We start from the raw sequence: 144,179 nt of genomic DNA on the forward strand, positions 1-144,179 counted from the left end.
CAAAACATTTTTTCACTAAATACTGATACAAACATGTAACAAAGAGTATAAAAAGTTATTCATTTAAATATATACAAACTCTTTGAAACTCAAATACTGTTTTCATACTTATCGAGGAGGATATACACGACCAGGTGGAGAAGGTACACTGGAAGAGAATATATTGCAACAGCCTAGACAGTACTGTTAACTCTATTATACTGCAAACTTTTTGTAACAAAAATGTCTCTTTTATTCCAATGTGGACAGGGATTCTCCTCACAGGAAGGTCTGTGGCTATTTCTCGGCCGAACTCACTCTTTTGGATTTAATGAAGGCCATGCCGTGTGTCCGCATGTGGGCGTTTAAGGCAGCTTCAGTCTCGAACGTCTTTGCGCACACCTTGCACTTCCGGTCTGACACCGCGCCGTCGGGCGCCTCGTCCTCGCGGCTGGGCTTGTTCTCCTGCTGGTTCTCCTCCCCGGCCCCGTTCTGCTTGGACACCGGCTGCGGTTCCTTCAGCTTGTGCACGATGAACAGGTGCCTGGACAGCGACACGTGCGACGTGTAGCAGAGGCCGCACTCGCGGCACTGGTAGGAGGAGCCGTCTGACTTGTGCTGAGGGATGTGTTCGTGGAACTGCAGCAGGTTTTCGGTGGTGAAGCCGCACACGGCACACTTGTGAACCTTGAACACGTTGATCTTCAGCTTCTTCAGCGGCTGGGTGATCGCCCCTCTGGGCGGTCTGAACTCCAGCACGGGTTCTTCCAACTTGCGCTTGGGACTGGGAACCTTGGAGGGAAGAGAACAACGTGGACGACACGCGTGAAAATCGCTCTGCCCCGCGGGTGACAAACCACCAGTTCTCCCAGGCCCCGAGAGCTGCTGGGACAAGTGGTGTGAGCTTTGGGATTCAGGGGCTCCCACAGCGGCCCCAGGAAAGCAAAGCGGGGCATGGAATGGGGGGTGGGAAGCAGAAGGGGCGGGGTTGTTAGGCTGCAAGGCACAGTCAGAGATGGCCTCGGTGTGGGTGACGTTTGCACAGCGGCTCGCTGTGGTGAGGACAGGCGTCCAGGCGGGCGGGGGAGCTGAGGCGGGAGGCAGCCTGGGGGACAGAAGGGAGGCCAGGGGGCTGCAGCCGTGACCAGGTGGTGTGGACAGGAGGCAGGGGGAGGGGCAGAGAAAAGGTCAGGACTTTGCCTTTCCTGAGGCTGGGATGGAGAGCTGCTAGAAGCCCAGCTGGTCTGGGAGCCGAGCTTTCCCGCACACTCACCTTCGTCACACGGCTGACCCGCAGGCCATGCTCTTCCCCTCCCGCTCCCATCTGCCTAAATCTGAGCCACATTAAATCCCCTCGTTTCCAGCTGGCCAGAAGTCCAAGCCAGAGGGACACCCCCTCCTGCCCGCTCTGCGGCCCACCTCTTCTCTGTCCTGTTGACAGGGCACCACTCATACATGGCCTTGACCTGGAGCTGCCCCTGCACGTACATCCTTTAATTCCATCCCCACCCCCACCCCCACCCCCACCACTGGAGGGGAAAAGATTACAAACTAACGAGACACTAGTCGGACTCGTATTCTGATTAGGCTTTACTCAGTGATCAGTTCCCCCATCGCGCACACTCGGGCTGTAACCCAGGCACACTCCAGACACAGCCCAGTGCCAAAGCCAGCAGAGAGATCTCCTAAATGTCTGCCGAACTGCTTGCTGCCTCTCCGATCGCGCTTGCCACACACACGCCTAACACACACGTTAACGGTCATACTGCTGGTTCAAGTTCGCTAGCTACTGACCTAAGAAATAAGGCAGAGATGTATGGTTTTATCTTTCACCATCGTGAAGCGAAACTAAGGAGAACCCCTTCATTTTTACTTGGTACCTTTCACAACCGACATACTGCCAACCAGAAAAGCCATCTAGCTTTCTACATTATGGCTAAGAGCCAACTGATGAGCGTCCACAGAAAATTTTATCATTTCTGTACACAAGTAGATCCCTCAAGCTGCTTCTGGGAAGATGTAGAAGAAACTTAATACCTTTTAGGGGCAAGATGAAAGATAAGAATGGGTGTACGGGGAGCTGACCTATTGTTTTATAAGCTTTGCGCACAGTCCTGGGTAACTGCGGCGAAACGTAAACGAAGAGAGTGAATGGGAAAAAGCAAGTCAACACAATTTCACTGTAAAGAGAACATTTGCCATGTTTGACCTTGGCATCTTCTTTTATTTCTGTTTCCTCCTCGTTGGTGGCTTCTGTCATTTCTTTCAAGTCAGGATCCTTGATTCCGTGCATGAGTTGGATATGTTTCTCCAGCATCAACCGTTTCGTAAAGGTGCGCCTAGAGTCTGGGCAGTGCCTGTGGGGCAAAGACAAGGAGGTAACCTGCCTGCTGAAAAGTACCCCGCGCTGAAGAACACCCTCTCTACCGAAGGGGCCTTCGCCAGCCAACACTACGCTCAGCGGGGTCAAGATGATCTGTGTGAGGGGCGCCTGGGTACCTCGGTCGGTTAAGCGTCCCACTTCGGGTCAGGTCACGATCTCACGGTTCGTGAGTTTGAGCCCCACGTGGGGCTCGGTGTTGACGGCCAGCGCAGAGCCTGCTTGGGACCCTCTCTCCACCCCCCTCCGCCCCTCCCCCACTCTTTCTCTCAAAAGGAAAGAAATGAACTTAAACGAACAAACAAAAAAAGATCTTTGTGAATACCGATGGCCCAAAATGAAACAGTAGTTCTGCCATGAACTGCAGTTTCCAGTGTGTGAGAAAAATTTTTGCGGTTTCTGTAGAAAGCTTTCTGTCGGTTTTGGCGTCTCGGTAGGATCAGCCTAATTCAGTTTGGCTGGGGTGTTTACTTATTCTCTAGATCTGGTTCAAGTATTACTTCATTTAGAATTCTAGGTGACTTTCATTTTTAAATTGAGGGTATCGAATTTCAGAAGTTTTCTTTACAATGACTCCGTGTTCCCTCAAAATTTACGGCATAAGAGATACTTTAATATGGAAAAAGTCCCTCCCGGATTCCTTCATGTGGATGTTAATTATTCCTGTCCACTCCGCCGTAACAAAGAGAAGACAGGGTGTGTGGCCCTGTTAAATTCCTCACCAGGGCACACACTCGGTATCACAGCACTGAAATTCATGTGTTCGTTCAGTTGACTGAAATGTAGAAAACTCAACAGATAGCCAATATAGGTCAATCTTTTAAGTTTTCATTTCATCTCTGTGGGGGGGGGGGACCCAAACCTGTCGATTATGAATAGTTTTTCTTTAGAAGATATGAATTCGCCATTTTCTTAATGCAATGGACCAAAAACAGGTTTAGGGAAAAAAAAGAAAGAGACGTGAATGACTGTGGTGACTATAGGTGCCATAAGGCAGACATCAAGAATCCACTGCAGTGAAGGAGGGTGAAAATACCTCATGGTCTTACGCAGAATCAAATTTACTGCCTTCAAAAAGCCTTCTGGAGATGTTGTAATGATTGGCCCTACACCCTGATGGTTTCGTGTTAGAGACCCCCCCCCCCCCCGGCAGGGGCAGCCTTGGGAGCCCGTGCCAACCCCGCACCACAAAGGAAATCGGCCAGACGATCCGAGCATCTTACTGCCTTGCGGTGTCTCCGGGGAGAAATACACAAAACCCGTCCGAGGAGGAAGGACTAAGCCACGCCAGACTCCCTTCCTACCTTCTTCTCAGCCAGGGCCTCCTTCTAAGTCCTCCCATCCTTCCGGCGCAGTCTCAAACATGCAGGCCTGATTCACAGAATGTTCTCACCTCACCGAAATCACTCCCGGCTTTAATTTCACTGCAGGAGTTGTCTACGTCCCGGTTTTCCTACCCGAGCAACTTTCCCTAACTAATCAAGAATAGTGAAGCCTTGAGGAACACACAGCCAACCATCACGCGTGTCCTGAGACACACGGTCCTCTGTGCCCTGCTCTGATCGTGTCACACGCTACGTGCTGGCTACACGGCTTCTGTGTCTGTTAGTTCTCTCCCTGTTACGAGAAGTGTCTTAAAGTAAGTAAGCCTGTTAGCAGCTCACTTGAGGCATGTTCTGGTTGAGTGGGTGATAAAGCTTTTTCACTAACGATATAACAAGTTCCGATTTTCATATCCAAAGAGGTAGCTCGGGACTGTCCAGAGCGGCATCACCACCCACTCGATGTGTTGGCCTACTCCATTCCTTGAATTTGACCGCTGAGCCAAATGTGTGAGCTGGGAAAAGGCTGCCCCTGCATTAGGGAAAACAGTCCGGCCTAGGACAGAGTCCCCGACGGGCCCCATCAGGGTCTGCTCTGAACCAGTCAACTGGACAGTCAACCTGCCAATCAAAGCTGGCAAATCCCTGCGCTTATAGAGACCAAAAAGCATCTCATTCACCTGTGCACCTGCAAAGCAACCACTTCTCCAAAACGCTCAGGTATATAAAATCTATCCCTCTGGACAACAGGTAAGGACCCAGGCACGTACACAGGGTATGCCAGAAACTCCTGTTTATTTTACTACTGTTAAGTGTTATGGCCCAGTCAAGAAACGGTTATGCCGCAACAATGGAACAGCACTAAAAAGTGAAATCTATAACCTGCAGCACAGAAATGGAGCGTTAATGGCAAAATATGAAAAGCCGTAGAAAAGTCCCAGCATTATCCTTTTACCGTGCTTCGCACGTTAGAAATGAGGACTTACGAGCAGGTGTAAACTTTCCTGATGCCTTTGTGCTTGATCCGATTGTGACGGCACAGGCTGTGTGAGGAGCTGAAAGATTTGTCACACTGGCGGCAAGGGTGTTTTTTCATTTGCTTTGTTAGGAGAAAAGAGATAGAAAGTCACTTAAGAGAACAAACACAGAACTGCTTTAAAAATTAAGAACTCTTTCGTAACAGTTGGCGTTACATAATCCTCACTGCTTCGCAATACAAAGACAAAACTAACAGATTCTTCTTGATACATAATAAAAAGGAAGGGCAGGGGTGGGGTAACCGTGAAGGGACTAATTTCTGGAGAATCGGAGAAACGTGATGGGAGTAAAATATTAAATATTTTTCTCAAAACACTTATGGTTTTGACTCAACACAAACCCCCAGATATCTGAAAACATAAAATTTCTTTGCAAAAGAGATACAGCTGTTATTTTTAAATAGCAGATACAAGGGGCGCCTGGGTGTGTTAGCTGGTTGAGCGTCAGACTCTTAATTCTGGCTCGGATCATGTCAGTTGTGAGCTTGGGCCCCGCGTGCTGGGCATGGAGACTGCCAGAGACTCTCTCTCCCTCTGCCCCTCCCCTGGCTGTGATATAAACAAACAAACAGCTAGCAGATACTATAAAAAAACATAATTCTTCAGTAAACACCAAATAAAACCATTACTTACTTTGGTACATCCAGAGAGAATGTTAACTTGTCCAAGATGCCCTTTTAAATGAAATCTCGAGCTAATTTTAAGCATTTTGACTGTCCCCCCAATGATTAACTGTTCCTTACATAAGGGAAGAGTTTTCCAAAAGGCCCTTTGAATACTACCATTTGGTTATTTCAAGAACGCACAAGTTGGAAACCACTTTATGTAGTCTGCCATTAGAATACACGGCGCGTGTGTATGAGGGTCGGGGGACAGTGACAGAGCAGGAGAAAGCTATGAAGAGATGAAAACCAAAGTTAAAAGTTTCCTAACTTGGCTACGACATGATTATGTGAATTCAACACATTCTCATGTGGACCCTTGGAAGTAAGATGAGTGGCTTAACCTAAAAGCACGTTCTTTGGGTACAAGATGCACTGAAGTCTCGAATGAAACGGTGTCGTATCACAAGGAAATCCGATCAAGAAATAACTGCCAGCCTCATGAATAGAACAAAATTTGGCAAAATTAAAAATAGGGCTGAAGTAAAAACAAGTTCTCATGTGAAATAACATTACTATTTATGGCAAGAAGAAGAGATAAGCAAAGCAATTGTGGGCTAAGTGGTTAAAAAAAGGATACAATTTTTTTTTTTTTTGGAAGTTTTATTTACTTATTTCTGAGAGAGAGACAGAGACAGCATGAGCGGGAGAGGGGCGGAGAGAGAGATTCCCAGGCAGGCTCCGTGCTGGAGCCCGATGCAGGATGCGAACCCACGAAACCGTGAGATCATGACCTGAGCTGAAACCAAGAGTCGGACGCTTAACTAACTGAGCCACCCAGGAGCCCGGAAAGAATAAATATTTTAAATAATTGTTTTTATATTAATCACTTGACAAATATGCCCCTTGTTCAAACTGGTAAGCAAATCTATTTAAGTGATTGGGTTTGGCTCTGGAGAACCAGAAATGGGTTGGCACCTTGTCTCTACCGCTCATGCATCGAACCGTATGACCCTGGGAAAGTGTCTCCATAAACATCCAGTCCCCAAACTGTAGGGTGGGGATCACAACAGTGCCTTCCTCAGAGAGTGCTGGGGGAAGAAAGGGCCGGTGGTGAATTAGTCAGCACAGTGCTTGGGACACAGAGAAATCCTCAATAAATATTCTTTTCTGAATAACAATAAAATATCCAAATTCATTTTAAGAGAGTCGAAAATACTATCTTTTAAATAAAACACATCAGTCTGTTAAGTGTTTAAAAACCTAGGCAGAAGCAAAGGAGGACATTTCTTCTCCGTGCCAAAGCATTGCTTTTATCATTTTCCTGAGCATATAATCTGGGATATTATGAGAATAATGTCTGTGAGGGAGTGAGGGAGGGAGGGAGGGAGGGAAGGAAGGAGAGAGAGAGAGAGAGAACAGAGCAAATAACCAACTAATGCCTCTGAGCCACACTCTTTTCCCAAAGGTATTCCTTCATAAACATCTTGATCACATAACATAGACAATTCCCTAGAGTCTTGGATTAGCATTTATGAAACCAGAGAATAAGAGCTTTCTTTTTTGTTTGTTTTTGAGAGAGAGAGAGAGAGAGAGAGAGCATGATAGGAGGAGGGGCAGAGAGAGAGGGAGACACAGAATCTGAAGCAGGCTCCAGGCTCCGAGATGTCAGCACAGAGCCCAGCCTGGGGCTCGAACTTACAAACCACGAGATCAAGACCTGAGCCGAAGTCGGACGCTTAACCGACTGAGCCACCCAGGTACCCCAAGAGGCTTCTTTAGAATAAAAAGCTTTAAGAACACTCACGGAAGTCCTACATACGTAAGTCTAATGTCCAATTCCTACTGAGTTTTATACGTAGAAGATGGACAATGTTAAGATCACCCCGAAGAGTCAAAACACAAGGCATTTTTCTAAAAGCGAGAAGGTTGTAGCAAATCATCATAACACATGTAGAGAACGGACATATATCTTTCTAACTATATAACAAAGGCAAGAGGCTTCAGAGGAATGCAAACTGGGTTTTCCATTAAGATGAAGAATTTAAAATTCCATTTCTTGTTATGGTATCATTATGTTAATGTTAAATTAAAAAAATCTTTTTTTTTTTTTAAATTTTTTTTTTCAACGTTTATTTATTTTTTGGGACAGAGAGAGACAGAGCATGAACGGGGAAGGGGCAGAGAGAGAGGGAGACACAGAATTGGAAACAGGCTCCAGGCTCTGAGCCATCAGCCCAGAGCCTGACGCGGGGCTCGAACTCACAGACCGCGAGATCGTGACCTGGCTGAAGTCGGACGTTTAACCGACTGCGCCACCCAGGCGCCCCTAAAAAAATCTTTTTAAGATTTTATTTGTTTAAGTAATCTCTATACCCATTGTGGGGCTCAAACTCACAACCCCGAGATCAAGAGTCCCCATGCTCCACTGACTGGGCCAGCCAGATGCCCCCAAATCAAAATTTTAATAGAGAAATATCAATAAAGAAATCCTCAGTGGGTAATAAATTAAATGAGCAGCTCAGCTGAATCAATAATTACTGTTTTCAAAAAGAACTGACAACGGGTGAGATATTCTTTTCCAGCGTCTTTATGAAAAAATGCAGAAATGAGCGGTGAAATCCCCAAACAATGGAGCAGGGTTTCAAAATCACTGGTGACAGGAAAATTACAGGTTTAAACACCAGCTTCCTGATCAAACCTGCCGTGTTCCCATTACCTAAGAAAACAAGTGACTCCCTTCTTTGTTCAGTTTTAAATACTAACTTATTTAAAGGGGCTTTACCTAATTTATTTTCGTAACTTTTATCTTCAGTGTCGTAATAGCTCACACGGCCACTTTCTGACACAGAAAGCAATTTTTACCAACCAAACAAAAATGGAAAAAACGGTATCGAAAAAGCGTCAAGTGCCTTTGTCCTTCTGTTTGTCAAGGTCATTTACTTCCTCCTGGCCCCAGTGTAGCGCAAGCTGATATTGAAGGAGCTTGGGCCTTGCGTGGACTTTTTGTAGTTAGGTTTTCCCGCTCAGTGAGGAGTTATTTTGTTTTTAAATAGAGCTCTTTAAAAAAAAGTGGTGGACGAATAAGCTGGCAGGGTCTGAGTATTTTTGAAAACTTTAAATGTCCATGAAACAAATACCTGGGTGCATTTCCTAAACTTTCTCCCTAATTTCCCATTTTTGCCTCTCTCACCTTCACATTCTTTAGGTAAGCAGTGGTTTCTCTTAGCAAATTCCTTTGCTCTGCGCGCCCTAGCCTTGGGCTCAAGGTCTGAGCTCTGGGATTTCCAAGACCCCTGAAGGCCATTCTTTCTGGATGGCACTCGGTGAATGTGCTTTGGATCGCCATGGGCTCTCACAACCAGACACTGCCCATTCTGGTAACTAGTCCCTTCTTGTCTCTTGGCTTGAAGCCCTCTTTCTGTTTCAGGTGACTCTGAAGAAGTCAGAGGGAGAAAAGTCCCCACCTCAGACATTCCTGCCTCCATGAGGTTCTCTGCCTCCCACCAACATGTGAAGAGCTTCCTTAATTACCATCACACATCCAGAATCACCCACACATTTAGGATGAACAGGAGTGGTATTATTCCCAAGTCGTGCTGACACATACCCTTCAGCTCGATCGTAAACACTTTCTGTGAAAAAGGAAAAACCAACCACCTGTATAGACTTCAACCTGTCCCAACAGTGATCCCACAGGATATAACTCTTAAAACTCTGGACCTTTCCACTTGGCAATCTATTCTACAGATACACCCGCACACGGTATGGTCAGTCCTGTACCATGTGATAAACATGTATCATGGGTCACAAATCACTACAATAAGCAAAATCATGCAACAAAGAACCACAGGGCTTCCAGCAAAAACACAGTTAAGGGCCTAACACCCGAAAACTATTGGTGACGCACTTAACAGCAGAATCCTGTGCAACTGGGTGGGGGAGGGCTGTGGCTTGTTGAGATTCTGTGAAGTGGAGGAAGGAGGGTTACCTGAAATCTGAGGGTCGGAGGGAAGGTGTAACACCAGGGGTAGGCAGCGTGACTCAAGAAGTCGCTGACGACAGTCTGACGTGAGTGTGTGTGTTTTGTGGATTCCGACACAGGTCCATTCCACGATTTTCTGTGCTCACCGAGTGTCTCTCTCAGGGATGGGGTCACACGTGAGCGAGCTCAGAACCCACATCAAGCTCCGACCGTTCCCTGACAGATCAACTGCGTTAGAACAAATCTGTTTCCAACACGAGCGTTCTAGCAGAACTGACTTATGTATAAGGTTATTCCGTGCAGCACTGCATATAATGAAAAAGATGGGAAGAATCCGGCCCCGTGAAGGGAGAATTGGCTAAATAAATTATATGTGCTCATAACGGAAGACCTTGAAACACTGATACTAAAGGAACTATTTACTACCTACTACGGGAAGGGACCAGTGCAGAAAATTATGATATCCACAAGCTGTGTTCTGCATTCGAAGGAAGTAAAAAGAGAACATATATGCATGTACGATGATCCTGGCATAAGAGAGACTTCAAGATCCATAATAACAAACTTAGTGGTGCTGGGTGGGCCAGGGTAGGAATGAGGCTTTTTGCCGTCTTCCTTCATGCTATCTAGACTGTTGAACAATGTGAATATAGCCCACACCAACAACAACAAAACATTTTCTTCTGTTGCCTCAAAAAAATTCCACAGCAGGTTTGCGGAGGTGTAATTTACAAAATGGGAACTTCACTCGTTTGCATGTATAGTTCTAGGAGTTTTGACAAATAGACACAGAGCGGTGCCATCACCTCTAAAATTCCCCCGTGCCCCTTTACAGCCAAGTTTTCCTCCTACATCCAGCTCTTGGCAACCACTGATCTGCTTTCTAGCCTCTGGTTTTGTGTTTTCCATTTGTCGCATAAATGGAACCACATAGCGCAGCATGTAGTTTCTGGAGTCTGACTTCTTTCACTGGCACAGCACATGTGCCATTCATCCACGCCGTTGAGCGCATCGGCAACCCGTTCCTTTCCATTGCGGGACAGCATTCCACAGATTCTACGGATCGGCTCCGCTCCGTGAATCTGCGTCCCAGGTGAAGGACCTCTAGGCTGTTTCCAGCTTTTGGGAATTAGGAATTAAAGCCCCTACAAACACACACGTACAGATTCTGGCTGAACATACAATCTTATTTCTCTTGGGTGAAGGTTTAGGAATGAGATTACGGAGTCCTATCAACCCGCTTCCCAGAATGGCTGTGCTCTGCGTTTCCACCAGCAACGGAGCAGAGCTCCAGCTCTGTCCTGCCACCTTCCAGCAGTTGGGACTGTGATTTTATTGTAGCCATTCTACAGGGTGGTTCGTAGTATTTCATTGTGGTTTCAATTTGCAGTTCCCTAATGACTCATGGTGTTAAGGTAAAAGATTTTCAGTGGACAAAACACCTACATACACAGTAGACCTCTGCCTCCAAAGAAAAACCCGCACCTCTGTAAGTTTCTAGTTTTTAATTTCTATTTCAGGAGGAATTTTGGTGCCCCGTAAGCGCCCTGAAATCAGAAGCTATAAATCACTCATCTCTATATCCCTGGCATTCGGCATACAGAAAATATTCAGTAAATATTTACTGTGTGGAGGAATAAAGGAAATAACCACATACACAATTACCTACTGGAAAAATATGAGCAGGTACTACAGAGTAATCACAGAGTAGCAAATGTAGGATAACGTGCTGGACACAGGGCAAGCACTGCTTGCTTTTGGAAGATGGGCCAGACAGGAGCATGTTTAAATACTGATAAGAGTATCTGAAAAAACGCACCTATTGAGGACAGAGGCAAGACAGGAGTCAATGAGCGGGGAGAATTCAGACAGGAGGGGGTTTGCAGACAGGAGGAAGAGCACGTCTTCCTGTGTGACTGCAGATAAGGCGCCACCTTCGGGCAGGTGCCGTGCTTATTACGGTCAGGGGGGCGGGTGACGAAGAGACAGGGGAAATTGAGTCCCTGCCCAGCAGCTGCCATTTCAAAGTGAAGTATATACAGTGCATCTCGGTACCACAGCCTTCATTTTCCTTCTCTTACTGTTTCCAATTCTAAAAAAATAACAAACACTTGGTACAAAATAAAAGAGAGAAAAGACTGCCTCTAATCTCACCAACTGCAATAACCAGTGTCAATTTCTAAGCTATACATAGCCTTCCCATTTCTCTTCTGGATGCACGTTCACGTGTACTTGTAAGAATGAGTCTATATTATACATCTTGATTTGCAACTTGATTTATTTTCATATACAGCTACACATGTTTTGATCTCTCTACAGTCTTCTTAACACAACATAGTATTCTATTGTATAAATGGGCCATAATGTATTTAACTCTCTCTCATTAATGATTTAGGTTGTTTCAAATCACCAGCAACTGCAGAAAAAAATTTCTGTAGTCAGGGGTGCCTGGGTGGCTCAGTCAGTTAAGCATCCAACTTCAGCTCGGGTCATGATCTCACGGCCCATGAGTTCAAGCCCTGCGTCGGGCTCTGTGCTCACAGCTCCGAACCTGGAATCTGCTTCGGATTCTGTGTCTCCCCTTCTCTGCCCCTTCCCCACTCGCACTCTGTCTCAAAATAAACATTTAAAAAAAATGTTTTTTAAGTGTCTGTAGTCAACCAATTATTTCGGTGGTATGAACTTCCGAAAGTCTTTCTAGTTTAGAAGTTGTGAAAAATGTCAAGGCCCTTTGACACTTCTTGCCAAACTGTCCTCAAAAAGGACCCCCATCGATGTCAGTCAGGGCTCACTCACCAAAAAGCCTTACAGATCACCATTCAACTTTGCTAAAGTGGTAGGTAGAATATTATAACCGCACTTTATTTTTCCTCAATGCCTAGGGATGCTGGACATCTATCCATATGTTCCTGAGCCATTTACAGTGAACTGCCCCATCATATCCTTTCTACGGTTTTCTATGGAGTGAAGTCAGGAGAAGAATGGCAGGTGAGGAGGTCAGATCAAGACCACAGCCCTTGTGGACCACCACGGGGACTTTGTGTCATGCATGACACGTGACTAGAAGACACCAATGGGTCATCCATGATGCCTGATGGGAAGACACTAATGGGTTCGAGCAGAGGAATAATATGATCAAGGTCACTCTGGCTGCCAAGTGTAGAAGCAAAGAACCAGTGTGGAGGCGACAGACTTAAGTGTCATGGGTTTGGAAAGTAAAGGTGATGACAAATGACTGGATTTGGCATGTATCTCAAAGGTGGATCTGTGGATGGGCTGAATGTGGGTGGCAAAGGAGAGAAAAGAAGGGGTTCATATCACTCGAAATTCGTTGGCAGGGCACTTGGTAGAACAGTTTTACCAGTTTCTGAATGGGAAAGTAGGAGAGAAGCAGGTTTGAGGAGAGGACTCAAGAATTATATTTTGAATACGTTACATTCGAGAAGCCCATTGGAGATCTAAGTAGAGATACTAACTAAGTGGTTAGATTCAAGTGTGCAACTCAGAGGAGAGGTCCAGGCCAAAGATACAATTTTGCGAGTCGGTAGGTTCAGATGGCATTTAAAGTCCCAGGCCTTAGGGGCACCTGGGTGGCTCAGTTGGTTAAGTGTCCAACTTCGGCCCAGGTCATGATCTCATGGTTCGTGAGTCTGAGCTCCACATCGGGCTCTGTACTGATGGCTCGGAGCCCGGAGCCTGCTTCGGATTCTGTGTCTCCCTCTCTCTCTCTGAACCTCCCCCATTCATGCTCTGTCTCTCTCTGTCTCAAAACTAAATAAATGTTTAAAAAAATTTTTTTAATAAATAAATAAATAAAGTCCCAGGCCTGGATGAGAAGTTTCTGAGAATAAAGGGCACATCAACATTTCTAGTCTGGAAGGAGAAGAAAAGACCGAGAAGAGCTATCAATGAAGCAGGAAGGAGGAGAACCAAGAGGCCTAGTAAAGAAAGCATTTCCAGGAGAACCTAGCAGACAACCGCTTCAGACAGGTCAAGTGACATCACTGATAAAGCCAAGACCCCGGGTGCGGGTCCCTCACCACGCGGTTTCTGTGGAGTGGGAACATGGAGTGGCATGGAGAACACAGCGATGGAAAGTGACCTCAGGGACGTTTGCCATAAAGGGAAACGGAGGAAAAAAGGCAGTAGGCAAGTGGGTCAGGAAGGCTGTTCTGTCAGGACAAGAGGCCCCATGGCAAGCTTTAGGATTCTGAGAACGATCCGGGAAAAGCTGAAGACCCAGGTAGGAGCAGACACGTGTGCTTGTGACGTCCTCCAGTGGCCAGAAAGGGGGCTGGATGGAGCGCACAGACAGAGGGATGGGCCTTCCAGGGACACAAGTCACCTTCTGTAACAGGAGAGGGCACGGTATGCACGTTCAGAGGCAAAGGGGTTTTCACTGCCTGTCTCTCCTTACGTGTAACACAAAACCCAAACTTCTTCGCCTTTAAGACGGTCCATCCACAATCCAATCCTCAGCCCACCATTCTGACCACGTCTCCTAGGACATCATAAATGTTGCAAAGCCACCCAAATTCACATCTTCTGAAGACAGTGACACATTCCCCGCCATGCCCCTTGCCCTTCAGAAATAGCCTTCCCTCTCCCGGAGGCCCATTCAAGCTCTTTGGCCCCCTCAGCCGGCTCACCTCTCGGCCCTTTGGTGGACTTCTGACCTCTCCAGCCACAAGCCTCTCCTTCCCTCGCCCACATCCCACACAGCTACCAGGGCAAACCACTGGAGACACATGCTTCCACATGTCGCTTCCCTGCCTAAAACCCATCTGGGGTTCTCGACACCTTCAAGGGCTAAGGTCTTTGGACTTGCCTACCTCACCAACCCCCTCCCTCCACTACTAGCTGGCGGTCACTTAGAAGGTCACGCTGCTTTGTGCACACCCGCACTCTGCTTTGCTGCTCGTACACTGGGTGAATTCCCCCCGTGCATCCTCCAAAAACCTACTTAGGTAGTATTTCTGCCGTGAAGCCTTCCCTGGCATTCTCAAACCCTGCCATTCCCCCCAAGCCACAGTGATGCTCACATCGCCGCTTCCTTGGGCCTTAGGTGCTCCTCCTTCTTCTCTTCCACGTATCACATGCAACTTTAATTTTTAACTTCACTCTGTCCTCCTCTGACCTCTTTCAAGGCTGGGCCGTACTTTCTCTCTCTTCCCCTATTCACAGAGCCTGGACCCAAGCACTGCGCCGAAATCGGAACTGGAAGCACCCTTCACTTAGTTTTAATTACATACCACCTTATGATTCCTCTAAGACCCATCCTAGCTGCAGCGTTTAAAATATTTATGCATTTGGGGCGCCTGGGTGGCTCCGTCGGCTAAGCGTCCAACTTGAGCTCAGGTCATGATCCCATGGGCTGTGGGTTCGAGCCCCGTGTTGGGCTCTGTGCGGACAGCTCAGAGCCTGGAGCCTGCTTCGGATTCTGTGTCTCCCTCTCTGCCCTTCCCCTGCTCATGCTCTCAAAAATAAACATTAAAAAATTAAAATATTTTTTGCTTTCTTTTTCTAGCCAACTGGAAGCATCTCCAGGGCAAGAATTATATCATTTGTTCTCGACCATAGCAAATGTTGTGCAACTTGGTAAATGTTTGTAGAATTAAAAAGTGGTATACACAGAAGAACACATATGATTAAAAGTTAAACATCCTCAAAGTATGAATGAATGACCTGTTCTAAACAGTTTCAGAATTGACATTACTCCTGTAATGTGCCAAGTGCCCAGACAAACCAAAGACTTGAAAATGAGAAATAAACAGGAAAGACTGGTAACCTGAACAGGTTAAAAAAAAATCTATAGTCGAATAGGTCTCCTATAAAATAAGTTAGCTGTTCTACAGAATAGAAAGGTACTAAGATTACTTATTATAAGTTATAACCCAATAAAGTTGCCCTTTTTTTTTCTTTTTTTGTAAAGTAGGCTCCACACTCGGCGCAGAGCCCAAAGCGGGGCTCAAATTCATGATCATGAGATCGAGACCCGAGCTGAGATCAAGAGTCAGACGCTTAACTGACTGAGCCACCCAGGTGCCCCTACAGTTGCTTTTAAAAAAAAGAAATCCACTGAAGAAATATGTAACATCATCAGCATATGTATTAAATAAATAAAGGTATAATCTTCACTCAGAGAAGTCTTAAAACGTTTCATGAGGATGTATTAAAAAAAGTAAATAATCGTGTTTCGTATGTATTTTATCTTCTTCATCTGTTCATGTTAGCTCCGGATATCGTATGTACCCACAAAACTGGGCACTCCCATTCTGTTTGCATGAATATCACCCACAGTTATAGAGGGTAAGTCATAAGAAGTAAACCCGCTTACCCAAGCCACCCCCACGCTCTCCTAGAAAATGGTCTTTTACACAGGCAAGTAGCCTTCCCCCGAAGTGTGGAATACTGTGGGTCATAAATTCTGTAAGTCCTTACTGAGAATTTCATATCTAGGACACAAGGGAGATCCTCTGGTCTCACTACATGGAAGAAAATACAAATAAATGGGTAGTTAGATGAGCACAGCGTAGGAAACTCAGACTATGTATGTCTGAAAATATCAAGAAAAACAATTTCTGACTACTAAACCATCCAAGTTTCTACAAATTGGAATGGAGTGGCTTTGGGGAAATATTTAAACACAGAGTACAAATTTAGACCAGAGGTTGGCAGACTTTCTGTAAAGGGCCAGACAGTAAATATTTTAAGCTTCGCAGGCCGTAAAGTCTGTCGCAGCTACTGAACTGTGCTTTGGAGTTCAAAAGCAGCCACGAGGGTACATTAACGAGTGGGTGTGGCTGTGTTTCAATAAATTATTTACAAAAACAGGTGGCCAGCCTGTGAACCCCAGTTTGCCAACCCTGATTTAGCCCCCTGTCTCACACGCTTAAAGAAAACAGAGCCAAGTCAATAACTGAGAACCAAACCTATTTAACACAGCAGGTAATCAATCTGGAAAAAAAACAAGCCGTAACTACAAAGTAAGGAGAAGGGTTTGTTTTTCACAGGACATGCTGGGAACACGTCCCGAGAGCCACCAGTATCACGGAACCGCGTCTCGATGATTGAGGTTACAGCTTTGAAATGAGCGGTGTTTCCCAAGGACAAGTACGTGCTAGTTGCCATGTTTGCTTAAAACGACAACAAACAAAGCCGGTCTTCTAACTTTCTCGTCCTGAGACGAACCGGTTCGCTGAGGACAGTTGTACAACTGAAAAAGTAAGACACAGAACTGTAATCGAGGCCGATGAAGGAAAGGCCAAACCCGGAGCAGACGAGGAACGTGTCCCCACCGCTGTTTCTGTGCCCGGAGCCATGTCACGTGCTCAGGCAGCGGGAAAGGGAGCGCTGAACAAAAGGCCGATCCTGCGACAAGGCCGCCACCGTCGTGGCAACTGCTGGGGTGTCGCGGGGTGACCACGGGCACGCGTCAGCCTGGGACGTCCGTATCTGCCTCTGCTGGCTGGTGGCGACACCCCGCAGAGCTCTGCTTACAGACCCGAAATGGACCCCGTGCCTCTTCCCTTTCACTAGACTCGGGCTCCCATCCTCCTACACCCACGTCCTTAAAGGTCCTCACGCAAGAAATCCTTACTCTCTGTCACACTGAGAAAAACAGCACTGACAGGTGCTGTCAGCTGTTCACTGCCACATTTCACCGACCCCCGAAGACGTTCGGGGATCAAAGACCCGAGTATGGAAAAAAAAAAAATCTTTGCGGCCACTTTCTCCGGGGTCTGGTCCAGCTTCGCTCCCCTTCTTCTACTTAAAAGGGTCTTTTGTCCCATCTTCTAAGCCTCTTCGGGTCCTAAAATGCATGCTTATGGATGGGTGACACATTATCCCTCTGTTATTTCTCTTCTCAGAGAATCCAGTCCTCAAGAGGGGATCACGGGAAAGAATATGTAGAATGTAATTTTTAGCACAGCCTTTTTGTCCTTTTTAATTAGAGAGCCATCTAGGGGCGCCTGGGTGGCCCAGACGGTTAAGCATCCGACTCTTGATTTCGGTTCAGGTCATGACTCACAGTTTATGAGATCGAGCCCCACGTCAGGCTCTCGCTGACAGCGTGGAGCCTGTTCGGGATTCTTTCTCTTTCTCTCTCTGCCTCTCCTTTGCACTCAAAATACATAAACATTTTTCTTAGAGCAATCTAAATAGATGAAAGGTCACTGTGAAAAATCTTTTCCCCCCACAATCACTATGTTATGACACTACGGATATTACTACAGCATAAAGAATGTAAATTATACTGTCTGAAGACTTCTGTAAAATCCTTCTAGGATTATTTATTTCCACAAATCAAAAGGCAAAAGGAACCAGGCATTCCTTTTCAAGATAACCGCTGTTTTTTATCAGATGATCCGTCAGAAATCTGGAAACAAGTTGAAACAGTAAGCAAGTGAGCACAGAGATCAACAAAGCTACCATTAAAACTGCCTGATGACAGGTTATTTTCTCCCTGGTTCCAGTCCTACATCATATATTGATCTTCCCAGATGTCTGATTAAACTGTATTGATGAGGCCCCACCCGTAGGGACAATCTGCTGCGAAGCCTCAAGGTGTGAGAACGTGAGACACCACAGAGCCCCAGGAGGCCGCCCTGAGCCACGGGGGGAGGACAGACCATCAGGCAGCTGCTGGAAATCTCTTCTGTGTGTCCCAGTGCTGCGGGTCCCAGCTTTGCAACTGCTAGGCTCCGAGTGGCTATGAAGGTAAAAGGACCCTGGGCTCCCTCTCTCTTCCCTGACGGCCCTCCCCAGTACTTATTTGCAGTAGTGTGGGCCACGCACACTGGGCGGTAACGTGGATTTGCTGAATTCGTGAATGAAAGAATTAGACAGTCTCTTCCCCTTCGCTCCAGTCCTGCCCTGAGCTCCGGTGCTCCTGCCAAACAAAAGCCGGTTCTCACTTGTAACCTGGAAACCCCACACCCTGACCTCGAGGTGCAGGGGCCGGACTCCTAGATCCCAGCCCCTTGGCACAAGGGTTAAAGTCTGAAAAATGTCCCGCGATCCTTTCGGGTCTGAAGTTTTGCCTACAAACTGAAATGAGTGGGAATTCGTGAGCTCTCAGTTACCTTCCAGGGCTATTGTACGGTTCCTCATCAAGTCAATTATGGCTGGAACGGCTTTTTGTTTCCCCTGCCACCCCCACTGATGGCACGTGAAATTATTTCCTGGTGGCTCCAGGATCCGAGGTGGTATCGGCTTATAGACAGAATCATATGCTTAATCCTTTAAAAAAAAAAATCCAAAAACCTGGTCTGCCAGTTGGATTTAGGGATGTATTTTCCTGAAGAAAATTACAAAAAGATGTTGCCTTTCTGGACAGGTACATCAAAGTCTCCCCACATAATTTAGCAGAACCACAATACTGTACCAATATTCTAGAGCCTAACGGCCATGGTCAGCACTGATCCGATAAAGAGACCTAACCCCAGGGCAGATCTGGGCACCTCAAGTCATGAAAGAAGCGACTCTCCTTCCCCAAGAAGGGACTGAGCTCTGACAGATAACAGGAAGAGGGGTTTGGGGGGCACATCAGTTTGGGGCAGTAGAAGCAGACAGAATGAAAACTGCTCCTCTGTGGCAGACAAGGGAAGTGAAGTCCCTGGCTGCAGGCGATGTTCCTCAGAAGAAACGTTCTTGAGCCAGCAAGGCCTGGTAACATTCACCCAGGGAAGACGGGCCCAAGCCTCATTACGTCTCCCGTCTGGTAACAGCACCAGCCCAACACCAAGGGAGCCTGTACCTCCCGCGCCTCGAGAGATAAACAGGAAAAGCCCGAGGAGGAAGTGTCTTCTTCAGACTCTAAAATAACAGCAGCCCTGGTGGGCAATGCACCACAAACGCCCGAGTGTCCGTAAACATCTGAGTCACCGTGGTGCCGGCCAGCACCCAGCTTTGACCGGTCGCCGTTCGCACGCCTTGCCGGGACTTTTAGGAGAGCACCGCACGGGCCGCACTTGAGATGCAAAGACGCAGTTTGGTACCTGCAGGAAAACCTGTAGGTTTTTCCAACACCTGTTTAGTGAGCCCATGCCCACCCATTCCCTTTGGGCCGGTCATTCCGGCCAGAGGCTTCCATCCGCCAGGCGGCACCGTAAAACGAAAGGTGCAATCTCTGGTCGTCAAACGGAGTGAGGGTAACCGGCCATGCTGAAGGCCGAAACGACCGGCACGCCACGGGAGGCTGCGGCGCACTTTCAGTCTCTCCGCGACACCGACCGGGCTCCTACTTTCACTCGCCGGGATTCTCCCTGCCCTTGAGGACACTGCCGTGTGTTGAAGGCGGAAAAAATAGAGGAATCCCCGAAGGTATTATGCCCGGGGCGGTCCCAGGTGCCTGGAACACAGGGGAAGGAGGGACGGCGGGCGCAGGCCACTTCTGCTGCATCCGAACAGGAGCTAACCAGGCAATGAGGCAAGGAGAGGTTTCCCGGCAGCGAGAACCAGGAGGCAGAGGCGAGAAGGGAAACGGTGTGTGTGAGGAACCACGGGCAGCTGCGTGTGGCCAGAACCACACGAGGGGTGGGTATGGAGCAGGCCAAGGCGAGGTGGCCAAGGGCTTCACGGACTCCACCTTCCACACAGAGGGTGGCCCACCAAGGACAGACTCGTACTCCCCCGAGATCACCGCGGCGGCTGCGTGGGCATCTGTCCTAAAGCTCTGTCATCTGCTGGTGGGTCTCATCTCCTGGGCTCTGATCACAGGGCAACTGGTCCTGTCAGGGACGCCCCGCCAGGACCCCCAGCAGCTCCGGCTCTGGGGGAGCTCTAAATCCTAACAGACTTTCAGAGGCAAGCCCAGTGGTCTAGTTACTGGGACTTAAGACATTTACACATCTGCCTCCTACTGTGTGCTACTAATTTTATTGTACACCCCTCGATTTGGGGTCTTACACTTAATATCCAACGGAATGTATAACAACATGCCCTGTCACACAGTGTAATCAGAAAACATGCACACCGTGACAATACAAGAAATTAACACAGGGGCGCCTGGGGGGCTCAGTCGGTTAAGCCTCGGGCTCTTGATTTTGGCTCAGGTCAGGATCTCACAGGTTCGTGAGTTCAAGCCTCACATCGGCTCTGTGCTCACGGTGCAGAGCCTGCTTGGGATTCTGTCGCCCCCTCTCTCTGCCCGTCATCCACTTGCGCGCGCTTGCTCGCTCCCAAAATAAATAAAAATAAAAAATAGAAAAAAGAAGTTAATAGAGAAGGCCAGGTTTTTCTTTAGACTATATAACTAGGCATATACCAATAAAGTATTTGCAGCCTTCAACCCTGTCTGAAGAAACACCTCCAGTGAGTTTACAGAAAATGCCTTCCAAAATGGCTGCAACAGACATCGACCAGATAGAAACATTTCACACCTAAAAGCAAATCTTCCCAAGAATCTGAAAAAAAAATAAAATAAAAATCTCTTCTGGCCAAAAACAAAATTTGGAATATTTTTATTTGAGTCACATTTTGCAAATAACATTAATCTTTCTTAAACACGTTTTATTTTTCTTCATTTCCTGTCCCTTATGGAACAGCTAGTAAGTTTCACACGTCGAAATTAGTTGCCCACTTGTCATTCATCTTCGAAATCAGAGTGCCAAATCTCCTAGTTCCTTCTCTGCATTTTTGATTTGACTTCCATTCGGTGAACCAAGGTCAATACCCACGTTAAGTGGGTGCGATGAACACACCCCAGGACACCACCTCGTTCATCAGACACTGTACAGGTGTGATGAACATCACTGGGTCATTCCCTCCCCTCCAGGGCACACAGGAGAACACACTCCTCAGCCTGCTACAACTGGGTCTGGTCACGCGACTCATCATGGCCAATGATGTGATGTGCGTCACACCCAGAATAAGGGTGTGTAAAGACCAGATGAGATACTCCAGCCTTCCCCCTCAACTCCTTGCAGTGACACCTATGCTGAAAGAAACTCCCTCGATCACGGAGTCATCGGTGGAAGGACAGCTGCCCCACAGAAGTGCCTGAACCCACAGCAAGCTCTGCGTGTGCAAAAAATACATTTCTATTGTATAAATCAATGGGCTTTATGGGATTTCACTGCCACACAGGGTAAACCAGGGGTTCTCAAAGGGCAGACTTGTAAGAAATACAAATTATCGGGTTCCATCCCAAACCTACTGAGTCAGAAACTTGCTGGGGGTGCAGCCCAGCAATCAGCCTTTGACCAAGCCCTCCAGGTGACTGTGAGGCACACTCAAGTGTTGAGAACGACTAACTAGAATCTGGTGCCAAATCAAAGGGCATTCGCTGCCTTGAGATGAATGCTTTATCTCTGCAGCTGCAAAGAGGGGTGGACTGTACTAAGACAGTCAAAGCCAGAATGACTGCTCATCTATGGCAGTTAAAACCTCCCTCCTGTGCCACATAGTATTTGGATTGTTTAAACCTAAATAAACATTTATTTGTTAAGATGCACCTTGTGGGGCTCCTAGGTGACTCAGTCGGTTAAGTGTCTGACTCTTGGTCTGATCTCTTCGGCTCAGGTCATATTCCCGTGGCTTCGTGGGTTCAAGCCCCACGTCAGGCTCTGTGCTAGCTGTGCAGAGCCTGCTTGGGAGTCTCTGTCTCTCTGCCCTTCCCCCACGTGCGTTGCCTCTCTTTTTACTTATTTATCTATAAATAAATAAAACTTCAAAAAAAAAAAAAAAAAGATTTACCTGGCAAAATCCCTCCCAGATTCTTGCCCTACAGTCAAAGTCACTGATCGGAATGCCGGGTAAAATCTGATCCGAAAATGGAGCTTTCTCCCAACACAGCAGTGAGCCTAGAGTCAGCTATAAATTCAATAGTTCATCCAGGCCCTTTTGTGCTATTTTACACAAAACAGTAGTAAGCGAGAGACTCTCAAAAGCTGCACTGAGACCCAGTTAGCCTCTCTCTGGCATTAGTTTACCTACCACCAAGTACCCTGGGAACAAAAGGAAATAAGATTTACCTGGAATCACCTGTCCTTAGTCTTTGTCAAATTCTTTTTCCTGGTGCTCCGAACCCAGCTACTCGACAATGTGGTCTCTGAAATGCTGGGGTTCGGTAAGGCAGAATGAACTTACCTACCTGCAATTTTTCAGAATCAGCCCAACTTGCTCCTTTTACACAAGCACACCCCATTTTCCATGATTAAAATGTATATATCTATATTACCGCCTGCAAGTTCCTTCAGCTCCACGTAAAGGGGGAAAAGAGCATTCATTTACACTAGCGAGGGCCTTGCTCTCTCTCCCGGGCATCCACTTCTCCCTCAATGACACTAGTTCCATTTTCCCTAAAGAAGCAAAATAGGAACGAAGTATTTTTGCCTTCTCTTGGTCAACTGTAAACAGAATCTTCCAGAAAACAATGGGCTGGTCTGTACTGCCCTTTTCCTTCATGTTCTAGAAAATGTCTTAAATATTCCCTCCAACAACTGGATATATTTTACAAGCTGTGGCTTGCTGTAATTCCAAGAGCATCTGATAAGAATCCATGAACTGCCAAATACATTATTAGCTCACACTCAGTAAGTGAGAAGTCACTCTGAAGGTTCCTGCTTTTTTCCATCTATACCGTTTTCCCAATTATAGTTTCCCATGCTAAGTGATCAAATACATATAGGCAGTCTCTTGAAAATCTATGCTTCTCATTCTCAACGAAAGAAACCAGTCTTCTTGGAGAAATAAATGGTTGGCTGCAGGGCTGGAGTGGGGAAATCACAAGATGGTTCACAAATACATGGACGGAAGAAAGTAAGGAAGCCTCAAAAATGGGGGGTGTGTAGAAACGACACAGGAGCCAACTCTTGAACTAGAATCTGGTGCCAAATCAAAGGGCATTCGCTGCCTTGAGATGAATGCTTTATCTCTGCAGCTGCAAAGAGGGGTGGACTGTACTAAGACAGTCAAAGCCAGAATGACTGCTCATCTATGACAGTAACTTAGCTCCTCCTCCCAATTCTAGACACAGAACTGAAACTGGACCACATCTACACCTTCAAAGAATCTCAAAGAGTCTTGGAAGGTAAATTTCAATGGCATCCGAGTTCCATCATTCAGTAAATGCTCCTCTGTTTATGCTCTATTTAAAAAGTTCCATAATGATTCCTCAACATACAGGGGTACCTGGCAGCAAATGAGAAAATGGCTATGATTATCACATATCACTTGGTAGTTTTCAAGATTTGAACACGTACAGACACCTTTTACTTTTTTATTTACTGTCAGGTTACGTAAGTGCAGAATGCATGGTCTGTGAGAATGTTGCTGGCTGTTACCTCATTGAGGGGATCCTAATTTGAGGTTCCTAGAAGCCCCCTAAAAGTGACCAAGAAAGAATGTAAGTAGCTGAGCCTCTACAGTTGTACATAAAATTCTGTGTATTTGTACATTTATCTGGGAAAGGGCTCAATGCTGAGATGAGATCATCAGATTAATAATACGTCTCATTTTCCTGTTTTTGTATTTGAGAGTACGGACATAGGAAAGATGAAGGGATTTCTGTGGTCAAAAACTATTTAAAGCTCAAGCCTAGACTTGACTAACACAAAAGCCCTTTCCAAATGGGCGGGCGATGATCTGAGAACTTCTCTAATCGGTAACTCCAAAGACAACACTCAAGGCACAGCATCACAAACCACAGAATCTACAATAATAAACCGATTTAGAACTTGTCCTCAAAGAGCTTATGATTTAAAAGGACAGCTAAAACCTGCCCATAGCAAGACACTAACATCAACTTTAGAAAGTGATTAATTTTATACCAGTCCCTCTGTATGGAATTTCTGTTAACAGTCGTTTCTAAATGTGGCTGCTTTAACTATTCGTTTTTAAATAACTAAAATAAAGATCTGGCAAATTGTTTTTAAATTCTTACATCTGAGTTTTTAATGGACTCTCTGCCCCAAGTTTTTTTTTTAATTATTTGACTTCATATCAGATTATAACAACTTACTAAAAAATACATTTAAAAAAGCACAAAACGTGGATACTGGGTTAATATTAGTAAAATATGTGTGTGTGTGTGTGTGTGTGTGTATATATATATATATATATATATATATATATATATATGTGTGTATATGCATTAAAGAAATAAACTAGCTACTAACTAAGCAGTACAGCTGGAAACATGTTTTTGAATCTTGAAGACAAAGCTACTGAATTTCTTTGTTTTGGCATGGAACTCCGTACAAAATATTTTTTAGTAAAAATTTTTTGGATGGGAATTGAGAAGAGGAGAAAAAAAAAAAAGGAAACAATTATTGAAACCAAAAAAGGCCATCTTAAAAGAGGAAGCCGTGAATTATCTTGACATAAATTTTTAATCTCTGCCACACGGGCTTACTCCTAACTCAAAATCTTCTCTCCAAAATAATCATCGTACTAATAGCAATAAAATTCCAGCAAATTCCTGTATTGTGGTTGGCAGAATGTGTTTATGTTATTCTCAAAAGGACTCTATCCACGCATATATTTATTTTTAAAGGCATGATTACAGTATTAACGTCAAGTATTCCTTCACGGTTCACTGGTTCAGAACATGTACCTGGTGTCATAACGTGATATTTCACTGGGGAATCCAGTAAAATCAGATCTTTCCAATAACTTCTCACCTGATTGAAGTAAAATAGTATGCTCTCCTGGGACAGTTGGCCAGACACAATTGTCAAATGCCTTATAACTTCATGTTTATGTCTCACCTTAAGTCCAGAAGGATTGGAGGCTGCTTTTCGCCTCACGTGCAGTTCTCACTAGATAGCTATAAAACAGGACCCTCTGAGGTCACTAAAGTATGCAATACTCCCATTTTTTTTTTTAATTTTTTTTTCAACGTTTATTTATTTTTGGGACAGAGAGAGACAGAGCATGAACGGGGGAGGGGCACAGAGAGAGGGAGACACAGAATCGGAAACAGGCTCCAGGCTCTGAGCCATCAGCCCAGAGCCCGACGCGGGGCTCGAACTCACGGACCGCGAGATCGTGACCTGGCTGAAGTCGGACGCTTAACCGACTGCGCCACCCAGGCGCCCCACAATACTCCCATTTTAAAGAAGGGGAAGTTAAGTCTTAAGAGGTTAGGTGTCCTTCAAGTCAGTTACTCGTACTTGATCCATTTATTCGAGAAGTATTTATTGGCTGCCTATGAGCTAGGAACAGAAGCCCCAAAGGCTTTTTGGACGGGAACTGAAGAGAGGAAGAAGCATAAAGCATCTACTGTGAGCAGACGTAAGAGGCAGCCTTCGCAGAGTGGTAAGAGATACGGTAAGGGAAACTCAGGCTGCCACGGAAACCTGCAGGAAGAAGGGAGCAAGGAAGGCTTTCCAGACGGGGTGAGGTCTGAAGCTGAGACCCGAAGGACTAAGAGAAGTTTGCCACTAGAAGGGTGCACTCCTTCAATTAAGACCACCACCAAAAAGCCCCAGAGACGAATGGGCAAACAGTGTTTAAAGCCAAGGGGGCAGCCACGCTTGTCTAACGTGCCCCATGTGAGACGCAGCCGGAGGAAGGGGCATCAGAGGACACGAGGGAGCCGCCGGACGACTGAGGGCAGTGGGGACGCGACACTGCACGATCGGAAAGCCCTCTCTGGCTACAGTGAGAATAATCATCAGGCAACAATGACGGTGGCCTGAACAAAGATAAAACGGGTAGACCGGAAGGGATGAAACGCATGGATGGATGAGGGAGGCGGCCGGGGAGAAGGAAGGAACCACCAAGTCAGGTCAGACAACAAGCTTCTGGTGGTAAAGGCTGGGGGGGTTGGGGGGGTGGCTGTTGGAAGCAGCTTGGGTTCCAAGCTGGACAGGCTAAGAGTTGCTGGGAATTATCCAAGAGGCTGAAACATTCGATAAGCGGCTGGATTTGGGGACTGGAATGCAGCAAGGAACCACGGCTGGAGATGGAGATTTGGAAGCTATGTACACATACACGTATATGAGAAGTGAAGCCACGAGACTAACTGAAATCTCCCAGAGACAGTGGAATGTTTCCAGGACAGAAACCCGATGGGTGTTCTAGCAACCGGGAGAAAACCCAGGAGGGAGAGCAGTGTTCAACACTTAGGGTAGAAAATGCTTTTAAAAAGCCCTGCCCATTGTGTGAATTATGGGCGGGGGGGGGGGGGCCTGCCAACTGAGGAAAAGACTGACAAATGTCGAACTGCCTGGACAGTTAAGGAGGTGGGTTTTGTGACAAGGTGGAGCTGAACCTCAAAGGTGGCCGAGGAGGAGGAACCAGGAGTGGAAAAGGGCAGCCAGAAAGGAGCCTGCTTGACCATCAGAAGGGAAGAGACAGAAAAGACAGAGGGCAGGGGATCGGAGGCTTGCAGTTTAAATGGAGAGAGGTGACGCAAGGGTTCGGACAGGAGGCAAGAAGAACGGGAACAGAGACTTGAGAAGCCTGTAGGCGGGCTGTCGGGAGGTGCAGGGATCTGGTCTGGTTCAGAACGGCAGAAGGCATGCACAGATTGCTGACACACGGTCCGCACTCTGTACATTTCACCGGTTTGTGAAGACATGTCGTTCCTTTCCCTTCCCCACCTCCTCGCAGGTCTCTCCAGGCGCGTGAGCGGCACTGAAAATGGGACCTGATCTCAAGTGCCGCATCCCAAGAGGCAGGCTCTCAACTTCCTCAAAGCTAATCCTAAAACCTACTAAGCCCAACGCTTCCCCGGGACGAACGGCTGCCTCTAACGGAAGGTACCCACGCCGTGCCCGGCACATCGGCACACACAGCCAGCTCAGGGCGGTGTCTTATGCTACTGTCCTAGGGCAAACAGCTCGAGTTAGTGTTGAATTTCATCATCCCACCACATCTTTCTCGGAGCTGTCTCCTCATCTTTTATTCTAGACCCAATGACTGTCGGATGTGCAAAATAAAGGTAGTTTAAAAAAAAAAAAAGAAAAAAGAAGAAGGAAGTTGGAAATGTTCCAAGATGGTTACAAAAATCTCAGATGTGTAAGAAATGAAAGCTCTGGGCTCCTTAGGTCGAGGTCTGCTCCTGTTTTGGCATTTGTAAAGTCCGGTTTGGATGCCAAGAAAAAAAGACGTTTCCTAGAATCACCACAACGGGCGTGGAAATGTAACTACAGGTAGTGTATTTATACAGTAGATTAACCAAGTACTGCCCCTTAAGAACTACTCAGTATTTGCAATGAATATTGTTATGACCCTCAAGTTGAGATGACTATATAAGCAACGTGTTAGTAAAGCCATATATATTCTGTAAGTACTTTTTCCATGAAGAGACGCCGAATCAAGTGTAGTCAGACCAAATAAAAACATCTTTTTGCAGTGTGATCAATGCTCAGAGACAAGTTCGTACCATTTGGAGACGGCAGTGAGGTAAAACACGTCAACCACATGTGCTGCTCAAATAAAACAGTATAAATGAGACGACAAAGTCATTGTCAAAACACTTAATTTAACAAACTTTTCAAGGATCTAGTATATACTAATTACCAACCAACTCCTATGTACTTTTTACACAGGCTCCCCAAGGAGAACTATTTGGTTTTATTGCCTTAAGTTAAAGCAATGGAGATGGTTTTTTTTAAAAGTATACTGTATCTGAACCCAATGGTGGATCATAGTGTCACGAAGAGAAACCAGCCCCCATTAGGTGCCTTGGGATTTGATACAAAAAGAATACAGCACCTATTCTTATCTAAAAATTCAACCGGGGTCTAATCAAATTTCTAAGAATTATGGGATAAAGAGAAGCAAATTAAGCAACGTCAAAAGGAAGCAATTACCCAAATCCAGAAACGGGGGTGACATATAAAGGATGTCCAATTTTTTAAACAAATCAATAGCACATTAAAAAAATAAAATTGAGGGAGAACTACTACAGAGTAAGAGATTTAAGTTACACAAAAACCAAGTGCAATGCACACTCTTTCTAGAACAATCCAACTTAGAAACCACCAGAAAAACATTACAAAATAATCTTGCTAGATTTATTAGGTCTAACAACGGGCATTTAAAAAATGCTTAGTAGTTGGAGACGTGTACTTACTATTTTAAACAGAATATAAATATTGCAACTCAGGGGCGCCTGGGTGGCTCAGTCGGTTAAGCGACCGACTTCGGCTCAGGTCATGATCTCGTGGTCCGTGAGTTCGAGCCCTGCGTCGGGCTCTGTGCTGACAGCTCAGAGCCTGGAGCCTGCTTCACACCCTGTGTCTCCCTCTCTGACCCTCCCCCGTTCATGCTCTGTCTCTGTCTCAAAAATAAATAAACGTTTAAAAAAATAAATAAATATTGCAACTCAGATTTTTCATTGATTTTGAGGTATAAAGCCTCTCCTGTAGAATTTAAGGAAGGATGAGGTACCTCTTTCTCACTACCAATTCTGCAAAGAATCACATTACGTCATACAAACACTCCTAACGAGGACATCTGGGTCACTTCCGTTGATTAACCGACTCTTGGTCTCGGCTCCCGTTCATGATCTCATGGTTCGTGAGTTCCAGCCCCACATCAGGCTCTGCGTTAAAAGCACGGAGCCTGCTTGGGATTTCTCTCCCCACCCCGCCCCCCCCCGCCCCTCCTTGGCTTGCTCTCTCTCTCTCAAAAAATAAACATTAAAAAACAAAACAAAACAAAGAACTCCTAACAGTTTTCAAAACATCGCTTTCTTTCTCTCCTCCTTTCTTCCTGGTTCGTTAATTCCTGGCAGAGCCGAGCTCCCAGGTGATGCCAGGCCCGTGCCCTTCCTCGCACTAACGGGGTGACCTCCGCTCTTACCTTCCCGTGCTCCTTTCTCACGTGGGAAATGTAAACATCTCTCTGCGTGAACAAGCGGCCACACTCCCAACACGTCCACCCGGGACTGGCCACCTTCTTGGGTTCCATGGATTTTTTCACAGGTGATGGAGACTTCTTTTCCAATTTCTCTTTCCCGTTCGTGGCTCTGGTATCCTCTTTGTTTTGATTTGCTGAATTTTGAGTTGCAGGCTTAATGCTCAAAGGCAAGTTTATACCCAAGTTTGGAGGCCCTTCAATACTTTTCAATGTTCCATGCATAGACTATGTTACAAAAAGAAAAGAAATATCTATCACAAATCGTTACCACTGAGAGAAAGCACGTGTGGACTATCTTAACACATTATAGATATTCCAATATGATGTTATATTCATTCAGAAACATTTCTTAATACAGGAAGAAGAAAACCGAAGTGAAATACACACTTGAAAAGAGACAAAGGGGAATTAACTTTTATGGCTGCTCTAAGCGATGCATTTTTAGTTTCAAATAACTTCTGAAAGCCTGTGCCATTTTTAAATTCTTAAAAAAAAAAAAAAAAAAGCCTTCTGTATTGAGTCCAAATTATTCCTGGCTGCCTATCCTCCCCCAGGGAACCCGTGAGTCCTGTGCAACACACTCTATCTGGGGAAGAACATCTTACTTTCACATCTATCCAGAAACGCGTGAAAAGGCTGACACCGGGGCAGGTATTCAAGACCCCCAGCCGATCACCTTTAACAAGACCCTGAGACCAGAACAAAGCCTTCTCCCTCCCTTTCGTACCTTCTGCATTCTTGGAACACTTGGGAGAGTTTGGGTTTTTGTTGGGGAGTTTCGGGGCTCATTTCAATCTCCCTACAGCCTACTCCGGTCTCTCTCTTCTTACCGATACCACCCAGGCTTGTGGACTGTCTGCAGCAGATGCCGATACTCAAAAAGCCTCTTACAGTTGCTTAGAGTGTTTATTATCGTTCACGTAACAGCCACGACAGCTATCTGAACTTACACTCGCAGGATTCCAATTTCTAATGGGGTAAAATTAGTGCCATCTGGGTCTAAAGATCTGCTTGCTTTGGTTTTTGTTTTGTGTTCTAGAAGCAGAGTTCCCCCTCACCAAACCCTCCCTGCCCCCCCCCCCAAAAAAGGAGGGAAATCAGTCCGTGCCTCAATGATGTAGGTAGGATTTATCTTTTGAACAGGGCCTTCTCACGTAGCCAGCATTCAGGCTTGTAGCTACTAGCCTCAGAGTCCTGAACCTGTAGAACCTACAGAAGGACACAACGTGACACACGTTTCCAAATGAGCCCGGGGTCTCCTACGTCCCACAGACTCACACTGAATAGATCTCGGCTCCACAGTCTTTCTTGAGTGTTCAAGAAGGTGTTGCCTCAGCGTGCTCTCCATCATAATTTCTCAGGAAAGCCTGCCTCTAAGCAGTGCCAAGAATTCACCAACCTTCGTCAGTACTGTCTTACCCCAGAAGGAAAAAGAGGGTCTGTCATCATGTCATGAGCAGGGGCCACACCGGTCTACCCAGAGGACACTTAAACTGGTCTCTCAAAAGGGCCTGGGAGGAATGTCTGATGTCCTTTGGCAAGAGACAATCTGGGGCGAGACGTGATCTCTTGGTGGCCAAAAGGCTGTGCACTGGCCTTTTTCAAAACAGAAGCCAGGTTTTTCATTTTTAACCATTTAAACCCCAAAGGAAGCAAACCTCAAAATTTTCTAGCAAATTTTTCATACGTTTCTAGGCAAATACATTTTTGACAAATGCAAGTTGAGGAGAGGGTGATGTATTAAAATATTCTTCTGAAAAAAATAAACAAAAAATAAAATAAAATAAAATAAAATAAAATAAAATAAAATAAAATAAAATAAAACAAAACATTCTTCTGTAAGCTGACCTTGCAGGGCTACAGAAATTACAGAAAAGCAGCCAAAAGTTCAGCTGTGCAATGAAATGTGTGCTAAAATGGAAATTTCTAATTCACTCATTTCATTTTCACATCACAAGTAAAAATAACATTGTTTGGTAAAAACAAGTATCTTTTTTTCATAAAAGAAATACAACTTAATTCTTAAAACTGACCTTTCCTTAGGTCCTGTAACCACAAATAACTTGAATGATTGTAACTTAGAATTTGCTTTAAATGTAAATGCCAACATGTCTATGCATGGGATCCTATGCGGTGAATAAATCTATGCTTTGGCAGAAGAAATGATACAAATTGGGGGTGCCTGGGTGGCTCAGTCGATTGGGCGTCCAACTCTGGCTCAGGTCATGATCTTGCGGTTCATGAGTTCAAGCCCCACATCGGGCTCTGTGCTGACAGCTTGGAGCCTGGAGCCTGCTTCAAGTTCTGTGTCTCCTTCCCTCCCCTGCCACCTCTGTTTCTCCCTTGCTGGTACTCTGTCTCTCTGTCTCTCTCTCTCTCAAAAATAAAGATTAAAAAAAAAATTAAAAAAAAAAAAGAAATGATACGAGTTGGATTAAATTAGGCAAATAAGGATCTACCTTTACATGAACATGTATGTGGGGAAACACTGTTCCTCTCCTTTCTCTTAATTCTTTTCCTTGTGAAAAACTGAACAGCACAGCTAGTGATATAAATAAAGTCACAAGAACTGGTGTAGATCTTAAAAATAAAACGCAAAAATAGGGGGCCCCTAAAACTTTATCTTTATTCTCACCCATCCCCAAACACATAAAGAAAGGCAGGGTATTTTAAACGTATGGAACATACTTGAAATGAGAACATAAGCGAGTATTCCCACTGTTTTCGTATCATGTAGTCTTATAAAGGTTCAGGTGAATAAAAACAATTCTTTCGTCCTTGTGGCCATGGGATTTGCCACTCCTCTTCAGTCTCTATTTCTTGGAACCTTGTATTCCTCCAAATTCACTATTAACACAAGGAAGACCCTAACCGCAAAGTCGATGACCCCACTTTCCAGATGTTGTGGGGGTTTTTTTTCCTGGTCATTCACTAAATAAATATTTGTTGTCAAGACGGTTTTGTAATTTTAGTGAAAACCTTTGAAGTAACTGAAGAGGATTTTACTGCACTTCAAGTGATGATCAGGAAACCTATCTCCCATGCATTGATTCACCCTAGGAATGCCCCAGTGCCACCCCCTTCTCCCGGCTGCCAACCAGCAGACCCTCTGAGACGTTAGGTTCTTTGCAGTAGGCAGTTACACTATGTGAGCGCACATAGGCTCAACACGGGAAATTTCAAGGATTAACGGTCCATTCATTTAACTAAGATGAGACTAGACTAATTCACAGACCTTCATCTGCTCTTGAAACTGACCTTTCTCGTATAATATATTAAAAAAGAGAAGAACTAAGAGAAAGAGAGATGGAGTTAATGATGCTGGGCCTGTTATTTTCTCTTTTTAAAGAGTCAAGTCCCTTTAAGCTCTGAGGACTGCTGGATATTATCTCCTAATCACATGGGAATAAAACTGCTTACCCCATCACAGTGGGCAGTTAAGAGACTAGGACTCAAGCTCTGTCCATCATGAGCTTAAAAGGCTGTGAAGAGATTTAGGCGCCCCTTTTGGGTGTCGGGGGTGGGTTATCCAAACTGGACATTTATTTCGTTAACTGAACACTCACCGGGGACCAGACACTGTGCTGTACCCAGCACATTTCACTATCAATTTACATGCAACCTTGATAGAAAAAAAAAAAAAAAAAAAGAAGAAAAGATCCAGGGGCATCCATTATCATGCAAATTTAACTGCTTAAATAATCTCAAGGGAAGACCTCGTTTTTCCTAAATACACCGGTATCTGTAACGAATTAACACAATTCGCCAGAGTCCTTGTCTATTTCTAAAGCCTGTACAAGACGGACTTCTCAAAGAAAAGTAAACTGCATCGTCATCGTTTTCACATGTAGGACAAAAAAAAAAGAATCCTAATACTTTATTTTTCTTTTAGAATCCCAGGGCATTCATCTGTTACTCTGTGTTGATCTTTCATGGTGACCCAGATCAGGACTCAGGAATAAGCGGCGTCAGTCAAGCGAACGTCTGACGGCCGCATTCTGTAAACTGCTCAGTACCAACATCAGTACCCTTCCCTTCCCTCAACAGCATGCAGCTTCCTCGGCATCTACAGCTCAGCCTTGACTCGTGATCAATGAATGTGGGTCTGCAATGCACTTAACGGACACGAGAGATGCGCACACACCTTGATATGGTCCATCATGAGTTGCTTCTGTGCATATAAAAGGGAACAGTCGGGACACTTGAAAACAGACACCTTCTGGTTTTCGATGTGTTGGTCAAAGTGGCGATACAGCAGGGTTTGCAGGGTAAACACAGTGTCGCACATGGAACACTTATAAATTATTCTAAAACAGAAGAAGTGTGTGGACAGGTCAGTCAGCCCTCAACTCCGAAGCCGAGGGAACTGTTACTTTACATCTCAAGGGGGCAGAGGCAGTGAGAACACGTAAACACGGTAAAAATAACAAAAACAGTTTAGCTTTGAAACAAACTTCTGAAGGCAACTGGCATCACTCAAGCGCAGACCAATCTTCACAGCTTGAGTAAAGGTGCATTCAACCGCCTTTGCAGTGAAGTCTCAATTAATGACCATTTTGTTACTTACACATCTACATCTGACACTTGTTTTGTTTTGTTTTTTACAAGATCTTCGTTTGTTCGTTATTTTAACACAGAGCAAAAGAACCTTTGATTTTTTTTTTTCAGGTATTCTTTAAGATAGGACCAGGAACACAGCTGGATGGCGGTCCCCTAACTTGATAAAGAATTTTGTTAATGAACTTAAGTCGGGCTGTTCAGCTCTGATGCTTGCATAAGCTGTTACTTGCCCCGAGTTTTCTTTTCGAGTTCGTAACAATTTTACACTGAAATCGCAGTATTTCTCTACGTGTTCTTCATAAGGAAAGCCCTATGCCAGTAAACAATTATACACCAAAAAAAAAAAAAAGAAAGGAAAGAAACAGAAAAGAAAATCCATACCACAGTTGCTTCAACACTTGAATGTCTGCTGTGTTTAAAATGGTTTAGAACACAGTCTACTACGAACCATTTCTGTACCTTACTGCCAAGCAACCTCCTTAAAAACTAATTCGTTATACCCGAACCTTCTGAACATAATCCCCTCTATCCATCAACACCTTCCACTGAAGCTCAGGCAGGAGGGAAAGCACTAGACTCCCCCGCTACCAAACCTCTGCCTCCAGGGGCTCTCCTGGTGGTTCATGAACATATTCCAGGATGGGTCACCTTTCTTCAGTGACTGTTCCAGGTCTCCTGGTCCTCAGGGGAGGCCACAGGGACCCCTGTACTGCCTTGGAAGGAGAATGGCGAGAAGAACAAAGAATCCTCGGAGCTTAGGAAAATGGCAGAGAAACACTGACAGAAGGGACAAGTCAGAGAGGAAAAAAGCCACGTTGTGCTTCTGTTTGCTATTTCTACAGCAAAGCAAAGAAAGGCATGCCTCTGGAAACCCCATGTCTTTCCTCTCAGGGTCTTCTCAAGAAAGCACTTCTCGCTTCGTGGTTCTATCAAAACATTACAGATTTAACTTTTTTCCCCCTTTTTCCACATAAAATTTGTAAGTTTAATTGGATTGAGCGGCACGGGTTTTCCAAGGTCTCGACATATTAGTAATTTAGCGCAGATCACGAGCACATGTGACTGGGGAGGGGAGGGATGTTCTTGTTTGTCTGTTTGTTTTTAGGACTTCGTGACCTCGCCACACACTCGAAGGAGGCACACAAGTGATGTTGTCATCATTAACCTGACCAAGTGTGACAAGGATGTTCATTTCCTCACTATTTAAAATCGCTTAGAATTGAAAGTAGCCCCAACATCCGGTAATATTAAGTACTGAAGTCAGAGCAACTATGTGATTTTTTAAGAAGTATGCTATGGACGTATACCAATGGACGTATACCAATGACCGGAAAGACTTTCGTGAAAATGAACACAATACGTAACAAGGCAATATGTACGATATGACCACATCTTTCTAAGGGCATAGAGAAGAAGCAGAAGGTTATAGAACTGTCATCTCTGCGGGATGGTATTACAGGTTTTCTTACTGTTTTCCTGGTCTGTACTTCTCAGTTTTTCTGTTATTAGCATACAGCAGTAAGAAGAAAAGAATAGCCTCAGGAAGAGAATGAAAATTTACTAGCTAGGCTAAGAGAGGTTTCCTCAGGATTCTATTCTTACATTTTCAGAAATAACTATTTCATGAAAAATGGCATGGTTCCTTCTATTCGTGCCACATTCCTTTGGGGAGGGGTTTTTGTTTGCTTTGATTTTTATGCTCTCTACCACAGAGCAAAGAAAAGTATAAGAGAGGAGATCAACTATTTACCTAGGCATTTTTCTGGGGAACAGTTTGCCGGTAGAATACCAGGACACCGCCCCACAAACTGCTAACTCGTATGAAGGGGGAGGTGATGGCTTTCTAGAGGAGAGATCTGGCGGACACCCACTTGGCCAGACGATGAAGTCCGAACTTCCACGGGAAGCACAGACAGGCAGCATGTGTCTCTGACATAACACAATGAGGAGCTTCCTGCCAGGAGGACGTGTCCCGAGTCCAGCTACAAGAAGGCCGTGACGGACGGAGGTCATCCCAAGAACGAAAGGCCAGTGTCCTCTTTTGGATGACCAAAGACAGGAGAGGCAGGGAAAGAGCAAGCAACTGTTCCAGAGGGAAGAACGAGACAGGACCGTTAAATGCAGAACAAGCTTCTGGATAGGATTTTGAACCTGAGCCAAACAAACAAACAAAAAGATATTTTCTCATTTATTAGAGAAATTGTAATGGGGTCTAAGCACTGGGCAGGAATGAGCCCAACACCGATTTCTGATTGGGACGGCTAAATGGTGGGGACATCCCTGGCTGTCCTTTTTGGGAGGAGAGGCAGAACACCGATATTTATGTCATGCTGCCCATTATTCCTGAACACGAGAAAAAGAGACTCGGGGAGAACGAGACAGTGGAGTAATATTAAACGTCGTGAATGCTGACAATTAGGGAATGTGGGGGGGAGGGACGTCAGAGTCTCTATAGAGTCCTTCCAACTTTTGCGTAGGACAGAAACTAAAAAATGTTCAAATGGTGCTCGTGTTAAAAAAAAAAACAAAGCCCAAATAAACGAGCCTCATTGACCCAGAGTTAGATCATGACGATCCCGACTGACGATGGAAGAAAACCACAGGGGACAGCCAGGCCGGGGAGGGAAGGTAGTCGGGCAAATGTGTGGGTAGAGCTCGGTGAGGGAACAGACAGAATCATAGCGTGGCTGGATTCCCAGGCTGTGGGGCCGGCGGCGGAGGTCCTATGGGGTCGTAATGGGCTCTGAGAGCCGAACTTCTAAGCGTGACTGAATCCTACCCTGGTGGCAGGACTGAGGGAACGGTCGGATATGATAACCAGGCCAGGGGGTGGGGTGGCGTGGAACCGAAGAGAAGTGGGGAGGGCAGCGGAAGGGGTTAAAAAGAACTAGAAGGCTAAAAGCAAATACCCACGCTCAGGTCCAACCCACAGCCTGCTTCCCTTGAAACCGGGTGCTACCCTTGAAACACATGCAACAACAAATGGAATGAAACATCCCCAGCTCTGAAATCACCACCACAAACCTCCTCCTTTACTGCCACTAAGCGCCAAGCACTGTCCTGAGCAACACCTGACAGCGTCCACACCTGCCACAGGCGAACCACAGATGGGCGCAGAGAGATGGGAGGATCTGCTCGATGTTGCACAAAGCCTAGGGCCCCGGTTCAAACTCAGCTCTGTCGGACCCCAAAGCCCTCCGCCCAGTGGCGACCACAACTTTGCACGTGCTTTATTTCATAGGGACCTGTTCAGAAACTGTCTCTTATGTAATTAAGTGTAATTAAAGTGACTGAAAAGCAAGAAACAAACACAGGAACAGTAAGTACCTGGCATCTGAGAAATACTACGTAAACGTTACATAAAAAATTTTTTTTAAATAAACAAACTCTTGCATTGTCCTTTTCAATTTGAGCTGCTGGGACTGCAGGGCTTTATGGGTGCGTTTTCAGACCTCCACATATTCTCTAAAGGAAATGGGGGAGTGGAGTATTTTTATACTGATCTTTTAAGTTAATGCACATCACTTGCATAATGATGAGTCACTTGCATAACTGCCTGTTAACCAAATACTGCTAAAGGACTTCGATGCCTGAGTTTCCAACGCAGTCAGGGCTACTGATTTGGGGGGGCTGCCCTGAGATGCAGGGCAGGGATGGATTTAATGTCAAAAGGAAGCTTCCGAGTCAAGTGTAGGCCGGACAGCATTCCAGCAGGCCGCAGGAAGGAAGGTTTTCCAAGAGCCTGAACTGGGAGAGGCGGCAGGCAAGAGGGATCTCAAGGCACGCTGTGGTCCAGTCGTGACCAACAAAGATAAAAAGAGCCCGAGAAGCGGCACCTGGTACCACAGCCAAGCCGCAGGGAAGGACGCGCTCCAGCCAAGCACCATGGTCACCTTGAATCAATGAAGTTAAGTTAAAGTTCACTGCTTTGGCAGTTTTGTCGTATTTCACTTATAATTTATTTACTTATTTATTTTTTAGCTTTATAGTTTAAAACATAGTAGTCCATGCCTATCTTTAGGCTTGGCACTTATTAAGGAACCACTATAGTGAAAATAATTTTAGGACAATACCGGAATAATTTTTTCCTACGCATGACTCAAATTTGAAAAATGCTCTTTTGGTTTATGTTAAAAATTTGCTGCCCTGTATTCCCAGGTAACAACTACTATTCCAGATTTCAGTGAAGTTTGATTTATTTGAAGAAAGAACCAAATAAAAAAAAAACCTATTAACTGGGGGCAAGATACTGCTTTAGTGTCCAGAAGCCTTACTACCACGAACACCAAAGACTGCTTTACTAGAACTCACTGAAGTGCGTCTTCAGGGTCAAGACACCAAGTGCTACATGGATCGCCCAATCTGCAGTTTGAGGATCCACAGAGATCAGAGCGAAGGTCCCACTAGAACAGAATCCCATTTTATCGTAGTTCTTTTAGCAAACAGACTCATTCCTGTAGCGTCCAGTCATTAATATCTCCCCCAAACTAAAGGTTACAATGCAAGCCAGACATATATGACATGGAATACCCACATCTTCCCTCCAAGCTTTCCTGGACTGTGGGTGGGGTGAAACCCACCAATAGCCTGGGGCAGCAAATTTAGCCTCACGTCACGATCAGATGCCACACTGCCATAAATAATCCTGGAATAAAGGAGCCTGGCCAAGAGCAGCTCCAGTGCTGTGTACATGACAAAGAGGAAATGTGGAAAGGACCAGTGCTACTGAGCCCCCTCTGTGCTCCAGACAGAGGGACTGTGTGCCACGCATCTTAAATGTCACCTCCTCTCTGCCTCACACAAGCTCTGGGATGGAACGCTACCCTCACTTTACAGGGGAGAAAATGGAAGTTGAAACAGAGCCCGTGATGGTCCCAGATCTCACAGCTGGTGGGGGGGTGGCAGGACTCCGCGTCCAAGGCCCACGTTCCCTCCTCTCTGTTAAGCTGCCTGTAATGCAGGCAGGCAACCCTCGTCTGCTGAAGCAGACGCTTCGTCCTTAAAGACTCAGTAAAGCAAAAACTACAAAATAAGGAGCAAGATTAAAAGGCAAAAATGAAGTTTATTTTTATGAATCAAGGACTTATACTGGCTGTGAAGTTAAATTCAGTAACCAGTGTTTTAAACGGACTTCGTATTATGAATGTTAGGATGAAAAGCGTGTCCCTATGAGAAACCGCGTAAAAATGGAAAGACCGCGTTTTACAGTTCCCCAAGAAGTTAGTTGTTAAGCTCATCGTAAGCCAAAGAGCAAAAATTGATAAATATTCACCTGCTTCGTAAAAAAAAAAACCAAAAAAAAAAAAAACAACTGAAGACGAGAGCATAAATAATAGGTAACATTTTCCTCTGGACAGAGGCTTCACCTGGGAAGAGCTGAATGGGTTAGGTAGCGATGAGCTACGAGCGGCGCCTCACGGAGCATCGGAATCTGCGCGGTGGCCTAAGTCTTCATCTCTTTGAGTTTTCTTCCACAGAACTACTCCTTCCTCTAAGTCGCTAGGTAAAGCAGTGGCATAAAAGTCAGAAGGCAACAGGACTTACTTTGGCTCTCCTATCTTGACGCCAGGATGCTGTGTGTAGGCATGGGAATGTGTGCTTGGGGCAGACTTAAACGCCATGGGACAAATAGGACACTTGTAGAAGACTTCACAGTGAGAGCCCTGGATGTGAGACTTCAGAGCGGCCACGTCAGAGTACACGACATTGCAATGGACACACCTGCCAGGAAAACAAACACGCGGTCGTCAGCACGGGACCCTCACACATGTGCACCTTCGCTGTAAAAGTCAGGTAAAATGAGCATGGTTTAATGGCCTCTTTAAGGTTTCTAATGGCTTTTTGGAAGTAAGCTTTGGGGTTTTTTTCTATTAATAACAGATCAAATTATTTTTATAGATTTAAGAAAGAAGATAGTGAAGAAGAAAAAATAAAACTCAAACGGTCTGATTCTTGGGCATCTTTAAATTTTTCAGGAATAAATACCCGAACTCCGGACTGTGAAGACCGATGGATCATGGGGGCTGTATTGGGGCCAATGGACATGGCAAGACCTTACGACCTGTGACCCTGGAGAACACTCCCACGTGCTAGGTTCTCACACCAGGCCCTGGGGTTCCTAACCAATGGCATTTCCAATGGAAGAAATCTTCACTGCCTCAACCTACGTGCCATCAACGGAGGGGCAGAGAGAATAAATCAGTACTGGCATCGAAGCCATGGCCACTGTCTCCTGGTGCACAGTGATGTGGTCAATGTGTCTGGAGGTTAAGGGAGCCTGTGGGGCAGAGAAAGTTAACCACCTAGGTTGTTTATCTCCTGGAAAATAAGTTCAAGCACACTTACTTACATTTGTCTAAGAAATAACATGAATTATAAACTTCTGACAAGTCAACATCACTAAATGAATTCCTCTCCAGTTAACTCCCTGACTTCTTGAGTGTGTAATGATTGGATTAGCTCAAGAACTGATCACATCTAGTCCCACAGAAACCAGCTCTGGCACTTAAGATACGTTTCCCCCCAACCTCATCTTTCTCGTGCAGGGACTCTCAACAACACTTACGGACACATCCATTTGATGACCTCACCATCCTTTGTTCACGCCTGAAAACTACTTGAGGGTAGGGTCTGTGGAGACAAACCTGTAATGCACCTGAGCGGACACGCTCCTGGAAGTGAAGGTGGGAGCTGGCTTCAGGAACGAGGACTGTGGACAGGGCCTGCCTTCCAGCGGGCAGGGCTTGATCATTTCTGCATTAGTCTCAGGTACTTCCATCCTTGGAACCTCCCTCCTGAATTATGGGGATGCCAAAGTCACACAGGACTGGCCTTATTTGAAGCATGTGGGTTCTATAAAGGGTGCCATGTTAAGCTTCGCAAGTATTTCATACAAATCGTAATTAACGCATTCGCGTTTTAAATGACTTAAGGCGTAATGTTTGGCAACCCATATATTAAAGATACTAAATAATAATAGAATAATTAAGAAAGCTCCATTATCTTATCTACTTGAACTACTACTTTCAGCTTTAAAGCCACCCAACCACACTGAAATTATTTTGGGTTAGACTGAACTTGTGTTGTCTTGAACAGGCTACTGATCTCTGGGCGAATGTCTCATTTGTAAAATGAGAAGAGTTGAAACTCAAGCACTTTTTAGTTCTTCCCGACCCTGAAGCCTAGGATTCCTACGAAAGAGGAAGATCACATAAAACAAAAATGGGTTCCTAATGTAACAGGAGGATCCTCTACATTAGCATCATAAACAGAAAAACTTTCCCATCAAGGGTAGGAAGGTGGTGTTCAAAGAGTCGAGACCCAGGAAGGGGAAAAAGAAACAAATTCTCGACATTCTCTCAAGTCGCCTGGACCGGAAGATTTGATCTTGAAGAAAACAAGCAGGAAGCTAAAGGATCTAGACAACAGTTGAAGGAGAAGTAGCTAAGTCATGGTAAAAAAAGCATCAGGGAGTCCAAGGAAAAACCCTCATCACCATGAGGAAAGAAAGCAGAGAATTTAAAAACAAAGCAAGAAGAGAAAGAGTTGTAGAATACCTGCTGACGGATGCAAGAAAAGTTTCAGGGGCTACAGAGGCCAAGTGGGAATGGAAATGAGACAGACAAATAGAAGACAGAATTTGTAGAGTTCATACAGTATCTTAATGCTACTAAAAATCCAGCCTATGAATATTTCATATACCCGAGGTCCTCTGTGTTCTAGGTACCAATCAAGTTTCTCTTTATGTAAAAAAAAATATACATTTTTTTATTTTTAAAAATCTTTTTTAATGTTTATTTATTTTTGACAGAGAGAGAGACAGACAGACAGAGCATGAGCGGGGGAGGGGCAGAGAGAGGAGGAGACACAGAATCTGAAGCAGGCTCCAGGCTCTGAGCTGTCAGCAGAGCCCCATGCGGGGCTCGAACTCACGAACTGTGAGATCATGACCTGAGCTGAAGTCGGACGCTTAACCGACTGAGCCACCCAGGTGCCCCCCACAAAAAAATTTTTTTTAACGTTTACAGTATACAGTCCTATAAACCCCCTTTCTAGATCCCCTTGATCCAATGGATCAAGAAGTAGGAAAATTCATAGAAACACTGGACTTTTACCAAATCAACCGGGAGTTGGGAGTGACCCACTCAGTACCTGGGAGATACAATATACCTAATAACAAGGCACACTGAGTCACAGAGGCGAGGGAGGCCGGAGAGCCATGCTGAACTTCTCTGGCCAAAGAAAAATCAAATGGAAAATGATGAAGTGCAGAGTCAAAAAGGAGGGGGGAGCCATTACAAGGCCAAGAGGCTGCTAAGTCCCTATCAAGTATTAGGCTGGACGGTTACTTGAAATAGCAGGAAAAAAACAAAAAACAAAAAACAAGGTTAATTTTTTTTCTCCCACCTAAAGAGGTAAACGTGAACTAAGCAGAGTACACACGTGGTCATATCTTCACAGCCTCATGTCCAAGAAAAAAAACCTGTCTTAAACACAAAAGTCTTAGAAATTCCAAGTGCCAAATTTAAGTAACTCTGTGAATGGGGCAAGGGGCGGGGGGGGGGACGCAAGGGATGGGCTTTTCCGACTGAGCTGATGACTTTTGGCCTGACTGCCAGCTTGTTTTAATTTAGGAAAGACACCAGGAATAGCGAAAAGTGCAGAAGTCCTACTTCCTCTATTCATTCCAGCCCAAGTTTACTTTCGTTCTACCGGAAAAATAAACATTTGAGGAAAAGTCTGGCATCTTTTTGAGAGAATAGCACGGAGACGATGTGGCAGAACTGCTTTCCGTTGCTAAACAAAGAACCCAGCGATAATCGTTTCAAACCATGGGGTGAGAACCAAAGCATCGCTGCGTGTGGGTTCTGTGGAGTCAAGGGCACCTGCGACGTGTGACTTTCCTCCCGGGCACTGAAAGCATGCATTCAGATTATCCTGTTCTACTCGGTCACACCCCAGCGGAGACGGACCTCGGACAGCACACTGAGGTTATAGACAGAGGCACCATGGCATAGGGAGAATACATGAATTGCCATAAAATTAGTGGCTAAACTGGCATACACAAAAAAAAACAAAAACCAAAAAAACTCTAGTTCCGTAATTTCCAAACCAAACGCTTCCTACTCGGGTAGATCCCAATGCATCAGGCAGGTGTGCTTCACAGGTTTGGAGGCAGGAGGTAAAAATGGGCACAAAGTCTCTGTTAGCGTCAGAAAAAAGCACAGAGCACCGAGGAACCGCTGATCCTGTACCCTAAGTGTCACTGAAATAAAGCCATCAAATTATACCGACTAGACTTCATTTTTATAAAATATCATAACTGCATCATAACTAAAAGATATCACTGTGTATTAACAGTCTAACGTTAAAGTGACAGGCAACCAAACGCTTAACACACAGTACAGTAATACCTCTATTAACAAAGACACTGTGTATCAGTAACCTGTTCTCTGGGCTGACCTTTGTTGGGTCGAAATATAAAAGGCACAGGAATGTGTTTCGGAAGGTCACAGAGCGGAAGATAAAGTTCAAGCTCATCGTCACTCAATACCAGCTAAATGAACATGAGATTTGCCAGACGTTGTAAAAGACGAATCTGAGAGTCTCAGGGGGGCGGTGAAAAGGGCCATAGCTAAGATGTACACAGACGAGGGAAACGGCCCGGACTTGGGGAATGGGGAAAAAGGGATAGAGGGAGGTTGTCTGGGGCCTGGGGTGGAAGGTTCTTCCACAAAGAGCAAAGTGAGGAAAGGACAAACACCCAATCCTTGGACATGATGAAATACAAGTAAGGGACCATGCACCCTTTGTGTTCTGATCAGAGGAGATGTGTTAAGAGGCAGAGAGATGCATGGTACCCTTACAGGGGTTAAAATGCACAGAGCGTGACCACAGAGGGATGCTGGAAAGGGTGCAGGAAGAAAAAGCCCGAACAGGTCATCAAAGCCGAACCTGGCCCCATGCACGGTTTGGGCTGGAAGGACAGGCTCCGTTTACCCTCAGCTCTGGGGGGACCGGAGGGCCAATACCACAAGGATTCGAAAGGATCAACTCGACCACCAACAAACTAGGCTCCCAGGGGATCTGTTAATTGAGGTATCACTGTGTGACCCCGAAAACCGTGCGCACAGACCATTCGCGATGCTGTGCGGTTACAGGTGAACAGGCTTTACTTGCACGGAAGCAAACGATATACTGACCGAAAACCAACTCTCCGCGTGTAGTGCAGACAGTTCTTGGTGACGTGGCTCTGGAAGTGCACCGACCTGCAGATGGCCCCGCACTCGGGGCAGGTGTAGGGAGATTTGTGCTGATGGATTCTCTGGTGTGATGCGTAACTGCACTGGTTAGGAAGCAGCATCTGGCAGACAGTGCAAGTCTTCTAGATAAACCAAAGGGGGAGACAGGGTTGGTCCTACGAAGTATTTGCTAATAGGCAAAGCAGCTCGGTTACACCCCACAACAACTGCACGTGGCTCGTTTCAAATGCTGCTATCACGGATTCCAAGTCCCAGGAAACCGCAAACTGAGAAGTTACAACCTTCAACGTAACGGCCCTTACCCCGTGCAATCAAAACGATACTGTGCTGCACGGTCAGGGTCATCCCAAAGCATGCCCCAAAACATGAGGTTAAGAGAACGGCAGCTTCGGGGAGACTTCCAATTTTGTTACGTTTGCATTTTGTTTATTTAGTGCAGAGAAGGGGTATTACAGGAGATATTCTTGCAAATTACCGTAGCAAATCAACTTTAATGTGTAATTACACGTTGACAGGCATCTATCTATCTCCACAGTAGCCAGTTCCCACAACTCATAAAAACTTTCTCCAGAATAATAAAAAATTAATTAGAGACTAATCCCGTTTTTTTTCTTCCTTTCTTTCTTTCTTTCTCCCCCGTCACTTCTGTTATCTGAAATCTAAAATACAGAAATGCAAAAGCATGGCCACAGCAATTAGTTGTTCTTTTTCCACTTGAATTGGTCTTTCAATGGACGAGCTGGACATTAGAGGATTTATAATTCAAAGCAGCGAACTCAAATTCAGAGACATAAATTTAGACATTAAACTGAACCTTTATAGAGCTTAAAATCTAATCACATAGGACATCAAGACAGAAATGCTCTTTGGAAAAGACCCCACATTTAACTAACCAGGAAAAACTGAAACACGCTGTTTTTTATCCTGTTAGATGTAAGTGGTAAACATGGCATATTTTTAAAACCCCAAAACAGAAAACTTAAGGTAAATATAAAGGGTCCACTCCAAAAATAAACCTACCATAGCAGGAGGTAAAATGTGTTTAAATTCCACTTAGCCATTCATGCAACAGGTACCTACGACCTTCCAAAATGCCCAATTGGTACTAAAGCCCGTTACAGAAAGCCTCATAATACAGACTCCAGCTAAGACTCAAAATGATCTTTTAAACTGATGACAGCGTTGTAAAATTTTAAGAAGACTTTTTCTTTTAAGCCTTTGACTCAAGCCCCCCAAAATTAAAGTTTACACTTCTGAGCGATTGAAACTACGGAAAACCAGAAAACTCACTTGAACATTCTGTCTGGGTCTCCTCCTGAAAGGACTAAAATACAAACTTTATCCCACAAAATGTTTATTATAATCACAAAGTAAGAACATTACAGGCAGCTTTGAGGAGGTTAGCGTCATTTAAAAATAGTGTTCCTTTTCTAATAACACATAGAGCAAAGGTGAAAACAAGCCACAACAAGGGAAACCAATTCACAGCTTCATGCATTAGAAGATCCTGGTGCCGTCTACATTATCACAGGTAATCACTGGTTTCTTTGAACTCAAGTCTTCTATTTGCTTTCGCCACGCGGTCATTAATCCCAGGCAGTGAATTACACCATCTGCTTTTCCACGGGCTCCTTAGATATAGACCCCATTCCACTAGAGGCCGAGTGGTGAACTAAGTACTTTACATACATTTAAATACAACATCCCATTTAATTCTCATCATGATCTATGAAATAGGTAAAGGAGATCACTGGGAAGCTGTGTACATTTTGGGACCTGAGAGCTTATTGTCTCATCTGTTACAACCGCCTGACAATTACGTTGGGATACGAGGGGACACCCTCTCCACAGCTTCTCTTTGATCTAAAAGCAGCGTGGTCATGCTATTTTTATAAGAGGGGGGAAAAACAGCAACACAAATAAAAGAACATCTAAAAAGGAAACAAAGTCTGCGTTCCAGAAATGCTCAAAATAACTTTCACATGATCTCGTGTCAAGATAGATCAACACATATCCTTCACGATACATATAAAATTCACAATGAATTATTCACTCATATATTTATAATACATACATAACTGTATAAACAGTCGCGGAAATACTGGTGAGTGAAAAGGTTTTGTTGCCAGCAGGTTACCTAAGGTAAGTATCGAAATGATTCAAATTCAGGAAGAGATTTTGCGAACTACTGAGTGTTCTTTACAACAGAAATCTTGAACTGCAAAGACTACGAAAAATGCGTTAGAGCAACAGACACCAACAACTGACATTTCGATACCGACCTTGCTCGTACCCGCTTCCCGGGGCGGGGAAGCGTTTCCTTCGTGACACCCCGTGGGACGGGGCTGTGGGGCCCGTGGGGCTCTGTGAGGGCTGCTCACGGCCCGTGTACCCCCCCCCCCACCTCCCACCCCAGCCGCTGCCTAGCTCCGGGCACCTGCCCTCCATTTCCCCCCACTGAGGGTGCTCACCCCACTCTAGACACAGAAGTTCAAGGAGAAAGTGGGAGCCAGGATGTACTACTGACCCAACTCAAAACACTTCCGTAGTTTGCAATTCCTGGGAGAATTCAGTCCCCGCGGAAGCACGCTGGATTAAGACCTGGTCTTCAGTTTACACACACAGATACGTGTATATTCGTGCACATACGCTACGTTTACTCCCGCGTTTGTCTCTGGGTTCTCGCTTCCACTCCCTGCCTTCGTTCCACTTCGAGAAAAAGCATGGTATTCTGGTTGCAGACATTCTCCTCCTTGATGTCAATAGTTTTAAACTCACATGACTAGTACCTAATGGGGCTCCCTGGAATTTTTTTTTTGTTTCACTCTCCCTGCTTTAGATAACGCTATTACACCCCCTGCTTCCCAAGATGGTGGTGCATTTTCACAGCAGCAAGGAGAACAGCCCATTAGCCTTTCTGGGATGCTCTGAATTCATGGCAATGGCACCCAATCTCTGGATTGAGGGCAATATTAGCAAGGGGGCAAGCCAGGATTTCTCTGTGGTCTAAAAGAATGACTTTTCTTCCTTTTTCTTAATCAAAGGAACTAAAATAGGTCTTAAAACTCTACTTCTCTGCTATACAAGTTGAGGGTATTTACAAGAAGATGAAGCAGTTTAATACCTACGTCTTGATTAGAAAAAAGTATACAGCTGACCCTTGAACAACGTGGTTTAAACTGCGCGGGTCCACTTGCGTGGGGATTTTTTTTACAGTACGGTGTTGCAGTGTATTTCCTCTTCCTTGTGATTTTAACAGTTTCTTTTCTCTAGCTTTATTATAAGGACACATACGACATTCAGAACACGTGTTACTCAAAATCAAGTCTTTACATTATCGGCCAGGCTTCCGGTCAACCACGGGCTATCTATCAGTAGTTAAGTTTAGGGGGCACCAAAAGTTATACGTGGATTTTTGACCATGTGGAGGGCCCATGTCCCTAACCCCCCACGTTGTTCAAGGGTCAACCGTAATGAAATGCACTTAAATGGTTTCATGTGTCTTCTGACGTTTTACTTCCATCATCTGAAAAAGGAGAAGTATTTTCAGTACTGAGTTACTAAACAGCTAACTGTCCACAGTCTCTGGGGCAGACTCATTTGCTCAGAGAACTGCTACTTTTTAAAGATACGACCTCTCAATGGTCAAGTAACACGAGCAGGCTATAGGAAGACAAAGCTGAACAGGAATCACACTCCATACGTGACGATTACTTGTCCTGTGCCCTCTCTGCCCCATCTGGGCACTGCCACCGGCAGCTGGCACCTGGGAGGAGGGGGCCGGGGCGCGTCCCGGCCCTACTGAGGACTCAGGTGTGCCCGGGCTTAGCGTCCTCCTCGCACCCACAAGGAGTCATCTGAGTAATGAGGAAAACAACTCTGTGTGTTTCGATTCACGTTCTAAGGAGGAAAAACACCCTGGGAAAGATGAGAAAAGCTGGAGAAACAGAGTAAATACACCGTGTCTTGTGCTTACGTTTCAAACAGACCAAAGCCGGCAGCTGCCTGCAACAGTGGGCCTGAAGTTCAAAACACCGCCGATTTAACAGCCCCCGTGCTGCACAAACGGTTCCTGCCTCGCGGACAGTTTTGTAGCCTTCGGCCTACAGCAGAATTACCCCCCCCCACCCCGCCCCAAAATAATACCAGTAATAACAAAGTACTCCAGTTGGTTTTCTGGCTTTCACGATGAGAATACGGACAAGGCGTTTCATTCGCCATCTCCCTTAACCTGGCAAGGACATGATGAAAGATCTCTAGCAGGAATGACTATACATATACTTTTGTTTCCAAAGCCAGTGGGTTGTGGTGGTTTTGTCCTCGCATCATTCTGCTACACTACAATCTCCTGGTAAGAGCTGACAGTTAAATGAGAAAGTTTACAGAAAGGCAGAGGGTCAGCACATGCAACCTACTGAGAGAATAATCACGGGAGAAAGGGTTGATCACGCTAAAATGCAAACTGGGACAGGACTAAGCCGGCCAGAAGTGAAATTAAGCGCTTAGGAGAACAGGACCAAGCAAGAGTCAGGAGTCTACAGCGAGTAATGTGTTGGGCGGGCGAGGGCACTGAGGTGGGCTCCACGGTTTCCAGAAGTGGCTGCCTGAAGCACAGCATGTCTAGGAACGAGGGCTGGGCGGGGCTGCTCAAGAAAATTTAATATACTTGGCATGTCGTGCTAATGATGCCCAGAAACTAAACTGAATCGGCAAGCCCTTGCAAATGCAGGTCACTGCACCAAAGTCACCTCTATCTGCTGGCCTGGCTAGAAGCCAAGAGTCCATTCTCATATAATTCTTATGGTCTCTGCCACCGTAAAACGCTTCTGTACCTTCGGTTATCAGTGTGACAAAGCGGAAAGAACGATGAGCCAGCTAGAACACAATCTCGCCTTGAGTGCCCCTCCTGCCACTCACTGGGCATTTGTTTCCCCAACTGTAAAACAGAAGGGTTGACCACGGGACCTGTAACATTCTCGGATTCTAATGCTGGTGTCAATTCTACCCATTAAGAGGTTACTACGGTAAGCACTTCCAGTCTGCACTTGGCTCAATTCGGTCGCGGCTTCACGGGGAGGTGAAGCAGTGACATTCCAATACATTGGAGTATCAATTATTAAAACTACAGATGTCAGTTCTTAAATACTTCACGGAGAACAGGGAAGCTGCCCCACCCCTCCGCCTACTCCCCCAAAGTAGGGATTCTTATCATCACACAGGTGGGAATAAAAACCTCCAACCAGGCCAGATTTACTGCTGTTACAAGTCAAGGGCACACGGGGCTCCATTTTCATTGCACTGCTGGGTTGCACGTGGTGGGGCGAGGAAAAGGATCCACCCAAGGTTCTCTGCCAACCTACCCTCTCCTTAAGCTGCTTGCTCCTCTGGGCGACGGGCAGACACGGGCAGGGCAAGCCGGGCCAAGCGTGCCTGGGGTCCCCCTGCCGTCACGCGTCAGAGTGTGACGGGATTCTGTGACTTGGGTTCTGCCTTGGGGAATGTGGGGCCGTGGGCCTCGGGCTCAACCATACCTTCCAACCCAGCTCTTAGCAGAGACCTGCACCAGCGGGTGTGCTGGGCATGGGGCCGGTTCATAATAAAGTGGCACTCTCGACTCTCGGAGGTAATCAGTACTTTTGTACAGGCTGACCGCAGAACATCCGTGGGAAGGGAGTAGTTGGGAGGGCAGAATTCAGCAAAGGCCACCTAAACCTTACTTCACCTCGATGCATTCTCTTAAAGGTTTCCAAGGCTAAACACACACATGCGGGAAGGCGCTGGGAGGACATCAGGCGCGTGCAGCCACGGCTGGGTTAACAGAAAGACCTTTTGCTTCCGGGACGACCCGTTCAAACAGCAACAGGGGTCAACATCTAAGTGGGGAGAAATGGAGAGATGAACGGGTGATGGTGGCTGCACGCAGCCAAGAAAAAGGCTGTTCCCAGGAGCAAGGCTGGGGTCTTCAGAGGCGGGGCTCCCCAGACGACAGACGGAAAAGACGAGAGTCACCACCTCATTCCTAACGGCTCTCGCAGGTCGGCTAAGGATGAGGATATGTGCTCTGGGCAGGGGAAATGTCTGAGATGCAAAGACTTCGGAGAGAAAGCCCGGGGGGTCAAATGGGTTGCTGTCCTCCCAGGACACCTAGTTCCAAAACTCGAACGAGAATCACAGGCTGGAAGCCTCAGGCTGAGCCTAACGACGGAATCAGTCCTTGAAGACGGAGCAGCCGCACAGGGTGTTTTCAGAGTGAACACAAGTACCTTTCCCTGTTCCTTCCACCAAGCACAACTCCTGGACATCATCTACGAAACAAACACGAAGAGACTCTAAGAGGCCTTTGGCAGGCTGGCTAGGGATCTCAGGACCCTAGCAATGACACGGTGGGGAGTTCTCTGGGTTTCTTTTTGCCTCGTGTATCCCCAGTTTGGAGCTGAAGAAAGCGGCAACTCGGAAACACCAATAGGTAGAGACAAAAAAGAAAGAAAGTCCCCAACAAAAGCCCGCTATTTCTGGCCAAAGCAGCAGGAAAGGGGCAGACTAACAACACAGAAAACTTTTAGACAGTTACTGCTCTACTCCAGCCACGTACCGCAGGAAACACTGTGGCCCCACACCCACCATGCCAAGTGCAGGTACAGCCCAGACCTCCACCCTTTCACAGCTGGGTGTTGTCCCCACACCCTTGCCCAGATGGTGGCAGAGAGAGCCAGTAGGGAAGTGGGGCTTCCACCCCTACCAGCCCAGATGGTTTAAAAAAAACAAAAAAACAAAAAACTCCAGGCCCAGATGGTTTCACTGAAGAATTCTACCAAATATACATATACATATATATATATATTTTTAAATGAATACTAACTGTACAGTCTCTTCTAGGAAATAGAAAAGAATTCCTGTCAGTGCATTATTTAAAGCTAACATTAACCTGTCCAAAACCAACCAAAGAAAGTTAAAAAAAAAAAACTACATGAATTCACACGTAAAACTCTAACACAAAATATCAGCTGATAAAATTCACAATATATAAAAAGAATTACATAGCCTGACCAAGGGGAATTCATTCCAGGGATGCAAGGCTGGTTCAATACCTGAAAAGTCACCCAAAACATGGACTCCAATAAATGAGTTCAACGAAGTCATGAGGTACATGACAAATACAGAAAACGTAACTGCATTTCAACATATCGGCAATGAACATGTGAATGCTGAAAAGTACAATACCATTTACAATTGTTAGGAAGGAAACGAGAGAGCAAAACGACACTCAGAGGACATGTATGACGAAAACCACAAAATGATAACAGAAATCAAAGATCTAAAAATAAATGGAGAGACATTCTGTATTCATGAACTATAAGACTCAACCACAATAAAGATACCAATTCTCCCCAAACTGATATACAAGTTTAATGTAATTCCTATCAAAATCCCAACAAGATTTTTTATGGATATGGACACGGCTATTCTAAAATTTATATGGCAAGATAGAACTAGAATAGCTAAAAAAGTGTGAGTGTCAACTATCCTTTTACTTAAAAAAAAAAAAAAACTATTTTGAGGGAAAAAAAAGAATAAAAACTGGAGGTATCTGTGTTTCAAGACCAAGACTGGATTTCAAGACACTTTACAGTCACTACAATCAAGACTGCGGTGTTGGTGGAGGGACAGACATGTTAATCAACGGAACAGAACACAGAACCCAGAAATAACCACACACAAATATGCCCAACTGAGGCACGCCTGGCTGGCTCAGTCGGTAGAGTGTACAACTCTTGATCTTGGGGGTGGGAGTTCGAGCCCCACGCTGTTAAGTATAGAGCTTACTTTAAAAAAAAAAATGCCCAACTGATATCTGACAAAGGTGCCAAGGCAACTGAACAGAGGAAAGACAGCCTTCTGGACAAATAGTATTAGGGAAAGAAGACGTGCATGGGGAAAACAGACGGCAGCAGAAAACTCAGTGTAAGTCTCATACCTTATACAAAAACTAACCCAAGTGGATCGTGGTCTTACACGTGAAACCTAAAACCATACAACACTTAGGTAAAAAACACAGGAAAAAATTTTTCAGGATCTGGAGCAAACAACAGACTCAACACCAAAAGCACAAGCTCTAAGAGGGAAAACTGTGCTGGACGCCCTCAAAGCTGAAACCTTCTGCTCTGCCGAAGATCTGCTTAAAGATGCATAAGGCTCAACTGTACTTCTGTAAAACCTTCTTAAAAGATGGAAAGACAAGCCACAACTGGGAGGAAAGACTTGCAACCACATACCCAACAAAGGACTAGTATCTAAAATACAACAAGAAGTCTTAAAACTCAACAGTTAAAACACACGCACTCAACCTAATTAGAAAACAGGCAAAAGTGACATTTCACCAAAAAGGATATACAGAGGGCACATAAACAGATGAAAAGTATGTTCTAGGAGCGCCTGGGTGGCTCAGTCAGTGAAGCGTCCGACTTTGGCTCAGGTCATGATCTCACGGTCCGTGAGTTTGAGCCCCGCATCAGGCTCTGTGCTGATGGCTCGGAGCCTGGAGCCTGCTTCGGGTTCTGTGTCTCCCTCTCTCTCTGCCCCTCCCTGGCTCGTGCTCTGTCTCTCTCTCATTCGTAAATAAATAAATAAATAAACATTAAAAAAATTTTTTTCTAAAGCTGGTGAGGATGCAGAGAAACTGGACCACTCATGCACTGTCCGAGGAATAAGAAACGGTTCAGCCATTCTGGAAGAGTTTCTTAAAAACATAAATGTGCAACCAGCATACGACCCACCAACTGTCTACCCGGGCTTTTATCCCAGCAAACTCAAACTTAGGTCCACACAAAAGCCTGTGCACAAGTGTTTATAGCAGCTGTATTCAAAATACACCCCACGCTGGAAACAATGCAGACATCCTGAGAAGACTGAAAGGTGTACACCCTGCGGTACGACCTTGGATGGACCACTACTCAGTGGTTTGAAAAAACAAACTACTGGTCCACGCTAGAACCTGGACGCATCTCCAGGGAAGGAGCCGGTCCCCAAAGGTTACATATGGTGTGGCTTCATTTATAAAGCATTCCTGAAATAACACCACCTGTAAAGATGGAGAAGAGATTAGTGGTTGCTGGGGGTTAAGCGGCAGGTAGGGGTGGCTCTGAAAAGGCAGTATGAAAGTTCCCAGTGGTTATGGAAATATTCTACAGATTCACTGCAGTGATGTCTATATCCTGTTCTACAGGTTTGCAGAGTACTACTGGGGGAGAGTAAATAAGCGATACACAGGATCTCCGTATTGTTTTACATGAATCTAAAATCATCCCAAAATAAAAAGTTTAACTTTATGGTGCCTGGGTGGCTCAGTTGGTTGAGCGTTCAACTTCCTCTCAGGTCACGATCTCACGGAGCATGAGTCTGAGCCCCACATCAGGCTCTCTGCTGTCAGCACAGAGCCTGCTTTTGATCCTCTGTCCCCCTCTCTCTCCACCCCTCTCCTGCTGGTTCATTCTCTCTCTCTCTCTCTCTCTCTCTCTCTCTCTCTCCCTCTCTCCCTCTGTCAAAATAAACAAATCAACTTAAAAAGAAAAAGTCTGGGGTGCCCGGGTGGCTCAGTCAGTTAAGCATCCGACTTCAGCTCAGGTCATAATCTCACAGCTTGCGAGTTCAGGCCCCGCATTGGGCTCTGTGCTGACAGCCCGGAGCCTGGAGCCTGCTTCAGATTCTGTGTCTCCCCCTCTCTCTGACATTAAAAAAAGTTAAAAAAAAAAAAAAAAGTTTAATTAAGAAAATTCAGTGATTTGAGAAAGAAGACCAGAACGTCAGCACAGAACACTGGAGCAGTAATCAGGTAAAACTTTGACATGATTATGGTAATTATAAGTAGAGGTGGGGCGGGGGGGGGGGGGGGGGAGGGAAGGCAGGGAGGAGGGCAGGAAGGACATTCCCGCTGCTCGTGAAGTAGTACACCTGTCTCTAGGCCCGGTCAAGTCAAAAGCTGGCAGGCGATGAATGAGGAGTCGTGGACCTGTGAGTCCTGCGAGAGCCCACAGTCGCGCCCTTGAACCTTCAAAATCAACGGCGGCAGTAGGGTCAGTGCAGGAGTCGGCTGTGGACGGTTCCCTACCTAAGACTGCTGTGCAGGCGGGGGAACCCTGCCCGGGGAAGGGCTCGGGAAAGCCAGGAGAGAAAGCCGGCGGCTTGCAGGCACGGGACTAACCTTCCGCTGAATTCCCATTCCAGAAGCAAGAGCAGGGGTGGGAGCCACAGGGGTTCCCTACTCGGGGGAGGCAGTCCACTCTCTCAGTTCACGGGTGGATCACCAAGAACGTGGAGGTCAGAAGAGAAGAGGAAAGTACACGTTTTAAACACCTGGCCGCGGCAGGCAAGAGGGGAAAGACGGGGTTCGGGAGAGAGACTGGTACTTGAGGTGCCATTAGCTCAGCTTCCACGTTCTGTTAGAAGACGAGTGTTAAGTGCCCTTCTCGGGGAGGGGCCGGTTCACACAGCCAGACTGGTTTTTCCCAACGGAAGTCCACAAACTGTGAACTGGCCAAGAGTCTCGTGAACGGCAAAGCGGAGAAGACACAATGAAGAACCTTCCCTCTTCTCTCTTCTGTTCTTCCCGTCTGCGGCCCCCAGCTCTCCCACCAGGGTCACCTGATCCCGCACCGGGTGACAGCAATGGGTGAGGACCCCTCCTGGCTTCCGCTGCATTTGAGGCCAGCACAGCAACGTCCCGGACTATGGAACAGACTCAGGGTGGGCTTAATTAAACCGAGCGCTGACGAAGCGGCAACGTTCCCACAGACCACCGCGCAGGCTGGGCCGCTGAGCGAGAGACAAGGCTGGCCGCCTGGGTCTGCGGGAGAACCCTCCTCTGGCCTAGTCGGAGAAGAACGGCGATGAAGAAGGGGGGCCTTCTGGGCAAGGACTCCAGTAAGAGAAGGGGAGATGGGGAACAGGAGGAGGAGACCACGGGACACGTTTATGTTGCCAACCAGTCACATCTGGATGTGCAGGCAGCCAAGGCTTCCGAGTATAAATATGAGCTGAGTGGACACTTAGCCAGGCAGAGGTGGGGAAAGAAAAGACAACAGGGGGCGGTAGGGGGGGAGCAGAATAAGGGGAACGTTCAGCTCAGTGCATATTTGGCCCTAGAGTTAGCTATTCTGCCATGACTCATTCCCAAGTATTCCAGGTGAAACACGTGAGCTACTCTATACACTTGTCCCAGCAAAACGCAGAAGTCGAGGCAAAGCGACCACACACACACACACACACACACACACACACACACACACACACATGATGTAAATCTCCTTCCCCGAGGGAAATCTCCACCCCAGTTTGACGCTAGTTTGGCTGGTGAGCCTCAACGGTCAACGGAGAACAAAAACTAGGGGAATACACGGAAGAAGGGAAAGTCCTTTCTCTGAGCCCACGTCCTTTCCCCTCCGAGAAAACAAAGGTTCCCCAAGAGAACAGACTACGGGAGGGCAGCTCCAAATGCCAGATCCTGACCAGCACGCAGGGGTGAGGCGAGACGTGAGGAGAACCCTGTGAAGCCAGGACTCACCCTGCCACGCCACGGAGAGTACCAGCGGACGTAGAAACAAGGCAAGAGAACAAACAGAATGAAAGAAATGGGTTTGTTTGTTTTTAACGCTATCCTTTTAAGACACGAAGAAACAGGACCCTTCTGATGAAGCAGTGACGAGGTCAGAGGGCACCCAGAAAGACCCCAGGCGCTGTCACAAGGACACAGTAGAAGAGCTATGTCAGCCGCCGCCTGCCCGAACTAGTCGGCCGCTCTGTGGAGCGCTCCACTGTCTGGGCCAAGGACACGTAACATCCAATGCTGCAAGGATGCTCTCAAAACTCTCTACCATTTCCACCTCCACTAAACTGCAAATCCAGAGAACAAAAAATTATTGAGGTATTCTTGATCTTTTGTTCCCCAGGCTCAAATCCTACAAAGAACTCAGCAGCGGCCCTTGAGGAAACTGATCGCGGCGGCTCTAAGAGACCTCTGGAGCACAGCATCAACCTCAGGCGACAAGACAGCGGCAAATAAAGGAAAGCGGATCACCACTGGGTCTTCACAAACAGAAGTCTGAGCCAGTAGTGGCGCAAACTAGCACCCCCTTCCAATTCCTTGAGTTTCCTCGTTTGGACAATAAACCATACAGTCTCTCTAGCCTGAATTTGGTTCATTCAACACGTTCAGTTAGTTCCAAATGGTAAGTATCACATATCTGTAAAACGCACTGATCGATCCATTGGCCAAATGGTGGCTCATGGAGAGAAGACGATGATAGGAGATAAAAGGGCTCACTGACGTCCACTGTGACCTGCATGTCACCAACATCAACCTACACCTCAGCGCCCAAAAAGATAATAAATAAATAAAAATAAAAATGAAAAGCTATGAAGAAACGCGAAGGCATTCTGTTCAAGCGGAGATGGTTTTCCACTTGCAGGTTAAATTCATCATACTGGGGACTATTACTGAACGTACTTCTGGACCAACGTCTCTCGTAAGCAGGCACACCATGTTAAGTGGGTACCGGTAAGTCTGTTTAACTGTAAAAGGCAGTAATTATAAGTAACAGGAATTTTTTTTAATCCCCAAACTGTCATTAATAACCAGGAACGCTGGTGATGTAACCTGATTTGAACACCTGATACAATGGCAGGATACTACAATTGGCCCCATCTCAGACCTCCCACACATATACCGGTGACCCAACAATTAAGAACGCGTTTATCCCACATCTAAGGCGCCATAACTCAACTAGTACAGAGAGTTTCTGTCAAAAAAGACCTTGTCTTCCAAAGACGTTGTTTGTAAAATGAGACTCGTTATTTCAACGTTGTTCAAGCCTCCGAAGACAATCCTTTCCCTCGTGCGCTCACACACACACACACACACACACACACACACACACACACGTGCACTCCCATTTAATTGAGTTCCCACCCCTAAAATCAAGGGCATCGTCTAGAGCACTCATGTCTACAGATCTGTCACCGAAACACCAAAATGTAAGGGATACTCTACTTGTCCACTCGTATCTGCAGCCTGCTGGAAGTGTGTGGCCAGCGACGTCTCGTCCTGGAAAACTTCGTTACACTCCAAACATTTCAGACTATGCCTGCAGAGCTTGGATGGGTCTTCGTCTAGAGGCATAGCTGGAATGATGGGTGTGCTGGAGGGAGCGGATATGACTGTCCCGGTGATGCCAGCCTGAATCTTCGTTACAGTGTGTGTGCCGGCTCCCGCGGAGCCTGGAAGAGCAGAGGACGAAGCGGAAGTATTGCTCGACGGAGAGACAATCATCTGATCGGCTGGGACTGGCTTTAAAATCAAGTGGGAGCACTGCATCACAACCCCCTTTTCCTTGTGCCCGCGGGCGTGGGAAAGGAGACTGCACTTGTTGTAAAAAACGAGGTTCTTTGTACAGTGGTTACACGTCACTTCGATGCGCACGCTGCGTCGGTCGTAGTGCTGGGTCAGACTCTTCTCCAGGGCAAAGGAGTCGCCACACTCCAAGCACTTGTACCCGCGGGTCGGTAACGTGATGCCTGCGTTGGCAGGAGGACTGAGGTTGGGGATGTAAACTGGGACCGGGTTGACGCTGCTCAGCACCTTGTTGAAAGCTTCCACCACGGAACTCTGCAAGGAGGACACCACCTGGACCCGAGACACCTTTTTGGGTGGTTGCGAGGCTGCTGCATTGATTATTGCCTGCTTTATTTGCTGCTGAGGTTTGGTTAGCACTTGGCGGAGCTCGGAGGTGGCCTGGGCGCCCTGAGGCAGAAGGTTAAGGTTGGCGAGGTGCACAGTCTTTGGCACGAGTTTGGCGTTGGCCAGGCTGGATGCCGGCACCACAACGGTTTGCTGCTGGATGGCATTGGCGGCTTTGATGATGGCGCTGCTGGCGCTCTGAACAGAGGCAGCGGATATGACCGTGGCTTTGACCGTCGTGTTGTTAGCGAGCTTCAAATTAATGACTTGGGATCCCGCCGTCTTCACGGCGGACACTGGGAGGAAGGCGGTTGCCACGGGCTTGATGGTGACCTGTTTGGGGGTCAGCTCCGCAGGGGCGACTGCGTTGGTGACCACCGCCGACTGCAGAGGCGCCCTGGGCGGGGAGGAGAGGACGGCAGCCGAAGCCGGAGAGGACAGGAGAGACGTCACAGACGCCATCACGGGCCCCGCCTGCTCGGAAGGCTTTTTTCCAGAGTCGAGATCGACCTCTGGCAACACCCTCGTCACTGTTCTCTTTATTTCCCCAGAAGACGTCTTAATGGTTTTTATGCGGACTTTGGGGATTGCTGGTGTCGACCCTGCGGGAGAGGATGGAGACCCCTTGCTGCTGTTCTCACTGGAGATGCTCCTGGGGCTATCGGGCTGCTTCAGGGACACCTTCTTTGTCCCGTCGATGAGGCTCTGGGATTCAGGAGACTTCTCCATGGCTCTGGGACTATCGTTTGCTTCTTTAGGTAACGGAGAGGCCCCCTGTGATTCGGTCACCGGTTCCTTGCAGGAGTCGGAAGCAGCCTTTTTAGCACTAAGTGCTGCTATTGCAGCTATACACGAGGACAGCTTGGACGATGGCTTTGACCTCGACAGCGCGACGCTGCCGAGGCTGGGTTCACTCTTCTCCGAGCTCAGCTTCCCGTCGTGGGCCCGGTTTTCAAGCACCTTTTCAGAGTTTTCCTTCAGCTTATCCTCTGCTTTTCTGGCTTTGAAAGGTTCGTAAACACTCAGATTTATGGAATTTGTTTCTGTCTCTCTCTTAACGACTCTGTTTTTATCTACGTTGCCTGAAGGAGAGATTCCAGTTTTGCTCAAACCGTCCCCTCCGAGCGCCTTTGGCTTGTCATAGTCCTGCTGGGCGGCCGACCCCGGCAACACGTTCGCCCGAAAACCGGAACGCACGTCCTCTTTGTCCGGTGGGTCGTCGACTTCAATCTTCTCGTCGTCGTCAAACTCTTCAGCGCTTGAGATGGGGCTAAACTGGCTGAACGTGGAGTCTTTTAAAGTCACCTCCGAGGCAGGCGCATCTCCTTTCAAGGACTTCGATCCATCTTTGCCGTAACTGTCGAGAGAGGACGCGGTGAGAAACCCGTTGTGCAAGCCGTTGCCAGTGGGATTGTGGCCGTCCTTCTCGGCGCCCTCGGAGGAATCGATGTTCCGAACGTTCTTCACGATGACGCTGACGCCCACGTCGGAAGAGGACGGTGTGTGGGAGTCCTCGTCTCCATGGGCGTTCTGCTTGATGTGGCTTTCCTGGTCCTCGTGTACAGACTCGATAGCTGCTTTCGGATCGACCATGTCTGGGATGTCAAATGCTGCCAGGAGGTCATCAAAGTCTGGGGTCTTCATATCCCCCATGGTCATGAATTTGATCAGATGTTCTGTTAAGCGAACAGAAACAATTCCATCAGCAAGGAAAACTTGGTAACGATGGGATAAATATCCCTATAGGATTTACACAAACACAGTGACGATGACCGGGAGAGAGCAAGTTGATAACTACCCTTCTTACAGCGAGGGGACTCTGAGTGAACAAACGTCCAGAGAACGTGGGTAAAGCCTGGGTAATCACAGCTTCAAACTGATTTCTCCAGAATGCCACACAGCATTCCCAGCATGGCACCTCTCTAACAAGAAGGAAGCTGACTGGAACCGGGACGGCACGAAGAGTAGGTTTCGACGTAACACCCAGAAAACTTGCCATGCATCACTGGACTCATCACACTGTCTTCACAAAAAGCTATTCCCGAACCTATTTCGATCTCAACACCATTCGATTCTCCTGGCAAAATCAGCACGATTACAGTCACCACCACGTTTGGCCTCTTGCATTAAAAGGAATATATGACAATCAAAAAAAAAAAACCAAAAAACCAATTACAGATCTCGACCCGCCCACGGAACAAAGGAGCATCCCAACCCATCACATAATGTCTACTGCTAATAAAGTTCCACCTGAGATTTAAAAAAAAAAAAAAAAATCCTAAGGAGCTTAGTCCATCCGTTTGTATTGAATCCTACTTTCCTCTATTATGTTAGGGAAAAAAATACTCTCCTGGCAGAAAAGTATAACGTCCCTTCTTTTTCCCTCTCTGGTTCACTGCTTTTGGTGGTTAAGGTAACACACAGCCATTTCCTGATTGCCACTCATCCAGCACAGTGGTCCACGTGGCTGTGGCGGCTGAGGATGACCCTGCCATGACATTGTTCTCAGCGTGGAGCAACATGGACCCCAGGGTGTGGCAGAGCCTGGGAGAAGGGAGGTCTTCTCCTCTGCACTGGGGCTAGATGGGGGCAGAGAACGTTCTGTGAATGTCAGCAACGCCCTGGGCAGTAGGAGGACACAGTTTTAGGGAAATGGACAGTCACGGCCATTACTACAGATGAAGGATCGATTACAAACACGTGAAATGCTTGGGGTCTTTAAAGGGCACCCTTTGCCCACCTGCAGAGGACACGTAATCAGATGTAACTCCACTGTGAGAGAGATCTCTCTCCTGCCTGAACCCCAGAGCACTCCACCTGTTCCCAGTATTTTCTGGTATGCAGCACAGCATACATTTGTCTCTTCGTTCCTACTAGCCTGTCAGCTGACTGAAGATGGCAATGTCTCACTCACTGTGACACCATAAACGCTACATGACTACCACGCCACAAAGTCAGGCACGAGCACACTGGATTTCTAACCGGAAGCCGGGCCTAGACCCAGCCCCCGTCACTCACTAGCTCTGGGATCCTCAGGAAGGAAGGGAATCTCTAAGGGCCTATTCCCTCTCCCTGCAGTGGATGGAGGCAAGCAACCAGGAAGAGAGGAAAAATAGGAAACAAAAAAACCAATGTAGAAGGGAAGGGGGCCATAGCTAATTTTAGGCAACATTCCATGGAAGAATCAGCCTGATTTATAGATACATATTCCTAGACTCTTTCCTTTTCTTTTTTTTTTTAAACTTTCTTTTTTATTTTTTAAAATTTACATCCAAGTTAGCATATAGTGCACCAATGATCTCAGGAGTAGATTCCTTAGTGCCCTTTCCCCATTTAGCCCATCCCACCTCCCACACCCCTCCAGTAACCCTCTGTTTGTTCTCCATATTTAAGAGTCTCTTATGTTTTTGTCCCCCTCCCTGTTTTTGTATTATTTTTGCTTCCCTTCCCTTATGTTCATCTGTTTTGTGTCTTAAAGTCCTCATATGAATGAAGTCATAGGAAATTTGTCTTTCTCTGACTAATTTCGCTTAGCATAATACCCTCCAGTTCCATCCACATAGTTGCAAATGGCAAGATTTCATTCTTTTTGATTGCCGAGTAATACTCCATTGTATATATATATACCACATCTTCTTTATCCATTCATCCATCGATGGACATTTGGGCTCTTTCCATACTTTGGCCGTTGTCGATAGTGCTGCTATAAACATGGGGGTGCACGTGTCCCTTCGAAACAGCACACCTGTATCCCTTGGATAAATGCCTAGTAGTGCGATTGCTGGGTCATAGGGTAGTTCTATTTTTAGTTTTGTGAGGAACCTCCATACTGTTTTCCAGAGTTAGACTCTTTCCTTTTCAATACTTAACGGCTGTTCCTCATTAAAATCTGCTTTAAATCACTGAGAGATTGTCTTGCACATTTTACTAAAGTATTTAATGACTTTTTTTGGGTGGGGTGTATAATCTGTAAAAGATCGTGCATTCCTAGCAAAAATAACTATACCGGGGTCAAGGTAGAATTTCTACTGAGGTGACAATATGCATCCCCATGAAAATTCACATAAACCACAAATCCATCAGCAGTACTAAGACATCCCCCTCAGCTTGGTCACTCACTGTGGGACACATCCAAACCCTTCTAATAATCTGGATGGGAAAAACTACTATTAAAGATGAAATCTGGGGCACCTGGGTGGCTCAGTCGTTTAAGCGTTCAACTTCGGCAGCCTGGAGCCTGCTTCGGATTCTGTGTGTCCCTCACTCTCTGCCCCTCCCCCACTCACGCTCAGTCTCTCTCTCTCTCTCTCTCTCTCTCTCTCTCTCTCAAAAATAAAAATACTTAAAAACAGGGGCGCCTGGGTGGCGCAGTCGGTTGGGCGTCCGACTTCAGCCAGGTCACGATCTCGCGGTCCGTGAGTTCGAGCCCCGCGTCGGGCTCTGGGCTGATGGCTCAGAGCCTGGAGCCTGTTTCCGATTCTGTGTCTCCCTCTCTCTCTGACCCTCCCCCGTTCATGCTCTGTCTCTCTCTGTCCCAAAAATAAATAAACGTTGAAAAAAAAAAAATACTTAAAAACAGAAAAAAAAGATGAAGTCGGGTGATGGGTATTTTAAGGAGGGTACTTGTTGTGATGAGCTCTGAATGTTGAATGGAAGTGATGAATCACTGAATTCTCCTCCTGAGACTGACATTGCACTGTATGTTAACTCACTAGAATTTAAATAAAAATTTGAAAAAAAAGAAAGAAAAAAATCATACAGATGAAATCAACACGCAGGTTCGACAGGGATAAGCTAAAGAACAACTCACCTTGCATTCACATCTCAGAACAGAACTAAGAATGTCACCGCACTTTCCCTAGATGGTCGGCTTAGCCCAGAGGAAACACCCCGGGGCCAGCACTGTCTCAGAAAGGTGCCTGTGGGACCGGACAGGAAACTGTATCCCCAGCATCAAACTAGAGCCCAGATAAAAGGTGCGGAGGGAAGAAAACATCAACAGTTCTAGGCTAATATCGTTGTGAAAATATCCATGACGAGGCACGTCTGTGATTATGGTCTTCCTTTTAGAATGAAATTGAACATTTAAACTGCAAAATACAGGAAATGCAAACTCCATCTGCCAGATAATACCCACGAAAGAGTCCACCCACTTAGGAATAATCCCTGAACGTCACTACTGTTATTTTTAAGCAGCATACAGTTACAAATGAAAACTCACCATCAAATCACCATTAGCAAAGCATCCGTCCCTGTGGTCGAACTTTACCAACCATGCTGATCAACGTTTATAGATCGAGGTTCTTAAAGAACTCAAGACACAGAATAATGAACTACCACCCAACTCCCACCGGAGGTGAAATGGTCTGAAAACTGTTTTGTTTTTTAATTTTTTTAATGTTTGTTTATTTTTGAGAGAGAGAGGGAGAGCACAAGCAGGGGAGAAGCAGAGAGAGAGGGAGACACAGGGTCTGAAGCAGGCTCTAGGCTCCGAGCTGTCAGCACAGAGCCCGACGCAGGGCTCGAACCCACGGACCACGAGATCATGAGCTGAGCCGAAGTCGGACGCTTCACCGACTGAGCCACCCAGGAAACCCCTGAAAACTTTTTTTTTAAGTCACCATTTATCCAAAGCTTGGACCCAGGCTCTAGACGTCCCTGGTGGTGACTAGGCTCTGCCTCGGTCTCCCCATCCCTTTTTTACGGTGACGCGGGCTTTATGACACGTGCCCTCCTCCTGTAATTTGGGTAAACAAAACACATCATCCAGTTCCGCATCTTTCGTCCCAGAGGGCAGTCGGCTCAGGAACAAAAAGAACGCAAGAGGCCATTCAAATACCCACGGGTGATGGGCCCGGGACACACAATCCCAAGAAAGGATAAAAGGTCCTGCGTGAAACAAAGCTTGTTGAACAAACGACAGCCGCGGGCTGCAATGTAACTGGCAGGTACCCAGGAATCCTCGGAAGGTTAGTAAACGGATCTCACCCTCTTCCTCTCCAGTTTACATGACAGGGACCTGCCATTCGGGCTGGAGGATGGTGCCCACCACGCTGCCCGTATCTTTTCCTATCCGCCCAACTAAAGCAGAGTTAAGGTTTGGAAAACCCCAGAGAGGAACCCCGGGGTGGGGGAGAAGACATTCCTGACACAGGAGCCACTCGTTCTCTGCGGTAACGTGCCCCCACACCCTGCTCTCCTGTCCACCTGTGTCGCTTCAGTTTGACACTTTCTCTTGCGGGAAGAGGGTGAACTTGAGGGTGAAACAACGGGACATTTCGAAGAGGTAAGAGGGAATCAGCAGTGGTTCTGAAAACCAGGAGTCAGCCCTCCTAGTTCACCTGAAGGATGCGAAGGTTGAGGACCCAGGACAGGCAGGACGGTGTGAGGGCAGGGCCCCACAGGAGCAGCCGTCCTGCCAGAAACTTAAGCTCACCCGGCGGTGGCCTCACCTCTGCGGGCTTGTAGAGTCATGTTAAGGCCTCACCTCTGCGGGCTTGTAGAATCATGTAATGAATCCCGCTCTCTGTAACTTCACACTTCTTCTATGGTTTACAGAAGTGTTTTCCATCCCCACAATCACGCGGGCCTCTTAGCCGTTCCCTTCCCGCATTCAGGAAGGCCAGAGCAAATTTTCCACTTGGAGGGGAAGAAGATGTTTCACTCCCTCTTCACTTCCCAGTTACATCAGGGACAAAGAGTGAGGTTTACATTTGAAAGTGTTCACCATTTTTCACCCCAATTCCTAGGTACCACTGTTTTGAAAAGGTTACAAAGGTAAATTTCAGACTTCTCTTTTAAAAGGTAATAGGGGCACCTGGGTGGCTCACTGGGTTAGCATCCGACTCTTAATTTGGGCTCAGGTTATGATCCCACAGTCGTCAGATCGAGCCCCAGGCTGGGTTCCGCACAGGCAGCACGGGGTCTTGGGATTCTCTCTCTCCCCTCTGCCCCTCCCCAGCTCGCTCTTTCTCTCTCTCTCTCTAAATAGGTGATCTTTTATAAAAGAAAGGTAATAAAGGACTGACTTTAGCTTCTCTTTCCCTGCACAGCTTGATTATCAGACGGAATTAGCTTTACTGTAACAATGCCTTTCATTTCATTTGTACTCTATAAAACACACCTTCCTTCAAAGGCACTAACAGTCTTTTAATTTACACCTAAACCCCATATAAATAACCTATAATTCACTAACAGCATTTGTGCTTAATGTAGAATGCCCTTTCACCCAAAGACAGTGAAAGTATCTGCAGGGAGAATGCGAGGCCTGTTTACAAAAAAGGAAATTGAAAGAACTCGGGTCTGTCACATGATCACTTGATTCTCTCCTATGACACAGACCAAACATTTCCTTTGTTACCAAAGCCCTAAAATTATAGAAAGCTAGTTCGTCTTTGTTGGCAAAAGTCCAAAGTTACCAAGTCAAAAGAAAGATTTAAGGAAACCTTTTTCACCCCTTCATCATACTTCTTACACTTTCCGATAAAAGACACCTCTTCGTGGAGCAGTTTCCCAGTTTTAAACTAGAGAATGGCAGCGTACAAGGCCCAGGTGTCACCTTCCCAGTGAACACTGACTTCAGATAATCCCCAGGGATGTGCCTACATGAGCCTGACCCGGCCTAAATCCAGGCCTGACCCGGTCCGGGTTCTGCCTCCAAAACGCATATGCAAAGTCAATCTGAGCAGTGAAAACGTCGGATTTCCCGTTTACGTGCGGAAACTCACCTTTTCTTTCATGAAAACCAGTAAACTCTGAATCATCATAATCCTAGTATATACTGACCACCTTGTAGGTATTATACAAACTTTCCATAGAACAACTAAAATAATACAACGTCTGTTATTCTTTTGGGGAGACCACATTTGTCACTATTTTCTAGCACTGTGCGGACACTGAAGCCCTTTTTAAAGAAATAATTCAACAGGGTAATGAGTCTAACATGTATTTCTAACCCCCTTACCTTTCCTTCAAATACAAAATGTCCTTGGGTGCCTGGGGGGGCTCAGGTGGTTGAGCGACAGACTTGGGTCTCAGGTCTTGATCTCACGGTTCCTGAGTTTGAGCCCCGTCTACATCGGGTTCCGTGCTGATAGCACACAGCCTGCTTTGGATCCTCTGTCCCCCTCTCTCTCTGCCCCGCTCCCACTCATTCTCTCTTTCTCTCTCTCTCTCTCTACCCCCCCCAAACTGAACATAAACGTATATAACATACATGTTAATACCTATTATATATACATATATATAACATTCTTACAACACGTTAACATTAAGCAGTGTTTCGCATTCAATTTGTTCCTCCTAGAAAATGAATCTAGCACTCCTGGTTTTTACCAAGTCTTCAAAGACATAAATGGGACTTGCTTTCTCCTGGCTGCCCACATTTTCCCCATTATCCTAGCCTGCAGACCTTTGGTTCTTCCTCTGTCAACAGCACCTCTCTCACCTTTAGTGTTCTCTGGGCTCCCCACCATTATATCTCCCATCCACAAAAGGAAGGAAAAAAAAAAAAAAAACAGGGGAAGAAAAAGGGAAGGGGAGAAAGAAAGAAATCACATCCCTTTATCCTCAACTGACCTTCTGCCTTGCACTTCTATCCGTCCCACTTGAATCTGAATTGCTTATAAAAGAAAAATATTTTCTCACTGCAATTCCATTCCAAATACCAAGCAGGTTCAGTTACACAGGTCGGCCCCGCACTTCTGCACTTGGCCTAAACCAGCTGGGAACAGATGTCTGTTTTGTGGTGTTTCCAAGAACGGGAAAAAATCTGATCAGCTCAGTCCCTGGAGCAGCTGTTAAGAACCTCTGCCTTGGGGCCCCTGGGGGGCTCAGTAGGTTAGCGCCCCACTCCTGATCTCGGCTCGGGTCACGATCTCAAGGTTCCTGGGCTCAAGCCCCGCATCGGGCTCACGTCGGGCTCACTGTTGTCAGTCTGTCAGATCCTCTGTCTCCGTCTCTCTCTGCCCCTCCCCAACTCACGCTCTCCCCATCTCTCTCAAAAAATAAGAACGTGAAAACAAATGATCGTAATAAAAACACCCACGCACACATATACACACACGTGCACACCAAAGTGTGCACAGCTCTGAAGAAAACCAAGCAGTAACAAATGGATCTAAGGAGAATCTCTTAAGAATGACATGCCATTTGAAGGCTCCCTGCAAGTGACAAGATGCTAAAGGAAAATGTTCATTCTACCTTTTCCCTCCACACTCATCAGACCCTGATGAATCTTAACAATAAGCCAGAGCACCTGGTAGGTCTACAGGTTCTTCTGCAGCCACAGGGTGGAAGTGTGACCTGTGGCATCACCACCTCCCACCTTTCTGCACTGGTTGGGGGTCTGGTTATGCACCCACCACTCCGCCCTCCAAGGGCAGAAGCACATTTTCTACACAGCCTACACCAGGGTACCATGTGGTGCGTGAAAAGACACTTTACACACAGGGTGAAAAGAACACAATGTATGTTTTGTTGATTCTGGATGAATTAACAAGAAATTAGTAGATATGGTTGCTATTTATCCAGAATAGATGTTCACTTGTTTCACTAAATCCTCATATTAATCTCAGTATGATCCTTGCATCAATTCTCGATACGCAGATACTTTGGCCAAGCAAGTGTGTTTCCTTCTTCAGTTAATACTGGATGTTCCTGATGTGAAATAGAACCGATGTGAAAGTTCAAAACCCTTCTGGAAATATAAACACAGCACCACTTAATCAGGGCACAACCTTGGGAGATACAAGAATAAAACACAGCAGCTTTCCTGCACATCCGCACTGTCCTCAAGGCTATGCCAGCAGCTTCCTCCCTGCCCTCCTGGCCCGTCCCCTCTCCCCAGCCCTGCAGGAACAGCCAGGGGAACGTCCTTCCACATAAGCAAAGGGCCTCTACAAACCTCAGCCCTTCCCAAAGCTCAACCTGCAATCCTTGGCCGACGTCCCGCGTCACCCCCCTAAAGAAGGTCACCCTTAGATCCAAGCGCTCAAAGCTCAGCCATGAAGGTTTCCTTTGCTGGGCCCACGGAGGCCTCTCCAGCGGCCAAGACGGTCTCCAGGGCAGAGAGCAGACCCCTGCACTTATCCCCCAGGGAGCCCCGCCTCCCCCGTCTCACTCAGCTTCGCGATGCTCTCTTCCACACTGCTGACTCCCACGCTGCCAGAGGACGGAGGTGGTTCCTCACCTTCCCCCTTCCCTCCTTCCTGCTCTGTCCCTTTTTCTCCCTGCCATTGGCCTCAGAGATGGCAGGCACCAGGGGAGACCTCTTCGGGTTCCTGGCATGCTGCTTTTAGTCAAGGACTCGGATCGCTGGGACAAATTCTGTACCTCCAGATCCCTGCCGGCCCCTCTGCGATCCACTCTCCTGATACCACTGCTACAATCCAGGGGCTGCAGGAAGAAATTTGGGGGGGGGGGGAGACACTACTCTGCATCACAATTTTGGGGGTGGACACACACTTCTATGCATTTGTTAAAACCCAGAGAACTTTACTGTATGAAAATGGAGGCGGGGAAGACAACCAGGAATGATGGGAGGCCCCAAACGGAAGAGCAACTGTAAGAAAGAACCTAACTACATCACGGTGAGTAGTATCGGCATGCAGAAGACAGAGGGAAGAAAAGAACTAGCCGAAGTTAATGGGAAAACGCAATTCTGACTGTACACGAGAGGCTGGAGAGGAAGAAAACCGTGCACGTCTTGTCCTCCACAGTCAGTCCCAAAACTGCTGACCGGAGTACAGCCTGTAATCGTCAGTAGTGTTAGATCAATGGTAATTGTTCAGTTTGGATCAGTGTTACAATTATGCAAGGTGGTCAGGGAAAGCTGGGGAAAGGGTACATAGACACTCTTTGCGTTATTTTTGCAACTTTTCTGTAAGTTACAATAATTTCAAAACAGTTTCATGAAGACACATACAATCATTTAATAGCGTGTAGCTACTAGATGACATCAAGCAGGTGCCTCGCAGCTAGAAAACACTCCGTTCGACGGCCCATTCCCAGTCCCCGTTGCCTCGTGCCCGTTCCACCGCCTGTGTCCTTTCCCGCTGCCCGTGACCTTGCAGCAGAATTTCATCCCCCGACCGGCCATCTTTCCCTCCCGTGGACCCCGCAGCACCGCCAGGAGGCCACCAGGCTTCCCCCGACTCCCTGGCTCTCCCCTCCTCCCCTGTGGGTCCCGTCAGACTCTGCACCTACCTCTGTTCTAAGGGCAAGGGCAGCAGCTCCCAGGGTCCCGGCCACAGCGCACATTCACAGAACCCTGCCATCTCCACATTCAGCCCTAATTCTACCTGAAGAGTCCTCTTTCTGAACCGCCGGTTTTCCACTTGGTTCCCCCAACCATATGACCAAGTGTTCCCTCCCAGCCGGTTCCTCCTGAGTCCCGACTGTGATATGTCGGTGACACTCACTTTCTCTGGGAAAACCTTGAAAATCCTTCGGGCAGCATTTTACACACTGTGACATACACGCGGCTTCCATAGGGTCTTATTAGGCTTTTCACAAACACAAGGCTGAAGTAAGCACGCCCAGGAAAAGCTGCATTTTTCTACACTGAACAGACTTCCTTTCGGCAGCCAGCTAGTTACGAATATTCTAAGTGTCTGAAAAGAGGAACGCAGGACTCCCCAAATTCTGATCTGACCAAAGGTCCCGTAATGATTTCCCAAAAGGCTCTACCGATTTCTGCTGCTGCCACTATGCATCAGAGTTTCTTTAGGTGCTTCTTGTCCCTCGACTTCATATTAATAATATTAGCAAATGCCGAAGGTGGCAAAAAGGTAACTTACTATATACCAATTTCTACGTTATTGATTATTACGAAGTTTAAACTTTTTCCCACATGGTTTGCTTACCAGCTGTAAGGAGTAGGTGTTCGATGAATAACGGACGGAGGCACGGAGGGACATGATGAACGTCCTATCTACTTCTTTCTGCCGCTCTAGGAAATAACGGACCAACCTACACGCTTTGTCACTGAGCTGATAGTAACAAGCAAGAGCGTACAAAACCCACCCATACCACAGTCCCCGGAACACGTTGGTTTCTATTAACAAACCCTGGTGGAAAGACTGAGCATTTACTGTCCCAGCTACACAACACGCAGACAACGGGTGGGAGGGCAGAATACCCCTTCCACACCTACCGTCCCTTTGCTCTGACCTCTTTGTGTCAGAAAATTCTCCACCTAAACACAGAGGTGAGCAAACGGTACCTGCACGCGACCCCGGGGACAGGGGAGGACTGGTAGTTATTTAGAGAGAAGGTCGTCATCATCAAACACACAGCGCATAAAGCACAGCGAGCAGGAGTGGCCGCTGGTCAGAGAATTTCAAGGGATGTTTCCTACTCTTCTCATCCCACAACCAGACGGGAGACCCACCGCTATGGCCAGGACACCTACACGGCCACGCATTCAGGACCCACTGTGGAGAACGGTTTGTGATCGCTAACCTTCCTCATCGCCGGGTATCTGGACTTGAGCGAGGGAAGGGAAGACAGTAAGTGGGCAGCACCCTCAGGTGGGGAGGCTGGCACTGAGGGGCCCGGGGGGAGGTCCCGCACAGAACCCACGGGCCAAGGAATGAGCCTCAGTCGGGATCAGAGCTGGAGGCTGGGGCTTAAATGACCCACCAGGTCAGAACCAGAGAGGCAGATGGGCGAGATGCCCAGAGCAGAGGCGCAGGGGCACTGCCCTTGCCTGAGCCCACCTGATCTCTACAGCCCCCAAACCAGTGCACAACTACAGTTTACACACACAGCACTTCAGAGTTTGCACCATTTCCCACAAACAGCGGCTCTGTCCTCTGAAATGGTGGGACATTGGAGAAGGTCAAGACCTGAGAGCTGTGCCTCCTCCGAATCCTCAGCACCCTCCCCACCGGAGCCCCAAGAACTATATAAAACTCTTAAGTTTTGAGTCTTAGTTAATAAAGGAAAATCAGTCAGGCCCCTGGGTGGCTCAGTCGGTAAAGCATCCGACTCTTGGTTTAAGCTCAGGCCTTGATCTCAGGGTTGTGAGTTCAAGTCCTCATTGAGCTCGACACTGGGTGTGGAGTCTATTTAAAAAAAAAAAAAAAAAAAGAACAACCAATAATTAACGTGATGTGAAGAACAAAAAAAAAAAAATAATATATACCTCCATGTGTTTTGAGACCCACACTCAATAAGAAAGTGGGTCTGGTATAGCGTTTCCCATAAAGATCAAATACAGAAGAAATTACATCCTGAAGATGTAAATGTTATATTATTCCAGCCACCTACACTTTAATCTCCTTCATTTAACTCTGTCACTACTCTTGGCATTCTCTGTCATCGAGGCTAGACTGTAAACTGGGAAAGACAAATGCAAATCTCTAGTTCCCAAGTCCATTTGATTTCATCGATTTATGTTGCCTTCATAAAACCAAATGCTCAAAATTTAATTTTAATGAGTTTTTAACTATCTCCCTAAGATTCACAAATCTGTAAAAATTCTTGGGACCTATACTAAAAGATACAAACTACAGACCAAAAATATCATTCAACCTAAATTCAATCCCGTTAGCCAGATTTCTATCTAGTGTCAATACCGGAGCTCAGACCACATAAAAAAGCAGCTTAACTCCCCACGCAAGAAATAATGATTTTGTATTGACGTAGTTTTCTAAAACCTGAAGCTACACAAACCAACTCTGCGCAGTCTTATTGAAAGGTTCGACAAGAGGAAGAGGAAAGTGAGTCATTTGAGACGGTGAGCCCAGGGCTAGGGCAGATGCCTTGCAAAGACCAAAAGTGGGGATACCCAGTACACGGATCTTGGTTTCTGACACCATTTTCCACTAAAAGGAACCAGGGTTCCTTGGAGAAATGGCTGATTCTAGGATCTGGCAGGAAATGCATGAGAAGAACGTGGGGCACCTTGGGAGTGCCAGGAAGTACGAAAGTGCCCCAAAACGAAACAGCTACATTGACAGGGGCTTGTCAAAGGAACACACAGATCAACTGAAAAAGCTCCCAATGGCCAAAGCTTGTACAATTTGAGCAACAAGTAAAGCAATACTGGATTATATCTCAAAGTATAAAATAAAAACCCATGAGTCCGTAATGATAGAAATGATTAAAATAGGGGAGCCTGGGTGGTTCAGTCGGTTGAGCATCTGACTCTTGATGTCAGCTCAGGCAATGATCTCTCCTTCTCCCTCTGCCCCTCTTCCCTGCTCACGCTCTCACTCTCAATCTTTAAAAAAAAAACAACGGGGGGGGGGGCCTGGGTAGATCAGTTGGGTGAGCGTCCGACTTGAGCTCAGGTCATGATCCCACCGTTCTTGAGTTCAAGCCCCGCATTGGGTTCTGTGCTGACAGCTCAGAGCCTGGACCCTGCTTCGGATTCCGTGTCTCCCTCTCTCTTTGCCCCACCCTCACTTGCGCTCTGTCTCATTCTGTCTCTCAAAAACGAATAAACATTAAAAAAACAATTTTTTTAAAGATTGAAAATATAAATGGGAGAGAGCAGACAAATCTCCTGTACAGAGGAATTCCAAATAACTTAATAACTTATATAGATGCCCCGTCCTTACGAAGGTGAAAAGTAACTCCCCACTCCTTACGTGACTTTCTTCTAAAGAGGACGGAATGGAAGGGGGAAAGAAAAGAGTAAATTTAGGGGAAGAGCCTGACAAACACTCTCTGGGCCAGGTGACCAAGGTCAACATCAACAGTGAGGACTCACATGGATAGCACATCCCCTTGATGTGACGAGAACACATGTTATCCCAGAAACACATTCCCCCAGCCTCACCACAAGAAACACACTGGACAAATGCCAAGTGCTGGACAGTCCACAAAATGCCTGACCACTACTCAAAACGCTGTAAGGTCATGAAAAACCAGGGGAGCCCGAGAAAGCATCACAGCCAAGAAAAGACTAAGGAGATGTGATGACTGAATATAATGTGATGTCCTGGATGGGCTGCTGGGACAGAACAGGGCAGCGGGTAAAAACAGAGTAAATCTAAAGAAACCAGGGACTTCAGTGTTTTTAAAAGCGAGTAAGAGAGAGATAATGAAGAGCCAGCTTGGGGGGGGGGGGGTTACAAAGTAAAGAGGGGGCTGGGACAAGCAGAAGATGGGTAACCTCCACACCTGACCTTGCAAACAATGCCGGCCAAAGCATTACAAACACGGTATTCCCAAAGCGTTTACGTAATCGCTCTCTACATGTGGAGATTAATTTTCCCTTTTATCCTCTTACCAAGAATCTGCCTCAAGGTCAGCCACTGACTAATCAAAATGACTTAGCAACTTTTAAACCAAAGTTTATCAGAAATAGAACTTCCAGGGGTGCCTGGCTAGTTCGGTTGGTGGAGCCTATGATTCCCGATCTCCAGTTGTGAGTTTGAGCCCCACTTTGGGTATAGAGATTGCTTAAAAAATAAAATCTTTAAAACAAAAAAAAAGGAAGGAAGGAAGGAAAGAAGGAAGGAAGGAAGGAAGGAAGGGAGAGGGGAAGAGAGGGAGAGAGGAGGGGAGGGCAGGGAATTTCCCAAAGCTTACATATTCCATGCTTTCTGCACACAAAATGACAGAGATGATCTTCTGCTACTACAGCTGGCCCCAGTTTGTGGCCAAAGATGTTAAATGATTTATTTGGGAGTCTCTTTCTGCCCAATGGCAAGTAATGTGACAAGTGGGTCACTGATAATTTCATGTGTAAGACAACAGCCTATGAAAACAATAGGTCTCCCCTAAATAAAGGTTTGGTTGTACAAGTCACATGGAAATAAATGAACTATTTACACCTCTCACCATGCTTTTAGACACTAACAAGGCCGGTCTTTCCTTCCACGATAGCAATGTAAATGGGGTTTGCTGTTCCAAACTTTGATGACGATAAACGGCAAGTCCTCTGCCCTTTCCTTAGAATAATCTCCCAGTCGTGCACCAAAATCCACATGTATCACCAGGCCAATGTAAGGAACGGCCCACACACAGGGTATACGAGGTAGACATTTAATTTTTGTTTTAACTGTGGTAAAATACACATTCCACAAAATTGACCTTTTTTTTTTTTTTATAATGTTTAATTTTGGGGGGGTGGGGAGGAGCAGAGAGAGAGAGGGAGAGGGAGACACAGAATGTGAAGCAGGTTCCAGGTTCTGAACTGTCAGCACAGAGCCCAACGCGGGGCTCCAACCCTCGAAACGTGAGACTGTGACGCTTAACCGACTGAGCCACCCAGGTGCCGCACAAAACTTACCATCTTAACTAAGTAATTTTTACATGAAGAGTATACAAAAATAACAGGAGCAAAAAATGCTACCTGCTCTTACTAACTGAAAACCTGGAGAGGAGGGCACGCCTCTCACTTCAGGGAGGTTCAAGCCTAATTTTTATTTCTAGCTGAGATAGCCAGTCAAAGGACCTGGGCGATATTTCTGACCGGACATCCCACGATCATTTCAAGTATCTTCCACAGAGTTTCCCGTCTATTCCTTCACATCACTCTCCCCTCTCAAAAGGGGAGTTCAAAATGGGAACTAAGAGTAACAGCCATTGCACTGCGTTGTTGTCTAAATGAAAATAAATAATACGTGGAAAGCACAAACATGTCGGCATTAAAATGCTATTTTGGGGGGAGCACCTGGGTGGCTCAGTCGGTTAGGTGTCCGACTCTTGATTTCAGCTCAGGTCAAGATCTTGCGGCTCGGGGGTCCACACCCCACATGGGGCTCCACACTGACAACATGGAGCCTGCTTGGGATTCTTTCTCTCCCCCTCTTTTTTTTTTTTTCAACGTTTTATTTATTTGTGGGACAGAGAGAGACAGAGCATGAACGGGGGAGGGGCAGAGAGAGAGGGAGACACAGAATCGGAAACAGGCTCCAGGCTCTGAGCCACCAGCCCAGAGCCCGACGCGGGGCTCGAACTCCCGGACCGCGAGATCGTGACCTGGCTGAAGTTGGACGCTTAACCGACTGCGCCACCCAGGCGCCCCTCTCCCCCTCTCTCTACGTCTCCCCCACTAAAGCTCACACTGACTCTTTCTCAAAATAAATACATAAGCTTACAAAAAAAAATTGAAAACGCTGTCCCCAGGGCACCCGGGTGGCTCAGTCGACTGAGCATCCGACTCTTGATTTGGGCTCAGGTAATGATCTCAAGGCTCGTGAGATCAAGCCCTGTGTCAGGCTCTGCGCTGACAGTGCGGAGCCTGCTTGGGATTCTCTCTCTCTCTCTCTCTTTCTCTCTCTGCCCCTCCCCCGGTCGCTTGCTCTCTCGAGATAAATCTTTTTTCCAATAGTAAAATATGCTATTTCCTTCCTCTTTGTTGATTTGTTAGAATGGTAAAACAAAACAGAAAAAAAAAGGAAAACCAAATAAACGTTTTCGAGGCCAGAAAGTAAAGAAGGCTGGAGGCGACGATGGTTTGGTTGGAGGAAAAGGAGGTACTTTACAGGGTGATGGCCCTGGTTCCTTATTGCATCTTATCTCACTTCAAAATGTATGGCCTTTCTCCTAACGCGGAGGTGCCTCCAGTCTTACCATCGGCCATTGCTAGGGTCACCTGGAGTTCGAAGACACAGTTTCCTCTCAAAAGGCAGCAAAATTTCAACTCACAGGCCAAAACACCTCAAGAGGTCTCTCTGACTGTCCCGTAACCCTTTCTCCTAATTTCGAAACCCTTTTTCCCAGCCAAGCATGACCAAGGACTGGCTGCGGTCTCAACCGCTCCTTGCCCAACCTTGGCCCAACCCACCCCTCTACACCATCTTCACACGCTGACTGACACCACACCAGGCCTTGACTCACGCACCGGGCCCCGTGGACGGCTGAGCGCCAGCACGAGCACCCACAACAGGATGCGACGGAGGAAAGCCGTGCCAGGAGCCCTCAGCACAATCCCCCTGGCCAGAAGCCCCGGCCAGAGGAGCAGTACCCAAGTCTTATACCCAGGAGCCAACACTCCAGGAGAAGCTGGAGAAGAACAGGAATGGACAGACTGGGCTCAGAGAAAAGTCAAAGCAAAAGGGGGCTAAGAAGGCCTCATCACATTGCAGAGTTCTCTACCCACAGTCCTCCCGTTCTCTGGGGAGTTCAGCGGGTGCCCTTTCTTCGGGGAAACAGGAAGGGAGGCCGCCCTGGAGGTGGGAAAGAGGACCAGGGTCTGGCAGCTGTGAAGGCAAGGCGACCAGGGGCAAGGGCTCCCTGGCAGGCACCCCAAGAAGAAGGGGTCAGCGCCCACTCAGGACGGTCCCTAAGGTCACGCGAACTTGTGACCCTAATCTTGCAGGTGTGCTGGTCACCGTTTATGCAAGGTGCTGCTGTTAATGTGTCTGTCTTCTCTCCCTAACTGGTTCGGGCCATGGTCTCCAGCCACCCGTTAGCAATGCTCTCCCAGGAGGAGGTGTTCACTGAACAGCGATGGATGTGAGTGGGAACTACTCGGTGACTGAGGGGCACCAGGCCGGCTCAGTCAGTGGAGTGTGCACCTCGATCTCAGGGTCGTGAACGTGAGCCCCACGTTGGGTGTAGAGATTACCTAAAAAGGATCTTGAGGGAAAAAAAAAACTTGCTAAGTGACTGGAAGCAGTTACTTTCACAAGCACACAGCCTCCATTTCCTTGACCCAGAAGGTACTTGGGGGCCTGGATTCGAAGGCTCCCCTTCCAGCTCCGGGTCAACTCCCCTCTAGAACCACTCCTCAGCCACTTGAAAATCACCAGAAGCCAAAAAGGACATGAAGGCAACTGACCCAGGCTAAGCAATTCCTGGTTCCAAAAGATCCAAGCTCAGGTCAAGAAAAGACATTAAACGAGGGAATAAAAAAGAGGGAAAGAGAGAGAGAGAATATGGAGTAAAATTCCTATGTCTGTCAGAAGGTGCTTTAGCCAATCCTTGGAATACAGAAGTAGAGAAACAGGCAGAGTGTTTTTGTATATTGGTATTTTGTACAAGGCAAAGAGCTTCCCATGAAAGAACGCTGACTGGATTCATGAGTTTCTTTCCCTTCCCTCCTGAAATCCTACAGGGATGACCCTGAAAGTATTTTTAAGAAGATAAAAACAGGCAAACGCATAGAGACCAAAAGTATCTGGCAGCTGCTTAGGGCTGGGGGCGCTGGGAGACCTGGGGAGGGGCAGCTAAAGGGCACAGAGCTTCTCTCCGGGGGATGGAAAGTCCTCCAGGTGACCGTGGAGATGGTCACACAACTCTGTGAGGACACTGAAAACCACCGCACCGCACACAGGTGAACTCCGTCTCTAAATAACATCCTGACCAAAAAACACCTACATCACATGCCCAGGAGGAAAGGACAGCAAGAATAGAGTCACGCCCAGCATAAGATACCAACAAAGATTTAGGAAAAGGAAGAGGACAGGAGAGCGGCAGCTGGCTCAGCGGGGTCACTTCCCAAGGTCATGCAGGAGGCTGCCGTGGAGACGGGACTTTAGTCCTAGGGAACTTCAAAGAAGCTCAGGCCTTAGGCTCGGAGAAGGAGATACCACATGTGGAAGGAGGAGTGGGTCCAAGGAGTGGCTAAAGAGCCCTTGTGCAATCCCCCGCCGCCCTGCGAGCTGGGGCAGCCAGGGGGAGGGCAACGGGGAACCCCCTCCCCGGGTGGCCGGGTCATCCAAGTCACGGAGCAGGCTCGGGGTTCAAAGCACCGTGTCGTGAAGTAGGGGACAGAAAGCCCGGCCTGTGGCCTTTCGTTTCCTCCATCCCTAATGCCAACAGCCACATTTATTCCCCAGGCAGGAGAACAGACGAGTCTCCTAAGGAACAAAAGCTCCAGTGAGAAGATTCCAGATGCTGACTAGTGGGATCCTGCAATGAAACGTCCAGCCCCACGAGCGATCAGAGAACTACCTCCCACCCCCAAAAAGCAGGTCAGAGAGCTTCCAACCTGCTTTTCACAGCCTCATCCTTAACTCAGACTGCCGGACCAGAGAGAAAGCCTCCAACAGGAAAGAGACCAGAATAAATAAAGAATAAAAAAACAAAAAGAGGACAGAAATGCTGGGAAAATGGAAGACTATATACACAGAGAGTAGCCTCGAAGAAAAAAAGAGCAGGAAGTTACGGAACACAAGCCCCCAAAGGAGAAGAAGGAACTTTTAGAAATAATAAATAACTTCAACAAAAGCTGAAATGGGAAAAAATAAATACACAAGTCAGGTCAAAGAAATGAGGGTGTCTCCCAGAAAGCAGAAAGAGATCCAGACAATGAAAGGCACAAGGCACAAACATTAAAAGTTCAATCCAGGGGCGCCTGGGTGGCTCAGTTGGTTAAGCGTCCAACTTTATTTAGGCTCAGGTCGTGATCTCATAGCTCCTGAGTTCCAGCCCCGAGTTGGGTTCTGTGCTGATAGCTCAGAGCCTGGAGCCTGCTTCAGATTCTATGTCTCCGTCTCTCTCTCTGCCCCTCCCTCGTTCACACTCTGTCTCTCTCTCCCAGTCTCTCAAAAATGAATAAAACATAAGAAAGGAAGGAAGGAAGGGAGGGAGGGAGGGAGGGAGGGAGGGAGGGAGGGAGGAAGGAAGGAAGGGAGAGAGAGAGAGAGAGAGAGAGAGAGAGAGAGAGAGACAGAAAACAAAGAGAGGATGTTATCAGAGAAAAGCTACAGGAATATCTCCCAAGACTAAGGAAGCGAAGTCTCGTCCTACAAGGGCCTGCACAGGGCTGCCAGATAAAATATAAGATGCCCAGTTAAATGTGAATTTCAGATAAACAATGATTCATTTTTCCGCAGAAGTACGTTCCATTGTTTATCTGGGCATCTTGGATGTTTTATTTGCGAAACCTGCAAACCCTCTACCTCTGATGGCCGAGCACATCAAATGAAAACAGTCCACGCCACAGCAAAGTTAAAGAACATCAAAAATTTAAGGGGCGCCGGGTGGCGCAGTCGAGCGTCTTGACTCTTGATTTTGGCTCCAGTCATGACCCGGGGCAGCGCAGGAGCCTGCTTGGGATTCTCTCTCCCTCTCTCTCTGCCCCTCCCCTGCTTGCTCTCTGTATCTTTCTCAAAATAAATAAACTCTAACTAAAAACAAAAACAAAAACACTGAAAAGGTAAGAGGTACCAGAAACAACTGTCTGGGATCTCCCATACCCCAGGTACCCCAGGTACCCCAGGCACCCCAGGCACCCCAGGCGGGGTTTACTCTTGAATCCCAACAGCCCCTGGGGCACTCAGCACCTTTGTCTCCAGACAAAAGGAGCCTCTGCCCTGGGCTTGTGCTTTAGACAGCCATTTATCTAAAGTACCGAAACACAGAGATTTGTTTTTTCTCTTCAGTCTCTTAGGAGTTTTGTTATTTTTTTTCCTTTAATTTTGGAAACTGGCTGAGTGAACAGGAATTACGGGAAAGAGCTGGGGAAGGGGGGAGGAGGGGAAATGGTGTGTGTACGAAGACCACAGCCTCTGCCCTGGGGTGCCAGACCTCCCTGACTCCCAGCTGAACAGAAGGGATAGGTTTACAAATGCCTGGAAATCCTCAGTGAGAGAAGTTCGAGAAAATTATGCTGGAAGGAGACTCCAGCCCCCCGGGCTCCCTGGGAAGCCTGAGCCAGAGGCTGGGTCCAGGAGGTCAGGCCCGGCTTCTACCGGCTGCTCCGAGGACCAGGTTGTGTTCAGACTTTGGGTCTTGAGGAGGCAGGCTTCGAGGCCCTGGGTGGGGACAGGGACTAGGCCAAAGATGCAGCTTGATTTAAACCTTTTAAATATTTAGGTATATGGTATATACCTTTTAAATATTTAAATATACCTTTTAAATATTTCATTACACCTTTTAAATATTTAGCCATCTGGTCTCCATTTGTAGTCTTGCTCCAGGCTCTGCTCTGCAACATTAAAGGCAGGCCTGGGGGCCATTATTATCATCATCATCATTATCATCATCATCATTATTCCTGTCTCATATACCAGGCAGATAAAGTTTAAGTATCTTGCTCAGGAACCTATGTCCAGTAAATGTTAGAGGACGGACGAGAAGACACAGTCGAGGCTCGTAACGTCCATCAGAGTAGTTAGGAGGTAATATCTACAATGGAAGAAATCCCAAGTCAGCAGTATAAGAATATTACTTAGAAACGAGAGAGGCAATAACAGAAGACCAGATCAAAGAGTAGAAATTCGGGGCGCCTGGGTGGCTCAGTCGGTTAAGCGTCCGACTTCAGCTCAGGTCATGATCTCACAGTCTGTGAGTTCGAGCCCCGCGTCGGGCTCTGTGCTGACAGCTTGGAGCCTGGAGCCTGCTTTGGATTCTGTGTCTCCCTCTCTCTCTGCCCCTCCCCTGCTCATGCTCTATCTCTGTCTCAAAAATAAGTAAAAACATTAAAAAAAAAAAATTAACTGCTCACAGGGATGAGGACTAAAAAATAGTGTTGGATTCTTCCAAATCTATGTGCATGTATTACTTTGACAAAAAAATTAAAATTGTTAGAAATAGTTAAGTAACCACCTTAACTTCAAGTCTTTTCTCTCCATAGAAACAACTTAAAAAAAAAAAAATCACTCTGCTCCTCAAGCTTGTCTCCAGAAAGGTATAAAACCTACTCGTGGCTTTTCCTAATGTAAATGCAAATCTGTCACAATTAGAAAACAGTTCACTAATGGTAACCCTTAGGGTGTCACTGCATTTAGCGTGGTCTCAAAACTGTTTACAGTGAAATACGGCATATTCCATTATTTGCTGGAAAAATGTTTTATAACTGAAAACCCAGAAACAGTCATTTTTTATTGCAAAATTAGGTTTCATGAATATTCAGAAAGAATTTGTAAATGCGTTTTTCTTTTTTAGGTCTCTCTTCCCCCAACCTCAATGCATTTAGAAGACCCTTACTCAGGCAGAGTTAAAAATAAAGGAAGAAAAAAAAAAGGTATGGAGGACGGTTCAGCATCCAACTCCTTTTAGATTATCTATATTCTAGAAAACGACACAGCTTATAAAGTTACTGGTTTAATTCGGAAACGGCCGGACTGTTCCGACAAGCCCACCAAATCCAAGAGCACACGTAATGAAACGTCAACTGCCCCTCAGACGGGGGCCAGTATCAAAGAGAAATTCCAACCTGGAGAATCGTTTTGCGTGTTTCTGTACAAGCCCTGGCGGAGGGAGAAACAGAAAGAACACAGAAAAAGGCTTACAACCTAAGACTTGACCCCGCAACAAAACCACGGCCCTTTCAAGAACTGCAGTATCCTTTTCCTGTCTAGCTAACCAGGCTGCCCATTTTAAAACGTGAGGTCACACAGGGCTCGGGGCTGGTCTCCCAGCTTGCCCCCTTGCTCCTTTATTTCCATACGCCCCATTCCCGAGCCTCACCTGCCTTCCTCCGGTTCAAAGCCTCCTGAAGACCCCTCTAACCGAGCACCCCCAACCTGCTTCGATCTGCCCCGTTTATTGGTCTAACCTTCGCGTACGTCACGCGGTGCTGTTTCATTTACAAAGTACCTCTAAAGAAAGACGTGAAGTGGTTTATAGGAAGAGATACAGGAAACTCTGCAGAGGCAGAGGAATACAAAGGCAGCCACTTGGATGCGTATGCCGAAGGTGTTCCAGGCATGTGCCGCCACCCTCCTTCCTCAGCTTCCTTCCCAGGCACCGGGGACGGCTCCCACTGGATCCCAGCAGACATGCCAGATAAAAACTGCTGCATTTCCACTCCGGGGAGGTGCCCGCGACGGGCCAATTCACAGAGACGCAAAGCAGAGTAGACGTTACCGGCGCGGGGGACGGCGGGAAGGGAAGGCTATCGTCCAACCGGTCCAGAGTTTTTGCTGGGGGTGGGTGATGAACAAGTTTGGCGGACGGTGATGTATTCGATGCCACTGGGCTGTATACTCACGAACGGTGAAAACAAAAACCACCACGTTACGCAAATTTTACCACAATTAAAGAAAAAATCTACACCGAACGGAGAGGAACAGGGAGGACAAGTCAGTTAGGGCAAATTTTAAAATGAAGATTTTAGAGCCGTATCCCTCTTGCGACCCTCGTTAAGGAAACGGGCTGATGGATATCAGCGGAGTGCTGGTAACCTTTAGCAAGCGGCAGTCTGTCCCAGCCCTGATTGTTAGCACGTATCCATTTGTGTTCAGATGATCCCACGGCCGCACATTTCAGGCTACGCAGAGGACATCACTGGGGGGCGGAGAAGAGGTGTAGGCAGTGGGCAAGTGAGCGGTGAGTGGTGGGGGGTGGGGGGGGCCGGCAACAGACCAAGACGCCTCCCGCCTCATCGTTTCCCAAAGTGTGGTCTGTTTACAGACGGGAAGATTCTAGAGTCCAATGGCTGAACAACATTTAAACTGGTGTCCCCTCGCAAGACTCCCTAAATCTTTATCCCCACCATCTTTTGAGACCTTTAATACACTGGTATACATTTTGAATCACAAAGAAGGGTTGGAGTATGAAATGTTTACATCTGTTTGCCCTCCCGACCCTCTTGTTCTTCTAAGAGCATCTCCGAGGTGCTCCCATGCCTTTTGGGAAATTTCCCTGTAAAGAAAGGAGTATTCATTTGCAGCCTACGAGCAGACCCACACAAAGCAGAGATGGCCGGGCATCCAGAAAATGCCTACCCCTCTGTAGAGTGCCACCATTACCGGATATGACTGGTGCAATCCGGTAGACAATCCAAGCAGGGCAAGCCAGTGTGGGTCAAATGTTAAGGACAACTTACACAGAAGAGCCCAAATGGAGCCTCTGCTCACTGGCCCAATGCCACAGGATTTGGGGGAACAAAGGGAAGGTTGGGCACAGTTTCTTTTGGTCTTTCCTACGGAATATAAACTTCTCTCCAGGTCCCACAATGCATCTCAGGATCCCAATAACCCCCAAAGCCTTCGTGTGTGTTAATTTCTAAAATATTCCAGGAAGGGCCGAGTATTCATCTAGATAAAACTGCAAATATCTAGAGAAAACGGATAAACTAGCTCATTTCACAGAATGCCAAGAAGGGCCTGAACACAGAGGAAGACCTCAAGCCTAATGGAAATAAAAGGGGCCTGGCGGAGATCAGAACTGCAGAAAAGGCAAATGATTAATTAATTCCTTACAGAAGGATAAGGAGGTCAATAATCTTAAAGCCTCACCAATTAACACCCAGAACGAGCCATGGTTTATTGGATTTGATTAGTGAGAATATTATTTTCACTTATTTTATTATTTCAACCCCTCCCAGAGGAAAGGCTCTCGGTGATGAAGATCACGTATTTATGCTTCTTTGCAAAGGTGCTCAGGGGTGTCTGGGTGGCTAAGTCGGTTGAGCACCCGACTTCTGCTCAGGTCATGATTTCTGGTTCGTGCGTTCGAGCCCCGCATCATGCCCGCTGCTGACAGCACAATGCCTGCGTCAGATCCTCGGTCTCCCTCCCTTTCTGGTCCCCCTGCTGCTCACACTCACTCTCTCAAAAATAAATAAAACATTAAAAAAAGTGCTGAGGGGCGCCTGGGTGGCGCAGTCGGTTGAGCGTCCGACTTCAGCCAGGTCACGATCTCGCGGTCCGTGAGTTCGAGCCCCGCGTCAGGCTCTGGGCGGATGGCTCGGAGCCTGGAGCCTGTTTCTGATTCTGTGTCTCCCTCTCTCTCTGCCCCTCCCCTGTTCATGCTCTGTCTCTCTCTGTCCCAAAAATAAATAAAAACGTTGAAAAAAAAAAAAATTTAAAAAAAAAAAAGTGCTGAGAGGGGCGCCTGGGCAGCTCAACCGGTTAAGCGTCCGACTTCGGCTCAGGTCAGGATCTCGAGGTTCGTGGGTTCGAGCCCCGCGTCGGGCTCTGTGCTGACAGCTCAGAGCCTGGAGCCTGTTTCGGATTCTGTGTCTCCCCCTCTCTCTGCCCCTCTCCTTCTTGTGCTCTCTATCTAAAATAATAAATATTAAACAAAACTTTTCCATAAATTAATTAATTATCAAGTGCTGAGAACGACCAGGGAAACGACGGGCTGTAAGAAGCAGACGACAGCAATCTGCCACAAAGGGGCCGGCAAGATACAGGCTGGCTACGTAGCTGCTCTGCCTTCTCTCTGGCGTCTGACAGGAAATGGTTCTCCCACCTCACTACCAAAGACGGTCAACACAGGACGAGGAAAAAAAAAACACAATACACCCGGTGAACATCTTGGGGAGTTTCTGAACGATCGGGATATTCTGGAACCACTGAGCTGATCGACGGAGAAGTAAAAACAACTCGACCCCGACTCCACGCCATCGCTTCTCTCTCTGGCTTACGCACAAGAGAAGCATAAGCCAAACCCTTTAAAGAGAAAGCAAATATTAAGGCCAACCATTTCCCAGGTAAGCCAGGTCTTCAGACAGTTCTAAAAGATCGAGCTACAGGCACTTAGGACCAAAAAAAACACAGCTTCCCAATTATCTCATTTCTAAGACTTCACGGTTAACGTACTCCGTGATCGGCAAAGATTCACTGAGGTCTGCAGTAACGCACAGAAACTTCCAGTTGTTTTTTTTTTTTTTTTTTTCCCCATCTGAAATACAAATCAGAAAGTGCAGATCCAATAACCTGGAATAACCAACTGGTTCTCCCGATCACTACAGGAACAGGTCAAGGACCCCACCGATTCATCCCCAAACCGCGGAACCTTGAGTCCTTCTGTGTGAGCTGTCACAGTAATGGCAGGCCACCCGCACCCCTCCATCTCCTCCACTTCCCACCCCAGGAACCTTCCAGCCATTAGAACTTCTTAGATTCAAAACGTGTGTGAACACTGCCACACCACTAGAATCTCTCTTACCTGGAATGCTCAGGTAGCATCCTTGAAATAAGCTTTATTTCATAAGAGACTCTTAAAAACTGAGAACAAACTGAGGGTTGATGGGGGGTGGGAGGGAGGGGAGGATGGGTGATGGGTATTGAGGAGGGCACCTTTTGGGATGAGCACTGGGTGTTGTATGGAAACCAATTTGACAATAAACTTCATATATTGGAAAAAAAAAAATAAGCTTTATTTAAGCCAACAGGCTACCATTTACTCAAAATACCTTTCTTTTGTTCCTGTTTTGTTTTTTCTTTTTTAGATTTTTTAAATGTCTTTTTTTTTTTTCTTCATTTATTTTCGAGAAAGGAGAGACAGAGTGTGAACAGGGGAGGGGCAGAGAGAGAAGGAGACACAGAATTAGAAGCGGGCTCCAGGCTCTGAGCTGTCGGCACGGAGCCCAACATAGAACTCGAACCCATGAGCCGTGAGATCACGACCTGAGCCAAAGTCAGATGCTCAACTAACTGAGCCACCGAGGTGTCTTTTCTTTTTTTTTTTTAATTTGAGAGGGAGAGAGAACATAAGCAGGGGACAGGGGCAGAGAGGCAGAGTGAGAATCTTAAGCAGGCTCTGTGCTGAGCATAGATCCCATGACCTTGGGATCGTGACCTGAGCTGACATCAAGAGTCGGACCATTCAACCAACTGAGCCACCCAGGCGCCCCATTCCTGGATTTTTAAAGCATCTGTTATAAGGCAAGTACATGTATGCTCTTTGCCACTCCTCTAAAACCCAAAAATAGAAGCAAAAGTCTCCAGGAGGTCCACTCGTCAGAGGTAAGCTCTGATAACATTTGGGATATAGACTTGTAAATGCACACATAAACATAAATATAAATACACATATACATTTTCAACGTAAGAAGCTTTGTCACGTTCACCAATATCTTTCCATGTCTATGCATGTTTCCATCATGCTGGACATATGTTCATGTTAATTCAGTGCATACATTTGTTCAAGAATACCCTTTTAAATTTAGATTTTGATATTTTCCAAAGAGATTTGGCCGAGGCAAGGAACCGCGAGAGAGACCTTTCCTGGAGAATTCTTGCAAAAATAAGCACACTTCAAAAAATAACCTTTAAGATATACAGTGTGGAGTTTCACCCATTTGCTTTAAAATTCTAAAGATGTATTTTTAGCTGATGTTGTAAAATGAAAGATGAGGGCAACAGACATTAAAATCATTTACTCATGCTCATAAATCATAACCCTTCTGTTCAACTTCCGTCATTCCATCCATCGAGACGACATATTCTAGATGTTGCGGTAAACTAGGCTTGTCTGTGGATAAGCATTTACCCACAAACGTGTAATGTATTTATCTCTATTTATCCACGTCTGATGTCTCAGTACTCTTTCACTTCTACTTTCCTAAGGGATCTCAGCCTGATGGAAGTCTTATCTAAACAATAAGCTACTTCTCCTAGCTCAAAGAAAGTATGAACCCAGAAGTTCTGCAAGCTTCAGGAGAAAGAGCAAACTGGTTGAGGCTGGCACTTAACATCATATCATGCCAGGATTAGAAAGGAAATCACACGGGTCGACCATAAAAAAAGGGCTGGTCAGAAAGACATATTGAGGTACGTAGTCACCTTTCTAAGGTACCTTGAGTCAAGCTTACTTCCTATAAGTCAATTCCTATTTTAAATAAAGAGGCTTTGGGACACCTGGGTGGCTCAGTCGGTTAAGCATCCGGACCTCGGCTCAGGTCATGATCTCACGGTTCTTGAGTTCGAGCCCCGCGTCTGGCTGTGCTGACAGCTCAGAGCCTGGAGCCTGCTTCGGATTCTGTGTCTGTCTCCCTCTCTCTCTCAAAAATAAACATTTTTTTTATTAAAAATAAATATATAGGTTTCAAACGTGCAAAAGCACAAACCAAAACTCAAGTATAAGAGAACTATTTAACCCCATTGATAAAGCATAATTCATATATCTGGTGATTTTTTTTTAAATTTTTTTAATGTTTATTCATTTTTGAGAGAAAGACAGAACATGAGCAGGGGAGGGGCAGAGAGGGAGACACAGAATCTGAAGCAGCCTCCAGGCTCTCTGAGCTGTCAGCACGGAGCCCAATACGGGACTCGAACTCCGAACCACGAGATCATGACCTGAGCCAAAGTCGGACACTTAACCGACTGAGCCACCAAGGTGCTCCTATCTGGTGATTTTTAATTTTTTTTTTTTCAACGTTTATTTATTTTTGGGACAGAGAGAGACAGAGCATGAACGGGGGAGGGGCAGAGAGAGAGGGAGACACAGAATCGGAAACAGGCTCCAGGCTCCGAGCCATCAGCCCAGAGCCTGACGCGGGGCTCGAACTCCCGGACCGCGAGATCGTGACCTGGCTGAAGTCGGACGCTTAACCGACTGCGCCACCCAGGCGCCCCTGGTGATTTTTAAATGTTTGTAAGTACAAGGGTCCCAGATCCCTCTAAAAGGAAGGAAGGAAGGAGACATTCGCAGATGAACACGGAGAGGTCCAAGGAAAGAGGAAGAGGAAAAAATAGAAGGAAAGAAGCAAGAAAGGAAGGGAGGAAGAGAGGAAAATGTGTGGGGGGGAGGGGAGAGGAGAGGGGAGAGTGAGGGAACCCAGCATGCATACATTCACAGTTAAACCAGCGGCTGGTGATCAAACAGGTAGTGCTTGATGTACAGTTGATACTATACTTTTTACTACATTTCACATTTCTCAAAAAAGAGAGGAGGGGAAACAAAAAAAAAATTCCTTTACCAAGAAAATTGAGATGGATGGGATTTTAGCAAGCAGATAGCAAGTACCATTAAAAGTCTAAAAAAAAAAAAAACCTAGAAGTTGTTAAAGAGGTAATAACTACCCTTCTAGTGAAAGAGAGCAGTGAAGAAATGGGGCCCTGGGCACAGTAACTGCCCTCTGGGTGGAAGAGAAGCAAATGTTTGGATAAGCCCAGGTGATAACAGTTAAGTACTGACAAGGGTACTTAGTTTTATTTAGGAGTTTATATTTCTTTTTTTTTTTTTTTTTTTTTTTTTTAAATTTTTTTTTAACGTTTATTTATTTTTGAGACAGAGAGAGACACAGCATGAACGGGGGAGGGGCAGAGAGAGAGGGAGACACAGAATCGGAAGCAAGCTCCAGGCTCCGAGCTATCAGCCCAGAGCCTGACGCGGGGCTCGAACTCGCGGACCGCGAGATCGTGACCTGAGCCGAAGTCGGACGCTCAACCGACTGAGCCACCCAGGCGCCCCTAGGAGTTTATATTTCTGAAGCACCTGCTCCACTTCTGGAAAAATGTCCTTTTAAATAGAACATACAAGGTAATGTGAATGCTGTTCTCTTAATAACTTTATTTTATAGAAAATGTAAAAGGTATATACGAAGAGGCAAGGAAAATATGAAGAAAAAATGAAAGACAAAATAAGGAAATACGTTATACGGCTCAAGAACGACAACCTGGTGGATTTCAGGTAAGGCCTGAACAAGAACCCCTTCTTTATTTGTGGCAACCTACCTAGAAAGAGTCAGGCTCAAGTTTGTTTACCTCTACGTAGCTAACTTCAGAGCTTTTAACTCGTGTGCTATCTAAATGCTTGGGAAAAAGGAAAAGAAAAGAAAGGAGAAAATACAGCATAATATGCTGAAGCTGGGGGGGGGGCGTGTGGGGGAGGGGAGCAGGAGAGGAAAAGATTCAATCAGAAACATTCTCATTTAAAAAAAAACAAACTCAAAATAAAAATGCCCGATTTCATATTTACAAAATTAGAAGACAAATGATATCGAGCCACAAAAGGGTACATTCGAAGCAGCTCTTCACTTTCGAGTGCAGTTAAGGGATTTAATATTAATTTTCCTATGTAGTTTACTAACATCACATACAAGTTCCAAAATGCCCAGCTTTCCACATTTTCCTGTTTGAAAACTACCTAAGAATTCCATCCTGAGTCTTCCTGTATGAAGTTAAATATCCCATAAAGATGGTGTTTTGTTATTCAAGCGATTACATTCCTTTAAAAAAAAAATCATTGTGTTTCTCACACAAGATGGGAGCGTAATCCCAGAAAACCTTCACGGAAGACACTTAGTTCTGCTCCTTCAGGGTTCTCATTTCCCAGAGTATAGGACATCCACAGAACTAACTACGCTAGTAGAGCAGTAAAATGATTTTTGAAAGCAGAGCACTAACCTAACAAAAACGTCTGCGGAGGGCTCCTTTCATTTCAAAGCCCCTGCTCAAAGGAAAATCAGTGCGCGTGTGATTTCTACTCCTCTAGGCCCCTGGGGCTGGAGGGTGAAGCAGCTTTCAAAAGCCGGGCTGCCTCGGTCACTTCCTCAGGAAGTGGGACTTAACCACAGCTCGCCACCGGCTCAGCGTGGTCTCTGGCATTCAGAGAGGGTCTAGGATTTGGCAGAGGTCACAACACTGGCGAGTCCCCCGTGACCCAGACGCTCCTGCGCACTCCAGCTTGGGGGCTCTGCTTTGCTTTGTGGTTCTTGTGGGGGCCCAGGGGAAAGGGGACAGGTCCCTCACTGCTGCGGTGGACCAGACCATTTGTAGACCTCCTTCTTCTCCCCCCAGACCACCTCAATGACCCAAAAGGCACAGGACACGGGCTGCCGGGTCACCCTGGGACTAAACCTCTACCAGACATACCCAAATTAAGCTCCTCCACTCAATCCACATGACCACTGCTTTTTCTTTGCTCAAGAGTCAAAAATAGAATTGTGCTCACTTGCCATGAGTGCTAAGGTCTAGAGCAGTGCAAGATCTACTTACTGAATATACAGAGCTTCCCAAAATACCTGTCCCATGTTGTTCTTTAGAAAGCAGACTGTCAAATGTAAAGGGCAGGGCTGTCCTTCAGGTCAGCATTTCACAATGATGGCTCTGCTAGAAAAGCTCGAGGTAAGAGTTCACTATAAACCAAAGCACTGCAGGCAGGACCGGAACAGCTTGCTCAGCTCTGCCCAGGGTCTCCTGAGCCCGCACAAGGGCAAGATGGGGTAAGCTGCGTCACCAGGCTGGCCACACCTGGCTACCAGAACTCCGTTATCTGGACATCTGGACGTGCACCTTCTCCCGAGGGGTGTCCTCCTCCATTTCCCCTCCAGGAACAGCTGCCTGGGCTGCGTCTCTGCAGAAATCTGGTGTAGGACACTAAAAAGGTGCCCAGGGCAAGGGCTTGCCTAGACAGACACCCACTGAGCTCGGGCGTGATGAAAGGGAACCTTCAGCTAAGGAGATCACCATGGGAATCTCACTCTCCAGAGGCACACCCACAACCAATAAATTCTTAAAAGTCCAGAAAGAACAAAAAAACGGCTCTTTTCCTTAGTTTTTTGTCCCAAAGGAAAAAGGGCAAGCATCTTATTTTCTGTATCTGGACAACATGTCATTGATCTTAGGGCACAGGGGCAACGTTGAAAACGTATTAAATCTTCTCAAGTGAGAGGCAAGCCTATAAAAATGTCTGGTGCAACAGAACCCTGGAAAACATGTAGATTAGCAGGGAAATGATTGAATCAATTATGGTATGTCCTTTTTAAAAAAATTGTGGTGGCGCACCTGAGAGTCTCGGTCAAGCATCCAACTCCTGATTGCGGCTCAGGTCGTGATCCCAGGGTCACGGGATCGAGCCCTGCTTCTGGCTCCATGCTGAGCGTGAAGCCTGCTTAAGATTCTCTCTTTCTCCCCCTCTGCCCCTCCCCTAATCACACGCATGCAATCTCTCTAAAAAAAATAAATGAAAATAAATTTTCAAGAAATTGTGCAAAAATAGATAACATGAAATTTACCATCTTAACCATTTTCAAGTGTACAGTTCAATAGTGTTTTTTAATATTTAAGTTTCTTTATTTTCATTTCTTTTTATTTCTTTTTGAGAGACAAGTGTGAGTGGGGGTGGGGCAGAGAGAGAGAGAGGGAGACACAGAATCCCAAGCAGGCTCCAGGCTCTGAATTGTCAGCACAGAGCCTGATGCGGGGCTCAAACTCACAAACTTTGAGATCGCGACCTGAGCCGAAGTCGGAAGCTTAACCGACTGAGCCACCCAGGCGCCCCTACAATTCAATAGTATGAAGTGTATTCACATCATTCATGGTACACCCTTTTTTTTAAATTATTATTATGGAATATTATGCAGTCATTAGAAGTAAGGTAGATATGGAACAATCAAGGTATACTATTTAGTGAGAAATAAAAAAATCAGGCCATAAAACAGTATCTAAATTACATTAAAATTTTTAAAAAACACAGTTTGTAACAAAATTTTTAAAAAACATTGCATTTTACGTTTCTCCATATAGATATGTAAAAGGAACAGAAAGGCTCAGGACACACACCGAACATTCTGACACTTTAATCTAGAGAAGAGCAGGGGATTGGCAGACAGGGCAAAAATATTTTTTTGAAGTTCATCCACCCAGTGTAGGTGTGCATTTTCAAAATCTTGTACCTACAAGGCAGCAGATGAAAGTTCAAGTTTTCTATGAACTTAGGGATAGTCAAAATCATCAATCTTAGCAAATCTGTCAAAGGTACTTTTGGATGAGCCCAATTTCCCATTGGATTTACGTTCTTTCAACTAAAGGACCTTTGTGCTGGCAATTTACTAATTCATCAATGAGTTCATAGAAATAATGGAAGAGTCTGGGCTAAATCTGTCACCATCAATAAACTTCAGGAAAATTCATTATGGCCTCTGCTTGAAGTGGGTTATTCAAATAGTTTCACAAGAAAGCAAGAAAAAATATCTAAATCTCTTCACTTGTAGATGTAAGGTGCTTTCTGAAACATGTCTGACGAATTCCAATATTTCAAACTTGAGAAATCACTTGCCCCTTTACCTGCTAAAACAAAGGATTCCTCGTTCAGCAGTAAAACTCGTAAAAGCTTTAGAAGGCTTCTTTTGGCATTTTATAAATACCACACTTTTTAGTAGCATCTCTGCAACTCCAGCTCAAAGTACAGATTTTCTAAATTGGAAGGGATATTTCAAGTATACAAAGGAGAACTTCAAAGCAGTTTTCCTTTATCACCTGAATAAGCCTTCTAAATTTTCATACATAAATCCCAAATCCCGCAACCGAAGACTTTGTCCCTGAAATGCTACAACTAGCAGATCTAGTTTCTGCGGTTTCTTATTCATTTTACCAGCAACTTTTCTTTTAGTTTTAAGTACTAAATTTAAAATATTTGCAAACAGGGGCACCTGGGTGGCTCAGTCGCTTTAGTGTCCCGACTTCAGCTCAGCATAATCTCACGGTTCATGGGTTCGGGCCCCACGTCGGGCCCTGTGCTGACAGCTCAGAGCCGGGAGCCTGCTTCAGATTCTGTGTCTCCCTCTCTCTTTGCCCCTCCCCTGCTCGCACTCTCCCTCTCTCTGTGTCTCAAAAATAAACAAACGTTAGGAACCGTGTATTTGCAAACATTTTTGTTTATATTCTTACTACCCAAAGTCTGGAAGTATTGTTCTTGCTAGAAGGTTTTAAGCCCACGGTTCTCAAGTGGGGGCGGTTCTGCCCCTTCTCCTCCATCACCACCGCCACCACTAATGTCTAGCGAGGTCCAGAGACATTCCTGGTCGTCTCAACCTGGCGGGGGCTGAGGAGTGCGCTATGGGCATCAGGAGGCTGCCAAACATCCCACAATACAGGGGAGCCCCGCAACACCGCACTGAGCACTAAAGCTGAAAACCCGAAAATAAATAAAATAAAAATGTTTTTAAAGGCGCCTGGGTGGCTCAGTCGGTTAAGTGTCTGACTTCGGCTAAGGTCACGATCTCGCGGGTTGTGAGTTCGAGCCCCGTGTCGGGCTCTGTGCTGACAGCTGAGCCCGGAGCCTGCTTCAGATTCGGATTCTGTGTCTCCCTCTCTCTCTGCCCCTCCCCTCACTCACATTCTGTGTCTTTCTCTCTCTCAAAAGTAAACATTAAAGAAAAAAAATTTTTTTAAGTTGAAAAGCCTTGCTCTCAGTAAACAGATTTTCCCCTGTGACCCTGCCCCCCTCTCACCAAGACCTAATCCTCTTAAATAAATCACCATAAACCTGCCCCCTCCCCCCAACATCATCCACAGGAGACCTCTAGGTGGAGGTGCTGGTGGGCACAGCTCAGGCTCACCCCGACCCCGTTCCTCTCCGCCGACTCAGGAGAGGTGTGCGCAAACAGCTCCCTGGGTCATTATCACAACTGTCCTCGCATTCCAAAGTGATGCCGTCACCTGAGCATCAAACAATTCTCACCAGACGCCAATTTTGTATAAAATGTGTTCGGAATTATGAGAGGTACTACTCCATTCTACCTAATACAACTCAGAGCATCCCCCTTAGTTGTCACTCACGGCAGGCCTACTGGCTGCTGACTTTACAAATAAACTCACTCTCCAGTTCTCTTCCGGGAGCAGACGGCAAACAGGAAAACACAAAGGACAACAACGAGTCACATCATTTCACCGGTCACCATGTTACATTAAAAGGAAGAGATCCTTGGAAGCTCTCTCCCCATTCCTCTCAAGGCCCTCCCATTTTTCACCAAGTTCATCAGTGACAACCCAACAGCTTGAAGGATGTTCACCCAGGAACGTTCCACCAGAGAGAAGGGACTCCACAGCCCCGGGACACGGGACGTGCCGGGTCAATTGCGTGCGTGCGTGTGCTCAGACACACGCACACACAGCTTTCTTCTCTCAAGGCTTCCCTGACCCTTCAAGTGCTGCTGTGAGCTCCCAGTGCGAATCTCCACTCCGGGGACCCAGGCGTCACGCCGGGGAACACTAACCCAAAAGTATCAGGAGCCGGAAGCTCTGGGGTGAGACATCGTTGGGACAGGCTTGACACAAGGTAAGAGTAACTGTTCTCCTTGGGGGGTAGTATTAGGAAACAGGAATGCATTCTGGAGTGGAGTGTGAGGGAGATGCTTCCGGCCCATTTTCCTGAACAACCTGTAAGTCGTGTTTCCAGGTAGCTCCTCTCCAGGGGCACCTCCCCATGGACCCAAGATGACTCAGGAAAGAGTATGTAACAAATCTCCAAATACGGAGGAAGAACAATTAAAAAGGCAATTCCAAAGGGGCTCTGCCTTAACTTTAATGCCACAGAAATGATGACAAAAACGCCTGGCCGGTTCTACAATCATGCCCAAAGGAGGCGATTTGTGTTTTAAAATGTACAGGCACAGGGGCACGTGGGTGGCTCGGTCGGTAGAGTGTCCGACTTCAGCTCGGGTCATGATCTCACGTTTGTGAGTTCGAGCCCCGCGTCGGGCTCTGTGCTGACAGCTCAGAGCCTGGAGCCTGCTTCAGATTCTGTATCTCTCTCTCTCTCCCCCCATCCTCTGCTCATGCTCTGCCTCTCTCTGCCTCTCAAAAATAAATACACGTTAAAAAAAAAAATGTTTAAATGCACAAGCACAAAGTAGGTACACGTATGTATGCTAAAGGAAGAAAAATCAGGAAAGGGAGCGAGGGACCTCTCAACGTTTACCTACGTTCAGTACCCAGAGCCACGATACATCAGTGTCATGGAGAAAGCCAGAAATACCTCACAGATCCAGACAACAGGAGAAATACTGGTTGACCCAGAAGCAGTGGCTCTGAGCCTCAAAGATATTTGAGCCTGCCACCGACTAGCGATAGAAATGACACCTATAAACCACAGTATGCTGTAGCGGTTACGAGCACGGGCTTTGGGGTAAGACAAATCAGAGGGAGGCCTGGCTCTTCCCTTTACAAGTTGCAAGACTCTGAGCGAGTTACTAACCTCTGTAGGCTTCTGTTTCTCAAATGAAAAATGGAAATAACAAGATCCACTTCCTAGGGTTTTTGTGAAAGTCGAATTAAACAATCCAAGTAGGTGCTCACTCCTACGTGGGCTATCTGGAATATAGTAAGTACTCACTACTTGGAGTTATCGTAACATCAACACCAGGTCAGCGAGAGGACTGTAGCACAGAGAGAGCCCTAGAAGAAATGAAGCCACAGCTCTGATTGTCTCAGATAGGTGATGACAACAAGATCAATGCCATCAGAACTCCTAGCAACTCCCTGGGACAGAATGTATATCCTTCGGTGCCTTTTGCAGATGGGACAGCCCGGCAAGGTCTTCTAAGAAGCACAACACATGCAGGACGAGTTTTTCCTATCCTCAGTGGCCTGAAATAAGAGCTCTGTGTAACCAAAGAGGTTAGAGCTAAATGCGAAACTCCAATGGAGGTCAACACTATCCTAAGGCTCAAAATTAGAGGAACAGAAAGAAATGTTTTACAATTCTATGAGTCATCGAAATCAAAACCATTAAGGCCTAATTATTCTTACTCAAGTGCTAAACTATGTGTTTCATCTCTCCCAAAATTAACATTGGCCCAATAATCCAGACTTGCCTTTTGCCAAACAGATATGTACCTATGAGGGGCCCCAAACATGCATATCCATACACACACACACACACACACACACACAACTACCTAGGCGGGGCCTCAAGTATACATCTATGTACCCATGAGACCCTAAACATGAGGCTTGAACAAATCCTCCAGCCATTTGGCCAAATTTCCCCCCTCCAGGATCTCAGTCCAGTGCATTACTGGACAATCGGCATCCACTCACGACGCATTTAAGGGAGCAAACGCTAAAAGCTAAACGTGCTGTTTTTTGTGATTTTGAGTAAATAGAAAATGGAGAAAAGATTCCATCTCTACACTCAAAAGAGCTCATACCGAGAGTAAAGGGTGTAGAATTGGGGTCAGAAAGATCCAGGCAGGAATGCCAACTCCCAACAACTTAGCCTTGACACGTGTGTTCATCTCTCGGAGCCTCAAGTTTCTCAGGCATAAAACAGGATGAGACCACCCTCTTGTCAGGCGGCAGACCCCTCGGGGGTGCTTCACGAGCCCAGTGAAAACTATCACCCTTCTGGGGTCAGCAGTAACCCCGCCCTCCTAGTCACAGCTGATTAGACCAGGCCCAGCCAGACTGTGGTCTTGAGAACCAGAAGCTGGACTGAGGAATTCAGCTGACGTTACTAGCAGTCTAGAGGAAGGACGCGGAAACAGGGGCTGTGGGGCAGCCACGCTGGCCAAGTGCGCCAGAAAGAGTCCGCGGTTCTACCAAGGGAGAGGCACAAGGAGACAGCCGAAGACACGCGGCCCTGAAAAGGACACAGCGAACTGTGTGCAGGGCAATGGAGTTACTCCTGGCAGCAGCCACGGCCGTATGATCAGCTCCTCTTCTGCCGGTGTTAGTTTGAAAAGCTAGGTCTTGATCACGTGTCCCGTGAAGTCACGCAAACTCCAAACGATCTTGTGTCGTAACGCCTGCCCGTGTGACTCTTACGCCGTCAGGAGCTACTGCTTCTCCCGGTCCCTACTCCCAATCTCAGCCACCTGAGCGACGAGGGTCCTCACTCGCACACAGCACACGAAGGCTGCCAGGCGAAGCTGGCTCTGACTCCGTTATCCGGCGATCGCTAGCGCTGGTGGCTCACACCGCCCTCGCTCGTTCACCTGCTCACTCACCCCACAACCTTCCCGTGGGCCTCTCCTGGGGGCACGCGCATCATTCCCACCATCGCCTGTCGCTGCGGTCCTGGACCTGAAGTACCCACTTGTTCCACATCGTCATGGTCCGCTCCTTCGTGCCCGCCCGCCAGACTCGTGACCATCTATCTGCCTTTGCTATGCCTTCTGACATCCTCCGGGTGTCCATCCACCTAGCCTCGGGCTCCTAACTTCCCCCGATACCTGGTGTGCTCCAGCAAGGCTCTGAACTCACCCCCAACTCAGACGAACTTCCTCAGTGCCAACCCCTTTCTCCAGGGCTGGCCCCACGGCCTTGCCCGTCCCGAACACCCAGCCTGGTTGCTCTCCCCCTGGCCCCACCCCACTCCCCTTCCAGCAATCTGTGACCGCTCAAGAGCCACTCACAGGCCAGGCAAGACACTGCCACACCAGGCACAGGATTCTGCACCAAACAGGGAATTGACAGATTTAGCCAACCATTACAAATCCTACCCAGTGTGCCAGATTTATATGCCCTAGAACGCAGAGTCCACATGTGCAGTAAGATCTAAAATTCAACTAGGATGTCTGTGAAATGGAGCTTTCTTACAGAGACGCGGGGACGGTAAACTCTCTCACGTAACAGACATCGCTCTGTCATTTGCTGATTTCATCAATACGCGTTCCCGAGTTTAAAAAATACACTAAAGTTTCGCACAGTCTCTCAGAGTTCAAAACACGGAATACACCGAACTCCTTCCTGAAACTCAATTTCTTGTTTGGCCGAAGACCAAGCCCTTCCCCAACACCTCCCGGATCCAAGGACTCCCCAGTGGCTGTCTTCATGATGTGCTGGAGAGGCGGGTGGGGTTCATTAGCCGGTCTTCCAGCACCTCTCTGTGAGGTGGGCTCACGGGGACTCCCGTTCACAAGTCACCTCGATCCCTCGTCGGGCGTGGAGGCTGACACTGTGGCCGGCCAACAGCTCTGAGTCCTCCCCTGTCTTCAGATCCTGACTCCCTGAACCAAACACGGCAGAGTCTCTCTCAAGTGTGGATTTAAGGCCGGACGGTCTCCCTCACAAGGACTTAAAACGGATACCCCTGCCACATATCTCAGTATTAAAATTATCTTCTGTGTTATCAGACCACAGGTGCCAAAGTGGTCAAGACGATAAAGGAGGAGGGACACAGTGATGCAGGAACAGGCATAAACTGCTCTGGTCAGATCGCGTGCACGCAGAAACCAGCGTTTGGGCCAGTCTCGGCACCTACGGGCAAAACCCAGTTCTGACGCCCGTCTGCACTCACCGGCATCACATGCAAAGCCGCAGGGGGAGCCCCTGCAGAGTCAGGCAGAATCAGATCGTTCTGGAAGCTGAGGAAGCAGGTCCGAAACCAAGGGAAGCAGGGCAGACCCGTGCTACTCAAAGTGTGGTCCGGGGACCAGCAGACCACCACGACCTGTGAGCGTGTCAGCCATTGCAGAATCTCGTCCCCCACCAGCGCTACGAATCACTACCTGCATTATCCAGCGAATCCCCACGTGGCTTCCACGAAAATCAAAGTGTGCGAAATGCTATCTGGACAGCAAGGGCGCCCCGGACCGGGCATGGGACTCTGGGCGGGAGGCACAAGACACCAGCACCAAGCAGGAGCCGGTATTTGGAGAAGGCAGCATGATTTCAAAACCAGCTCGTCCCGGGTCTGAATCCAGGGTCAGCCACCTGCTAGTGGTACCACCTGGGACCATTCACTTCACCTCTGTTGGAGCTCGTGGGGGGGTGTTAATTACACTTCACAGGGGACGACAAGTATCTAGCATCTAGCACGTGGCAGATTTTCGATCAACGCTGCCTTTCCATCCTGAAGCACACACCTACCCGGCACGGCTGTCTGCATCCTGTGATGCAGAGGGATAAATGAGGAACTCCCGGGAGAGAAAAGAGGTCCAACCCAGGGGAGCACGAGTTTCTCTAACAAGGAGACATCACATCACTCTCACGCTCTCTTTTTCAACCAAGAGGGGAACTCGACGTCAGTGAATATGAACACCTCAGGGCACCAGAGAAAGTTCACTGCTAAATTGATTTAGATGTCCATCCAACATTCCAGACCAGCCCTGTCCCCACATACGTAGTTTTAAATCTTCTAGTAGTCACATTGGGGGAAAAAAAAGGGGGGGGGGCGAAGGGAGGGTAAACAAATCTTAAGTTCATCCTTTTGATAACTTTAGTAACAGTTTGTATTCCACCAAAAACAGCATCATTTCAACATGTAATCAACATAAAAAAGCATTAATGAAATATTTTACGGCCCTTTTGTAGACGTCTTCAAACCCTGCTGTGTATCCCACGCCTACAGCTCACCTCAGTGAGGACCAGCCACCTTGCAAACTCAGCGGCCGGACGTGGCTAGTGCTCACCCTACTGACAGAGAAGTTTTAGCCAACAGAATGTCATTCATGGATTCCTCGGATCCCTTCTCCACTCAGCCTTCCATCACTACCAAATCCCCACGTGCGAGTTCATGAGTATCCGGCCACTGCCGAGCAAACCCGGGAAGCAGAGGGACATGGGAAAAGACGGAACAGGGGCTGTGGCTAACCTGCCGTACTTTCACAGTCATGGTTTTTGTTTTTTTTAACTCTGGTTAACGTGAATGACATCACCTAGACTATGGCCAGCACGGACTAGAGTGGATTCGTCTGGAAGCAGAGACAAAGTACGAGACGATAACCGCAAAATTCATCCAACGTTTTCCAACTACAAGTGAACGTACGGCCAAGTGGGACCAAGGATGCCACCCTCCTGCCTACATGTCGCCCACTTTATGCCAATTTGGGCAGATGTAACTGAAGACCTTACAGACAAGGCAGGAGATGCTCACTGTGTATTTTCCCGGGCAAAAAAAAAAACAAACAAAAAAACAAAAAAATCTACTTAAAAACAAAGTAAAAGGTAGGACAGGAGAAACAATACCCTCTAAGATGAGAAAAGAATGTCAGGACAAAGGCCCTGCCCCTAAACCAGGGACACTGAGGAACACAGAACGGCTAAGGTTTTAGGGAGGACTTACCACATTCCCGGCACTCTGCTAAGCACTTTATACACATTTACTCTCCATAACGACCTTCAAGAAAAGTATGGCCTAGGATCTAAGGAACTTGCTCAAGGTCCCACGGCCAGTTGGTGGCAGAACGCAAGCTTATGTCACCGAAGGCTGGGCAAACAGGTGTATGTCACCGCGAGCCAGGCAAAGGCAACTGAAAATCTCCATGCACTGAGGCCCCACGTTTCACCACAACACTAGGCACGATCGCTTCTCAAACTAGAGACCTCAAACTACCTCTCCCACTCTCGCCACGTTAAATCAGCAGAACAGTTGAAAACCAGCTTCCCGACGAGTCCCTGTGTGGTTCACGTGACATACGAACTGTAAATACGAGCTGGTTCTTACACCACCAAACACATAATAAACACTGGACGGCAGAGAGACGGTGATGACGCATCCTGCCTTGGACCAGGAGGCCAGAGTGCTGGGTTCTAGTTCTACCTACTGACCACCCTCCCTCCCCATTTGGGCTCCCTGTAGAAAATGAGAAGACAAGTATAAATATCTGAAGTATTTCCAGCCAGGGAATCTTCAAAACCAAACCAAAACAAAACAAAACACAGGACTCTGAATTTTCTAACTGAGTAAGTTTTTCAACAATCCAATTACGATTCAGTCCCTAGAAAGAATTTGTTCCTCACAAACAAATGATCAAAATCAATACCCATTACGAGACCCATGAGTCAGCCTCTGGAAAGCAAGAGTTTGTGTCCCACAAAGAAAAGGCCGGGCTGAGAAAACCTTCAAGAACGACAACACCTTGATTTTATCTTTAGGCCTCTATAAACCCTGCAAGATGTCCGGAATCTCCAATTGTGTTAAGTTGTACGAATATCTAGCTGGAAACAATACAAAACCTGCATTTTTAGCAACCATCAACTAACTACAGGTTACTTAGTGGGGAATACATGGGACAGCTACAAAGGCCACTCTTGAGTTTGTCTGAAAATTACTTATTTCAGTCTCCAGATTTAGATCACGTAGAATTTGCTCTCCCTGTCTCCTTCTAAAAGAGGAAAAATTCAGAACTTCCTGTCTGCACAAGATGATTCAAAGAATTCTTTTAACTAACTGTGTTTACCTCTTATTGAAACAAAAGATTTTTCTCAGCACGACTTTCAACTTAAGTCCATCCTTTTCAAAGAATAAATAAAAACAAAAACAAAACTATCTCTGTTCCTCTTCCCTTCCGATTTGTATCCTCACCCTACAGTGCCCAGTAAAAACATAACCTTTTCAAGCCGCTATTTCTCACACTGCCTCTACTGTACAGATTCTCCTCTCTCTGTGATGAACGAAGTCAGGAAAACAGGGCTAATTACAAGGGAGACTTGTATTCCCATCACCTTGTCTCGCCTCGGCCGTCATCAACTGCCGCCTCTAATGTGAACCTTATCAGTGCCTTTACTGCCCAGCGCCTACGTGTGCCCTCTCTCAGGCCCTTCCTCCCAGCTTCCACACCCCTAAACCCTTTCCATGGTTTCCTCATGCCTACCAATCCTGCCGCCCCAAAGCAGAACAGCCTAGTGATGAGGAGCAGGCTTCAAATTGTGTCGCTACGATCATTTATGAACTGGCAGGCCTTGGCCAGGGTCTCTGTGTCACTGTCCCACCTGCACCATGGGGAAAAGAAGAACGCAGCTCATCTCGCTGCTTCGGTACTGCATGGGCAACCAATGGAAAGGATCACCAGACAAGCTACGGTGTCCGCAGGGGTCGGCCGCTAATACCGCTCCCTGCCTCTCTGGAAAGGCCTTGCCCTCCAAGTTTCCAAAGCACGCATCTTACGTTCTTCAGCCCCACCTCCTTTAAGGCCTTGACTACGTAAACCATCACCTTACGGAACCCCAAACGCAACCTTTTCTTTACGTCTTTCTTCTTCTATCGTCTCTGTTCCACGCCAATCCCTCTCGGTCTAGACCTCCAACCCAAACAGATCCAGGCAGCAAAGGGCACCTCCCACGGCCAACTCAACCCAAACTTGAACTCCCTGTATCACATCCACCTTCCAAATCCATTCTGCCTTCTGAATGCAGTATCTCACAGACAACCACCAGCAGCAGCAAGTAACCTCAAGGAGCAACCTCGGCGCTCTCCTCCGCTCCTTCCTCTCCACCACCCCGACTGCTACCCCACCCACCACGGCTCCATCCCAACGCGGTGCCTTAGATCAAGCCCTCTTCTCTCCTAGATGTGCTGCCGTGGTCCCCTCATTTGACCTCCCTGCCTCCAGCCTCCAGAGTCTCCGTTCCGTTCTGTCCTGAGATACGGCCTCGGGACCTCTGTCGTTAAAAGTGAAGGCTTTCTCGGGGTGCCTGGGTGGCTCAGTCGGTTAAGCGTCCGACTTCGGCTCAGGTCACGATCTCGCGGTATGTGAGTTCGAGCCCCGCGTCGGGCTCTGTGCTGACTGCTCGGAGCCTGGAGCCTGTTTCCGATTCTGTGTCTCCCTCTCTCTCTGACCCTCCCCCGTTCATGCTCTATCTCTCTCTGTCTCAAAAATAAATAAACGTTAAAAAAAAAAAAATAGTGAAGGCTTTCTGCTTCTACTGCCTAAAGCCCCCGGTCAAATGGTCTGTGTGGAATGACCTTCAGAAGTTGGGCCCCTGCCTGCCTCCTCACTTCACCTCCTACTCTCCTCCCACACCCACCCCTACTCTCCCATCCCCCGCTCACAACACCAGGCTCGCTCAGCGCCTTTCCACAGGCTGTTCCATCAGACTCCCGTGCTGTTCCCCCACTCTCTGCCCGCTTGCCATACCTACTCAGTCCTCTCTCAGCACAGAAGCCACCTCTTCAAGGGCTCCTCCCTCTCCACGCCGGGCACTAGGTGGCTCATTCACATTCCTATCATAGTATCTGCAGGCTACTTCCCACTAGAGGTTTCTCTCTGGATTCCTTTTCCCAGGGCCTAGCACAACATCTGGTGCTTACTAAACATTCGGGATCTGTAAAATGGCGGAAATAATCCCCAAAGTAACATCACTTCCCACTTCTCGGGCTCTCCTCCGTCTCAGCACCACAGCCTTCGTCTGTTCATTCTGTACAATCCTGAACGCTATTTTATCCTCCAAGAAATTTTTTAAAGTATAAAAAAGCTGGGGGCGCCTGGGGGGCTCAGTTAAGTTGAGCTTCCGACTTCCGCTCAGATCATGATCTCGCAGGTCGTGAGTTCGAGCCCCACATCAGGCTCCTCGCTGACGGTGCGGAACCTGCTTGGGATTCTCTCTCTCTCTCCCTCCCTCTCTCTCTCAAAATAAATAAATAAAAATTTTAGAAAAGGGAGTCTGCTCCCCAAATCTCCCTACTTCATTGCCCAGATCTTGCTTAAGTCTTTTCACTTCCTTAAAAGGCATAAAAGCTGGATAATAACCACAGATGTTAAAACAACACCCGTATTTTGGCAGTCAAAAAAAAAAAAAATCAGGACAAATTATCATTCGTAATACGTTGGTTACGTAACTCAGAGTTCAACAAAGATCTCTGGTACCACTTTCCAGGATTCCGAGTGTTGTTGTTCCGTGTCTTACTGAACCTGAAGACCCATGTGAAGATTAAACTGCCAAATGTTTCTGAGGAGATTAAAAATAATTGCTGTAGGAAATAAAGGATATTTTACCACTCACAGCCTTTTTGTTTCCACTTTTGGCTAACTCCGATTAGTTCTGGGTTATAAAGTATGTCCTCCACGTTCGTGAGTGGTCTATTACCGTCATCATCTCTCGTGTGTCTTCAGATAATGCTCGCCGCAATCTCTTGCTTGGGAAGTCTTAACTGCCGCTAACGAGGCCAGATCTCTCTCTCCCATGAGCTAGGAAGAAGTGCTGAATGTATTTTCATTCAAACTTCTAATCCTTATGTACTCACCATTCGACCCAGCCACCCCCACTACCCCAAAGTCTTTAGGGAAGAGACATAAAAACTGATGTTCAGACAAAAGCCTGCATGCAAATGTTTACAGCAGCCTTATCCACAAGCACCCACAACTGGAAATCACCCTGACGTCCCACAGCCAGAGAACGGATCAACTGTGATAGGCCCACGTAGCCGTGTCCAAGTTGGCAACAGAAAAGAAGCCACGTATGGAGATACATCACAGCACGGATGGCTCTCAAATGCACTTCGCTAAGTGAACGAAGCCGTCCGTGTGGCATTCGAGGGACGGAACACATCCGCGGCTGCCAGGGGTGGGGGTGGAAAGGGTCGGTCTACCAACGTCCAGCAGGAGGAAAGTTTTGGGGGTGATGGAACCAGTCCCTGAGCCTACTGGTGGCAGACACACAGCGCTATATGCTTGTGCCAAAACCCGTACAACTATTCGCCACGGGGTAAATTTCGCCGGATGTAAATTTAAAAGTTCTAAAAAGTTAATTATTTAACCACGACTTGGTTAAAGATTATATATAATCAACACAAAGGTGTGGATGTCCTTAATGTTTACCCTGGATGTGGTCACCGTATTGTAGTGATTAGGAAGAGATATCGGGGGAATGAGGAGAGGGCCACCCCAAATCGCCCCCAGATACTTTCGGTTTCCCTTGTATTGGCAACCGTCCCGTGGTCCCCACATCAGGGCAACCTCTGCCCCAGCTGGGAACCAGCTAGATGGGAGTTCTAGCAAGGCTGTGAGGAAGGTTATTCGAAACCAACAGAAGACGGACCCCAGGACGTATTTCAAGGGAAGAAATAAAGGAGGACAGGAGACACAACTCTGAAAATTCTAACTCCTCCCAGTCAAGGGGATACACAGAAAATTCCATGTACAGGTCCTTCGTCCCATAACCCCTTTTTTAAAAAGGAGTCAAAGTGCGTGGGGGCAGGGAATCTCTCTGGGAGAAAAGAGGGGCGAAAGAGAGAGAAGCGAGCCTCTTCTCCTGGACCATGAGGCTGGGGGGCCCTAAAAGCCCCCACTCTGATGTTTCTTAACATAGAAAAACTAATTCGAAGGAAGCAAATGACCAAAATGAAGCTTCAACCACCCCGTGACACTTTCTTTCCAGAGTACCCTCATCAGCCCACACATTCCTCCTCCAGAGGGGATGGCCGTCTGGTCAACCCTGGAGACTGCCGCAGGCCATCCCGACCAGGCTCCAGGTGTGGCTGGCTGCCCGCTTGGTGACCGCGGCAGCGAGGGCACAGGCCCGGCCCCCAGCGTGGGGGCCCCCAGCGTGGGTGCCACCGTGTTCCCTCCTGCCTCTTCCAGGAAAGAAGAGTGCTGTCTGCTCATTCTCCGCACTCGCGCTCACATTCACGTTCGCGAGCCCAGAAAACTCTGTTCCTCTTCGGAGACCTGGGCCTGCTACATTGTTATACCTCAGCCAGAGATCGCCACCTGAGACAAACCTCAGTCCATAGATGAGCCCCTGATTGCTGGCTTGGAGAACCAGCTCTCCAGGCTTAAACAGCACTTGCAGCTGGAAAGACTGGCCTAAATGCAAAACAAATGCGATTTTCCAGGAGCCTTGGGGGGGGGGGGAGGGGGGGCAGGGAAAGGAGGAGTCACAAAGCTCAAAACCGCGGAGAGAGTAAACCAGAACATTCTGTGACATGCAATGCCCTACAAAAAAAAGGGCTCTCCCACATACTATCCGGAAACGGCCACTGCGAGGAGAGGAGGAGACGGCTGTCCAAGTGAAATAAAAAAAATCACGGACTTTCTAAAGACAGGAGTGAGGGCCTAAATTATAAAACAGCTGATTGTATTAAGCTAATTAAGGTTTATCATGTTAGCCATCTGAGTTTTAGCTGGCACCAGAAAGGCAGGAACAGCATATCATGCAACGTGGATTGCGATCTGCTTCGCAAGCAGATTTCCACCACGCTCAGACACAGGACCTCTGGCAGTCGAAAATGATGTCGGGTTGAAAACCAATTTTAGCACAGTGATTTGTGAAGAATTCTGTTCCATCGTGTGAGCTATTTACCGGGATACCAGTCCGAGATTACACGTATCTTTATTAAGCACTACACCGCGCATCTGAGCTAACCATGCCCCTCGTTTTCCCTTTCGCCGGTTTTCTCACACCCTGGAGGCTCTGCGATCACATGAAAAAATTCCTAACAATAAAAAACCTTTGCGTGCTTGACACCCTTCACTGCAGATATTCTGCCCACCCACTGCCAGCACACCACTTCCCCATCTTTGGAGATCCTCAGCATTTCAGAAAAGGCGCTCTTCTGCTGAAATGGGAGAGGCACAAGATCCCCTCTTCAAAGTAGGGGAGAAATTTATTTCTAATCCTGCCTTCCGCGAGCGCCTCTTGACTGTACTTCTCCCAAACCAGAAGACAGAACTCCTTCTATCTGTTGCTGACATCGTACTGGAGAGGATTCTGGAGCTGCTGGTTTTTCTGTGTGGGGCAGTTGCAGTCTTTTCACAAGGAACCCCAAGGCAAAAACGTTCAGGGTTCCCCCGGAAGCGCTCACTGTCTTTGTTCTTCATTTGGCTACCCTCGCTCCTGCCTTCTCCCCTCTGCTACTCTCAAACCTCTGGTTTTGGGGGTGCATTAAAATGCCAGCTCGATTCTCACTGCACGCTCTTCAGGCATCAGACATTTTCTACCAGCCACTGCTTATAAAGCTTGGAGTTAACAGGCATCTTTTCACAGATGAAGCCAGGCCAGCCGGTTTCCTCCTGGTACTGCATTAGCATTCCACATTAAAATGTATGCCACAAATAATCCAATGGCAAACTCACCGTCCACAGCCCCCAAAATCAATAAAAGCCACTTGACTCGGAGGGAAAAACCTTTCAGGTTAACACACAGCTCAAGGTAAAAGGAAGGTGATGAATGAACAAAAGGCAAATCCACCTTCAGACTCTTCAAATCCTAAAAACGAGGCGAGGCTGCCTCGATTTGGCCAAGTCCTTCCTTTTTTTTTTTTTTTTTTTTGTCCTCGACGGGATCACGCTAAATGTGTGCTGCTTTAGTCTTTATGCAAAACAGTGCATTCTCCACAAGGCCCTGATGCCTACCATTCTCTAAACTTGCTTCTTTTCCAGGCCTGCCTCTTCTAAAGGACTACCCGCATGCGAGTTAATGAAGTCATTCTGATTTGGTCTGGAGAGCAATACCATCGTAAAGTCACTCTAATCCCATTATACTTGGATAACATTAAGAGTATCTCTTCTCCACTCTGAACCCCAAATTCTCTCCAGGGTACCAATCCACTGTCAGTCTGTCTCGGAATGGATCCTCAGATAAACACTTAAATTCATGCTCAAAATATCGTATCTCACCTTGTGAACCTTGACCTTTTGGAAAGACTTTGGCCCAATGTTCAGTTACTGTCACACGGTTGCATTCTCTGCAAATATGAAAGGGTTAAAAGCAGCCCCAGTCAACAGGCCTACAAGGAAAAAAAAGACAGCATGTATGCCTTACAGCATCACTGGAACGCATTTATGTTCATTTCCTAGAACAATATTGTTACCTTTTGGCCTTCATAATAGTCAGAAGTACCCCCAACACCCTTCAGTAGCTTCTAAAAGGAAAAGCACAAAACAGAACATTCCCTGCAAGAGAGAAACAAACAAAAAAAAAAAAAACAAAAAAAAAAAGGCATGCAAAGTAGCATTCTCCAGCAACAAACAAAACTACCATTACAAACCCATCAGTTCATTTTGGTTTTGTTTTGTTAAAAACACAGAGAAAGAGAGAGAGAGAGAGAGAGAGACTGCATACACCAAGAGTCCCCACCCTAGCAAGGCACATTTTTTCTTTAATAAGGGTCATAAATCTCAGCTCCTTGTCCATCCCCTAAGCAAAAGCAAAAGGCAGGAAAAGCCCAAGTTAATCTCAGACCTTGCAAACCTGCACCTTTTCTCCCATCTTCTCTGCACAGAATCTTTTAGGGCTCCATTAGTCACATACCAGTGCTGTGTGGTGTCTAAGTGTGCATTCACATACTGTGTTGGGATGGTACCTTCCTGCAAGGTCCTCTGCTTTTGGCTGCCATGAAGGGAGGAAGCTGCTATCCCACTGTAGTAGCTCAGTGACTGCATTGTGTTCAGGAGCTGATCTGCCTCAAACCAGTTTCAGCCGGTTCTGGTCACCCTACATAAAAAAGCTATGGCAACCCTCCCTGAGTTGCCAACAAGTCCCTGAAAATCATCAGCACGGAGGGGATCTCGCTGGGGGTTGCTCTTCCCTTTTAGGTCTTCGTGAGGAGGGGAAGGTCATCGTGTGTCCCCCCACCGCCGCACAAGCACACAGCCTTGGAAATGCTCGCCTCACAAGCACCCCAGAGCCCCTCGGGGCCCATCCCCCCGGCCCCTCCACCCCAAAGCCCACCGCAGACACTGTTTCCCCCTCCTTCTCCTTCCCCCACTTACCTCCCACAACCTGGCTCACATCTTTGTGTACCTGTGTGTCAGTGTGTGTTCTCTGTGTTGGTGGCTGACAAAGAGCCCCCAAGAAAGCAATCTATGTGTGCCTCCTCACACTGGATGCGTCGGCTGCAGGAGCGGCCTCGGCCTCCTAGCAGAGTGGTGCTGGCTTGTTGACCAGGCTCCTCTCTGCCTGTCACCCCCACCCCACCCAGCCCCCTCCTCCCGTCCCTCTCCTCTCTCTCCCAGCCCTGTCACCACCACCACCACCACCACCAGCCGCCCCCCCAGTCTCCTCCTCCTCCAACCTTCTCTTCTTTCAAGCACCTGGGGGGAGAAGTCCAAATCCCTTCACCTCGGGGTAGGAAACTAGGGATGCCTGGGGTGGGGGGGGGGGGGCGAGTCCAGGGGCAGTGAGAAAGAGGGGCACAGCGGCCTTTCAGGAATCCTCCGTGAGCCGCCAGCGCTGGAGGAGGGGGTGGGGGGGAAGGAGCGGGCTCCTGCGCTCACGTGGCCCCCCTCTCTGAACCTGTGGGGCCTAGCGAAACCGGCTCGTCCTCGGCCCCCCCAAGGAGGCTGGCGGGGCGCGAAGGCCGCCCCGTCCCCAAGGCCAGGGTGGGACAGGCCACTGCAGTCAGGCCAAGGGGCCTGAGCCTCACGCGCTCGCCCCGGCCCGCAGGGGTGGGCACGAGGGGCCGGCGCGCCCGCCTCTCCCCGCAGCCCACCCGCGCGCCCCGTCCTGCGCTGCCCTCGCCCCCTCGCTCGCCCCCTCGCTCGCCCCCCGCCGCCCCTCGCCGCCCCCCGCCCCGCGGGCGCACACCCACCCCCTTCCCGGGGTTGGCCTTCGCAGCGGTCAAGCCCGGGCGTCTGGGCCGCAGCTCGGATGACCTTTGTTCAGCGCGGCGCCGCCGGCTGCTGCTGCTGTGGCTGCTGCTGCTGTCGTCGTAGCGGCGGCGGCGGCGGCGGCTTCCATGTTACGGGCGTGTCATCCGCATTCCCGCTGCCGGGGTCTGTGTGTGCGTGTGCGGTGGAGCGGCCTCGCCGCCGCCGCCGCCGCTGCCGCCGCCGCCTCCCGGGCTGCCGGCTCCCGCGCCCCCCGGGCCGCCCCGCCGCTGCCGCCGCCGCCGCCGCCGCCGCCGCGGCCTCGCCGTGCGCCCGGCCCGGGCCCCGCGCCTCCCCGGGCGGCGCGCTCTAGGCCGCGCGGCGGCGGCGGCGGCGGCGGCGGGGCGGCCCGCCACGCCGGGGCCTACGGCTGGGGGTGCGGGCCCGGCGGCGGCGGCGGCGGCCCGAGCGGCGAGCGAACAAAAGGGAGCGCGGCAGAGGGGGAGGGGGCGGCCGGTGGGGGAAGGGAGGATTCGGGGAGAAGGGAGGCGAGAGCGCGAAGCCCCGCAGCCGGGCGGGCGCGGACGCCCGGCCGGCGCCGACTCCGCGGCTGCGAGAGGAGCCCCGCCGACCTGCCAAGTCTCGCCCATACGGGGCCGCCGGGCTGCAGCTTCGCCCCGGAGAGCGGGGTGGTGGTGCCGAGGGGCTGGAGGGAGGGCTGCTGGGGGTTGTTGGGTTTTTTTTTTTTTTTCCAACGACATTTCGGGCTCTCACCCAGTCCTTGCCGTGGCCCCAAGCCGCAACTTACTCGAGTGGAAGGAAGCAAGGCCTCGCCAAAGATGGTTGAAAAAGACCGTGAGCCTCTACCCAGGATCTTGACGCCAAGGTGGTGTTTTGTTCTCCTCGCAATGGTGGCAAATAAGTAAGAAGAGGGCACGCTATCTTCAGATAAAGGAAATCTGAAATTCTCCCTGGAGGTGGAAGAAGGGGCTCTCCTCTGTCTAGTTAGTGGTTTGGAGCCCTTTTCGCCTTAAACTGAGCCACAAAAGAATGGAAGACACCCCCTGGGGTGGGGAGAAAGCCCTGGTGTAAAAGACACACGTTTTGCTTTCAGAGAAAAAGCCACTGGGGCCAGATTGAAACATGGCATGTTCGGTTCTTGCAGGATTTTTTTTTTTTTTTAACTGGGGGAATGATACCGAGTAAACAAGATGTAATAGGTAGGTCTTTAAATTCAAGAAGGGAGATGGTGTTCAAATATAGCCAGCACATACTGTACGTACAGCAGGTGGCCATAGCCTAGAGAACGCAAAAAGATACATGTATAAACCCCGTGCAGCCCACAGAGGTGTGTATAATCGTGAATACAAACGAGAAGGAGACAATACATTACCAACACACGAGGTAGGCTATTTTATCCAGCCCTGGGTCCTGGGTCCTACCTCTTTCACAGACGTGCGCTCAGTTGAAAGGTTTTTTTTCAAAGGGGAAAGAAACCCCACGTCAACCTAATTGTGCTAACCCAGGAACCAGGACAAAAATGGAAGGATCTGAAAAACATGTCACCATAAGCCCTTTAAAAAGGCTCACTTGCGTGTGAACGGCCGGGCCGGACTCTAAAGATAACCAATATTATTCCAGTGGCCGTGCAGACTCCCAGCACGGGAAGACGTTTCGGTGTATTTTATTTTAAATTAGATTAATTGGTTAATATTTGCAAAGTGGGCTGAAAAGTTGTTGGGTTTTGTTTTTTTTGTTGTCTTTTTTTTTTCTTTTTCTTTAAATCTCAGTATGCCTCTCCTTTGCATTAACTTCCATTGAGGAAGCCATTGTTCTCTATTATGGAGACACTATAATGTAAATTGCAAGTAGCATTTTTGCTATTTAAGACTTTTCATGTAAATGAACCGAATGATTATCTCACGGAAGAGTCGTTGGTCTTTCAAACAGCAAATTGTTGGGAGTTGCACCTAAATTGGCACACGTATTTACACATGGTTCGAAAGACCCAGGCAATCTGCACGTTTTGTCACATTTCTCAGTGTTACAGGATGATGAAATTGAAACACCCATCTTCTTTGAGCCTGAAAACGATGCCAGTGCTCTGTGGGTTGAGTTTCAACTTTACCTGGGCTTGATTTCATCTGAAAGGAGGCCTTTTTTTCTTCGCCCAAAGGTGGGCCTCTATTAGTATGCACGTAAAAAACATTCCATGCGTTGAAAAGTATACAAGGACCTACTTATCTGAGATCTTGACACAATACACCCATTACGGTATATGAAATTGCATAATACACATATCCAAGTGAGTTGGGTTTCCTAGATTTGGAATCTTTGTTTACTTAAAACACTCTTGCCCCTCCCCCACTCCTTCTCTTAAAAGAGTAGAAAGCACATCACAGCAGTGTTCGAATGGTTTACAAGAATTGTATTACCAAAACTAAAGTCTCCACGTCTTATTTTTATCATAAAGAGTCGTCAGTGGTACGACTGCCTCGTGGCTTCATAATGCCAAATACTCTTTGAGCAGAGCTTTTTACAAAGCCCAGCGTTTTGGTCAAGCTCGCTGGAGGAAATTAGGTTGAAAGCACAATTCATCACTTGCACAAACGGCAACAGATAACATTGCATCTGCTTTCAAAAACCATAAGCAACCAAAAATAAGAAATAAGGATTTCCTGCAAATGATCTCAGTTCTATTTTTACAAAGAGGATTTCAGAGAAACCCTCTTGCCAGGTAGACCAATAGTTAAAAGCCAAGCGCCCATCCTAGCCCATTCTATAAAATTATTGAAATTCACAGCAGAAAAAAAAAAAAAAACACACACACACATTTTAGTGTGAGTTTTTTAAAAATGACACTACCCTCTTCCAAAACATCAACACAAAGGTTCATTCTGTTATCCTACGTACGTAAGGCTATCTTGGGCACCATTCTGCTTTGCGCAACAGTTTAGAGAAGCAACTGGACCGCACGAATGAAATAAAGTATTATTTGAGTACTGTAGATAAGAAAGAACAAAGAAATCATATCAGTCTTATGCCAAATAGAAACTAAAGGAATTCCAAATCCTTTGGGATTTTGTTTGTTGCTGCTTTTATTGCTAACTCTCAGTGTCTTAGCGGTTCCTCCAATCAGTGTATTGCAGAATCCCAGCTTTTTTTTTTCTTTTAATCCTTTTGTGGTTTGAAACCGGCTTTGCAAGTGCATATAGACACCAGTCTACACATAATACTCTACCTCCAAATTCCACCATGAATTCGGAAATTCCTTTGTTAGACAGAGCACACAAAAGGTGTGTTCCTTGAGGATGAGGAGACAAAAAAACGAGAAGCAAAACCTCTTCTTTATCTCACCGTCAAAAGGCCTTGCAAACCGCTCCTAACCCGACAACCTCCTGACCTGAGCTACGCATTTTTTTAGCTCAAAACTAAGGCAGGCCGGGGCGATTATAGAGCTTAGTATGTTACATTTGCTTTTAGAGAAATGATCACACTATTCCACACTAGCATTCTAGTTTCAAGATCCCGTAGCTGAGTGGCCAGCAAGGAAAAGTCATCTTTTTAACATCTGAATATTGATAGAATCAGGATGTTTTTTTGTATTTTCCAAAAACATACCCTTGAAAGAAACCATAATCAGATTTAAATTATTATTAGCCTACCAGAAAGAGACTGAGGGGAAGTCTGGGAAAGGATTCCCCTTATCCTTTGTCAGTGATTTTATAAATAGATTGTCTGTAGCAAAGCCGCATACCCTTTCCTGACCCTTGGTTTGGAAATGCCTTCCACTCAGAGACCTGAATGTGGGGGGAAGGGAGATGTCTGTCTGTTCAAAGATAACCGAAGCATATTAAAAACTGTTTAAGTTTATTTGAGCAAAAATCAATTCAAATTGGGCCGTGCCAGACCGGAAGTGGTTAGAAGCGCTCCGCCCACAAGAGCCCAGGGAAAGACCGAGAAGGTGCAGGGACAAAGAAAGGAAATTATTCGATTGGCTACGGCTTAAAGCCCAATTGGCTGTTTGTGACTGGTTGCCCTTAGCTTTTCCATTATGTAACCTTGCGTATTTACAGGCTGAGATTTGGGTTTGCTTACGTTTGGGTTGGTCACCATGTCATTCCAGCCACCTCAGTCCAATGGACTCCTGGTTTAATTAATTTAACCGTCCAAAGTTGGGCATTATGTAGGAGGCCCCTAGATATTTGAACGACTTCCTGAGTCCTGGCTACTAGACAGAACCACTGATGTTTATCTCCTACTGTGGCTGTAGGCCTAAATGCTGGAAAGCCAGCCTTGCCCAAGGAAAGAGAAGGGCAAAGTGTTGTGTTATGAACTCTAGAGAATCAAAGGAGAGGCAGAAGTGTGGAGTTTGGCACACCAGCAAAGAATCGTCTTCAGGAACGATGGGCCAAAGGGCAAGGCCTGCGGAGAATTTTATAAGATTTCCTAACCCTTTATAACTTTTACATTAGGTCTGAGGTTCTTTGAAAGGGACTGGTATTTGGGCTTCTTTTCACTCTCTAAGCCCAAGATGAGGGAGGGAAAGCTGAAAGGTGTCTGAGAAAGGGAAAAGCAACCAGGGCTCATCTGTTAAGGAGGAGAAGGGAACAGACAGGAAATAGGGACTTCGTTCTACCGGAGAAGAACTGCTCCCCTGCACTACAAGGGCTCCCTGAGCGCCGTGAATCTTCATCTTCGCCTCTGCCCACACCACCCCCACCATCCCCGCCAGTTAGCACAATGCCTTGTACATCCCACAGTTGAAGTTAACTAGTCCCTGGATGCCTGACTGTCCAGGCACACAGCTCTCGATCTCGGGGTCGTGAGTTTGAGCCCCATGCCGGGCATAGAGGGAAGGAAAGAAGGAGGGAAGGAATTAACTAGTTATTTGTGAACTAAGGAATGGATAATAAGTTCACAGGCGCCTAAAAGTAAACGTGTCCCAAAGCAAATGTAAGAGCTTTTGCCAGAATAGTGGATACTATAGTCTGCTTCCTCCAGAATCTCTCTTCAGGGTGTATGCCCCCCACCCCCGCCCCCCGCCAGCTGCTGACCACTCAGAGCTCAGTCCCTCCCGGCAGACTGCTTTGGAACTGTCTCACCTAAGTTTATTGCCCCCCTTCCAGGTAGCAAGCAACCAATGTCTGGCTGATGGAGAGATACAAAGCCTTAGCCCTCTTGCCTTAATTTGGGCTAATTCTAAGGAGCCACCCAGTTCCAGAGCATCCTGTGCATTAGCTGAGGCCTTGGTCCCCATAGCACTGTGGCTACCTCTCATTCCACCTAATCCTGCCTTCCTCATGCCCTCACATATGTAACTCCAGAGATTTTCCAGAGCCTGGTTCCGGGAGACTCAGCCCCAGACACCCCCCAGACCAGACCCATCTCCCCATTGACTCCACTCTCTGGTGGCACCAATCCCCCTCCTCTGCTCCATCACTGTGTGCTGTGGATTCGACCTCCCACATGTCTGTTCATTCCAGAACCTTCTCTCCACATCCACCACTGGATGCCACACCTAGCCCACCACTTCATTTCTCTTTCCCTGACCGATCTTCAGGCCCCCAACCTGGCCATACATGCTCCACACTGAAAACCCTGGGAGGTTCTGAAGATACCTCTGTGTTGGCCCTCTGCTCAAACCTTTCCATTTCTCTCCATTGTCCTTAGAGTGAGGTCCAGACTCAGTAAATAATACAACATCCCTTGCCCCTCCCTTCTCTATTCCAAGATGCAACCTCATTGAACTTTTTGTTATTTGAATGAGACCTGATTGCTCTCACAGTCAGGCCTTCACCCTGCTATTTCCTCTTTCTAGAGGACTTTTCCACCCTTCTGCAACCCCCTTTGTCTCACTCACTCCCTAGTGCTATCTTTAGGCCTAATTTATGTCACTCACTGGGGAAGTCTCCCCTGACCTCTCCCCCCCACGACAAGCTGAGGCTGGGTGCCCCTGATGTGTGTTCCTACATTGTCCTTTTCATACCATATTTGAGGTTTATTCAGCTCGCTCCAGGAGACAAGAAACTTGTGAGCTCAGACACAATGATAGTTTGGCTCGCTTGAGTTTTCCCACCACACACAAAAAGTGCCACCACACACAAAAAGCCATTTAAAAATTAGGAGGCCAGGGGCACCCGGCTGGATCAGGCAGTTAAGCATCAGACTCTCGATTTCGGCTCAGGTCATGATCTCACAGTCTGTGAGTTCGAGCCCCGCATCAGGTTCTGTGCTGACAGCTCAGAGCCTGGAGCCTGCTTCGGATTGTGTCTCCCTCTCTCTCTGCCCCTCCCCCACTCACGCTCTCTCATTCTCTCTCTCTCAAAATTAAAGCTCAAAAAAAAATTTCAAAAATGAATAAATAGGGGCGCCTGGGTGGCGCAGTCGGTTAAGCGTCCGACTTCAGCCAGGTCACGATCTCGCGGTCCGGGAGTTCGAGCCCCGCGTCGGGCTCTGGGCTGATGGCTCAGAGCCTGGAGCCTGTTTCCGATTCTGTGTCTCCCTCTCTCTCTGCCCCTCCCCCGTTCATGCTCTGTCTCTCTCTGTCCCAAAAATAAAAATAAACGTTATAAAAAAAAATAAAAAAAATAAAAAAAAAGAATAAATAAGTAAAACATTAAAAAAAATTTTTTAAAGTAAATACAACTTAGGAGGTCAGATCATCAAGACTGATTAAACACCAATGGGATTTTTTTAAATGACATTTAGAGATAAGAGATGATCAAATACTTTACAATGTTTGCTAACCTTAATGATAAATTTATTTGATGTCAAAAGACCCAAAGCCACATCTCATTGGGGAAACACGGGTTATTCCTGGAAAGGTAGAAAATATAAACAAATGTTGAAATATGAAAATAATAACCAGAAACTATGACTGCAAAATAAAATACTTTCATTTGTCAGCAAACAGTTGGAAGACGCTTAGAAAATATTGCTGTAGATTTGAAGAAACACGTATTAGAATAAATTACACAGTGTGGGAGGACTGCTCTACTATTGAAAGAAAAGTACAGCTATTTCTAACATGCCTCTGCTTAGGGTATATGTTTGATCCTGTTCCAATGATGACATTTCTGAAAAAAACATTTTTTATGAACCACCAAATAAAAAGTTTTGCAGAGAAGGTATATTCTAAACAATAAATGATTTCTTTAACGAAAATAATATGTGTATATAATTGTTTAAAGTTTTTTTTTTTTTAGTACTCTGTAAACCCAACATGGGGCTCAAACTCACAACCCCAAGACCAAGAGCCACGTGCTTTTCCAACTGAGCCCCATTGCATATAATCTGTTCTTTAATGTGTAACAATAACAACTAAAAAAGCAGCTTCTCTACAGAAATGTAAAATTCTGGGATTAAGTTACAAAAATTCCAACACGCAAAATTAACCACTGAATCATGCACAGATAAGCTTTTGAAGCCAAGAAATTGAAGCCAGAAGTTTATACATTGCTACTGTCGGGGAGGAAGAATTCCCTCTGCTCCTCAAGGTCCTTCTAGCTAGACTAAGAATAAACACGACATCAGACAGATTAACAGGAGAAAAAATCAAACTTAAAGTAAGAGGAATCCACACAGACGTGGAAATTCCAAACAGTAAGGCAAAATGATCTTATGTGATCTGAGAGGGGTAGAGTCTGAGGATACAAAGGTGAGAAAGACCATTAGGGGGGAGGTGAGAGGAGATGTTTGCAAAACAAAGGTTGCTCTGTTATGCAGATAAATTTCTTCGGTTCAGGGGAATCTCTGTTAACAGCTCTCTTCCTGGTACCTGCAGGCAGTTGAGGAATCTCCTGGGTTTGGATTGCCTTTAACTCAAAATACTGTTCTTGCCAAAGTGGGCATCTTGGGGGCGGCCTGCCCTTGGCCTCTATACTGCAGGATATTATCAGTGGAGTTAATTTCATTTTTAAAGGGGCGGGGACGGGGCGCCTGGGTGGCGCAGTCGGTTAAGCGGCCGACTTCAGCCAGGTCACGATCTCGCGGTCCGTGAGTTCGAGCCCCGCGTCAGGCTCTGGGCTGATGGCTCGGAGCCTGGAGCCTGTTTCCGATTCTGTGTCTCCCTCTCTCTCTGCCCCTCCCCCGCTCATGCTCTGTCTCTCTCTGTCCCCAAAATAAATAAAAACGTTGAAAAAAAAAAAAAAAAAAGGGGCGGGGAGAAGGAATTTATTCCTGTCCCTAAACTGGGGATGTTACTGCACTTTGAAAGAGAAGGCATTGACTACTGAAATCTTTTATATCACACAGCGGTTTGCTGGCTATGTTATAGCAAAGAATTCAAAGGTGAGTTATTCACTGTAGTTTCAAATTTGCTTAACTTTTCTTTGGTAAATGCTGTCTGTAATATGCTATCCGGCAACTATTTCTTAGAACAAAAAGTGTTTAATCTGTCACTTTGAGGTAAAGAGAACATTTTAACCATGAAAACGAAAGTGACTGCTTTCAGGAAGAAACTCATGCTATGGAGAGAGCATTTTAGAAACAGGTGTTGGGAAATCACTCATAATTTGGTGCTAAAAATTATGGGGGCGCCTGGGTGACTCCGTCAGTTAAGTGTCTGAGTACTGATTTCAGCTCAGGTCATGATCTCACGGTTCCTGAGTTTGAGCCCCCTCGTTGGGCTCTGTGCTGACAGTGCAGGTCGTACTTGGGATTTTTTCTTTCCTCCTCTCTCTCTGTCCCTCCCCCGTTCTCTCTCAAAAATAAATAATTTTAAAAATAAATAAGTAAATATTACATATGAATATTACCTTTGACAGCTATCAGATGAGTATACTTAAACTGTCATGAACAGAATTTTCTTTCTTTTTTTTAACTTTATTGATTTATTTTGAGAGAGACAGAGAAAGTGCAAGCTGGGGAGGGGCAGAAAGAAAGGGGGACAGAGGATCTGAAGCGAGCTCTGTGCTGACATCAAGCCTGACGCCGGGCTCAAACTCCCAAGCCATGAGATCCCAAGCCATGAGGTCAAATCAGACGTTTAACCGTCTGAGCCACCCAGGAAATTCTTTAACAGAATTTCCTAAACCATTAACAATTACCAGATGAAAGATTGTGCTTTCAGTGTGCTTGAAGCTGTTTAAAATATAGAAATGCAAACGTACCATCTTCCAATTTATATCGCGGGAACAATGGACTGACTTTGGTAAACAGGGATTCATCAACTAAATTTCAACTAAACCTTTTAGTTGGTAGATGAGATTGAAAAACAAGCGTTATGGGTCGCCTGGTTGGCTCAGTAGAGCAAGGGACTCTGGATCTCGGGGTTGTGAGTTTGAGCCCCACATTGGGTGAAGAGATCACTCAAATATAAAATCTTTATTAAATTTCTTTTAAGTAATCTCTATACCCAATGTGGGGCACAAATTCACAACCCCGAGATCCAGAGTCCCATGCTCTACTGACAGAGCCAGCCAGGCGCCCCTAAAACCTTTAAAAAAAAAAAAAGAAAGAAAAGGGGCACGTGGCCCTTGGCTGGCTCAGTCAGTGGAGAGTGCAATGCGGACTTTCGGGGTTGTGAGTTCAAGCCCCACTTTGGATATAGAGACTACTTAAAACTAAAATCTTTGTTTTAATTTTGTTTAATGTTTATTTATTTTTGAGAGAGAGAGAGAGATAGAGAGAGAGAGAGAGTGCGAGCAGGGGCAGGGCAGAGAGAAAAAGACAATCCAAAGCAGGCTCCAGGTTCTGAGCCATCAGCGCAGAGCCTGACGTGGGGCTCGAACCCACAAACCGTGAGATCATGACTTGAGCCAAAGTTGGATGCGTAAACAACCGAGCCACCCAGGTGCCCCTAAAATCTTTAAAAAAGACAAAAAAGTCTTAAAAAAGGGAAAACAAGCATTATCAGTAGTATGTGGTGAAAATAATCCACCCCTTCCAACGGTACATAACTTTGTGAAGCATCTTTTCTCCCTAGGATGGCCTAGGTCTTTAGATCGCTTTATCATAAAACATGTTTTATATTCAAAACTTTTATGAGAGCAAAATACTTCATACTGTTACTCAAGAAAAAGGAAATTTTAATCGCGTTGTTCAATCCATCAGAGTTTCAACCTTCTTTGACTTCTATTTTTACGTATGATTTGCAATATAATGACAGATCAGCATAGCACTCCCTGTGTTGAATTTGTAAGTGGATATATAGGTGTGACTGAGCAAGCCTTGAAAAGCCAGTGGGTCCAAAAAATTTCCTCGAGCGGACAAGGGCACTTTTGCCGGCCCTCGTGAAAAGCACGGCACTTAGAGCCTGGATTTGCGGAAATAAACGGCACGTGGTGCTCCGTAAACCCGATCCAAGCATCAGATAGATAACACCGTCACACTCTCTTTGAGTTCCCTCCTCAGCCGCTCACCAAATGTCAAAGCTGCCTGGACTGCGACACCCGCGGCGACCTCCCGGATCCCCCCTTTCTGTCAGTGCCTCTTCCCTGATCTTGTCCCTTCCAGCGCATCACACGGGGTCTCGACAAGCCGAACGCAGCCATGGAAAATTGAGAGCGTAAACCGCGACCAGCGAAGCTCCCTTGGGCCCCGGACACCACGCACACACCGCTTGGCAGCTTTGCAGAGGGCGCTGTGAATACGCTCCAGGGGCTAACCATCTGTCCAGCTTCTTTTAACGAGGGCATCCTATTCTTTACCTTCTAACACGAATTAACTCAAGGGGAATAATGACCCATTCTCTTGGGGCATAAAATAAACCCTCCGGGGGCGCCTGGGTGGCCCCTTCGGTTAAGCATCTTATTCTTGATTTCAGCTCAGGACGAGATCTCACGGTTTGTGTTTGTGCGTTAACCCTTGTGTCAGGCTCTGCACTGAACAGGAGGAGCCTGCGTGGGATTCTTTCTTTCTCTCCTTCGCTGTCCTCCCCTCCCCCCCCTGCACGCGCTCACAGGTGCTCTCTGTCTCCCTCTCTCAAAAATAAATAAGCATCAACAAACAAACAAATTAGTTAATTAAGTCCGCTTGCCCCTTTTTGGCTGCCTCCCTTAATGAAATGACGGTCTGAAAGATCTTCTCTACTTTGGGAATTCTCCATCAGACACCTCCTGCCAGCCTCCTCTTGAACTTCTCTCTTCCCTTAACTTCCATGATGCCTTTCCCCTTGCCATAAAGATCATTTTGAGTCTTTCTTAGCTGACTCTTCCGCATTCGTAGGATGGATTTTTCTCAGGGTTTTATTTCTGTTTTTTTCTTTAGTTTTTGTTTGTTTGTTTGTTTGTTTGTTTGTTTTTTTAAGTAAGCTCTCCGCCCAATGTGGGGCTTGAACCCATGACCAGGAGATCTAGAGTCGCATGCTCTACCGACTGAGCCAGCCCAGTGCCCCAAACCTCCTCTTTTCCAAATCTGCACCTGTTGGGTAAAAACATTGGCCCTCGAGGTTTCCAATATCTATTCTGATGTTCCCCAAACGATGTTTCTAGTGTTACTCTCTCTAACTCCAGATCACAACGAATTGCCAAGTAGATTAGACATCACTGACAATCACTTTGAACTCAGGAGGTCCAGAAATGTATCTCTCCCTCTTCCACCGTCCCTTCTCCATCCTACCCCACATCCCCCAGGAGAGGGCTGACAGTTCTAACTGCGGCCATCACAGCCTTTGCCCTCTTTCTGTGTGCGTTGATGCCTTGTTTTAAGCAGTTGACTGTCACCGGGTCTCTTACAGAGACTTAAGGAACCACTAATCTCTTTTCAACCAATTTCTTCTCACCAACAGCCCTTAAGCAACCAGTTTATCATAGGAAATGCACAGCCCATGCTCTTTCTTTCATCTAAAAGGAAAAGGTGCCTCTCGTCGGAAGCTGGCTCCCCAAATAGGACCCACACAACCAGTTGACAAGGCAAAACCAACTTGAAGGCTTACCATGGTAAGTCGGGGAGAAGAACACCTCAAAAGCTCAGGCAGTGTTTCAGAGACGGGTAGGTAAGGTCACAGTTTATTGAGAATTGGAAGCTTGGCTTAAGGTGGGTCTCTCAACGCGGGAACTTGGCTAAGGGATGGAAGAATTGAGGATTGGTGGAAACAGCAAGGTGAGGACTTCGAGGTGAAGGATTCAAGGAATTTTAGAATCCAAACTCTTGGGTCCTTTCCATTGGGTCTTTCAAGAATTTCCTGTACCTAAGGAGCAAAGGTTCCCTTGGGCAAAAGAGTTTTGGAAGAAGAAAGAAATGCTAATTAAAACTACGAAAGAGCAAAGTAATGTTAATGTAGATACTAAGGTGTGGTTTCAGTTCTCAAGGAACTGGCTGGGGTCGGGGGTCGGGGAATAGCCAGGGTAGTTCTCCCGGATAAGGCCAGGGGACTGGAGAAGAAAGAGAAAACATCCCGCCGAAGTATCTCAAAGTCTTCTCGACCTACTAAATAATAAAGCATTTGGATAAATAAAAATCTCAGTAAAAAGATCTGATCTTTTTATCCTTATCAAATCCAGAGTCTTGCCATTAACGAGGGCCAAATCTTGCCATCTATAAATCCAAGACAATCACGGGACTGCTACATGATTAGGTGGGTCGGATCTGGGAAAAGAACTGTTTCAACATTTAGTCTCAACCTATTTATTTACTTAAGTTTACTTTGAGAAAAAGCGTAAGCAGGGGAGGGGCAGAGAGAGAGAGAATCTCCCAAGCAGGCTCCGAGCCCTGCTCGGGGGTTGACCCCACGAACCGCAAGATCGTGACCTGAGCCGAAACCAAGAGTCAGATGCTTAACCGACTGAGCCACCCAGGCGCCCCCCCCACCGTCCCATTTATTCTTTCTTTCAAGATTTTTTATTTTTAAGTAATCTCTCCACCCAACAGGCGCCTCGAACTTACCACCCAGGGATCGAGAGTCACGTGCCCCACCCACTGGGCCAGCCAGGCACATCTCTTAACCTCTCTATTTTGTGTTAAAATGTTTCTGTTGTTTCTGCTAGGAAACAGAAGGAAAAAAAAACCTTCCTCTTTTATGACTTCCTAGGAAAGATGTGAATACGCACTTGGAACCAACTAGAAAAAGCCCATGAACAGATATAAAGCCAGGGAAGGCCTCCCTTCATTCTAGAGCTGGGGCTCTCTAGGTAGCATTTGGAAAAGCATTCGTAATCTGTCATCCAGGACACTGTCTGACAATGGACCCTCCAGTTGGGAGGTGTCCCTGCCAGTGTGGAAACAACAGGGGCTCTCATGCTCTTGCCAAACTCTGATGCTTATGGGACGGGATTTAAACCAGCCCTTCCGGGGGCGCCCGGGTGGCTCAGCCGGTTAAGCGTCCGACCTCGGCTCAGGTCATGATTTCACGGTTCGTGGGTTTAGAGCCCCGCGTGGGGCCCTGTGCTGACGCCTCGGTGCCTGGAACCTGCTTCGGATTCTGTGTCTCCTTCTGTCTCCGCCCCTCCCCCACTAGCATTCCATCTCTCTCTTTCAAAAATCGATAAACATTAAACAAAAATTTTTTTTTAATAAAAACATAATGGTAAAGCAATCCTTCCGTCTGACAACCAGCCTGCCTTGAGAGACCCCCAGCAGGACCCTCCAGCACGGAGCCGTGAGCCTAAGGTTGTAGAGATGCCCTCCAGCCATGCCCAACGTGGAGCTTTGAGGCTGACTTCCATTCTCAGGCCATGGTCAACAGTCCCCCATCACTACTTCGTGCCCACTCTATGTCCTTTTCCACCACTTGGACTTTGGTAAGCACATCATAGAATTAGAGCCTGAGTAGCTAATAGAACTCTGAGGAAGAGTTACACCACCCGGCTGTGGCTATTATTAAATGGCTGCTGGTGCAGAGCCCGAGTCTTTTTTTATTTTTATTTATTTATTTATTTTTAACTTCATTTATTTTGAGAGAGAGTGCGCACGCTTGAGTGAGGGAAGGGGCGGAGAGAGACAGGGAGAGGGAGAGAATCCCAGGCAGGCTCCACGCTGTCAGCACAGGGCCTGACCTGGAGCTCGATCTCACATCCGTGAGATGAAGACCTGAGCCTATACAAGAGTCAGACGCGGGGCGCCTGGGTGGCTCAGTAGGTGAAGCGGCCGACTTCGGCCCAGGTCATGATCTCGCGGTCTGTGAGTTCGAGCCCCGCGTCGGGCTCTGTGCTGACAGCTCAGAGCCTGGAGCCTGTTTCAGATTCTGTGTCTCCCTCTCTCTGGCCCTACCTCGTTCATGCTTTGTCTCTCTCTGTCTCAAAAATAAATAAACGCTAAAAAAAAAAAAGAGTCAGACGCTTAACCAACTGAGCCAGTTAGGCGCCCCCGGGGGCGCCCACGTCCTGAAGCTAGATCTACGAGTCTGCTTGAGTGATGCTCCTTCCACGGATATCTACCTGCCTGGCTCCCTCCCTGACCTCTCTGCCCAGCTGTCACTTTTTCAGAGGGCGCTTCTCTGACCACTGTAACTAGAATGGCATGCTTATATCTCCAGCTGACACTTTCCTCTGCTTTATTTGGCCCGTAGCACTTACCTCCACCTGGATTTATTTTTAAGGTCGCCGGATAAAACACATGCCGCCTTCAGGACCTACTTCCACTACAAAGTCATCCGTTGTTCATCTGGGATTCAAATTTAACTGGGCGTCTTGTATTTTTATTTGCTAAATCTGATAGCCCTCGTTATATTGCGTCTTTCCCTCCCACTCCAGTAGAAACTCCGGGAGACATAGATGCGGTCTGTTGGATTCGCTGGTCTAAATCCCCAGCATCGAGTGTTCTGGGGCCTTGTCAGGGCAACACGGCACCAACCGAGGCCTTAGGGCTAACAGGGCAACGCATGCCACATTCCCATCTGGCTTCCGCTGTCTCCTTGGAAAATTTCCAATTGTAACGGGGATTCCAAGGATGTAAACGTTTGCTTTCTGGTCCAGATACTGGATTAAGACCACCAGTACATACCAACCTGCCAAACCCCGGGCAAAGGACAGCTTACAAATCCTACTGACACAAATCTGAATTGAGTCATAAATGTGGCAATAAAAACAGAATCCTTTTTTTTTCTTTAAACCGATCCCTCCCTATCCGTTCCTTGTCCCGCCAAGCAGCCCCCATCCACAATCACCAGATTTCCTTCCCCAACTGCATTCACTGTTACTCCTCTATTGAGCTCTCGTTCCCATAAGCTAGAAAACAAAACTACATCCATCAAATACTGTCCTCAACAGCTAGCCTTTAAAATGCACGGACGTGTCTGGGGTGATAGTTTGGGCAGCTTCATTTGATGTTCTGACGACTGAGTATTGTTAGTTTTGACTCGGTTACTTAGAGGAGACTTTGTAATTCTCCCCCAATCACTCATGTGTATTTACTCAGCTAAGTAACTCTTGTGACCCGTGGCATTCCTCTCATGGGTCTTTTCCAGAGGCAGGAAGCCAGAAAGGCAGTGGAAGCTTAAAAAGCACACCTTTTCTACCCGGCAACAGAATATGAGTACTTCTTACATGGTTTAAACTTGATGAGTTTCCACCCAGAAGGAAGTAAACTAAGATTTTTTTTTTCTTCTGTCTCTTTCCCCATCCCACCCACTTGGAGAAAAGAAGGAAGGGAAGAGAGGGAGGGAGACGGAGGAAGGAAGGAGGAAAGAAAGAAAACGGGAAGACATCTACGTTATAGAAATAAATTGCCATGTATTTTTTTTCTTGCTAATTCCTTTGAGCTGTGCCTTACTTAAACCTACAGCATAGTTCTGGGTAATGCCTATCTCTGTCCACCTTGAAGTAAATGACCAGATCCCAACAACATAGTGGTGGGATACAGGAAGAAAGTGAGGCTAACCATCCAGACAGATGCTTTTGAAAACCTGCCCAGAAAATTTTAACGATCCAAGAACCGACCCCATAAAGAAAAAGTCAAAACAGGTGACAGACCTAGACAGCCAGGCATGATGGGGCTGCTTATATCTCCAGGGGTGCCTGGGTGGTTCAGTCGGTTGAGCGTCTGACTCTTGGTTTCCGCTCAGGTCATGATCTCACCATTTCGTGGGTTCAAGCCCTGAGTTGGGCTCTGTGCTGCCAGTGCAGAACCTGCTTGGGATATTTCTCTGCCCTGCCCCAATTCATGCTGTGTCTGTCTCTCTCAGAATAAATAAACTTGGGGCGCCTGGGTGGCTTATTCTGTAAGCGTCTGGCTTTGGCTTAGGTCATGATCTCACGGTTTGTGGGTTCGAGCCCCGCGTCAGGCTCTGTGCTGACAGCTCAGAGCCTGGAGCCTGCTTCCGGTTCTGTGTCTCCCTCTCTCTCTTTCTGCCCCTCCCCTGCTCACATTCTGTCAATCTCTCTCTCAAAAAATAAACATTAAAAAAAATTAAAAATAAATCAGCTTAAAAGAAGAATTCTAGAATAGAAATACCAGAGAAAGCATATGCTGTGCCACTTTGCATTAGCTCTCTTGGGAACCGATTATGCTCTGTCCCACATAACATGGTTTCTGAAGTTCATAAAACGTTCCCCTGCCTTAACGGGCACATGTTCTGTATGCTGAAGTGCCTTTACACTCTCAGTAGTACTGGAACACAGTGAAGGCATCCGTGTGCTTTGGGTGGGTCGGACTCCCCCTGTGCTCTCAACGCTCTAAACCACAGCCTGCCAGTTTGCTACGCTTCTATGGTTCTTGTACCTCTTGGATTTTCCTTGAGCTGTCAGGAGTCCCTTCTGCCTTTCCTGGGGGACTCCTTTTCTAATCAGCTATGGAAACCAAGTAACCCAAGTTTGTAAGGAAGCATGACTAACCTGAGAGGTGGAGCCCACGCTCCTGGAGTTTCCACCTTCTGGCAATTTGTAAGCATCGCCTCCGCTCTGCATTCCTCAGGTGTGTTTTATTTATTTTTTTTTTTTCAACGTTTATTTTTGGGACAGAGAGAGACAGAGCATGAACGGGGGAGGGGCAGAGAGAGAGGGAGACACAGAACCGGAAACAGGCTCCAGGCTCTGAGCCATCAGCCCAGAGCCCGACGCGGGGCTCGAACTCACGGACCGCGAGATCGTGACCTGGCTGAAGTCGGACGCTTAACCGACTGCGCCACCCAGGCGCCCCTCTCAGGTGTGTTTTAGAAAGCCGCCTTTGCAGCTGACTTAGCTGAGTGGGAGCAAAGAACACCCAACACTTATGGGGCACTCACTCTATGCCAGGTCCTGTCGAAGCACTTTGCTCAGTACGTATCATCTCATTTAACACACATTCTCTCACACAAACCTCCGAGTTGAGTCCTGGGATCGTCTCAGTTTACTAACGAGGCTTTCTGGAGCACACCGCCTTCAACAACGGAGTCAGCACTCAATCTCAGGTGGGCTGGCGCCATGTTCCGTTGACCACTGCTCAACATGGAGTCCAAGCTTGAAAGTCCTGAGTCATCCAAAGCCCTCCGTTAGCCTTCCCACCATGCTCTAATTTTTGTTGAGCCTGTGGAACCCTGTCTCCTAACACCCCATGTCTCTTAGGACAAAATCCAACTCCTTTATGTGCTCCATCCCTTGCCTACCTCCCCAGCTTCTCAGGCCCACATCCTCTGGCAAGGTGCACTCCCATGGTTCCTCATGGTCTCCCTGTTAGAAGAAAGTCTTTCTTGCCTTGAGAGCCCTGCACCAGGGCTCTCCGCTTCTCCACCTCTGCTGGGCTCTTACTCACTGTTCATTACCTCTGGGTAAACTCAGAGACCTGGTCACTGACTTGGGTCCTCCAGCTAGGAGATCCATTAACACCTGTTTCCCCAGTCGTTGGGTTTCTTCCACAGGAGCAAGGTTGCTTATTTGCCTACCCCCTGTGGACTGTAGAGTTAAGATGGGACCCTCTGTCTGATTCGCCATTAAATCCCCAAAGAGTAGCCATAACCGTTATTCATTCAACAAATGGACCAAGCTCTATGTGTACCCGGGATTTTCTCATTTAACCCTTCTTCAAGGACTACTTCATTTAAACTTCCTAACAACTCACTGGACAATCCAGTTTATAGATTAGGAAAGTGAGAGGTAGTTTTCTTGTTTAAAAAGAAATTGCTCTAGGTATCCCTGGACACTCCAATACGCCTTCATTTAAAGGATACCTGGAGGACCTAGTGGGCCTTGGAGGTATCCAGACTGGGCTACCCCCCACGGAACTTAGAAATAAGGTCCAAAGTTTGCCTCCTTAGAGGTGAACTGTTAAAAAAAAAAAAGCTCCTATGAAAGTCCTGAAATAGACAAAGTCCTATTAAAGAGACAAAGCCTGCCAAGGCAAGACTAGACTGTAATCTAATTGAAGCCATTAGCATATCTAAAGAAAGAATGTGTCAATCACACGAAGGGGGGCGGTGAGCTTAGAACTTTGGGAGAATCGACTCAAGTCTGTATCCTTCTTTGACTGCGTCCACCCAGAACCTTCCCGGGCTGAAGGCGCCAGCTAATGTGGCTGGTGGAGCCGGGCTCCGAAAGGATGCACCAGCCGCTGAATCACCAGCTTACCTCCCCCGCTCGAGTTCCAGCAACCCGTTTGCAATTCCGCTTCCGCCTGCAGGCAGAAGCTAATAATAGCTCCCATGTGTTTGGTCTCCATCCTGTGCTGGGCACCTTGAGTACGCTGCTTGTTGCATTTTGGCCCCACACAGCCCAGCTTCCGGCCAAGAACCCAGGCCTGGGAGAGCTAGAGGACTTGCCCAAGGTCGAACTGCAGATCCCGGGAAAGAGCTGGAGTTCGGATGCGGGCTCGCCCAGCTCCAGGATGCAAGATTACTTGGCCCCTCCTTGGCACACACCGCCCACGAGAGCATGCCTGGGCCGAGGAGAGCTGGCTTTCTCTTCGTAGAAAATAGCTAAGTTGGCATTCTGGTTTATGCTTCTGCCTTATGCCCCTGCCTTCCTCCACCTGCCCTCCTGTGATCTCTGCTTTCAAAGCAACCACCATCATTTCTGGGCACCTGACATACCGCTAGAGACTGTAGGTAGAACAAATAAATGGGTGCTTTCCTCAAACCGTTTAACAAAAGAAACCATTTAACATCCCAACTGTTACACTTTCCCCAGTGAAAGGGATAATCCGCCGTGATGGTGGGAGGACAGCAGGTGAACCTGGGACCTGGATGTCTATTGATTGACCCTGTGCACTCGCAAGTGACTCTGGGAAGAGGTATCTGAAGTCTTGGTTCCGGCATTATATAACTGTGCGACCTTGGAAAAGTCACTTAACCTTTATAGCCTATGCGCTGATGGGCACCCAATTCACGATTTTAGCTGTTTTCCCCTCAGCTCTCTACAGACAGGACTGCAGTGATAAGAGAGCAATACAGTGAGAAAAATCTGTGCTGAAACCTGGTGACCTGTATTGTTCATTCCCTTTTCTCTGCTCTCACTCCCCTCTCCCAGGCTCTTCAAACACGCGCCACTGCCTCATTAAAGACTGAAAACCATCCCATTAGGTCCAAATGCATGGAAACATATTCATGATTATTCAAATGATCCCCCGTAATACAGTATAATCAACACCGGCTTCATAAATATTCATTTTCACCGTGCTAATCACTATGTAATCTCACAAGAGGGTGTGTCTATAATCCTCTCCCCTTTTGCCCTCCCCCCCGCCTTTGTCTGATAGTCTTTTCTCCACTGGTTAAAGCTCGTAAGGTCTTCCTAGGTCTTCTCAATCTCATTCACGGTAAAGGTATTTCTGGTTCTGCCCTTAAGCTTTATTTACCTGTCTTTTTAGGCCTTTGTACAGAAGGTTATCTTTGTTCTGTAAAGTATGTCTGACCGAGGCCCCACAGCTCTAGGTTCTCAGGCATTAATACTTCCTTGATATGCCCTATAATGGATAAGAGAGGTTCTCTTCACATTTATAAGTGGGCGTCCCCTGGCAGAGCAGTGTTCCTGCACTGGAGGACCACCCGGAAGAGTGACCCCTTACAGTCCAGTGGAGGAAACAATGCTCTGTAACCACACAGAATGAGGGGCGCCTGGGTGGCTCAGTCAGTTAAGCATCTGACTCGACTTTGGCTCAGGTCACGATCTCACGGTTCGTGAGTTCAAGCCCCGCGTGGGGCTCTGCACTGACAGGGTGGAGCCTGCCTGGGATTCTGTCTCTCCCTCCTCTGCCCCTCCCTGGCTGGCTCTTTATCGCTCTCTCAAAATAAATAAAAATAAACTTCAAAAAAAAAAACCAAAACCATAACACGCAGAACGAAATAAACACAGTGGACTTAACAAGGCAAAAGCTAGCATGGAGGCAGCAGGATCCGGGGGGAGAAGCTGGAGATAACGAGAGAGGGGGCAAATCAGGCCTGAGTGGCATTCAGAGTTTCTATTCCAGTTATGTACCTGGATAGTCACACTCATGATCTTTTATCCTCATCTGGTTGGGGGTCTGTCTCTCCCAACTTGACATCAGTCATTGATTGCAGCAACCGTGTACTAGGTTAGGGAATGAGCAGGAATTCAAGCCAGGTGGAGAATGAGGAAGATCCCTGTAAGGCCAAATGAGTTGGTGGAAATTAATCCTTTAAATGAAGTCCCCAAGGAGCTTGTTTCCAGTCACTAAGACTTGGCACAGTGACACGGAAGAGCCCTAATTCACGCAAGGAAAGGCGTTTGCAAACATAAACCCACGGGGAGCAGCACACAGGGTCAGTGGTATTCTCGTTTTTTATTGGTAGTGCCCAGAATAGACGCCCAAATAGCGTCTCTTTGTGCATTTGATGGTAAGAAAGTGTCTACGCCAAAAGACACACGGAACGAGGAATATTTTTATAGCGAAAGACTGGAAATTCTAGAATGGGACTAGAAAGAACAAAATCGAGGGGGAAAAGGATGATGGCGGCTAACTAGTTCAGCCGCTAGGCACAGATAGGAAACGTAAGTTTTCCATATCGTGTGCAACTCTCTACGATATAGGGAAATTTCGCTGCTGTCTTTAATTGTGTAGGACAACCATTTTACTTTTCAAGCTTGTCAGTGTGTAAGGAAAACCCACTGTTGCTTACAGCTTGAATAACAAGCATTCTTTTCGAGTGAGAGGCAAGTTTCTCCTAAGCGCCTACAGGACGAAAATGGGACATAGTTTCTAAAGCAATATTTTCAGCAATTTGGGTTGTCTTCCTACAGGCATAAACATAAGCTAGCTTGCCAAAGAAAGCCGCTTTCTACAGGAAAGAAACGTGGTAGAAAAAGCACGTGGGGTGACAAAAACCTTTGTCAATTTTTCACGCTTGATTTGTTAGCGGTTTCAGAGAGATAAGTAATACTATTTTCTGTTCCCAAGAGGTCTCATACCTGAGATTTGCAACATTATTTCTAAAATCAACATAGCTTTTTTCTTCCCAGGAATTGTCCAAAAAAACAGGAGTCCCTGGTTTGATTTAATGAGATTTACACAAAGGGAGTTGTCAGTAACCACAGAAACAGGGCAGCGTTTTCATAATGATTGTGTTTGAATTGTATTCCAGTCTGAAAAGAGTCTTTTTAATTATAGGGTTTTAGGGTGGGGGGAGCAGAAGGGGGGGAGCGGGGAGTGCCCTTAGTTTTTCATGGCAAGAGATTGAAATGTCTTTTATCTATTTAAAAGGATAGCAGGTGGGCTCCACTAACAAGTCTTAACCCCAGGACTTGGTTTAACCCTGGAGAAAATGTTTTTCATTTTCAACCCTATATATTTGCTGGTTCTTCACTTCTTTAAATTGCAAAGCTCTTCAAACGGAGCTTAGCGGGCCTGGCAGAGCGGAGCAAGGTTCAGCCAAGGACGGTTCACAGGGTTCAGAAATACCTGTGCATAACAGAGTTCCTGGAGGGCTCAATTTAGTTTTGCAGGTGGCCAGGCCCCGAATCCGCGGTTCCCAGGCCATGGGAGGTGAGCTGCTTTGAAGCTGACGTTGAAGCCTGAGACCCGGCCTCCTGGTTTAACAGCGCGTGAGCTGGGGTTTTGGACAATATTGGGTAATTCCAACGCGTCTGCATTGCTCTAGTTTAATTTTTCACTTCAAGCTTGACATCTAGGGAGAAGCAGAGTCTAGTTAGTATTACAAATATTCGGTAGAGGACTCAATCCCACCACGAAAGGTCAAGGCTTAGAGCCCTCTTCCTGTGTGCATCATGCTTGGAGATCCAATAACCCTTTGGGTTCTGATCTTCTCAGGATCAACTCCTCGTCCACCATTCATTTTCCGTTTCTTTTTTATTAAGTGTATCGAGGTAGAATTTGATGTACGGTTTAACTCTTAAAGCAAATGGGATGGCATCTCAGTGGATTCACAAAACAGAGGGTTATTTTTCATTCACATCACGGCTTCTGCTGCTCAGATGGTTCTCCTCCAAGCAGTGACTGAGGGATTCTGGCTGTCCCCATCTTGTGGTTCTGCCATCTCGACGAAAAAAGATACACAAATGGCCAATAAGCACAAGAAAAAATGCTCAGCGCCATGAATCATCAGGGAAATGCACGTTCAAATCATCACAATATCATTACATGCCTTCCAGAGAGCTGAAAGTTACTTTCTTTTTAAACTTTTAAAATGGATTTTTTTCGAAGTTTATTTATTTACTTTGAGAGAGACAGAGAACACGAGTCGGGGACGGGGGCAGAGAGAGAGAGAGGGAGAGAGAGAATCCCAAGCAGGCTCCATGCTGTCAGCTCAGAGCCTGACATGGGGTTCGATCCCACGAACTGTGAGATCATGACCTGAACCGAAATCAAGAGTTGGACACTTAACCGACTGAGCCATCCAGGTGCCTTATTTTTTTTTAATTATTAAATTAAGAAAAAAATTGTTTAAATATTTATTTTTGAAAGAGAGAGAGAATGTGAGCAGGAGAGGAGCAGAGAGAGAGGGAGGGAGAGAATCCCAGGCAGGCTCCGTGCTGTCAGTGCAGAGCACGACCCCCGGCTCGATCTCAAGAACCATGAGATCATGACCTGAGCCAAAATCAATAGTTAGACACTTAACTGTTTGACTGAGCCACCCAGGGGCCCCTATTTTTATCTTTTTAAGGAGGCTCCACACCCAATGTGGGGCTTGAACTCACCACCCTGAGACTAAGAGTCACATGCTCTACTGACTGAACTGGCTAGGCACCCCTCTCTGCGTTATTTTTTACAATTACATATGAATCTGTAATTACCTCAATAAAATGTCCCATTGAAAAAGGATTCTTTTAAAAAAAAATTTTTTTTAATGTTTATTTTTGAGAGACAGAAACACAGTGTGAGCGGGCGAGGGGCAGAGAGAGAGGGAGACGTAGAATCCGAAGCAGGCTCCGGGCTCTGAGCTGTCAGCACAGAGCCCGACGCAGGGCTCGAACCCACAAACTGTGGGATCATGACCTGAGCCGAAGTCGGACGCCCAACCGACCGCACCACCCAGGCGCCCCCCCGCCATTAAAAAAGGATTCTAAACAAATAGTCTACTTAATAACATGCACACTGAAACGCGGAGGGGGGAAGTGGATTGAGGGGTGGCTAGAAGGACACGCATCGGACACACATGCAGTGAAGCAAATGTACTAAAATGAGGACAGGTGGAGGGTGTTCACTTGTATAATTCCTTCGACTTCTCTGTATGTTTAAACTTTTTCATGATAAAATGTCGGGGAGGACAGCAGACAATAGCTGGCTTTGGGACAGCTTGCTCATCAAAGCCAGCAGGGACCCATGTGCTTTCTATTTTTTGCCCCATCAGTCCTAGCAAGGTGGCTTTCACGCTCAAAGTTGTCCATCTCATGCTCTTGTGAGAGCTGCTGGGCTGCAGACATATCACCATTTGAGGGAGGGGAAGGCGGAGGCTGGATTTGCTGCTTCTCTCGGCCCCCATTCTGTCCTCCCAGCGGATTTCTGCTCGCCCGTCTCGGTCCTGAACCGCGCACCATGGCCAACCACGCCTGCAAGGGAGGCGGGAAGGTGACTCCTTTAGCTGGGCGCATTATCGACCCCGCCCTCCCACCTTTGTTTGGTTCTTTCGCAAAGAGGATGGGACGGAGACTGAGGAGACTTTGAGGGTGTCTGTCACACCTGTTATTGGTCACACTGCCTGGTGCCAAACGCTGCTGGTGTTTTCAGGTGTAGGCCCATTTCACAGATTCTGGCATTAGTGGCTTCCTCCAACGTGCACATTAACTGGGCGTTAATCCCCAAACGTACGTGATTCTACAAGTACTTGGCCGACGTGCCCGTGTAGCTGTTCCACTCCGACTATCACACGATCCGGGGATCCTGGGGGTGGCATGAGCCATAGAGCTGAAAATGGACTTGAACTAGGCGAGGAACTCAGTAATATCCCAGAAACGAGATGGCTTGAATTTCTTCTGAGATGACATTTGTATAGCATATGAAGGAAAGAAAACAATCAGATCTGCGTTTGCATCCTTTGTGCATGCAACACATCAATCTGAAAACTCCGAAGTTACCTTCAGTAATGCCCAACACGTCTGTGTGTAGCGCTTAGTACGAATGATGGGAATGACCTTGGGCCCGAGATAGAGCAGCCACTTACGGGTCTGTGAGTTCAGGACCAGCGGGTGTTGTATTAACTTCCCTGTCTTGAGGTTCAACAATCCCCTTCCTCCATCACAGCTGATGTATGATTAGATGAAGTCCTTGTGTTTTTAGATCCAAAGTAAAACACATACCTTAGAACAAGATAAACTCTCCTCAACTTTTAACCATCATCAGTGGACACTAACAAATACATTTTTTTTTAAGTTTATTTATTTTGAGAGAAACAGAGAGAGCGCACAAGTCGGGGAGGGGCAGAGACAGAGGGGGACAGAGGAGCTAAGTCACGCTCTGTGCTGACAGCACAGAGCCCGACACGGGTCTCGAACTCACGAATGATAGAATCGTGACCTGAGCTGAAGTTGGAAGCTCAGCTGACTAAGCCACCCGGGTGCCCTCAAACATTTTTTTAAAGTTATCTCTACACCCAACGTGGGGCTCAAACTCACCACTGTGAGATCAGGGATCGCGTGCTCTACAGACTGAGCCAACCAGGTGCCCCCCAATTTTTTTTCTCAATATCCTAAGAAAAGGAAATTACCGCTTAGCCAGTCCACTTGAACAGTCTCTCTTCTTGGCCTCTGTGACATCAGAGTCCTAATCTCTGTTTTAGGAGTTTCTGTTTGTCCTCCTCCCCTAATCCTGCCTTCTCCAAGTTCAAACTCAAATTCAGTTTCCATCTACAACACTTACTCAGTGACTTTGGGCAAGTATGTAACTTCTCTGGGCCTGAGGTTCCTTATCTGAGGGCCCAAAACAGTCGAGCTTAATAGATGTTCACCTCTTTCCTTTATTACAATTGTTCTTGCCTTTAAAAAAAAAAAAAAAAAAAAAAGCAGTGTTGTCCATTGTTTTGAAAGGTAGTGTAACAATAGAGAATTTGAAGTTTAGTTTGGTCAACTGGTAAGGAAATGATTGCCATTGAAAAGATAGTTTGTGGGGCGCCTGGGTGGCTCAGTCCGTTGGGCGTCCAACTTCGGCTCAGGTCAGGATCTGTCTGGTGGTGGGTTCGAGCCCTGCACTGGGCTCTGGGCTGACAGCTCAGAGCCTGAAGCCTGCTTGGGATTCTGTGTCTCCCTCTCTCTCTGCCCCTCCCCTGCTCTCACTCTGTCTCTCTCTCTCAAAAATAAGTAAACATTAAACAACAAAAAAAAGATAGTTTGTTACAGTTCCCAAGAGGAGGGGGAACACCACACCATGGTGGGGGGGGGGGAGTGTGCAGAGGGTAGGGTAGGTCTGGAGGCAGAGGAAGGGGGTAAAACTGTGGGCAAGAGCCTTTCTGGTGGTTTCTGTAGGAAGACATGGGCAAGGCGGGGTTATCAGGTTTTGGACTAGTGAGTCTGAATCGTGTCAGCGGGGTCAGGGGCACAGGTGGTGTCCCTGATTGTCTGGGACCTGCCTTGGGGTCAGTAGGGCAGGTAGTGACCCAGAGCACAAGAGCCCAATAAAGGAGGTGGTTGAGGTGTGGACTTTGGATTGGCTGGTTTGTATTTACCCAGTGTGCTCCTGGGTGTGTCGTTTGTGCTTTCTAGGAAACGGCTGGCCCTGGGAGGGACAGTCCTCACACAGTCAGCATGACCCCAGCATCAGGGGGCAAAAAATAAAACGCATCACTTTTTTCCTTTTTATTTATTTTTAATTTTTAAAAATGTTTTATTATTTATTGGGGGGGGGCGGAGAAGCACGAGTGGGGGAGGGGCAGAGAGTGAGAGAAAGAGACACAGAATGGGAAGCAGGCTCCAGGCTCTGAGCTGTCAGCAGAGCCCGACGCGGGGCTCGAACCCAAGGACGGTGAGATCATGACCTGAGCCGAAGTCAGGCGGTCAACTAATGAAGCCACCAAGGCACCCTGCAAATTTTGTAGACTTGAGGCTACACCCCATCCCCTTCCCCTCAACTTGGTTCTGGGACTCGCCTGACAGCAGAGTTGGCCTTACGTGTGAATCCTCCCCGCTACACAGGAAAAATCAGTTCATGTTTTCTGCCCTTCCCTTCCTCGGCATCTCATCTGTAGAAATGTAATAGTGCTGGGAGCAGGGCCAGGTATGGGCAGGGTTCGCCTTCCGCATTTTGTGTTCCACAATTTGCCATTTTAATGATTTTAAGTAAATCATTCAATGGCATTACTTACCTTCACGATGTTATGCAACCTTCACCATTATCTATTTCCAGAACTTTTTCATCAGCCCTACCCAAAAAAAAATTCTGTACCCCATTCTCCATTACCTTTCATCCCGGCTCCCCCAGACCCTTGTTTTTATGTTTTGTTTTTTTAAATTTTTTTTTAATGTTTATTTATTTTTCAGACAGAGAGAGACAGAGCATGAATGGGGGAGGGTCAGAACGAGAGGGAGACACAGAATCTGAAGCAGGCTCCAGGCTCTGAGCTGTCAGCACAGAGCCCGACACGGGGCTCGAACTCACGGACTGCGAGATCATGACCTGAGCCAAAGTCGGACGCTCAACCGACTGAGCCACCCAGGCGCCCCTCCCCCAGCCCCTTGTAACCTCTATTCTACTTTCTGTCTCTATGAATTTGCTATTCGAGGTACCTCAAATGAATGGAATTACATATTTGCCTTTCTCTGTTTTTATTTCACAAAGCATAATGCTTTCTGTATTCATCCAGGTTGTAGCATGCATCAGAATATCATTCCTTTTGAAGCTGAATAATATTTCATCGTATGTATGTACCACATTTGTGTTTATTTATCTGTCAGTGGCTATTTATGTTGTTTCCCCCTCTTGGCCATTGTGACTGACGCTGCTATGAACTTGGGTGTATCGTTTGAGTCCCGTATTTCAGTTCTCTGGGGCATATGTGGAATTGCCGGGTCACGTGGTGGTGATATGTTTAACTTTTTGGGGAACTGCCATACTCTTTTCCATCGCCTCCATTTTCGATTCCCAGCAGCAGGGCACAAGTGTTCCAAATTCTCTCTCCTTAAAACAATTCCATGAGATAGATGGTATTTCCACTTAACAGATAAGGCCATTTAGATTTGTAAGAATCACACTGCTTTTAAGTGGGGGTGCCTGATGTAATTCGAGGTGTGTTGATTTAAGAAGTTTTTTTTTTTCAACGTTTAATTTTATTTATTTTTGGGACAGAGAGAGACAGAGCATGAACGGGGGAGGGGCAGAGAGAGAGGGAGACACAGAATCGGAAACAGGCTCCAGGCTCCGAGCCATCAGCCCAGAGCCCGACGCGGGGCTCGAACTCACGGACCGCGAGATCGTGACCTGGCTGAAGTCGGACACTTAACCGACTGCGCCACCCAGGCGCCCCAAGGTGTGTTGATTTAATTCGAACCCTACCATACTGATTCCCTGCGTGCTTTATAACGCAAGGGGTGCTTTTTCGCTAAGCATGAATTAAATTAAATATTGAATCTGGCAATGTGACGGGTGTTCAGAAAAGTAAGGCTGTAACTTAATCTCTGAGAAACATTCTATAACCCGAATCGGGTTCACTGTGTCACTCTTGCCTTCTGCTAAATGCAGAGTATTCCAGCCAAATGCGGTGCTTGCTCTGAGAATGAGCAAATCTAGAAAAACCTCCTGACGATCTTCTTTTTAATGAAAGGAAATGGAATATCGGAATGTCCCAGAAGTCTTGAGCAAGACAAAGGATTTTGAAACATTGGTGTTTCCTCCGTGTTGGTGGCTCCCCAGCTAATAGCCTCATCATTGGATACTGTGGGAGTTTTTGACAAGTGAAGATATTTCCTGGGGGTAAACACAATAGGCCTTTTTCCTAGGCAGAGAAATAGTCTCCTCTCAAAAAGAAAATCTCCCCTGCGCATGCCTAAAATTCCACTTCACTTAGCATTAAGTAATTACAAAAGTGAAATGTGCAAGTATTCTAGAAATAGCAAGGTACATTTACCCTTCCTATCACCCCCATCCCATTCCCCAGGGGTGGCCACTTTTCTCTTGAGTCACCTCTCATATAGTTTCTGTGCAAATCAAGTGCGTGCACCCGAGCATATACACAGACACACCTAATGGGGCCACACTGTGCGTCCTGTTCTACAGTTTGCTTTTATATTTTGTTTCTATCAAGTGACGTATTTCCATGTCATTAAATCGAAAATGTGGGGTATCCATAGCATGAATATAGCATAGTTTATTTAGCTATTCCCATGTTTATTGAATTTTAGGCTTTTAGATTTTTCAGTTACAAATAATACATACTCTTGGGGCGCCTGGGTGGCTCAGTCGGTGAAGCGTCCGACTTCAATTCAGGTCATGATCTCACAGTTCATGGGTTCGAGCCCCGAGTCAGGCTCTGTGCTGACCGCTCGGAGCCTGGAACCTGCTTCGGATTCTGTGTCTCCCTCGCTCTCTGCCCCTCCCCCACTCATGCTCTGACTCTCTCTCTCAAAAATAAACATTAAAAATTTTTTTATTTTTTTTTAATAACTGGTTTTCTTTTTTTTTTTTTAACGTTTATTTATTTTTGAGACAGAGAGAGACAGAGCATGAACGGGGGAGGGTCAGAGAGAGGGAGACACAGAATCTGAAAGGCTCCAGGCTCCAGGCTCTGAGCGGTCAGCACAGAGCCCGACGCGGGGCTCGAACTCATGGACTGCGAGATCATGACCTGAGCTGAAGTCGGCCGCTCAACCGACTGAGCCACCCAGGCGCCCCTAAAAAATTTTTTAAAAAGCAGTACATACCCTTAAAGATATGTCTGCTTATGTGTGCTAGTATATTTCTATGCTTATCATATTTTGTTAAGTTTTTCCTCCCAGTACATCCTTCTAAACATATGTCTTCAAATTCATGCCACAACTATTGCTGAGAACCTGCTGTATGCCAGGTAGGCCCTGAGCTCAGTGTCAGGGGATAATGGTGAGAATACAAAAGTAAAAAGGGCACTATGTCATCATGGGTAAACAAACAATTGATTGCAAAATAACTGTGATGTTATGATTGTGATAAGTACTAACAAGCAGAACCATCTGGTGCTATGACAACATGGGATATTGGAGCTGACCTAGCCAGACAGTTGAGGGAAAACTTCTCTGGAGACACTTCTGACTGAGCTGAGACTGTGTCAATTTAAAAGACGAGAAAGCTAGGAGTTTAGGGAAAGCTTTGCAGGAAGAGGGAACGGTTTGTGCAAAGGCCCCGTGGACAGAGGAAACCCAGCATATGTAAGAAACATGGTTGAGTATAGGAAGCTGTTTCTCTTGTGCTCAATAAAGCTGGAGGGCAGGTCAGGGCCAAACCTCGTAGGGTCTCCCAGATTTTGATCTTTGTCCTAGGAGCCCTGAGAGGGTGGTATTTTAAGCAGGAGGGCGGTATGATTAGGTCTGAATTTGGAAATGATCTCTTTGGTTGTGGGATGAAGAACAGATTGGCAAGAGGAAGATGTGGATGATGGGGGACTGACAAGTGGAGACGAGAGATGGTGGCTTGGTCCGGCGTGGTGGCAGGGGAAAGAAATGGACTGATCCCATCCGGAATGAATAAGTCACAGGATGAAAGGCACAGCATAGGGAATACGGTCAATGGTATCGTAATGTCCTTGTACGGTAATAAACGGAGGTGCTAAGTTTGCGTGGCATAACCTATAGAGTTGTGGAATCATGATGTTGTACCTGAAACTAATATAACACTGTATGTCAGCTATACTGAAGAGAGGCGAAGAGAAGAGAAGAGAAGAGAAGAGAAGGAAGGAAAGAAGGAAATGGACAGATTCCAGTGATGACTTTAAAGGGCTCGTGGGAAGGGAAGAAATTTGGCTGACCCACAATCTCCATCCATCCTCCTCTAGAAGACACTGTTGAGGTCCACCTGTAACCCTCCAGCCCACCTTGGAGGTTACCTGCACCTTTGAGAGACAGCTTCCCTACACATTGATGGTTTCTTGCTTCAAGCACTTGTGTCTCTGCCTGGCGGTCTTCCTCGGCCAGCACGCACACGTTTGGAAATGCTGCGGGGGCAAGCTTGAGTCAACAGCTCCAGGAGTTGATGGATAAATACCCCCCACCCCCCGGCTTCTTTCCCTTTCTGTGCCACAATTCTAAGAAGTGTCCTATACCATCTCTCAGCAGGGCTCCCCGATGGGATCAAACCCCAATTGCCTAATGGGACAACCCACTCATGAACACACACTGTGTGCTTTGTCATCTTGCCTGTCTCACTTCCCCGTTGGCTCCCAGAACTTCTGGAATCACCTCCCAAATAGACCACTAGCACGGGGTGTATTTTGGGCGGAGCCCAAAACTAAGACTCTTCCCTATAAGCCCCCCAAATAAATATAAACCTAAACAAATAAAATACTTGCTGTGCAAAGACAGCTCAAACCTAGCTTTCCTTTCCCTTTCCACCCTACACAGAATTTCTGGAGTTGCCTATATTAGGACCTGGTGGTAGCTTGTGTGATAGGGGGATGGGAGGTTGAGAGAGAGAGAGAAAGAGAGAGACAGAAAGAGAAAATGATACTTAAGCTTTATTTTTTTTAATTAAAATTTTTTATTTCTTTTTTAAGTAATCTCTACACCCAACATGGGGCTGGAACTCACAACCCCAAGATCAAAAGTCCTACTGAACCAGCCAGGTACGCCGATGTTACCTAGGCTTTATTTTTTATTTATTTTTAACTTTTTAAAGTTTATTTATTCATTTTGAGAGAGAGGGAGAGAGTATGGGAGAGAGTATGAGAGAGAGGGTCGAGAGAGACCTCCAAGCAGGTTCTGCATTCACAGTGCAGAGCCTGACACGGGGCTCAAACTCACAAACCGTGAGATCATGACCTAAGCTGAACTCAAGAGTCAGACGCTTAACTGACTGGGACACCCAGGTACCCCAAGTTTATTGTTTATTTTAAATGTGTATATATTTATTTAGAGAGAGACAGAGAGCACACACACGCGAACACAGGGGAGGGGCAGAGAGAGAGGGAAAGAGGAAATCCCAAGCAGGCTCTGTGCTGTCAGCGCAGAGCCCGATGCAGGGCTCGATCTCACAACGGTGAGATCATGACCTGAGCCCAAATCAAGAGTCGGTGCTTAACCACCCGCGCTACCCAGGTGCCCTGACACCTAGACTTTAGACTTGCAAGCTGGAAGGGTAGTGGTGCCTTCCACCGAGCTGGGGATGCTGAAAGAGGGTGAGTTTAGGGTGAAGACCACGGGTGTGCCATATCCCTTGTAGAACCTAGCTCTGTGCCTCTTTTCCATCACCAGATGTTAATTGCGTGATTAAAGTTACAGCCACGACTGGCTGTATAATTTGTGGGACCTGTGCTCCTTATTCAGAGATGGTTACGAATTTCGGTGGCAAGTGGAGAACGTTAAGTCAAGAACGGGACCCTTCTGAGCCTCGGGGTCCTGTGCGAACGCCTAGGTCACACGGCCGTGCAGGCAGCCCTGGGCTCCGGGAAGACAACCAGGAGGAGGGTGAAGCCTGGTTCCCATAGAGCTTATAAACTGTGGGGGTCAGAGAGATGTAAACAGATAGTTATAAAAACGATCCTTATCTTTAAGAGATACATGGTAAACATTTGCTGATGAAGTGATAGGATATCTGGGTTTTGCTCTAAAGTAATCCTGAGGGAAGGGGGAAGCGGGTGGAGGGTGTATTTAAAACGCCATTGCCATGAGTTAATAATTGTTGAAGTTGATGATGGGTACGTGAAGATCCTATATAACATTCTTCATCTTTTTGTATATGGTTGGTATTTTCTGTAATTCCAAAAAATTTTGAAGGAGAACCAAGTAATAACGATGTCAGAGGAAACATGCTGATGTAGATGCTGGAATTTGGAGATTATTTACATACTATATCCAGTCCAATCCTCTTCCAGACTAAAAGCATTTCTGAAATGTATATATTCCAATTTGGAATTTGTGTGTGTGTGTGTATGTGTGTATGTATGTGTGTGTGTGTATATATGTGTGTGTGTGTATATATATGTGTGTGTGTGTGTATATGTATATATACATATATGTGTATATATGTATATAAGTGTATATACATGTATGTATGTGTGTATATATGTGTGCGTGTGTATATGTATATATACATATATGTGTATATATGTATATAAGTGTATATACATGTATGTATGTGTGTATATATGTGTGCGTGTATATATGTATATATACCTATATGTGTATATGTGTATATATGTATATGTATATATGTGTGTATATGTGTATATGTATATGTATATATGTGTGTATATATGTATATATATGTGTGTATATATGTATATGTATATGTGTGTATATATATGTATGTGTGTATGTGTGTATATATATGTGTATACACACAAACATACATATATACACACACATATACATATATATACACACGTATATACATATATACATATACATGTATATACATATATATACACATATATATACATGTACATGTATACATGTGTATATATGTACGTATATATACATATATATACACATATATACATATATATACATATATATATATACATATGCGTACATATATACACATACACACAGGTCTCAAAAAAAGAGCAGAATGAGTTTTTTTCCAGCTTTATCAGGATATAATTGTCATACAACGTGGTGTAAATTTAAGGTTGTACAACGTGGTGGGGCGCCTGGCTGGTTCAGTCAGGAGAGCACTGTAGCTCTTGATCTCAGGGTCATGAGTTCGAGCCCCACGTTGAGTATAGAGATTACTAAAAATACAAACAAACAAAACAAATACATTTAAAAAAATGTACCACGCGGTGATTTGATACACATATCTATCTGTGGAGAAGTGATTACCACAAGTTAGTTAACACATCCGTCATTCATAAATTACCATTCTGGGGTGGTGGTGGTGAGAACAGTTAAGACGTGCTCTCTTAGCAACTCTCAAATCTACAAAGCAAATTGTGAACTGTGGTCGCCATGCGGTACACTGATTACATCCCCAGGACTTCTTCACCTTACCCCTGGAAGCTTGTCGTCTTTGACCGTCTCGCCACCCCCCCCGCCCCTACTCCCCCCGTTCCTGGCCACCACCAATCCACTGTCTGTTTCTTTCGGTTCAGCTTTTTTAGACTCCACCTGTCAGTGAGATCTAGGATGAGTCATTTATTTATTTATTTTTAATTTTTTTTTTAAGTTTATTTATTTTGAGAGAGAGAGAGAGAGAGAGCAGACGAGGGGCAGAGAGTGGGGGAGAGAGAGAATCCCAAGCAGGCTCCGCGCTGTCCGCACAGGGCCTGACGCGGGGCTCGGACTCACGAACCGTGAGATCATCGCCTGAGCCGAAATCGAGAGTCAGATGCCCGTCCAGGTGCCCCCAGAATGAGTTTTTAAAAGAGACGTTTTATTTTAGTTGTCTTTTGCTGGGAAACCTGGTGTCTTAAGACAGCGGTGATTTCTTACGTCTCCCGATTCTGTGGGCCGAGCGGGCGGTTCTGCGGTTCGTGCCCGGCCCGCTTGCACAGGCAGCGGATCAGCAAGGGCTGGACTGTCTTCACGAGGACCCTGGGCTGGGCCGGCTGCAACGGCCAAGAGGAGACGGGGCCTCTCTCTCCATGTGGTCTTTCACGTTGGGCTTCTCCACAGCATGGAGGTCCCAGGGTTCTAAGAGGGCAAGACCCAGAGCGGCCAGGCTCCGAAGTCACCCAGCATCACTTCTGGTGCATCCTATTGGTTAAAGATTCTAAGTTCTAAGCCTCCTCCTCCTCTTGACAGGAGGGGCTGCAGAGGACTTATAGCTATATTCACTCTGCGTATTTCGATAATGACATTGAGATTCTAAGACACTCATCGTCTGCCCAAGCCTCAAATTACCGAGAGGACTCACGTACTTCATCCCTGACCAGTGAGGCTGTGGAGAAGCCACTGTGCCTCAAGATGGAGCTGCCCTGATAGCACTGACTCGCCATGTGCCGCCCAGAAGGCCATTCCAGAAAGATCCACGGAGAACACACGGTAGCAAACCTTCAAAATGGCATGCTCGGGTTTTTTTCCCCCCAGCGATGGTTGCTATAGGCTGAATGTTCGTGTCTCTGCCGTGTTCATGTGTTGAAGCCTAGCCCCCAGTGTGATGGTGTTTGGAGGTGGGGCCACTGGGAGGCGGTTAGGTCACGAGAGTGGGGTCCCCACAATTGGGATCAGTGCCCTTATAAGAAGAGACCCCAGAGAGATGACTGACACTGTGTGTCGGTCATGTGAGGACACAGAGAGAAGGCAGCCACCCGAGAGCCAGGTAGAGGGCTCTTGCCGGACACCGAAGCTGCTGGCACCTTGTTCTTGGACTTCCAGCCTTCAGAAAGGCTAAGACAATGATCATCTTTAAGTGACTTTTAAGAACGGGTCTATTGTTGGGGTTGAGTCTTCTGCGTTTAGACCCGTGGTTCACTGCGGTTAGTGTGGCTGGAGTATAGGGTGTCCATGAGGAAGCAGGTGGGTGGGGAATGGGCCTAGCAGAAGACTGTATGGTTGTCTAAACAGCACCTCATCTGGGGGGAACTGCCTCCCTTACTCCATGTGGTTCTAACAGGGACGGCTTGTCGAAATGCCCGGCCTGCCTGGCTTTCCCCACTAAGCGCTAAGGGGAAAGAGCCCCACTTTGGCTTGGGGGTGACGGGAGTCGGGGAGGGACAGTGGTTAGCCAGGAAACGGGAGACCCAGCGCTCCAGCGCCCAAGACTGAGGCCTCTGCTTCTCCAAACACGGAGACATTCAGCTCGGAACCAGTTACGCTAATAGCCCAAAACACTCTCATTTAATCGCTCCCAACAAGGGTCCTCAAAACTGGGGAAACTGGAGCCCAGCCCGCGGGCTTCATTAGCACACTGTTTAAGTGCAGAGTTAATATCTTTGTTTAGCGTATTGTCCCTGAACTCCTTTCTCTCTGTCTCTTGCTGGCAGGGACTGCTGCTGGGGGATGTCTGTGTCCAGCACTGTGGGCTGGTTCATGCCAGGAAGGGCTCTCTTTGCAGGGTCCTCCCCCACACTGGGCAGCAGAGAAGAGTGCCACAGAGGAGACAAAGCCAGCCCCTCAGCGCCGTGCCAGCTGCAGAGATTGCCCAGGAAACAAGCTTTTAGAGGCTGTTAACTCCATCAGGGCCTCTCCAGCTACAGCGAGAGGTGCCCTGAAATGTCAGCTTGCTGCCAGATCTGGGGGTGGGGGGCCTCCTAGGGCTGTGAGTCATACAGAAATCACATGAGCTCTCCAGGATCGATGTCCCTGACAGTAGACAGATGTAAACATCCTACGTCAGGGAAGGCACAGTCCTCTTCTGGATAGCATGGAGCGTCAGATCTGGCGTGGGCTATAAAGTCATGAGATCGGGCTTTGAAGCCCGGCCTGTTTCTTCCTTCATCCGTGAAATGTGCTTGATAAAATCTATCTCACCGATTGTCCGGAGCATCGACTACGATTGTGTCTATGAAAGTACTTTGGTGGGGCGCCTGGGTGGCTCGACCGGTTAAGCGTCCCAACTCTTGACTTCAGCTCCGGTCATGATCTCATGGTTCGTGGGTTCAAGCCCTGCATCGGGCTCTTGCTGACTGTGCAGAGCCTGCTTGGGATTCTCTCTCCCTCTCTCTCTGCCCCTCTCCCACTCTCTCT

The 144,179-nt window shown here is 47.0% G+C and overlaps 1 protein-coding gene across 4 annotated transcripts; it reads right to left on the bottom strand.

Annotated features, from left to right (window-relative positions):
- Positions 1–205: 205 nt before the first annotated feature.
- ZNF532 (zinc finger protein 532) lies at positions 206–59,333 on the bottom strand. 4 transcript variants are annotated; one of them, XM_047086122.1, is made up of 8 exons: positions 56,988–59,333; positions 43,886–44,067; positions 39,228–39,404; positions 33,268–33,430; positions 29,067–29,348; positions 4,668–4,780; positions 2,189–2,336; positions 206–771 (listed from the first exon to the last, which is right to left on the bottom strand). In XM_047086122.1, exons 1-8 carry the CDS (start codon positions 59,331–59,333, stop codon positions 277–279), a joined length of 3,906 nt encoding a protein of 1,301 aa, XP_046942078.1. In that variant the 3' UTR covers positions 206–276. The 4 variants fall into 4 exon arrangements, with proteins under 4 accessions (XP_046942078.1, XP_046942079.1, XP_046942080.1 ...); XM_047086123.1 differs by lacking the exon at positions 39,228–39,404; XM_047086124.1 differs by lacking the exons at positions 33,268–33,430; positions 39,228–39,404; positions 43,886–44,067.
- Positions 59,334–144,179: the final 84,846 nt, after the last annotated feature.

Source organism: Lynx rufus, unplaced genomic scaffold, assembly GCF_022079265.1.
Source record: "Lynx rufus isolate CCGP_SWC_20201006 ecotype Redwood Valley unplaced genomic scaffold, mLynRuf1.p SCAF_20, whole genome shotgun sequence".
NCBI classification, from domain to species: Eukaryota; Metazoa; Chordata; class Mammalia; order Carnivora; family Felidae; genus Lynx; species Lynx rufus.

Bases quoted from the DNA above. Each gene is read 5' to 3' on its own strand.
- ZNF532 (XM_047086122.1), bottom strand. From the start codon at position 59,333: ATGACCATGGGGGATATGAAGACCCCAGACTTTGATGACCTCCTGGCA. The intron at 29,349-33,267 runs GTGTGTGCGCAT...TTTGTAACATAG, and splicing joins TCATGATGGACCATATCAAG to TCTATGCATGGAACATTGAA. The intron at 772-2,188 runs GTCAAACATGGC...CTTCCCTCCAAG, and splicing joins AAATAAAAGAAGATGCCAAG to GTTCCCAGTCCCAAGCGCAA.